This window comes from Schistocerca serialis, chromosome 11, assembly GCF_023864345.2.
Source record: "Schistocerca serialis cubense isolate TAMUIC-IGC-003099 chromosome 11, iqSchSeri2.2, whole genome shotgun sequence".
Taxonomy (NCBI): domain Eukaryota; kingdom Metazoa; phylum Arthropoda; class Insecta; order Orthoptera; family Acrididae; genus Schistocerca; species Schistocerca serialis.
The window spans coordinates 166,862,303-167,006,481 of record NC_064648.1 but is presented as its reverse complement, the minus strand read 5'-3'; the positions used below and the strand labels follow the sequence as shown (position 1 = coordinate 167,006,481).

At 43.1% G+C, this 144,179-nt stretch overlaps 2 protein-coding genes, 1 long non-coding RNA gene and 1 other non-coding gene across 5 annotated transcripts in view; 2 read left to right on the top strand and 2 right to left on the bottom strand.

Moving 5' to 3' along the window:
* LOC126427058 (ankyrin-3-like) overlaps positions 1–55,187 on the bottom strand; it is a 59,875-nt gene extending 4,688 nt beyond the window's left edge. Inside the window, exons 1-5 of one of the 2 annotated variants that reach the window (XM_050089237.1) lie at positions 55,076–55,187; positions 41,487–41,621; positions 41,317–41,364; positions 22,132–22,693; positions 17,605–17,754 (exon numbers count right to left, since the gene is read on the bottom strand). In XM_050089237.1, the coding sequence (XP_049945194.1) occupies positions 17,605–17,754; positions 22,132–22,693; positions 41,317–41,364; positions 41,487–41,574 (848 nt within the window). In that variant the 5' untranslated portion in view covers positions 41,575–41,621; positions 55,076–55,187. The remainder of the gene's footprint in view (positions 1–17,604; positions 17,755–22,131; positions 22,694–41,316; positions 41,365–41,486; positions 41,622–55,075) is intronic. The other variant, XM_050089238.1, reaches the window with a different exon arrangement.
* Trnas-uga (transfer RNA serine (anticodon UGA)) lies at positions 31,898–31,972 on the bottom strand. The gene has a single exon. It is a non-coding gene; the product is annotated as a tRNA-Ser (tRNA).
* Positions 55,188–85,467: 30,280 nt separating the features above from the next.
* LOC126426592 (ankyrin-3-like) lies at positions 85,468–139,420 on the top strand. The gene is made up of 6 exons (XM_050088486.1): positions 85,468–85,489; positions 86,024–86,116; positions 106,660–106,704; positions 113,260–113,836; positions 126,998–127,147; positions 138,885–139,420. The coding sequence occupies exons 1-6, from the start codon at positions 85,468–85,470 to the stop codon at positions 139,375–139,377; spliced, it is 1,380 nt and encodes a 459-aa protein (XP_049944443.1). The 3' UTR covers positions 139,378–139,420.
* A 2,066-nt stretch (positions 139,421–141,486) lies between these two features.
* Positions 141,487–143,743, top strand: LOC126427060 (uncharacterized). Its single transcript, XR_007576516.1, has 2 exons — positions 141,487–143,363; positions 143,455–143,743. It is a non-coding gene; the product is annotated as an uncharacterized LOC126427060 (long non-coding RNA).
* Positions 143,744–144,179: the final 436 nt, after the last annotated feature.

Here is a 144,179-nt window from a genome sequence, read left to right as displayed (position 1 = left end):
TAAATGCTTTTACCAATGGTATAAGTCTTCATGAAAGTTACCACTTGTATCTTATAAGTAATTTTTGTGTCACAGCCGTCTAGCCTTTGAAGCACTGACATACGGTTATGTTCCTAACTAACTCAAACCATATTGTAAATTGTGGGAAAATACATAAGATCCGCAAGCATTTATGGAGATGATATTTAGGCTAGTTTTATGAGCTGGAACTGTTTCGTAGTCAATTACTGGTCTCGCTGTTCAAACGTGTGCAGTTTTCTGCAAATTTTAGTTCCTGTTGAACTGCAAACTGATTTATGAGCATTTTCCTTACATATCTTCTTCATCTTGGAAACCTGAAGTCCTTGTCATATTACGAGATGTGATTTAAAATCAGAAGCATGTGATGTTGCTGGCAGCAGCCATCCCATACTAATCTGGGTATAGTGTTGTCATAAGATGCTGACTAACGATGACTGTGGATGCCTCGTTAATTATAACACTGTATATCATGTTAGTCACTCATCCGTTAAATCGCATTTTGCTCACAGTCATATTAAAAATTGTTTTTCACTCAGTCATATGCATTGTCAAACCCAACTATCATTCTCGCTGGATGTGATTTACAAGCTGAGGTCTGATATAAAATATATCTGTACATTCTGGCAATAGATCTGACATGTTCCTAGCTATAGTACTACGAAAACTGCATTGAGCTCGATTCTTTATGAGAAGCAGTTTTAATTGGTTGGTTGGTGTGGTGAGTAAAGGGATCAAACTACGCTGTCATCTGTCCATTACCCAACATTCAAACAGCTCTCAGGTTAAAAACATTACCAAAACGATTTCGGGAAAGTACAAGGCGAAAGACTGACTGGAAACCACACTGAAGAAGAAAACAAAAAAGGCTAACAAAAGTGGAAAACGTAAACTAAAAGAAAAAACAGTGGATGGTATCAGAACAATGCAGCAGATGGCCAGGACTGGGTGATCACAACAGGAATAAAGGATGAGCGAGCCACTCGGCAACACACTAAAACCTCCAGCCTTAAAGACATGGCTAGACGAACTTGGACAGGGAAAATACGAACACCAAGGCTAAAAAACAGCAAAGAAAGAGTGAGGAAGAGTTAAAATAAAGATAGAAAAAGCCAGATGCTCACCATTAGATTGTGTGATAAAAATTCCCCTCACAAATAAAACGTAAAACGATGTCAACTGTTAAGACATTGACTCCCAACACCGTTAACAGTGTGATGGGTAGGTTAAAAGTCCACTGCAGAGCAACTAAACTAGAGCAGTCCAGTAAGATGAGGACGACAGTCAAGTGGGACCTACAGCAACACTGAGGTACGTCCTAGCGACGGAGGAGGTGTGTATGTGTCAGCCAGGTGCGGCTGATGTGGGGTTAGCAAAGGACAACAGACTCCCTGCGAGTGGCTTGCATGGATAATTATCACAGATTTGTATTCTCCTTGACAACACATAGTTTATTTGGTGTACTGACCGTGTGTCATTAAGCATCCCAGATCCTGAAAACTTTACAGCATAAGACCAACTGGAGATCAGTCTCCAGTGCGAAGATTTCCAGAGTTGGTTTACTGGTAGCATGTTTGGTCAGCCTGCCAGCAAGTTCATTGCCCAGGATCCCAGCATGTCCTGGGGTCCTAATGTAGGTCACCGAATGTCCGCTGTCGCCGAGGGCACAAATAGACTGCTGGATAGTTAACAGCAAAGGGTGGTGAGGGAACCACTGATAGAGAGCTTGTACGCTACTTAAAGAGTCACTAGAGATGACGAAGGACTCACCTGTGCAGGAATGGATATGCTGAAGAGTGCGCGAGATAGCTACCAACTGTGCAGTGAAAACACTGACGCAATCCAGCTAGGAGCTCTGTTCAGCATCTCCAACGTGAGCGTAAGTGAAGCCAACAAGAGCCATTGAGCCATCTGTGTAGACTGTTTCTGAGTCCTGAAACTCACCAACAATAGAGAAAAACTGCCAGTGGAGGCCACAGGTAGAACTGAGCCTTTTGGGCTTTGCGATAGGTCCAGACGAACCAGTGGCTGTGGTATGGACCACAAAGTGAACACATAGAAAAGTGATTTTTCTGACGTTCCGCCAGCACGAGTGGCTGGCATTGTCAAAGCTTCACCCTCCATTGCCGGTGGTGAACTGGAGCCGAGCTCGCGGCCGCAGACTATATGTACATGGCGCGCCAACGTCCCAGGGCTTCTCCGCCGTCATTTCCGGTGCGGTTCTCCTCTTGCTACCTGCGACGGTCGTTCGCTGCAGTACGGGCAGCCAGGATCCGTTTACCTTAAGGCTTTCCTCTTTCTTGTTGAAACTATCAGCGTGTTTTTGTATTTCTACAGCTTCTCTAAACAAGCGCGTGTGGTAGTGCTTCTCTACAGCCAGAACTTGCGTGTCGGCGAATTTTATTACGTGGTCGGTCTGATTCAGTGCGTGCTCTGCCACAGCCGATTTCTCCACCTGCCCCAACCTGCAATGTCGCTTATGCTCTTTGATCCTGGTGTTAATTGATCGTCCAGTCATTCCGACATAAACTTTTCCGCATGTGCATGGTATACGGTATATTCCCGACATTGCAAGTGGGTCTCTTTTCTCCTTCGCCGATCTAAGACACTCTTTGATCTTCCTTGTCGGTTTGAAAATCGTCTTTACGCCGTGTTTGCGCAATATACGGCCGATTCTGTCCGTCACTCTGGGAATGTATGGCAGAAAGGCCGTGCCCGACATTTCTTTTTCTGGTTCCTTACTTCGCCGAGTGTTTGGCTCTGTTACACTGCTAATGTAATTTGTGGAGTACCCATTGCTCCGCAGAGCAGTTTCCAGGTGTTGCATTTCTCGTTTGAGGTGTTGAGGTTCACATATTCGTCCTGTTCTCGTTACGAGCGTACTAATCATGCCTCTTCTCTGGCTGGGGTGGTGGTTTGACAGATTGAGCAGGTATCGGTCCGTGTGTGTCGGTTTCCGATACACGCTGTGTCCCAGGTTTTCGCCGTCCCTTGTGACCAGCACATCTAGAAATGGCAGTTTCTTGTCCTTTTCTACTTCCATGGTAAATGTTATGTTGGCACGGAGGCTGTTCAAGTGTCTTAGGAATTCACCAAGTGGTTTCCACACCACGAAAGTATCATCGACGTACCTGTACCACACCTTAGGTTTGCAAGTCGCCGAGTCCAGTGCCTGTGCTTCGAATTGTTCCATGAAGAAGTTGGCCACCACTGGACTGAGAGGACTACCCATGGCGACACCTTCCAGCTGTTCGTAGAAATCGCCATTCCACGTGAAATCGCTCGTGGTGAGACATGCATGGAAGAGCTTTTTGATGTCTTGCGGGAACATGGAACCGATGTGCTCCAGAGCGTCACTGAGTAGTACTTTCGTAAATAACGAAACAACATCGAAGCTGACCATTATGTCGTTTGGTGCAAGTTTCAGTTCCTTCAGCTTCTCAATGAAATGTCCTGAGTCCTTAATGTATGTGTCGGTCTTCCCCACGTGTGGCTGGAGCAGAGAGGCCAAGTGTTTCGCCAGTTTATACGTTGGTGAGCCAGGAGCGCTAACGATCGGTCTCAGTGGAACGTTGTTCTTATGGATCTTGGGTAATCCATACAGCCGAGGCGGTAGGGCTTCTGTGTTGCGCAGGTTTCTCTGTATGTCCGCCGGCAGAGAAGACGCCTTGATTAATCGATTCGTATTCCGAGTGATACGCTGCGTTGGATCTGCGCTTAGTTTTCGGTACGTCGTCGGATCTAATAGGTCTCGGATCTTTTGCTCATAATTTTCGGTCTTCATTACGACGGTCGCATTCCCCTTATCGGCAAGCAGTACCAATACACTCTTGTCGGCGTTGAGATTCTTAATGGCTTGTACCTCTTCTTTCTTCATGTTGCAAGCTGGTGGTTTTGCTCGGCGCAGTATCCTGGCTGTTACAGTGCGTATTTCCTCTGCCCTTTCACAAGGAAGGGTCCGAATGGCTGCTTCGGTGTAGGCAATGATGTCCTCCATAGGTATAGTTCTCGGGATGATAGCGAAATTCCCTCCTTTTTGAAGAACAGACACTTCCTCTTCGGTCAATTGTCGTTCAGTGAGGTTGACCACTGTGTGTGACATGTCAGGAATCGCCTTGTCGGTCTTCTTCCGGCATCTTTCAAACTTTTTCTTTTGCCGCTCAGTGCAGCGCTCGAGTTCGTTCTGCATGCTCCTGTGAGTGATGCTGTCGATCTTGTCCCAGTCGTCTCGATGCATTCTGCTACTTAGTTGATAGAAAATGCTCAGAAGTTCCCGATCCGTTCTTGCCAAGTCTCTCCGTGTTGTATGTATTCGCTCACGAAGAAAAGCTCGTTCCATTCTGTCGTAGATACGATGTGCTTGGGCGGTGGTGAATATGCGCTTGCATCTCAAGAACTTCGGTGTAGCACATTCATCTCGGCACCGTGACAGAAAGGCGAGAGAGGACATCAGTCGCGCTTTCTTCTTCCGTCGTACTCAAGGCGTCGGTACAATCTGCAAATCTCCTCCCCGTAGATGCATAATACAAAATTGTTAAGGCTTTGGTGGTCACTTGTTGACAAACTGCCTATTGGCTTCTGTCTCGGGTTCTTCGGCCGACGTTCATCTAATGATTTTTCTGACGTTTCGCCAGCACGAGTGGCTGGCATTGTCAAAGCTTCACCCTCCATTGCCGGTGGTGAACTGGGGCCGAGCTCTGGCCGCAGACTATATGTACCTGGCGCGCCAACGTCCGAGGGCTTCTCCGCGGTCATTTCCGGTGCGGTTCTCCTCTTGCTACCTGCGACGGTCGTTCGCTGCAGTATGGGCAGCCAGGATCCGTTTACCTTAAGGCTTTCCTCTTTCTTGTTGAAACTATTAGCGTGTTTTTGTATTTCTACAGCTACTCTGAACAAGTGCGTGTGATAGTGCTTCTCTACAGCCAGAACTTGCGTGTCGGAGAATTTTATTGCGTGGTCGGTCTCATTCAGTGCATGCTCTGCCACAGCCGATTTCTCCACCTGCCCCAACCTGCAATGTCGCTTATGCTCTTTGATCCTGGTGTTAATTGATCGTCCAGTCATTCCGACATAAACTTTTCCGCATGTGCATGGAATACGGTATATTCCCGACATTGCAAGTGGGTCTCTTTTCTCCTTCGCCGATCTAAGACACTCTTTGATCTTCCTTGTCGATTTGAAAATCGTCTTTACGCCGTGTTTACATATAGTCTGCGGCCGCGAGCTCGCCTCCAGTTCACCACCGGCAATGGAGGGTGAAGCTTTGACAATGCCAGCCACTCGTGCTGGCGAAACTCCAGAAAAATCATTAGATGAACGTCGGCCGAAGAACCCGAGACAGAAGCCAATAGGCAGTTTGTCAACAAGTGGCCACGAAAGCCTTAACAATTTTGTACATAGAAAAGTGATAGAAGGAAAGTGTCGAGATCAGTAAGAAGCAAACACAAATTGCAATTGGCATCCACAATGTGCGCTGCTGTTGTCAGGGATGGTTCAAATGGCTCTGAGCACTATGGGACTCAACATCTTAGGTCATAAGTCCCTTAGAACGTAGAACTACTTAAACCTAACTAACCTAAGGACATCACACACACCCATGCCCGAGGCAGGATTCGAACCTGCGACCGTAGCAGTCCCGCGGTTCCGGACTACAGCGCCAGAACCGCTAGACCACCGCGGCCGGCTTGTCAGGGATGGTTAGCCATATTAGGGAAAGGAGATCATAATTTGAATGGTAAGGCGAATAATGAATATGGGAAGTATAATTTGCAAGCAACTGCTGTCACCTAATTCGCAATGGAGAAACACCAGCCTTTACAAGGACGCTGGTTTGGGAAGCTCCTGTCGCACAGTGGTGTATAGAGTCCAGCAGCTGGAATGCTGATGGCAAAGCAGAACCACACACCAGGCATCTATAGGAAAGAAGGGGCTGCAAAGTGCTTTGCACAGCTGCAGCAGTGTAGGGCGATTAGAACCCCATTCGTTGTGGTGCAGGCACTGAATAACATTAACATGCTGCCAGCACATTTCCTTAAGCTGACGAAGATGGGGAAGCCAAGTTAAGCAAGTATCAAAGACCAGTCCCAAAAAGCAGAATGTCTCCACTACATTAAGTAGTTGGTCATCAAGGTAAAGTTACAGATGGAGATGGCAGTACAACAAAAACAGAAGGGCATGACAAGTCTTGGCAGCTGAACACTGAAACCTGTGAGTGAGGACCCACTGCTGCACCTTTTGTATAACTTCCAGCAGTCGACGTTCAGCCACACCAACAGAAGAGGAGCAAAGGGAAATACAAAAATCATCAGAATATAGGTAAGGAGATATTGAGGACCATTAATGATGATTAAAAAGATTGGAACGCTCAGGACAGAGCCGTGAGGGACCCCATTCCCTTGGATGTGAGGCGAACAGTGTGAGGCACCAGCTCGAGCTCTGAAATGCGTAGCGACAAAAAGTTCCGTATAAAAATCGGGAGCGGGCCCCAAAGACACCACTCATGCAGAGTAAAGAAGATGTGGTGTCGCCAAGTGATATTGTAGGCTTTCGTCAGACCAAAAAAGGTGGAAATGAGGTGCTGACGCCGGGAAAAGACCATTCAGATCGCAGTCTCCGGGTAGAGTAAGTTGTCAGTGGTAGAGCGAACTCGCCAAAAACCGCCCTGAGACTTGAGGAGCCAACACAACGGCCAGCTCACCATACATTCAAGCAGCTTGCCCAGAACGTTGGTGAGGCTGATAGGACGATAATAGTCCAAATCTAGCAAGTTCTTACCAGGCTTTAGCACTGGGATGATCATACTCTCCTGGTACTGCGATGGGGAGTCGCCATCGCTCAAGATTCAGTTGATGATGACAAGGATGTGGCACTGATAATCCACTGACAGACGTTTAAGCTTTTGGGAATTGATGTGGTCTGCCCCAGGGGTTGAGTCAGGAGAATTGGCAAGGGCACTGAGCAATTCCCACTCACTGAAGGGAGCACCATATGTCTCGGATTGGTGTGGAGCGAGAGATAGGAATTGTCGTTTCATCACTGTTTAATTCTCAGATGCTGAGGTGCGAAGATAATGATCCACGAGACATTCTCCAATTATGTGTGGATCAGCATATACAGCTCCATCTCGAAATTCCATGTATACCTGCATGAGTCTCATATCCGTAAAGGCATCTGAACTTGGTCCAGGCCTGGGAAGGAGAGGTTCTTGTGCCAATGGTGGAGTTGTATCGTCCCCAATACTACCATCATGCAATGAGCTGACATACCTGGACACGATGCTGTTTGAAGGCAATGACGTGCTCTAGAAATCCATGGTGCTTATGATGTTGAAGGGCCCACCTACAGTCTCTAATGGCCACAGCGATTTTGAGTGACCACCAAGGCACTGATTTCCACTGGGGCAACCTGAGGAACTAGAGATTCAAGATTCAGCTTGGGCAACAATGGTAGTAATGGTGGTCCTATAAAAAGGAGATTCTACAGTTGTAGTGCACTTGAAAGCATCCCATTCAGCCTTGGTAAGAGCCCATATGGGCAAGTGTCCAGGCGATGCTGGGGTAGGGACAGAAAGAGTGGAAAGTGGTCACTACCACACAATTCGTCGTGAGATCTCCAGTGGATATAAAGGAGCAGACCAGGACTGCAAACCAAGGGATCAACGGCTCAGTATGTGTCATATGCCACACTAAAGTGAATGGGGGCACCTGTAATGAGGAGGCAAAAACTGAGGTGAGTTAGTAGATCATTGAAAACCTTACCACAGCAGCAATCTTGGTTCCACCCCAAACAAAGTTAGGGGCATTAAAATCACCCAGAAGTAGGAAAAGTGGGGGTGGGGGTGGGACTTGAGAAATTAGGGCAGCTAATACATGGTGCAAAACTTCATCGTCTGGAGGGACGTATATACTGCTGATGGTAATTTCCTGCATTGTCCTCACAGCTCCCAAAAGTGTTTCAAAGAGCATAGGTTCGCTACAGACATAGGTAGATGCAGACTCCACCTTGCAGTCTGTCACAGTCAGTACATTTTTTGTAGTACCCATGTCAGGCAGAAAGGGCTGGGGTCGACATCACAGGAAACCACGTTTCCTGAAAAGCAATGCAAAACGCAAATGTAATGCTCAAAAGTTGTCATAATTCAGCGAGGTGGGAGAAAAAACCGCCGCAGTTCCACTGGAGCAATAGGTAGTCAGTCATTTGGGAATGCACGAAGGGATCAAGGAGAAAGTTTATGCCTCAGTGTCACCACGAGTGCTGGTATCCAGGACTGTTGCGTCTGAAGCGTCAGCAAGATCTAGGACCTTGAGGGATTCTACGATCTCCACCTCGTCCTCAGACCTGGAACTGCTAGGGACTGGTGGTGTTGGGACCACTGGTGAGCCATAGTAAAGTTAGCTTTGAAAAGCGCGCCACAGCACGTAGCGTGAAGCAGTCGGCCTCCTTTCTCTGACGGTGGTGCTGTTGTCGCAATTGAAGGCTTCGGTGTCTCCCTCTAGAGGGAAAGGGGAAAAGTGGGATGTTCGCGTGGGTTTATGATTTGGCTGTGTGGGCTCTTGTGGAGAGTTTGCAGTTGCGGCATGAAGAAGCGACTTCTCTGCTGGTGCCAGAGGGACAGCGCGCAGACCGCGGCATCAGCGTAAGCGACGCGAACAGCGGCTCCATGGTATGCGGCATTAACTGCTCGTCGCGAAAGGAGTCTTCCTGAGCGTGGGTCTGCGAGGGGCCTAATTTGCAGTTCGGCCGTATGCTGTCAACCGGCGAGGAGGTTCTGAAAATCGGCGCGCCTTCCTGCGTCCGTTGAAATGCCTGGCAGCGGGCGGCTCGGCAGAGGTGTTGCGTTGGTTCAGCCTGGGAGTCGTAACGCACCAGAAGTTGAGTATTGATTGTTACAGATTTTCTGAAGTTTAATTGAATTCAATGTACTTATTCATGTTAATTATATCAACCGTATATTTTGGGGGTTTCCCGCCATTCATTCTCGTCTGCCCACCTGCGGGAAGGTGGTAATATTAGAAAGGGTGGTCCGTTTGTCCCCTTTTGAGGACCAAAGGGGGGCGAGTCAGAGTAAATCTGTGGTTCGGATTGCTTCTTTCCTCTCCCAGCTTACCTACGGGTTTGGTTCAAATGGCTCTGAGCACTATGAGACTTAACATCAGGTCATCAGGCCCCTAGAACATATAACTACTTAAACCTAACTAACCTAAGGACATCACACATCCATGCCCGAGGCAGGATTCAAACCTGCGACTGTAGCAGTCGCGCGGTTCTGGACTGAAGCGGCTAGAACCGCTCGGCCACCGCGGCCGGCCACCTACGGGTTTATTCGACTGTTAGCCTCTGCTATGTCTGTGAAAGTCTAAGGCACCAATGGTTGTACTGTTTAAAATGCAAGGCACTAAGAGTGATCCATTCTCTCGCCTACCATAACTGGTATTACTAGACTCACATGTAAAAGGTACTCCAAGAAAGAAGAAGAAATTCCTTTTTCCTCGTAGTAAGAACGAGTCAATTGCATAAGGAATTCCTGCTCATCTGGAAGCTCTAACTTATGTAAATTTGTGTTTATGTATATATGGCTATAATCAAGCAAGGTTGTTAATGTATGCCGTAGTGGATTATTTTATATTGTTTATAGCCAGCAAGAACTGTTGTGTGTTTTTTCTATTCAGTACCTTTTAAGGCTTTTACTCAACGTGCTTACGTGTTTTATACAGTTAGTTGGTTATGAGTGTGTTTTCTTACCATGCAAAAGTTTGCCATTTCATTACGGGTAGAAATTGTTGCCTTGAAAGGAGAATGTTGTAACGGTTTGCAAGTCTCAACATGTGGTGCTGGAATTGCTGTGGGAAAACATATTCCCAAATTACCAGCAGTTCAAGCACCATATAGGGGGTAGGACGTATGGTTTTACATCACATCGATATACCATCACCTTGATTTTTTGGGAAATGAACCAACTTCAAAGGGCAAGATGTAGGCACCAGTAGCAACCATATTGTTTTTCAGTCCCGTATAGATATGCCGAATGACATGAACACCCCACTGTTCTAAATTGGTGTGGTGCTTGTCGTCAGATTGCAAGAGAAGGTCCTGGTGGAAAATAATCCCCTCGACCATGTTGTGGGGGACCATGTTGATGGGGGATGACAGGAAGAGGAATATGACTGAGCAGGTCACAGGCGAGCAACGCCCAGGGCTGGGCTCAGGATACTGTCTAATTTAGGACTGCCGCATTTCTCATTTTCGATAATACAGCCACTTCGTCAAACTCGTCCTCCAGGTTCTTGATAAAGAAAATAGAGGCTTTATAGCCAGAAAGCAGTGCCCATCTATTCTGCTGCAGACTAAATAACTTGGCGAACGATGTTCTCTCTTTTCCATACTCCTTTCTTCCTCTCATGGTGTAACTACGGAGGAGAACAATTCAGGATCATATCTGTCAACATTGTAGTTTACCCTGCCCTTCTTAGAGATTGCTGGCGCCAGTCACCAACAAGAGATGACTTGGTGCACTTTATTGTAGGTCGTGCGCCCTGATGCCACGCACTCTGATCAGAGGGTCTCTCCACAGGCGCCGCCCAGCCACAGCAAAGGCCACCTGGCATGATGGCTGTGACCAGGAGTCCTGATTCCCCAAGAAGATGGGCATGTAGTGCTTGGCAAATGTGGGGAGTTTGCAGCTCAGACATCAGCAGTGCGATCCCTGTGTTGTTAGGGGGCTAGGACCAAGAGGGTACCTGACAGCTGCCCAAGATGGATGGCTACCATGCTGGATAGTAGATGCAGAGAAATCCTCTATGGTGAGGGGGATGAAAGAGGACAGTGGGGACATGTTGTGTAATTCCTTACTATGCCTGCTGTTGCGTTCCGTCCTCGGCCACTAACTGTTCTGTTGGCACCTACTTTGCTTTGCTTGTAGTGTGCAATGTGTAATGCCAAAGAATCAGATTCAGTGTAACTGTCACCCTTATTTAGCCTTTCTGTGCATAATTCTGATTAAATTTATGTGTGTGTTATCTCTACATTTACACAACACTGTGCTCTCGAAAATTATGGACTACTGCTTTGTATTCGTGGAGGTGACGTCTGAGAGCTAGCTAAATGTGTTCCATCAGGTTCACACGCTGCAAATTATGTGGACAAGACAAGAGGAGTTCAGTATCATTCTCCTCCAGTCACTGTACCACAATCCTGTCTTCGTGACAGGGTCATAGTCGTTGAGGAAGACATAAAGTATGAAAATGTACAGGTTATCCGCATTAGTGTACAGGTAATCCTCAGCTGTCATGGTGGCATCGGTGACAGATGTCATGTAAGCCCAGGTGATAGCACCCACCACATACTCCGGCTCTCACTGTGCAGCATATATGGACCTGTGCATCTTTTGGGTAACTGTCCACCTGGACGGTGGCATGTCTGGACATGGCCATCAGCATAATGTAACCAAAAGAACATGATTCATCCTACTAGAACATACGTTTCCAGTGATCCACTGTCCAGTCTCGATGAGCCTGCTGCCACTACAGTGGTAGTGACGGTTCTGGCATAACCACGAGCGCCAGAACGAAGAAAAAGAACTCAAGACCAGAGAAGGCAGTGAAACGACATGGGCCAATGGTGCACTGATTAGGGCCGCACCATACCTGCAAGAAGTGTATATAAGCGCCGCTCCTGACAGCCTCGCCTGGACATTTGTGGACAGAATTAGCATGGCATAGCAGAGAGTGCTACGAGAACTGATAGTTGTGATCCACAAACTTTGTGACAGACTTGCCTGAACACTGCATGTTACACAAGACTCTGATTTATATTGCGTGTCCCTCATCGTTTGCGACACCTTTGTACATTAAAATTATGCATTGTCAATCTGCTTTAACGAAGTGAAACTATTAAAGTTATTAACTTGAATTGTTATATAGAATTCCGAGAAGGCAGCAACCTATACGAGGCGAGTGGGCAAGACCAAACAGTGGGCGACAAGGATGGGATGGTCCATCGACTTGGCGCTTGCATGTATCTTTTTTAAGTTCCAGATGCTTTGCAGTGCCGCCATCAAAATCAACTTCGCCACTGTCCTGTACACAACGATTTTTGAGTGTCTCTTCCCCCTGATTCACGGGTCCAGAGAGCAAAGTGGCCACAGCACATCAAGACACTGCAGGACGACCCCATTGAGGTGGAGCCTTCGCCTCCTCCGTCCCCTCTCGTCCTACCTATAGAGCTGGATCCGCCCACAACACAACAGTCGCCGCCTTCTACATGTTCTACACCAGGAGGTGGACGCATACCCTTCTGGTGGTATCCAGGGGGCCATTTTTGCCAGAGCACAGGCCGGATGGCGGGGTACGGCTGGAAGCTTGATGTCCTCTGCAGCCACAGCTTTCGGCCCATCGTTGCGCCTACACTCATTCATCCGCCACCATGGTCGCACTCAATACAAGACCCCTTTAACCAAGACGAAGAACGCAAGACCAGAGAAGGCAGTGAAACGACATGGGCCAATGGTGCACTGATTAGGACCGCACCATGACTGGATTGACACCTGCGGGAAATGAATATAGGCGCCGCTCCTGCCAGCTGCGGCCAGACATTAGTGGACAGCATTAGCATGGACTAGCAGAGAGTGCTACGAGAACTGGTAGTTGTGATCCACAAACTGAGAGACAGACTTGCTTGAACATTGCATATTGCACTAGACTACTTTATATTGCATGTCGCCCATCGCTTGTGACACCTTTTTACATTAAAGTTAAGTATTGTCAATCTGCTTTATAGAAATAAAGCTACTAACGTTTTAAGCTTAAGTTATTGTGTAGAATTCTGAGAATGCAGCATCCATTAGGCACCCTATACAAGACGAGTGGGCAAGATCCAACAATGATGATTTAATCTGTCCACATGCAAACTTGTATCAGATCATGCAGTATGCATATTCACATTCAACAACGTGTGCCAGGTTTTTGCTGTGAACCACTTGTGCTGGCACCAGAATTCTACTGTGCCGCCAGACCACCACCTGCCCTGCTGTACAAAACTCTGACCTCAGTGTTCTGAGATGGGATGTGGGCGCTCAACACATCACTGTCTGCTCGTGGTTTTACTGGTCTCCAGCCACTTTCTCTAGATGCCGACGACACTGGCACGTTCGAAGCCTCTCCGTTTCTGAGGCTATCATTCGTAGGCACTTAGTCTTTCATAACTTGTGATCTTTTATGTAAGTTGTTTTACGCCTTCGCACAGCCGTCAGCGAGGAAGGTCTTAACTTTCTTCTACCTGTACATCGATGTGCTTATTGGAACCATGCATAACAAAAGTCTTTCTCGACACACGTTCTGCTCTCTTCTTGTTATCCTTACTAACACAATTCTCGACCAGTCTTTTAAATACTGTCGTAGTTTGTTTGTGTTCTGTTCTAACATTTATTTCCTTCTCCAGTAGTTCCCTCATCGCTTTTTCATATTTTATTAGGATTGCGTCCCTCAGGTTTTCGTAACTCTATAAATTGGTATAATTCCTTTTCTGTCACGTACTTTACTGAGATTCACTAATTTTGAATATACTACATACAATATATTTTAAACTTTTTCCTCAACAGTATGTACACTGTGCATAACGATGTTGTATGTTTTGCGGTGTGCATGTTTGCTTGTCACCTCAAGCAGAGAGGTACCTGGCATTTCTACAGATTCCCGCTGTGGTCTGTCTCTTTAATAATTTTTTTGTATACTTTCTTCTCGTTGGCTGTTAGCATGCACCTCTTCTTGTGTTACATCACCTGCATTACTTTTATGCACGAGATTTGGCAAATGCTTGTCAGTTACCAGTTCGTGATATAACTTCAGAATAAGTGTTCTGTCTTCCACGATTATGTATCATTGTGTGTGAATTGTATTGTCCACCTATGGCGTACGAGGCTTCTAAATGTAAATTGAATCTACAGTTTATGCATGCCCATGGCTTACTGTCCTGGTTCACCAAAGCACGAAGTACTGGAATCTCTGTGGAACAGGCGTTGTATTCCCTTAAATTCACGTATGGACTTTGTACCAAAATATAAACTTTACAATTCTTCTTTCGCTCCCATATATCCCCTTGAATAATAAAGAAATTCGTATGTCACACAATAGCTTATTTTATTACGCCTTAATTATATTAAGAAAGCATGTTGAATACTGTCATTGTTGCTAATTGAGGGCATGTATACGCATTGTTCACATGCAAAATACATAGTATTTGACTTTAACAGTAAGTGCATTAGCAATGAAATCACTATATGGTCCTGTGCATTCACTACAAACATGTAATACAGCTCTCTTGGGAGCCTTACTATGCTTCGCAGCAGGTGCATAAACACACTGCCTGTGTCCAGTGGCCTATGGAAGCACAGTGAGGCTAGGACACAGGAGCATGCTACTCAGAATGCTGCGTGCTTTTGGCACCACGTCAGTAGAAGCCTTGTGTGTGGTTCTGGGGTCTTGCCGCACTGACGTCATTATCCACCACAGAGCGGCGGTGTGCTGGGTCATGAGGGGTACACACTACAAGATTCCAGTAATAACAGGGGAAAACTTTGCAGACACGAGTCAATTAAATAACAGCCACCTTGAGACCTGAAAAATGGACTGGGAGATGACCGACAAAGGCCATCGTGTTTTCTCCTTCTTCCACAATTTACAGGTACAGCTTCATCAGAAGCATACAGATCCAAGCCGTGCCGTTGTTCACATTGCGACTGGGCTTGAACGGAGTGGGCCTTAGCTAAAGTACTACACGCACATGTGGGGAATATGGGTCTCCTGAACATGTGACATTACATTCAACACCCTCACACATGTAAGATCTGTAACAGAGCATAACGACATCAGAGAAATGCTACGAGACCCAGACAAATAGTGTGCTCTAAGCAACGCAACTGTTAATGTTTCAAGAACACTGCACGAAATCTACAGACGAGGAAACTCATAAGGCAGATCTCAGACAAGCACATAACAACCACAACAACACGATCCTTGGGAGGACACAAACTCAGACACACCACAGACATTGACGTAAATGCGGGAACAGAAAATGACACAAGCACAGCAACAACATCAGACAAAGACTCATAAGATGTTCAATACCTGAAACAGACAAAGAAAGATAACTATAAGAAAGGAGGCATCGCATGTGATTTTTTCATTTACCTGATATGCATTTTCAATGCAACAGTTAAAAATGGGAAGGAAAACGACTAATTGAAGAACTGAGACACTCATTACATCTAAGGAATATGCTATATGGTGAGGCGAATCTTTAGGTACTGTGGTTCCACTCCAGCCTATGACATTGCTTAAAGATAAAAACATCATGCTCAGAGACATACAAGATAACAGCACACATACGACATGTATATGGGTAACTACATCTAGCCATGGCAACACAAATAGTGCAATAGTATGCCCTAGACAAGATCTAATTAGTGTCGCTACTCCATAGACAGTATAAACAAATACACTCGCAGTCACTCGTGATGTATTTCATTTAGTAAGGTTTCTGCCAAGGCCCTCCCACATGGAATGGCAACCACACAAATCATAATTTATATGTTATATTTTGTTTTAACAGTAAAATAATATTTGGAGATCATTCCTTTCCCATGTTTCTATTTTCTGTTCTAATTAATATCATTTATTAATACTCTATTTCCTACAACTAATTTAATTTATTTTGTAATTCATTGTTATTACCCTCCTTTTATAGCTCAAAACTAATTTTACTAGTGATGTAGAACAATGCAGTATTATATGTAAAATTGCATAATGCACGACATGCTTTTTAAAATGTCAGGTAGCAGGTCTTTAAATATGTAACAAATGTAATGCACTGTGCACTCACAGTTTTTCGTAAAGTCATCTACCATTATCTGCTACCATCGACAATCGATTTGCATTAATATAAGTCGATATCAGGATCCATTTACGCAGAAATTTCCCCATGCTGAGTCAAGATCTGTACCCACAACACCTGTGACACACTGTCAATTGCAGGGATTTGTTTACAGAAGACGTCGTACGCCACTACACACGACTCGACCTGACCACACGCGCAGCTGGATTGCCGGATTAACATGAGCAGCCATCTTGACCATTATGTAGTGACCACCGAAAATTTGTCCCATACTGGATGTCGAATACGTATTTCTCGCTCATCACAAGCAGTCGCCTTTACTACTAGGCTGCCTCGCCACACGACTGCACGTGTGACTCCCAGTTTCGTTGAGGCTGATGTTCCAACAAATGATTTCCAACAACTACTGCTAGACGACCTCATATTCAGCTCTCGTGGCAGACTGAACCTCCGTCTCTTACAGACGCCATTCATTCAATGGTGCTATTCCGGCTCATCCCGTGAAACGTAATTAGAGTGTCTGCAAAATGAACATGGAAATAAGTGAGGTCGTTTGATAGGATGGCCTACTAGTTAAGGCTGCTTGTTGCAAATGTTAAACAAGTATTGTACACCCAGTATGGCGCAAGTTTTCAGCTGTTACTAAATACTGAAACGTCAAAAACTAATTTGAAGAAAAAGTGCAGGAAATCACATAAAAATTAAACTTCACTCTACAACATTCCATAACCTTATTCTCCTGATGGATATTATTTTTACATCTTTTCCTTCATAATGACCCATCATCATTTCCTTTTGACGACCATAACGAACTTGTACATAATTATTTATTCACATTAAAGTAATATTTTAGTTACAATGCAAAGATGTAGCTGTAACACCAATTTGATACAAATTTACTTTAGGAGATGGGAAACCACCACTGAAATGATAGCTTTCACCCGACACACCTATTCATTCACTACATTTGGAGAGTAACGGTGTGCGGGACCGTAGCCCAGCTTCATGGAGACGGTTGCGAATGGTCCTCGCCGATACCCCAGGAGCAACAGCGTCCCTAATTTGCTGGGAAGTGGCGGTGCGGTCCCCTACGGCACTGCGTAGGATCCTACGGTCTTGGCGTGCATCCGTGCGTCGCTGCGGTCCGGTCCCAGGTCGACGGGCACGTGCACCTTCCGCCGACCACTGGCGACAACATCGATGTACTGTGGAGACCTCACGCCCCACGTGTTGAGCAATTCGGCGGTACGTCCACCCGGCCTCCCGCATGCCCACTATACGCCCTCGCTCAAAGTCCGTCAACTGCACATACGGTTCACGTCCACGCTGTTGCGGCATGCTACCAGTGTTAAAGACTGCGATGGAGCTCCGTATGCCACGGCAAACTGGCTGACACTGACGGCGGCGGTGCACAAATGCTGCGCAGCTAGCGCCATTCGACGGCCAACACCGCGGTTCCTGGTGTGTCCGCTGTGCCGTGCGTGTGATCATTGCTTGTACAGCCCTCTCGCAGTGTCCGGAGCAAGTATGGTGGGTCTGACACACCGGTGTCAATGTGTTCTTTTTTCCATTTCCAGGAGTGTATTTTATCGAAAAATACAATAAAGTGAAATTCTGTGTTTGGATAAGATCACTTGGCTAACGCCCTCATAAGTGGTATAGTGAATGTGGAAATCGTGCATGTATAGCGACAGTACTCACCTCAGGAAAGAGACGGAAGCATCATCAAATGTGGGAGTGGGGCAGGTAGCTGTGTGCTTTGCATCTGGAACAGGAGCCCTGCTGCAGTTTTTGTGGCCCATGTGCAGCTGACTGGTGGGGGTGACCTCGCTGTCTCCAGCGGCTGGAGTGCTGTGCAGAGACACAGGGTGTGGTCACGCAGTGCACGCAGAGGACAGAGCGCAGCCTACTGCAGACAATGCTGCTGAGAATTTGTCCAGACACAACTAATAGAACACACACTTTCAACATCAGTAGTGGGTCCTCTGAGACACTTACCCCTGTGCTAATCGGTTTAGCCCCCACACTAGTAGCATCGCTTAGCAAACAACAGGCTGAATAAATTAAAGTACAAATAAAAGATACAAGCTAAGGTCAACATTTAGGTAGAACTGATATGACAACTAGTCATCAGCGTAGTTTAAATACATAAAAACAACATTCCCACAGAAATAAAAATGGAAATAATCTTTACATGTTCAACTTGTACCATTATCATCAGATAGTATCGGTAGCTGTTAGCGACTTGGCTGTAGGATGCACAGTTGGTAAACTACAGAAGAGTAGGTTCTGAACTGTGCACCAAAAGAAATTTAGAGAAGCAAGGGTTACAGAATGTGTGATACTGAGCAGCTACTCCCTTAATACGTTTAACTGTCACCAAAATAGGCAAGTAAATATATTTGTTTCACATTGGCCAACGAGCATTCTCAATAAACTAGCGAACATTGAGCATTAAGATAAAAAAAGGCAAAGTACTCTATACATACACTTATGCAAGATATGTAATCGTAAGTTGTTATTCGAATGAAAATAGAAATTCTGTTTAATTCTTATATTCTACATATACAGTTCTATGAGACTGTGATAAGGAGATTTGCTGTAGAACGAAGGAAAGAGTTGGATTTAAATTAAGGAGACATGGGTTACATAACACAGGAGACAATGTAAAGTTGTGTAAAGACGCATTAAATCATTATTAGTCATTACATGTGACTAAAGTAAACTGTGGTTGCTACAAGTGAGGAGAAGATACAGATTGATAAGTGGAAACTCTATCAGTGATGGAAGCATACATAGGGTGTTTGGAAATTCTCTTTACAAACTACTAGGACTTTTAAAGGGGAGAGAGCACGTAATATTTTGTACAGGAACCCCGTCTGGAAACGTACTGTATGCATTCTACGACAGTTTGAGTTCACATGTTTAAATCATGCAATTCTGCTTCAGGAAGTGAATTAGGCATGATGTAGTACAGTTATTAGGTAACAGTCCGAAAGTAAACATAACGAAGCATCCATTTATCAGTTCCGCACATTTGTTTTCATTAAAACTTAAACATTACCTTCTGCATGTACAGTATGCTAGGTAGATTTTTTGTTTTGGGGTAATGTGAACACACAATATTTAAGTGATAATACAAACAAGAGGCTTAGCTGATAAAGGGATCTTTCGCTGTGTTTCTTTTGAATTGTTATCTAATAACTGTACTGCATCACGCCCAACTCAGCTGCTCAAGCAGGACTGGATGAGTTAAACATCTGAACTGAGACCGTCATAGGAGGGAAACGGTATGTTTCTGGACATGGATTCCAGTTCTCACTCCCCTCTACAAATCATATAAGTCTCTAACGGAAATTTCTGAACACACACACTCACACACACACACACACACACACACACACACACACACATATATATATATATATATATATATATATATATATATATATATATATATATATAATTGAAAACTATTGGGCGTTAGGATTTAATGGAGCATTTGTTAAGTGATATAGCATATAAAAATGATAATGAGACAAAAGGTCTTATGAATACTCATATTGTGGGAGATGTATCTGTAACTGCAATGTATGGGCTAGGGAAGGTCCTAACACTGTGAAGTTCTTTGGGCAGCCTTTAGAAACAGCATGGAGAAGTACAAGCAAGGCCGGCAGGTTGCTAGACAACTGACAGATGTTCCACCAAGAAGCACATACAGCGTTTTGACTAATAAAACCACCTCTCCTAATGTGCTAGAGAATGGGAATGTCCAAATTACAGCATATATCCTTTGGAACAACTGAACAAAATGCGAAAGGAAATGGGAAGCGTTGTGTGGATCTGCGCATTTTGTGGATCTTTCTGAGTTGTAGAGACTGGTCTGTTGTCTCCTGAAGTGGCCGCAGGCTGTTTGAGGAGTAAGTACCTACAGCTTCCTGCAGACGTACTTGTGTCACCTCCTGCAACGGAAGTCTTCCTCATGATTCTATTCAGCCCCGCACCCTTCTTCTTGGAACCTAGCACACATCTTAAGACGTGTATCTCATAACACTGTACTACTTGGGGAGAATAAACAAAGTTTGTTCTGTAACCGTAGGTATATTTCAGAAATGAACATAGAAAGTGAAGGAGAAACATAGAAATCAAACTGCAGTAGTAATGTGGAAATAGCGATCAGTCTGACCGTTTTCTGTACAGCACCTATTTTTTCCAAGGTTTAATATTTATGTCATGACAACATCAGAGATGGAAAGTTTTAAATTCTTTTCTGATCTCTTTGAACTGCGCTGCAGAGTTCCTGGTGTTAATGTCGGACTACACGCTTGTTGATCGACGTCATCTTTCCTTTATGCAGCATATGTCACTTGTAAGTATCTCATTGTGAACACCAGCAGAGACAGCAGAGAACAATATATGTAATAGTGAGTAAAGAGATTTATAGTGAATTGCACAGCACACAGAATAAAGCCTGTAGGCTCGCTGCCCTGGCTGCTCGTACTACACATCTTGTTGTCCACGGTACATCTGCTGTGAGCAGCACATCACTGTGTCCACCACTGAAATGGCAAATTTACCACTTATTCAGATACTTTACACCAGAACCTATAAGGCTGTTCCACATATGCAGTTCAGTACAAGTAATGACCGCAAATAATGTTAAAACCACTTATAAATCAACGAATAATTTAGTTCTAAGATGACTTTTTTAACCTAACCTATCCGTTAATAAACCCAGTTGGATCTAGTACTTCTCTAAATCAAGCAGGTGTGAATATTACAGTTTAACAAGTCAAGGCTGCATAATATTAAACACGAATTCTTTACAGACGAATGGAAATGGTAGAAAGCGAGCACGGGAAGACCAGTTTGGATTCAATAGAAATGTTGCAAGACGTGAGGCAATACTGACCCTACGACATATAAGATAGATTAACGGTAGGTAAACCTACGTTTGTAAGATTTGGGGACATAGAGAAAGCTTTTGAGAATGTTGAGAGGAATACTCTTTTTCAAATTTTGAAGGTGGCAGGGGTCAAATACAGGGAGCGAAAGGCTATTTACAATTAGCACAGAAACTAGATGGCAGCTATAACAATTGACAGGCATGACAGGGAAGCAGTGTTTGGGAAGGGACTGAGACAGAGCTGTAGCCTATCCCTGATGTTATTCAATCTATATATTGAGCAAGCAGTAAAGGGAAAAAAAGAAAAATTAGGAGTAGGAATTAAAATCCATGGAGATGAAATAAAGACTCTGAGGTTTGGCGACAACACTGCAATTCTGTCACAGACAGCAAATGACCTGGAAGAGCAGTTGAAAGAAATGGACAGTGTCTTGAAAGGAGGATATAAGATGGACATCAACAAAAGCAAAAGGCGGATAATGGAATTTAGTTGAATTAAATCAGGTGATGCTGAGGGAATTAGATTAGGAAATGACAAACTTAAAGTAGTTGATGAGTTTTGCTATTTGGGGAGCAAAGTAACTGAAGATAGTCGAAGTAGAGGGGATATAAAATGTAGACCAGCAGTGGCAAGGATAGCGTTTCTGAAGAAGAGATATTTGTTAACATCGAGTATAGGTTCAAGCGTCAGGAACCCTTTTCTGAAAGTATTTGTATGGAGTGTAGCCATGTATGGAAGTGAAAGATGGATGATAAATAGTTTAGACAAGAAAAGAATAGAAGCTTTCGAAATGTGGTGCTACAGAAAAATGCTGGAGATTAGATTGGTAGATCACATAACTAATGAGGATGTATTGAATAGAATTGGGGGGAAGAGGAATTTGTAGCACTTGACTAAAGGAAGGGATCCGTTGGTTGGACATATTCTGAGGCATCAAGGGATCACTGATTCAGTATTGCAGGGCAGCGTGGGGGGGGGGGGGGGGTTAAAACTGTAGAGGGAGACCCAGACATGAATATATTAAGCTGGTTCAGTAAGATGTTGGTTGCAGTAGGTACTGGGAGATGAAATAACTTGCACACGATAGAGTAGCATAGAGAGCTCCTTCGAACCAGTCTGTGGACTGAAGACCACAACAACAACATTAATCTAACATGAGAAATCAATGAAAGCATCGCGAGATATCAGAAAATGTCTGTCAGTGATTGTGTATTTTGCAGCACACATACACGTAAAGATACTCAGGGGCTGGAAATACACGCACACACACAGAACTTCACAGGACTGGACAACGTAGGCATGTAGCTTGTCTTGTGCTTACCCGGTTTCTGCTGCTGGCTCAGACAGCAGCTTGAGCACTTCAATCAGATCTTCAGGCTGACAATGTAGCGCATCTGTCCAGCCCTTCGTGGCCATCACGTGTAAAATATGAGTCTTTATGAAGGCGGCGGCGGCCTTCTTAAGGCTGCTACAGGAGTTCCGAATAGCGAGCACAGCTGTGGTCACCGCAGTCTCAACAGACAGCTGTGCGGCCAACTGCTGCTCGCACTGTGCCTTCAGGCCTGACAAGCCGTACTTATCAGCCACGACCAGCAGCTGGGGGGCCATTCTGGCCAGCTGCGGGGCCTGCAGGGTATACATGTAGGCCAAGAGATGGCGCAGCAACTGGCCCCCCACGTCTGGGACTGTGGCCTCCAGCGTGCCGTGGCTGAAAACAGCGGCGAACACGGGACTCCTGGCGGCCAGGACGGCCCTGTGCGCTGCCAGACGGGTGTCGCCCGCCACCAGAGTCACCACGGCGCTGTCTCCAGCGTCCAGCAGGGCGCCCAGGTCCACAGTGGGAGCCTCTTTCCCCTCCTGGACCTGTCCTGCTGTGGGCGATTCTGAAACACAGCGTCACTGAGTAGACCCTTCCCCTTGCACAGCACCCTCCATGTGAGAACATGCTTGAGCCACAAGTGGATCTGCGTCAACCACCACTTCCTAACACTAAATGAACTAGACTTCGCCATACCCCTGGTAATACCATGTGGGTCATTTTTACCCGCAGTAGAAAACCACCATTTTGTTCGTATCTGGGTGGTATTATGAGTGTCTTCATGTTGACAATACGTCTCTAAAATGAATAGTACACGGTCAAATATGAATTTTCTCTAAGTAAACATTTTTATTTTATTTTAAATGTTACAGAAGAAATTCCACAATATTTCGTAAATTTGGTAAAGCAATGTTGTAATGTTTTTCTTTATAAAAAGATTGAAACTGAATCAAAACATATTGTTTATGTGAGTATTAATAGTATTTTTCCTTTTATAGAAGAATAAGATAAGCACCAAATATTAGTGAAACATTCTAAAAAGCAGTAGGTGACTAAAATGCTCTGCATTTTTTGTAGTTATTGCAATGAAGGAAAAAAAAACATAAGAACAAATTACTTCAGACTATAATTATAAATATTTAAGTATATTTAAGAAAAAGGACGTGACAGAATTGCCTACTCTGGGATTCAGAAAGCCGACAACAGTTTTTGTTCGGCATCTTTTGCACACATACTTGTTGCACTTGACGTTTTATTTCCCTTTGTAGTTTTGTTATCAGCAGGAAACCTGAATTTGAGAAGAACTTCGAACTCCTTATTGGCCAATGCCGGTATGGAGTGCCTGTACGGGGAGACTGAGTTTTGTCTGAAGTGTGTAAGAGGCAGCGAGGTCATCTGCTACTCTGAGGATAAGGTCCCGCCGTGAAATCTTATTAGAGGTTTTTTTTTTTGGTCATTAGTCTACTGACTGGTTTGATGCGGCCCGCCACGAATACCTTTCCTGTGCTAAACTCTTCATCTCAGAGAAGCACTTGCAACCTACGTCCTCAATTATTTGCTTGACGTATTCCAATCTCTGTCTTCCTCTACAGTTTTTGCCCTCTACAGCTCCCTCTAGTACCATGGAAGTCATTCCCTCATGTCTTAGCAGATGTCCTATCATCCTGTCCCTTCTCCTTATCAGTGTTTTCCACATATTCCTTTCCTCTCCGATTCTGCGTAGAACCTCCTCATTCCTTACCTTATCAGTCCACCTAATTTTCAACATTCGTCTATAGCACCACATCTCAAATGCTTCGATTCTATTCTGTTCCGGTTTTCCCACAGTCCATGTTTCACTACCATACAATGCTTTACTGCAGACGTACATCCTCAGACATTTCTTCCTCAAATTAAAGACGGTATTGGATATTAGTAGAATTCTCTTGGCCAGAAATGCCTTTTTTGCCATAGCAAGTCTGCTTTTGATGTTCTCCTTGCTCTGTCCGTCATTGGTTATTTTACTGCCTAGGTAGCAGAATTCCTGAACTTCGTTGACTTCGTGACCATCAGTTCTGATGTTAAGTTTCTCGCTTTTCTCATTTCTACTACTTCTCATTACCTTCGTCTTTCTCCGATTTACTCTCAAACCATACAGTGTACTCATTAGACTGTTCATTCCGTTCAGCAGATCATTTAATACTTCTTCACTTTCACTCAGGACAGCAATGTCATCAGCGAATAGTATCATTGATATCGTTTCACCTTGTATTTTAATTCCACTCCTGAACCTTTCTTTTATCTCCATCATTGCTTCCTCGATGACCAGATTGAAGAGTAGGGGCGAAAGGCTACAGCCTTTTCTTACACCCTTCTTAATACGAGCACTTCGTTCTTGATCGTCCACTCTTATTATTCCCTCTTGGTTGTTGTACATATTGTACATGACCCGTCTCTCCCTATAGCTTACCCCTACTTTTTTCAGAATCTCGAACAGCTTGCACCATTTTATATTGTCGAACGCTTTTTCCAGGTAGACAAATCCTATGACAGTGTCTTGATTTTTCTTTAGCCTTGTTTCCATTATTAGCCGTAACGTCAGAATTGCCTCTCTCGTCCCTTTACTTTTCCTAAAGCCAAACTGATCGTCACCTAGCGCGTTCTCCATTTTCTTTTCCATTCTTCTGTATATTATTCTTGTAATCAGCTTCGATGCATGAGCTGTTAAGCTGATTGTGCGATAATTCTCGCACTTGTCAGCTCTTGCCGTCTTCGGAATTGTGTGGATGATGCTTTTCCGAAAGTCAGATGGTATATCGCCAGACTCATATATTCTAAACACCAACGTGAATAGTCGTTTTGTTGCCACTTCCCCCAATGATTTTAGAAATTCTGATGGAATGTTATCTATCCCTTCTGTCTTATTTGACTGTAAGTCCTCCGAAGCTCTTTTAAATTCCGATTCTAATACTGGATCCCCTATCTCTTCTAAATCGACTCCTGTTTCTTCTTCTATCACATCAGACAAATCTTCACCCTCATAGAGGCTCTCTATGTATTCTTTCCACCTATCTGCTCTCTCCTCTGCATTTAACAGTGGAATTCCCGTTGCACTCTTAATGTTACCACCGTTGCTTTTAATGTCACCAAAGGTTGTTTTGACTTTCCTGTATGCTGAGTCTGTCCTTCCGACAATCATATCTTTTTCGATGTCTTCACATTTTTCCTGCAGCCATTTCGTCTTAGCTTCCCTGCACTTCCTATTTATTTCATTCCGCAGCTACTTGTATTTCTGTATTCCTGATTTTCCTTTCATCAATCAACTGAAGTATATCTTCTGTTACCCATGGTTTCCTCGCAGGTACCTTCTTTGTACCTATGTTTTCCTTCCCAACTTCTATGATGGCCCTTTTTAGAGATGTCCATTCCTCTTTAACTGTACTGCCTACTGCGCTATTCCTTATTGCTGTATCTATATCGTTAGAGAACTTCAAACGTATCTCGTCATTCCTTAGTACTTCCGTATCCCACGTCTTTGCGTATTGATTCTTCCTGACTAAAGTCTTGAATTTCAGCCTATATCTGCTCCTGGGTACGCCTTACAATCCAGTATCTGATTTCGGAATCTCTGTCTGACCATGATGTAATCTAATCTTAGAGGTACGTAACTTAAAAATTGTGCGAGCGTTAATCATGGCGAGGTCAAAGAAAAGACACTTACTTACAGGGCATCGTTGGGTAACAACTCTGAGACTGTAGTATCTAGCGATGTGGTCATAAACATCTACTCCATCCTTAGTGTCATTATAAAACTTCACTGTTTCTGGAAGTTACTTCTCAGTATTCTCAGTCTTCTGACATCCAGCATGCATGTTACTCAGGATACGGATATCTTTTACGTTTTCCCATCGTAATCTGTGAGGAGATGGTCGCCTGACTTGTGAGTGTGTTGCATACAGTGTGTCGTCTCCACTTCAGCGCTCATCTGCCTGTTTAATTTAGGTGAATAAGCTGTCAGTTGTGACGTTCCATAAGGGCGACGCGACTGACATCTGCTGTAGTGTAAGAGAACTGTTAGCAGTGCTCCAGACAGTAGTGTAGGGAGGGGGGGGGGGGCGGTGGGATTCTGCACTGTATAATATGTTGTCTCGAATGAAAAACAGCCCACAGTTGCTCTAAATTTTGTTTATTTTAAATCTAGACCAAGGTTTCTGGTATAATAATATAGCCGTCTTCAAAACTCATACACACAAATAAATGAATAATGTCTTAGACCAGCAGCTGTGTCAAGACAAATAAAATAGTTTCAAGACACATAAGCCTGTTTCGAACATAAATAAAATTACATATGGCAACGTATGTCCTCCGCCACTACCTCTGTTATACTGTCGCTGCCACGATGAAAGTAATGAAGTATAATATGTCATATGTTATTCTGTAGTTTTGCAATGTTACTCCGCGTAGTTCTGCATGTCGCCAGTCCATAGAAAACGGAAAGCCTCGCTGACATAATGTATCATTCGAGAACCGAATACTTCGTATTTAATGTTCTTTTTGGCCCGAAGTATAATATACTCTAACAGCTCGTGAATAACGTCGAGGCGTGCCCAGATCATATTTAGTGACAGCAAACCGGTGTTACCTCATATCAAACTGTGCGTTAAATAGGTATGGGTCAAAAATGACCCACATCGTACTACTGGTATAACAGATAAATTTTTCATACTTCCAGGTGCGTGAGCTAGGGGGGAAGAAATTTTGGTAAGTTGTACAACCCCATAAATGATGAAAAGTCACGGGAGCGTTTCGTCGTGCGATGATTAGAGAGGCGGGTAACGGCCTCGAAAATCCATTGTGGGTCAAAAATGACCCACATAGTACTCCTAGTAGAAATATTGTTCTTCACAAGTCTGTACAACAATACGACATTCTTCCTGTGTCAAAATAATAAGTCACGTGAATACCCACATATCCTTAACGACACCATTTGATCCAGCACATCTTAGATTCCACCTTCAATGAAGTGGACAAAGTCATGACGAAACTGTATTACTAATGGTTTGTGACAAAACGGCGACAAATCAGCGTCCATGTACCTGTCGTGGATGGCCACGTACTCCGACACTTTGTTGCTGATTTAGGAAATTAAATCGCTGGAGGAGTAAAAAGCGAGGAAAAAGTGATAATCCGAACAAAACATAGAAAAAAGATGTTAGCCTCTAAAACTGACTGCTAACACGCCAGTAAAATGCTTCCAAAAGCGCGTTTGTTGTGTTGCATCTTGTAAATGTGTGATCTGGACTCTGTGATGTAAGGAACTGAAAAACGGAATACTTTTGAAATGTGTTGTTAAAGGCACACCGTGAAAAGTCAGAGGGACTAATAAGATAACAAATAACGAAATCAATAAAATAATGCTGGCTAGAAGGGGTTTGTTGATTATCTGTTTAGGTGAAATGGACATATATATATATATATATATATATATCTATATATATATATATATATATATATATATATATATATATATATATATATATATATATATCATCATAAAAATACCAGAGGAAGTCCACGGTTGAAGTTCGAGAATCAAACTACGAGAGATGCCAGCTGCTACAGCCACACAGAGGTGGCAAAATCATGGGATAGCGGTATGCACTTTCACATATGGCGGTAGTCCAGCCTACAAAAGGTATGAAGCGGCAGTTTATTGGCCGAGCTGTCGATTGTATTCAGGTGATTCACATGAAAAGGTTTCCAGCTTGATTATAGCCGCACTACGGGTATTAATAAACTTTGAACGCTGATTAGGAGGAGGAGGTAGACAAATGGGACATTCCATTTCGGAAATCGTTAGACAATTCAACATTTGGAGATCCACGGCGTCAAGAGTACCTCTGTCCACAAACAAGGCAGTGGTCGACGGCGTTCATTTAGAGGCCGAGAGCAGCGGCGTTTGTCAGTGCTGAGAGGCGAGGAACACTACGCGAAACAGCCGCAAAAATCAATGTGATACGTACGATAAACGTATCCGTTAGGACAGTGCAGCGAAATTACGTAAATGGGCTATGACAGCAGGTGGACAACGTGAGTGCATTTGCATAACGGCGGGACTTCCCCTGTAGCCGTTCTCCTGTGCTCGTGATCCCACTGGTTGGACCCTAGACGACTGGAAGACGGTGGTCTGATTGGATGAGTCCCGATTAAAGTTGGTAAGATCTGATTGTAGAGTTCGAGGATGGTGCAGACCCCGACGAAGTCATGGTGCAAGTTGTCAACAAGACACAGCGTAAGCTGGTGCTAGCTTCATGTGTGGACTGTGATTACATGGAGTGGACTGGGTCCTCTGGTCCAACTGAGACGATCATTGGCTGGAAATGGTTATGTTTGGCTGCGTGGAGACAATACACGATCGGGCTGTAACTATGAGATAAGTATTTGTTCGCTAAGTATAAAAAAAAATTGATTACCACATGAAGCTACAACAATTCCAAAACTTTTCTGTGCCTAATGCAATTTATATATTTCCCCTCACTTTGCAAATTTGCCAGTATCGTACATTCAACTTTATTTAGTATACTCTGCCAAAGAGGACGGTGTCTTCTGTAAGTACTGTTTGTTTTTCGCTATGGCGAGTCTGGTAAAGGTAGTAATCAAAATGTTACAGCCCTGGAAAACTCCAGGTTTCTGGTGTGGAAGCATGATCTTCAATATTTCAACATCCAGGCGTGCAGTACTTACTATATAGCTACTCTAATCCATTGTCAAAATTTTGTTCACATGATGATGAACAAGGCAAAAGATATGAAACATCGCCAGGACTAAGGCTTGGTGGAGCAGGTGGGAAGGAAACAGAAAAGGGCTAGACCCTTTCATCGATGTGGTGATTATCTGTGGATGTCAGGAGATTGCATTAAGGCCCCCTTAATGACTTAGATCCTACTGAAGTTGATAAACAAGATGACAAGTACATGGGTAACTTCCGTGCAATTATAAAGCACGTTTCTGAGGACAGGCCTGTGACTGTGCTGCATCTATGTGGGGGAATTCCTGTGGGCCTTATGCATTCATACAACAGAACTACCATTTAGCTGTTTATTCTCACTGTGGAGCTCATAATTTCTGCAAAATCCATCTGTTTTTCGTTATTGAGTATCCCAGTTGAAGCAAAAAAATTTCTTAGTTCCATTATTGTCTGTTCGAAAGGAAAATTAACTGTCACAATTTATAATTACAATCAGACTATACCTCCTCTGCGTTTCCGAACAAAATACAATTCAGTGGATTTGGCTCCACCTAGATCCCTGGAGCCGGAACTCAACATTGAAATGACCAACAATCAGTGAGAGCTCTTTTCCAAATCAGAAGCCTACTTCTCGCCGCTAAGTTGTCGTCATCGATAGCGTAGAGACAGTAGCATGAATCGGCCAACTCTCGTCGATGGGAACCGTCCACAGTGATCCCTGGGTTTCCTTAAATAGTTATTCTTCAGGAAGAACCGTGCTGTCCCACTCTAACTCGTGACCGTATACGGGCACGGTTTGCGATAAGGCCAGCGACCTCTTACTTTTGCCTTTCGAGATATCTATTGGTCTGTAGTTCTTGGTGCGCCTTCTGAAAATCTTGCGTGGCTGTTATGGACTGCATGAGTGTTACATTCTGTGGCATACATGGTACAACCATAATTCATATTGCCACTGCCCGCCATTCTCCCCCAAAAGTGCATCTAGGCCACAGCAGTCCCTGGAGGCCTCGACCGTTTTGGAGCATTCACCATTCTGGGGGGGGGGGGGGGGACTGGATCCACTTCTATTCATATGGGATGAGAACGTGACGAATTGTGGCTGGCCACAGGAGGTCTTGGGTTGGGGGAAATGGTAGATGACGCAAAGAGAGTCGCATTACAGGCATCTGGAGTGCACCCATTAGTGGTTTGTATCCATGATGGGCCCATACATCATACATATGCCAGCAGCAACAGCCTCTTTGCAGCAACTGGAATTCAAACATTGCCTGCCAAATCAAATGGAGAATAAATGGAGGGTGTCCACAGCTGCTCTGGATCCTGCAAAGAAAACCTACACAATCCATTGATACAAGAAGGTATGTGGCTGTTCTGATTCTAGGGAAAATGGTGATTTGTGAGGATGACCATGTGGACTGATGAAATTAAATTGAATAGCAAGAATCAGAATTCTGTTGATGATAATTGGGGCCATTGTCAGTGACAAAGGCTTGTGTGACGCCTTTAAGGGCGAACAACCATGCAACAATCTGGATCGTCTTCGCTGAGGTTGTGAATGGCATGAAAAACACAAAGCAGAACCCACTGCTCACAATCAAAATCAGACGCCACACAGATCCAAGCAATGTGCCAGCAAAGTCCAAATGAAGACAGGACCAATGAGTCACCATAGGAGGCCATGGAAAATACTGACAGGAGGGCACAGCTTGCTTGTTTTGACATGTGAGGCACCCTTTCACCATTCTCGCATTAAATGTCTCCATACCCTTCCAGTGGATGTATTGCTAGGAGAGTCAAAATGACTTCCCAATGCCATAGGGTTCTGGGAATGAGGACCTGAGCATGGCCCATCGCGACCTTTATCAGCGCAATGTGATGCAAGGATAAAGACTTTTGCTGCGTGCCGGCCGCGGTGGCCGTGCGGTTCTAGGCGCTGCAGTCCGGAACTGTGGGACTGCTACGGTCGCAGGTTCGACTCCTGCCTCGGGCATGGATGTGTGTGATGTCTTTAGGTTAGTTAGGTTTAAGTAGCTCTAAGTTCTAGGGGACTGATGACCTAAGATGTTAAGTCCCATAGTGCTCAGAGCCATTTGAACCATTTTTTTGCTGCATGCTACAGAAGGCTTGGAGGTCTGGGTACATGAGACATTACTTTGTCTGCAGGCTGTCTTTCTGTTGTATAATGCAAATCCTCCTGGAGGACATGGCCTGTCACTGTGTGATATCCCACAAAGCGTGCATCACTTGGAAGATGGGTCTTTGATGATGGCAGTCTCACTGTCCTCATGAAAACAGACTTCTGGATCCTCATGAAATTCTGGGTCGTGACTAACATGAAATCGCGATAGGATATCGGCATTGGCATGGGCGGCATTAGGGTGATATTGGATACAATAGGCATATCCTGAGAGAAACGGGGCCCACAGTAGCAAGTTGCCGAATACTTAAGAGACGCATTGGAGGCTTATGATATGTCATGAGTGTGAAACGGTGGCTATAGATGCAGGCAGGGAAGCGTTTGCTGCCAAAGATGATGACCAAAGCCTCCTTTTCTATGTAGTTCCGCTATCCTGCTGTAAGTATCTTGGATACAAATGCAGTGGGTCGCTCCACGCCATTCTCAATATGGGACAAAAGTCTGCTAGTCAGCATCGGCCACTAATACCAATGGTTTCGTTGGATTGTATGCCATGAGACAGGTAGGTCGAAGAGGGCCTTCTTCAGGTTTTGGAACACCTTATTATATTAGGATGGCCACTTCCAGGGAACTCTGTTACAGAGCGAGTGGTGCCAGCATCGCTGAAGCATGGGGCACGAATGGTCTATAACAGTTTGGCTGACTTCGGCTGGAATGCATCTATCGAGGGTAGTAATTTTTGGATGGTAGGCACACAATGTAGTGTGAGCCATACGCCTGATGTCCTGAAGATGTATCCTAAATATTCGATCTGGTGGATGAAAAAATAACATATGCCAAAATGAGATTTTCACTCTGCAGCGGAGTGTGCGCTGATATGAAACTTCCTGGCAGATCAAAACTGTGTGCCCGACCGAGACTCGAACTCGGGACCTTTGCCTTTCACGGGCAAGTGCTCTACCAACTGAGCTACCGAAGCACGACTCACGCCCGGTACTCACAGCTGTGAGTCGTGCTTCGGTAGCTCAGTTGGTAGAGCACTTGCCTGCGAAAGGCAAAGATCCCGAGTTCGAGTCTCGGTCGGGCACACAGTTTTGATCTGCCAGGAAGTTTCATATCAGCGCACACTCCGCTGCAGAGTGAAAATCTCATTCTGGAAATATCCCCCAGGCTGTGGCTAAGCCATGTCTCCGCAATATCCTTTCTTTCAGGAGTGCTAGTTCTGCAAGGTTCGCAGGAGAGCTTCTGTAAAGTTTGGAAGGTAGGAGACGAGGTACTGGCAGAAGTAAAGCTGTGAGTACCGGGCGTGAGTCGTGCTTCGGTAGCTCAGTTGGTAGAGCACTTGCCCGCGAAAGGCAAAGGTCCCGAGTTCGAGTCTCGGTCGGGCACACAGTTTTGATCTGCCAGGAAGTTTCAACATATGCCAAGTTTACAACAAAGGTAAGCTTCTGTGAATGGGGAGAAGAATAACATCAGCTGTATAGTTTCCTACAACCAGAAAATTGTCAAGGTAGCTCATGGTCCCTGAGACGTCCTTTAAGTGTAGCTCATCGCCCCCCCCCCCCCCCCCCCCCGTGAACCATGGACCTTGCTGTTGGTGGGGAGGCTTGCGTGACTCAGCAATACAGATGGCCATATCGTAGGTGCAAACACAATGGATGGGTATCTGTTGAGAGGCCAGACAAATGTGTGGTTCCTGAAGAGGGGCAGCTGCCTTTTCAGTACTTGCAGAGGCCACAATCTGGATGACTGACTGATCTGGCCTTGTAACACTAACCAAAACGGCCTTGCTGTGCTGTTACCGTGAACAGCTGAAAGCAAGGGAAACTACAGCCGTAATTTTGCCCGAGGGCATGCAGCTTTACTGTATGGTTAACGATGATGGCGTCCTCTTGGGTAAAATATTCCAGTGGTAAAATAGTCCCCCATTCGGATCTCCGATCAGGGATTACTCAACAGGATGTCGGTATCAGAAGAAAGAAAACTGGCGTTCTCCAGATCGGAGTGCGGAATGTCAGATCCCTTAAATGGGCAGGTAGATTAGAGAATTTAAACAGGGAAATGGATAGGTTAAAGTTAGATATAGTGGGGATTAGTGAAGTTCGGTGGCAGGAGGATCAAGACTTTTGGTCAAGTAAATACAGGGTTATAAATACAAAATCAAAGAGGGGTAATGCATGAGTAGGTTTAATAATGAATAAAGAAATAGGAGTGCACGTAAGCTACAACAAACAGCGTAGTGAAAGCCTTATTGTGGCCAAGATAGACATGCAACCCATGACTACCACAGTAATACAAGTTTATATGCCCACTAGCTCTGCAGATGATGGAGAAATTGATGAACTGTATGATGGGATAAAAGAAATTATTCAGGTAGTGGAGGGAGACGAATATTTAATAGTCATGGGTGACTGGAATTCGAGAATAGGAAAAGGGAGAGAAGGAAACATAGTAGGTGAATATGGATTGGGGATTAGAAAAGAAAGAGGAAGCTGTCTGGTAGAATTTTGCACAGATCATAACTTAATCATAGCTAACACTTGGTTCAAGAATCATAAAAGAAGGTTATATACATGGAATCATCCAGGAGATACTAGGAGGTATAAGATAGGTTATAAAATGGCAAGACAGAGATTTAGGAACCAGGTTTTAAATTGTAAGACATTTCCAGGAGCGGATAAGGACTCTGACCGCAATCCATAGGTTATAAACTGTAGATTGAAACTGAAGAAACTGCAAAAAGGTGGGAATTTAAGGAGATGGGACCTGGATAAACCGACTAAACCAGAGGTTTTCCAGAGCTTCAGGGACGGCATAAGGGAAGGATTGACGGGAATGGGGGAAAGAAATACAGTAGAAGAAGAATGGGTAGCTCTGAGGGACGAAGTAGTGAAGCCAGCAGAGAATCAAGTAGGTAAAAAGACGAGGGCTAGTAGAAATCCTTGGGTAACAGAAGACATATTGAATTTAATTGATGAAAGGAGAAAATATAAAAATGCAGTAAATGAAGCAGGCAAAAAGGAATACAAAGGTCTCAAAAATGAGATCGACAGGAAGTGCAAAATTGCTAAGCAGGGATGGCTATAGGACAAATGTAAAGATGTAGCGGCTTATCTCACTAGGGGTAAGACAGATACTGCCTACGGGAAAATTAAAGAGACCTTTGGAGAAAAGAGAGCCACTTGTATGAATATCAAGAGCTCAGATGGAAATCCAGTTCTAGGCAAAGAAGGGAAAGCAGAAAGGTGGCAGGACTATATAGAGGGTCTATACAAGGGCGATGTACTTGAGGACAATATTATGGAAATGGAAGAGGATGTAGATGAAGATGAAATGAGAGGTACGATACTGTGTGAAGAGTTTGACAGAGCACTGAAAGATCTGAGTCGAAACAAGGCCCCAGGAGTAGCCAACATTCCATTAGAACTACCGACGGCCTTGGGAGAGCCAGTCCTTACAAAACTCTGCCATCTGGTGAGCAAGATGTATGAGACAGGCGAAATGCCCTCATACTTAAAGAAGAACATAGTAATTCCAATCCCAAAGAATGCACTTGTTGACAGATGTGAAAATTACCGAACTATCAGTTTAATAAGTCACAGCTGCAAAATACTAACACGAATTCTTTACAGGCGAATGGAAATACTGGTAGAAGCCGACCTCAGGGAAGATGAGTTTGGATTCTATAGAAATGTTGGAAGACATGAGGCAATACTGACCTCATGACTTATCTTAGAAGAAAAGCAAACCTACTTTTCTAGAATTTGTGGACTTAGAGAAACCTTTTGACAATGTTAACTGGAATACTCTCTATCAAATACTAAAGGTGGCAGGGGTAAAATACAGGGAGTGAAAGGCTATTTACAATTTGTACAGAAACCGGAAGGCAGTTATAAGAGTTGAGGGGCACGAAAGGGAATCAGTTGGTGGGAAGGGAGTGAGACAGGGTTGTAGCCTCTCCCCGATGTTATTCAATCTGTATATTGAGCAAGCAGTAAAGGAAACAAAAGAAAAATTCGAAGTAGGTATTAAAATACATGGAGAAGAAATAGAAACTTTGAGGTTCACCGATGACATTCTAATTCTGTCAGAGACAGCAAAGGATTTGGAAGAGCAGTTGAACAGAATGGATAGTGTCTTGAAAGGAGGATATAAGATGAAAAACAACAAAAGCAAAACGAGTATAGTGGAATGTAGTCGAATTAAGTCGGGTGATGCTGAGGAAATTAGATTAGGCAATGATACACTTAAAGTAGTAAAGAATTTTGCTATTTGGTGAGCAAAATAACTGATGATGGTCTCAGTAGAGAGGATATAAAATGTAGACTGGCAATGGCTAGGAAAGCGTTTGTGAAGAAGAGAAATTTGTTGACATTGAGTATTGATATAAGCGTCAGGAAGTAGTTTCTGAAAGAATTTGTATGGAGTGTAGCCATGTATGGAATTGAAACATGAACGATAAATAGTTTGGACAAGAAGAGAACAGAAGTTTTCGAAATGTAATGCTACAGAAGAATGCTGAAGATTGGTAGATCACATAACTAATGAGGAAGTATAGAATAGAATTGGGGAGAAGAGAAGTTTGTGGCACAACTTGACAAGAAGAAGGGACCGGTTGATAGGACTAGTTCTGTGACATCAGGGGATCATAAATTTAGCATTGGAGGGCAGTGTGTAGGGTAAAAATCGTAGAGGGAGACCAACAGATGAATACACTAAGCAGATTCAGAAGGATGGAGGTTGCAGTAAGTACTGGGAGATGAAGAAGCTTGCACAGGGTAGAGTAGCATGGAGAGCTGCATCAAACCAGTCTCAGGACTGAAGACCACACCAACAACATAGTACCTCCAAGAAATTGATGTAACTTTGTCGATGCCAAACGGAAGCTATGTATATTGGAGCAATCCAAAAGGAGTGGCTATGATGTTTATGATTTCAGTCTCCTGGGAGCCGTTACGCAGTGTGAGGTGTAGATACGCATCATGAAGATCATTTTGGGCAAATAAGCATAATGAAGATCATTTTTGGCAAATACCATAGACCCAGCGAGATGTAAACAGTGTCCTGAAGCATGGGAGTGGTATATCTGACGACTACAGATTGGGCATTCACAGTGTCCTGGAAGTCACCACCAATGCAGCCAGCGCCTGATGGTTTCTCCACAGTCAAATAGGAAGGGCCCTTTGGCTGTGTGTTACTGGGATGAAGACGCCCTCATCCTGAAGATGTTGCAAGTCCTGTTGAGGCTTATCCTGGTATGCAAACTCGACGCTACGGACCTTAAATAATTTTGGAGTTTGGAGCTGCAGTAGGTGTAAGGGATATATGCGACTGGATCCCCAGGATGCTCACTGGCAGAACACTGGTCCTAATTTAACCAAGATGTAGGTGGTGTAGGGAGAGGCCCAGTGCTTGGACTGCATGAGAATTAACGCAGAACTCAAGCCCCAAGGCATGGAATAAGTCTATGCTGGACAGGTTAGAGACCTGAGGGGCCACAACCATCAGAATCCACGCTGGAGTTCCTGTAACGCCACAGTAGCGTTTGCTATGGAAAAGTCCTCTAACAGGTATGTCCTGTAACAGAAATGGTGTTTTTACTAAAACTACATAACTCTGTTGTGCAGGGGTGCCTGGAGGAGACTTAATGGCTTGTGTAGCCCAGTCGATTACTGTAGCTGATGACCCAGTGTTAGTCTGGAAGGTGACTTGCTTGCTTTACAACTTGACTTGTATAGACAGCAACTGAGTGGACTGCAAGAGTATAGATAGGTACCAGCGCCGCTTCTGTAAAATATGGTTGGGAAGAATATTCCTTGGTGTCGCCCAGTCACCAGTCCACAGACATAGAAGTGGAGGTGTTGCAAATTTCAGCTTTGTGGGCACACTAACACCTAGTAACACAATTCACCTTGTGGAAATGGCATTGAGGACTGTCCCTGACTTGTGCTACAACCAATGTTCTTCCAATTTGGGTTATGTGGCAAATACCAGAATTGGGTCTTCGATAAAAGCTGCTGCTGTGGCAGCCTGCTCAGAAGCTCGAATGATAGGAAGTCATGAGATGAGCAATGGATCTTTGAGGTTCAGAAGATTCTATTGGAGGTTTTCATCAGGAAAGTGAGCTAAAATCTAGTCACAGATGAGAGCTGATGCACAAGGGATGCATTGTGGCACATGGGGACCAGCTTTCCTGGGAGAGACCCCGGACCCTAGCTATTGATTTAGGAATGTAGATTCTGACAGCTAAAGAACTTGCATTGAGCCGCAGCAATGTGTATCTGAGCATTGAAGTTTTATACGGCTTTCATGCATTCATGGCTGGACTATGGGTGCATGGTTTATGCATTGACGAGGCCTTTTGATTTGAATTGACACTGTCCACCTTGAGGGTCTGCAGTTGGCCACAGATCGCTATAGGACAAGTCCCATACCCAGCCTATGTGCAGAGGCTGGGGGGGGGGGGGGGGGTCACCAGCAGCTCCACCTACTGCATCAGGCATGCAAGTTCCTCACAGCTCCAACTTCACCCACACTCTATAACGTTGCTCATCCCACTTATTTCCTACCGTTGAAGAGCCACAATGCCATTTGCGATCCACGTGCACCATGTGCTGGAGTCCCTCAGTGAGGAGCCAGTACTGCCCCAAATCCAGGGTTTTAACTGCCTGCTGCCATGGTTACTGGAGAGACCCAGAGTGATTTTAGATTTGGGGCGCTACAAGAGAGATTACACTCCTGCTTCCGCTTTTAATGACATATTTTCTGACATTTTACCTGGGCACCACAACAATATAGCTGTTTTTATGCACTTATCGCTACAGGGGGATCCTGTTGGTTGCTATGTTTTTTTGACAGATCTTGTCCTCAAGATCAGACTGCCTTAAGCGTTTACTGTCTTTTATGCAGAATTTTATGCGATCTTGCGGTCATTGGAGTGGGTGAGACGTTCTTCCAGTGATAAATTTCTTGTCTCATCCGATTTTCTACGTTCCCTTCACCCTGTGAGACGTTTGTACTCAGCAGGGAAGCTAGTCTCTGCTCCATCTACAACGACTGGGGATTTAGGTGTCTTTTTGCTGGGTACAAAAACACATCGGAATTGTGAGGAATGAAAGGACAGATCTGGCCGCCAAGAGGATTGTCTCGATTCTCAAGTATTACAGTGTGCCATCCTCCTGTATGCTATCACCTCGATGTTGAGCTTAAGAGTCTTGCATCCGTGGGAGGGTGAGTGGCTGGAGGAGACTTTGGTCCACAAAGAAAGCTCTGTTCTGGAGAACAGATGTAGCGTAAGTGCATAGGAAACACGACAGAACCCAAAACACATGTGCTGCATTGCACTTCGTAATGTATTCAAGAGTTAATAAGAATCTAGATACTTGTATAGAATTCTTCTACCTAGGAAAAGCGTTCTACAGCGTGAAATGACTAGAAATACCGGGAAATTTGGGTATACAATGATATATATAGGAACACAAAAGAAGCTATAAGAACGGAAGACTATGAGAAAAGAGATGTGCTTAATGAGGGTGTAACTTAATGGAACGGTGTTTCTCCGCCACTGTCTAATCTGTACATTTAGGAAACCGTAATTAAATAAAAGACAAACGTAGGAGATGGATTAACAGTCATGGTTATAAGTGCCATGGGGAAGATTCGCTGAAAACATTACTGTCAGTGAAGATCAGGAAGAATTATTAGGTCTGTTGTGTGGAATGGGGAGTCAAATGAATGCAAATATATACTTAGTGTGAACAAATGAACGATTAACGTAATGAGGAATACCAGAAACGAGATTAGCGTTAAATTTAACGTCAAAGTCTGGGATCACAAAATAGATGAAGGAATTTTGCTTCCTTGAAAGCAAAATTACAGATGAAGGACAAAGTAAGGCGGATTTCAGAGGCAGACATGCAGAGGGAAAGATGGCTTTCCTCCGTCGAAGGTGTCTACTACAACCAAACATAAGGAAAATATTTCTAAGATTTTACGTCCTGGTACGAATTTTCAACATGTAACGTGAGATAACCAGTTCTACTCTGAAGGTAAGAGGTTGGCACAGGGTGGAAGTTGCGACAGTGCATCAGACTAGGCAGAAGGTAAATGACACAAACTGAACAGGTACATGAGATGCTCAGATGTCACTGACATTAGACTTGCAGTGTATATCCTACAACAACTAACTCCCAATATTTTACATGAAAGTTATGAGTCACCTGTCTGTAACCACTGGGTAACTCAACCAAACCATCCTGCCTTCCAGAAATATACATCACATGATGTGGCAGTACATCATGTAAACAGCTGAAAACCTACTCTGGGGAACTAGATGGAATACATAGATATCATTCATGTTTTAATGCAACACTTCACCACAGTATTTGTCTTATCAAAACGAAATACACCATCATATGAACTCTTTAGAAAAAGGTGCCCAACACAAAATTCCAGGGAACTCTAATTGGATGTTACAAATGTGGAGAACCTCAAATTATTAAAATAATTAATTCATACAATCAAATGTATTGAATTCTTTGCAATTAGGAATAAAAATAATTTGGCTTTCAGAGGAATATTCCTATCTTGGTATTTCTGTATACCTTAGAGCGTTGACACAGAAATTGTTCTTCTGTAAATAGCTTGCGTGATTTGACTAAAGCCTTTGTGCTGTTCAGCCTGCTATTAGCAATTATAAAATCAGTAACTCATCAGTTAACCGGCTAAAAACTTGTCTCATTACAGGAAGTTTCTGTGACATCAGAACAAGGAGTTACATTTTTGTATAGCCTAGCGTCCCCTTATGCTTCAAGTTTCTGGTAACAATCTGCACACAGCAGGCGTTAATTATGTGTGAAATTAAATTAATGCTTACAGACGACACCAACGTGGTTACTTAAAATTTATGATCTACAGACATCAATTACGTCCCATTCTAGAATGACATTTTGTTTACCATGTGGTTCCTTGAAACAGTGTACGTATCAACTACATACTGCCGGCCGCGGTGGTCTCGCGGTTCTAGGCGCTCAGTCCGGAACCGCACCACTGCTACGGTCGCAGGTTCGAATCCTGCCTCGGGCATGGATGGGTGTGATGTCCTTAGGCTAGTCAGGTTTAAGTAGTTCTAAGTTCTAGGGGACTGATGACCACAGATGTTAAGTCCCTTAGTGCTCAGAGCCATTTGAACCATTTTTGAACTACATACTGCTTCGAAAATGTAGACCAACTTGTAGTTACTTTCTGTAACGTATTGTTACAGAAAGCAAATAGCAATAATTTGATGGACATTCACTCAGATAGCAATCATAATAGGGAACATGACATATCTCACACTGTGAAGAGGAACATGGTTTATTATTGATTTACTAATGTTACTAACAAGAGAATCATAATGCTACTGGTATAGTTGCAGTATGTGCCATGTAACTGGCTCTTAAGGTCATACCTGTCTTCCTAAAATAACCATTATTTCCAAGAAAAGAGAAACTAGTATGTTGTTCAAAATAAACTGACGGAGTAAGTGCTACAAGTTATCTATATAGATGGGAATACTTAACACTCCTTCAAAATTTACTGTTTGTGTCCATGTGAAGGTTCTATGGAACTATGTTTTACATGAAAGCAAATCTTCAGCTGAACCACAATGATGACATCCACTATTAATTTAAAAACTCTGCCACTTATGAAAGGACACGTTGTAAGCAAACGTACCATAATTTTGAACCCATATCTCAATGAATTTAAACAGATAAGAAACAGGGATATAACGTAGTCAGCACAAGCATTACAATTTCTGATGGATACCTCCTGAGATGATTACCATTATCAGATTCCTGTTTCTAATTGGTTATATAAATATTGTGAACGTGAGAAGGTTTTTCTGTAGTCAATATAAATTTATGGAAGGCGGTGTACAATGTACTACTGTAATCCTGGAAGACATGTCAAATACCTGTATATCACGACTACTTATGTGAAATAGATTCTGTTTAGCTTCGTCTATTCATGTGTTATATTGATCTAGACGGGACCACTAAACCTTTATGAAAATAATTTAGAAAAAGGCCATGATTACCACTCTCAAGGTCTACCAACACGTATGTAACACATATGTAAACTGTATTCCAACTCATACCGACTATAAAAACAAAAGTAATAATACAGAAACTCAGTGAACTTAGAGATTTTATGCATAATAATCAAATGACCCAAATCAGTTATTAAATCATCAAATACGCCTACCAATGAGATAAGTTTGCACTGCATGATTTTCTTGAACCATGAAAAGTTTCTGGAAATAATGGAAAATTATGACACTTACTCATATTGTCAGTTCCAAAGTGGTAGACTGTGACTTCGGGATCTAATCCTGAAAAACAAATATATAAAATACTTAATGAAAGTATTGAATATGTTTTTCATTACCTACTAAAACTGGTTATTCATTATCATATACAGACTTACGTCAATTTATACAAGTAAAATCTTTACCTGTACTGGGATGAGAGTCGCTATAGTCGGCAGCAGTGAGAACTGCGACAAAAATGCAGATGAACCAACTAACGCTTCTGCAGAACATGATGTAAGGACAATGCTGTCAGGCCAAATAAACAACTGCTGGAGAATCTGTAAATTTATGAGTAAATATATCTCCACAATTCATTTACTTTCAACAAACTGGATAGAAAATCTAAATTAATATAATAACCTAATTTGGATTACGATGGTTAATGCGGAAACCACACTAGGAGGTTCGAGAAATCGTTAAGCTAACTATCCAAGAGTACTCTGTCAAAATTTCAAAGCGAAATTCGCATTCGTACAGAAGGAAATTCTTCCCATATAAGATTTATCAGGGGATGAATTACTGGAGAAATGTGTAGGTGGCCACACACAAAATGCTAATGAAACTTTTAATTCCACTATTTGGTGATTAGCTCCCAAACACTTGCACTCCGGACTAAAAGTGGTTGATTTGGCGTCGTATTTAGCAGCTGGCTTATTCAATGAAGGAAATTCATCCCTTCTGATGGCCATGAACGAGGCAGGAATTTTAGGAGACACGTAAAGCTTCAGTTATGCCGAACAAATGGATAACCAGCGCGTATGCTGGCAGAATCGACGTAGCGCATTGAAACGAAGGAAGGTCGGATAGCTCGGAAAGCACTGCTGCAGGCGCAAAACGAAGCCTCTGGGAAAGAAGAAGGATTACTATATGGCTCTGGAATCGCAGATCAATTGGTAAGCATTTTACATTATTGTTGACTTCCTTGAACTTCCAGTTTCCAAGAATTGATTTCTCAAACGCGTTCATCTCCAAGTGACTATTTTGACATTTGCGTCCAGTCTAACTCAAAAAGTATTGAATCGATCATTATTAAATGTGATAATATGATTGTGTATAAAATTACTAATTATATGAACCAACTTATGAGGAGATGTCACGATTGCACGGGTATTTTTCTTCTCCTAAATGGAGAAAAAAACGTGAAAATCGCAGTAAATTGTTCCAACGCCTGCACAGTTTTTAATTTTCATTATTTTCACCTGCATTGAGGCTCATATTCTTAGAAAATAAGTTAGTAATGTAAATTCAAATCCTTTCTGATTTCAGACGAAAATCGGAATGGCTACACTGCACGTAATTGGAGAACTATACTCACAATCTTCAGCGGATATCACAGAGCAACTCTGTTATTTTTGGCTGAAATTAATCAAAAAATTCACAAAAACTCACGGACTTTGAACATTGTCTGGCGATTAGACGTCACTTTTATAATACGTCTGTATGCGAGATTTCCACACTCCTACACATCCCTAGGTCCACTATTTGACATGTAATGGTGAGATGGAAACGTGAAGCACCAAATACAGCACAAAAGCGTACAGGCCGACCTCGTCTGTTGACTGACAGAGACTGCCGACAGTTGGAGAAGGTCGTAATGTGTAACAAGCAGACATCTATCCAGACGAACACACAGGAATTCCGAACTGCATCAGGATCCACTGTAACTACTATGACAGTTAGGCGGGAGGTGAGAAAACTTAGATTTCACAGTCGAGCGGCTGCTCGTAAGCCACACATCACGCAGGTAAATGCCAAACAAAGCCGCGCTTGCTGTAAGGAGCGTAAACATTGGATGACTGAACAGTGGAAAAACGTAGCGTGGAGTGACGATTCACGGTACACAATGTGGCCAGCCGGTGGCAGGTGTGGTTATCGAGAATGTCCAGTGAATGTCATCTGCCAGCGCGTGTACTGCAAACAGTAAAATTCGGAGGCGGTGGTGTTATTGTGTGGTCGTGTTTTTCATGGAGGGAGCTTGCACCCCTTGTTTTTTTGCGTGGTACTATCACAGCAGAGGCCTACACTGATATTTTAAGCATCTTATTGCTTCTCACTGTTGTAGAGCAATTCGGGGATGGCTATTGCATCTTTTAAAACGATCGAGCACCTGTTCATAATGCAGAGTCTAAGGCGTCTGTAGAAGACAATAATATCCCTGTAACGGACTGTACTGCACAGAGTCCTGATATGAGTCCTATGAAACACCTTTGGGATGCTTTGGAACACCGACATCATGCCAGGTATCACCGAAGAACATCGATATATCTCTTCAGTGCAGCACTCCATGAAGAATGTGCTGCCATTCCCCAGGAAACCTTCCACCACCTGATTGAACGTATGCCTGCGAGTATGGAAGCTGTCATCAAGGCAAAGGGTGAGCCAACACCATATTATATTCCAGCATTAGTGATGGAGAGGCAACGAACTTGTAAGTTATTTTCAGCCAGGTGTCTGAATACTTTTGATCGCATTGTGTATTTTCAAGGTCAAAATCTTACATGAGTCATCTCGCATATATTAAGAGAAAATCAGGCACTCCCTCATACATTACTCACTCACTGTCTTTATGTACAACAAAGCATTTACACATCATTACACAGAATGTTACCAGTTTCCTGTATAGTGGTAAAGTCAAAACCAGTTCACAATAATTGTACAAATCGCACCACTTGTGGAAGTGCACTGTGTCAAGAATGCGAGAGAAGAGCACTGGCAGAGAAACCAACATTCTGGTACATTTTGAAAATTACGGGGTACACGAGGTCTTGTCCAGGCTGGACTTGAGGGTCGTTCATCAGTCTGTTAGTGAAGTACTGGTGCAGGAAAGAGAGAAGAAGGTAGCGCACGTTTAGAGAAAGCTGGTTTCTGGTACCAGAGAGCAGAGAAGGGAACAGTCCGCAAAGTGCGGTCAGCTACGACAGAAGGCTGAAAATACAGGAGCGTCTGCTCTGCATGGCGACTGCGTCACAAGAGGGCGACACTTCAGTGTCCTCTGCTCCACAGGACGCGCCCAGTGGCAACATGTGACCCCTTTCTCAAGCTTCCCAAATGGCTGTGGGGTACATTCAGCAGAGGAATGAAATCGTACCCTGTCAACGGATTTTTCTAGATAGAGCCCCATATTCTATGCAGGGTTCTACATCTACATCTACATCTACGTGATTACTCAGCTACTCACAATAAAGTGCCTGGCAGAGGGTTCAATGAATCACCTTCAAGATGTCTCTCTACCGTTCCACTCTCGAATGGTGCGCAGGAAAAACCAGTACTTAAATTTTTCTGTGTGAGCCCTAATTTCTCTTGTTTTATAGTGATGATCATTTCTCCCTATGTAGGTGGGAGCCAACTGAATGTTTTCGTAATCGGAGGAAAAAGCTGATGATTGAAATTTCATAAGAAGATCCCATTGCGACGAAAAACACTTTTGTTTTAATGATTCCCACTCCAATTCACATATCATTTCTGTGGCACTATCTCCCCTATTTCGCGATAATATAAAACGAGCAGCCCTTGTTTGAAATTATCAGGTGTCATCTGTCAGCACCACCTGATGGGGATCCCACACCGCGCAGCAATACTCCAGAATAGGGCGGACAAGCGTGGTGTAAGCAGTCTCTTTAGAAGACCTGTTGCGCCTTCTAAGTGTTCTGCCAACGAATCGCAGTCTCTGGTTTGCTCTACCCACAACCTTATCTATGTGCTCGTTCCAATTTAGGTTATTTGTAACTGTAATCCCTAAGTATTTACTTGAATTTGCAGCCTTCAGATTTGTGTGAGTCATCGCGTAATCGAAATTTAGCGGATTTCTTTTAGTACTCATGAGAATAACTTCTCAGGTTTTTTTATTCAGTGTCGATTCCCATTTTCAACACCACACAGATATCTTATCTAAATCATTTTACAATTCGGTTTGGTCATCTGATGACATTACAAGACGATAAATGACAGCATCATCTGCAAAGATCCTAAGACGGCTACTCAGTTTTTTCCCTATGTCGTTAATATAGATCAGGAACATTAGAGAGCCTATAAAACTTCCTTGTTGGACGCCGGATATTACTTCTGTTACTCTATGTCTTTCCGTCTGTTACTACGAACTGTGACCCTTCTGACAGGAAATCACGAATCCAGTTGCACAACTCAGGCGATATTCCATAGGCACGCAGTTTGGTTGGAAGAAGCTTGTGAGGAACGGTGTCGAAAGCCTTCTGGATATCTAAAAATAGGAATCCCCCTGTCGATAGCACTTATTACTTCGTGAGTAAAAAGAGTTAGTTGTGTTTTAAAATAATGATATTTTCAGAGTCCGTGCTGATTATGTGTCAATAAATCGTTTTCTTCTCGGTGCTTCATAATGTTCGGATGTACCGATTGGTCACATAGGCGCTGCAAAAACTCATGCTAGTTTCCAGGACAGCAGCTTGGCTGCAGATATGTGTGTAAAAGAAAATTTAAAGTATACAAACAGGGCGACTAAAATAAAATTAGCACCGAAAATATTGCGGAGATGGAAAGTGCTGTTGATGCGCAGTTATCACAGAACGTGCAGATAGTCAGGGGCTGTTTATTGTTGGCCAATAAACAGTTTGTAATAATATTTATAAAGTGTATTTTTTGTGCAAAAGTACACTTTTTGAATGGAACAATTCTTATTGACATTAAGAAACTAAAAATAGCGTAAATTATGTTAGTTGATTTGTTGCAGGATTCTAGTGCAAGCTGCTTACAATATACACTCCTGGAAATGGAAAAAAGAACACATTGACACCGGTGTGTCAGACCCACCATACTTGCTCCGGACACTGCGAGAGGGCTGTACGAGCAATGATCACACGCACGGCACAGCGGACACACCAGGAACCGCGGTGTTGGCCGTCGAATGGCGTTAGCTGCGCAGCATTTGTGCACCGCCGCCGTCAGTGTCAGCCAGTTTGCCGTGGCATACGGAGCTCCATCGCAGTCTTTAACACTGGTAGCATGCCGCGACAGCGTGGACGTGAACCGTATGTGCAGCTGACGGACTTTGAGCGAGGGCGTATAGTGGGCATGCGGGAGGCCGGGTGGACGTACCGCCGAATTGCTCAACACGTGGGGCGTGAGGTCTCCACAGTACATCGATGTTGTCGCCAGTGGTCGGCGGAAGGTGCACGTGCCCGTCGACCTGAGACCGGACCGCAGCGACGCACGGATGCACGCCAAGACCGTAGGATCCTACGCAGTGCCGTAGGGGACCGCACCGCCACTTCCCAGCAAATTAGGGACACTGTTGCTCCTGGGGTATCGGCGAGGACCATTCGCAACCGTCTTCATGAAGCTGGGCTACGGTCCCGCACACCGTTAGGCCGTCTTCCGCTCACGCCCCAACATCGTGCAGCCCGCCTCCAGTGGTGTCGCGACAGGCGTGAATGGAGGGACGAATGGAGACGTGTCGTCTTCAGCGATGAGAGTCGCTTCTGCCTTGGTGCCAATGATGGTCGTATGCGTGTTTGGCGCCGTGCAGTTGAGCGCCACAATCTGGACTGCATACGACCGAGGCACACAGGGCCAACACCCGGCATCATGGTGTGGGGAGCGATCTCCTACACTGGCCGTACACCACTGGTGATCGTCGAGGGGACACTGAATAGTGCACGGTACATCCAAACCGTCATCGAACCCATCGTTCTACCATTCCTAGACCGGCAAGGGAACTTGCTGTTCCAACAGGACAATGCACGTCCGCATGTATCTCGTGCCACCCAACGTGCTCTAGAAGGTGTAAGTCAACTACCCTGGCCAGCAAGATCTCCGGATCTGTCCCCCACTGAGCATGTTTGGGACTGGATGAAGCGTCGCCTCACGCGGTCTGCACGTCCAGCACGAACGCTGGTCCAACTGAGGCGCCAGGTGGAAATGGCATGGCAAGCCGTTCCACAGGACTACATCCAGCATCTCTACGATCGTCGCCATGGGAGAATAGCAGCCTGCATTGCTGCGAAAGGTGGATATACACTGTACTAGTGCCGACATTGTGCATGCTCTGTTGCCTGTGTCTATGTGCCTGTGGTTCTGTCAGTGTGATAATGTGATGTATCTGACCCCAGGAATGTGTCAATAAAGTTTCCCCTTCCTGGGACAATGAATTCACGGTGTTCTTATTTCAATTTCCAGGAGTGTAAATACTTTGGAAAGTTGCCACACTGTCACTTGTACAATACCTGTAGTAGTACACACCAAAGAACAACACAAATGCATGCACTAGTTATGTGCATTCTGGGCCGTAACGAGGTAACTGTCCATCACAGGTTGTGTTCAAAATGACCACCAGCAGTGGCAGAACACGTTTCCTATCTGGTATGGAGCGACTGCTGCACACATGCTAGCGTTTCGTCGAACATCTCCGAGCAGGCTGCGGTTATGCGTCGTTATGTATCATTGGGTGTAGTTGGTATGTCCTTGCAGACAGCGTCTTTCAGCTTTCCCCACAGAAAAAGTCAACAGGCATCAAATCTGGAAAATGGGGCACCTAACGTACTGGTCCTCTGCATCCAATCTAACGTTTTGGAAACAATTTGTGAAGACATGCTGTAATACTCCACGCACTATGTACTGGACAGCTGTCATATTGGTAACACAGGTTCCTCTTTGTGTGCAGAGGAAAGCCTTCTAGTATCTGTGGGAGATGGTTTGTTAGGAGGCTGTGATAGTTGTACGCATTCAGTGTTCTATCTATGAAACTCATGCCTATGATCTGACGGTTTACTATCCCACAGCAATGTTTACACTCCATGGGCGCTGATGTTCCACCTGAGGAAGCCAATGGGGATTGTCAACACACCAATAGCGCACGTTTTGGTGGTTTACCTCGCTTCACCACTAAACAAGGTACGTAATACATATGGAGTACTAGTCGCAATTCCCATGTACAGAAGTTAACACGATTCTTATAATTGATTCCATGGAGCTCTTCATTGCGGTAGATGTAATGGGGATGGAATTTAGGCTGATGGGGAATGTGTAGGACACTTGCCTGACCCATGTCACTTACACATGCGATTGCACAGGAGGTAAAGTGTTGATCAACTGCAACAACAGGAAGAACGTTAATTTCCCGCTCTTCTGTCATCACTTGCTTCATTCTGTTACGTTCCCTAGTTCTTACACTATCACTTTCACACAACTGATTGAGAAGATGGTCGAGATTGGGATCCTGCCGCAAGCACTGTAGAAGAACAAACTGCATTCTTCCTACACTCTCCATGCACCATGAGCATGTCAGCTTTTCCTGCACTGATAAATCCCGTTGTATACACATGAGCTACTGCTTAGACTGTCACATAGAAAACTGATAGCACTGCTCTCTGGGAACACACAAGCTCACTGTAAACGAACATAACAACATCGATCTAACAACTACGCAGGTCGAATGGCACAAAGAAGCGTCAGTGTGGAAACTTCTCACAACGTGGTATTTCATAGCTGGCTTGCACTAGACTTCTGCAGCAAACAGCACCGAAATTCTAGTTTACCCTATTTTTAGTTTGTTACTGGCAATAAGATTTTTTCATTAGGAAACTCGCAGGTACAGAAAATACACTTTCTAAGTATTATTACAATCTGTTTATTGGATAACAGTACGAGACCCTGGCTTCGAATTCATTCTGTGAAAACTGCACGTCAATAGCACTTTCCATTTCCATAATATTTGCAGTCCAAGCTTTAGATGGTTCACCCTGCAGACGCCATACAGAGCACAACCACATATATGTCAAGAGAATTAATTGGTTTCAAGCCACCCAGTATTATAGGTGTGTTGTGGGAGTATTATCGGCTTGTTTTGTCGTCACGTTTAATAGGGGCTACATGTCTGGGTGAGCATGGCTGGGGGAGGTTGAAATACATGGAAAAGGGGATACTAGAGACAAGGGCAGATGGTGATGGATTGGGATAAAGAGGAATGGAAAGAGAGATGGAGCATCAAGAGATGAATAATGAGAGCTTTATAGCGTGAAATCACGAATTCAGTCGCAGATAGGATTGTAATTTTATTAGAAGCTGGTTGTAAGCAACTGTTTCAATAGTTATCGGTAGGCCTAGAATTATGAAATCAACTGCAGGTCCTCTGTCGATAGCAGTAATTACTTTGTGTGAACAAAAATCCACTAGCGTTCCATAAGAAAGATATTTTCCGCGTCAGTGCTGTCCATGTGCCAATAATTCAAGGTACTTTATAAAGTTGGAACAGCCCGTATGCTCCTAAATCGTACTGACTATAATGTCTGTGATATATGTGTACAGTTTAGATGACCAGTTGTATGTCACTGTCCCCACAGTTTCACTTGCGAACCTGTATGGCTCATATATTGTATACATCTCTGCCTACTCGCTGTCTTCACCCATCTCCACTTCACCCCTCTGTCTGTCCATCTAATCCTATGCTCTCATCATTTTCCATCTTACCACTACTCATCTACACTATTCATTTGGCTCCTGCATCCCCCCATCTCATTCTCCCTCTATCTCTGATTATCTCCTCCATTTTCTCTCTCTACATCTCCTCCTCCCCTCTCTCACACTGTCGATATTCTCCACCCCTTCTCTCCATTTTCTCCTTCCCCTTTTCTCACTGTACTTATCCTCCACCCCACTTTGTCAACAGCCTCTCCTCACTCTCCCTCTCCATCTCTTCCTGCCCCCAGTCTGTTATTCCATTTAAATCTGCCCCCACTCTATATCCATTTCCTCTTGCACCCTCTCCCTTCGCATCTTCCATCCTTCCCTGTCCATATCCTCCTGGCCTCATTCTCTTATCCATCTCCTTCTGCCACCATTTCTCTTTCCATCATCACCTACACCTCTCTACCTTTCTGTCCTCATCTCCCTCTTCTCCAAACCCATCTCTTCTTCGCTGACCATTGTGGCCAAGCAGTTCTAGGCACTCCATTCTGGAACTACAGGGCTGCTTCGGTCGCAGGTTCGTATCCTGCCTTGGTCATGGATGTGTATGATGTCCTTAGGTTAGTTTGGTTTAAGTAGTTCTATGTCTAAGGGACTGATGACCTCAGATGTTAAGTCCCATACTGCTTAGAGCCATTTTTAACCATCTCTTCTTCCCCATCTTTGTTCTTCTCCTCCTGCCCATCTCTCCCACCTATCTACTGTAGTCCCCTCTCCTCATTCATCTTCTACTCCCAGCCTATCAGTGTTCATTTCCTCCCACACCCATCTCCCTTTATGTTTTCTATTGCCCCTCCTCTCTCGGTCCATCACCTCCTATCATCTCCCCCTGCCTCCACTTACCCTGTCCATCATTTCCTGGTCCCTACCTCAGTCTATCACCTCCTCTATCTATTTCAACATTCCTCAGCCATGCCCACTCACAAATGTAGCCCCCACTAAACATGTCGATAAAGCAGGCTGATAATATTCCCACCACATACGTATTGTGAAGTGCAGCTTACACATCAGGGGCTTGAAACCAATCACTGCTCCTGTCAAATAAGTTGTCATGCAAAGAAGATCGATAAAGCAGGTCGGTTCTACTTGAACCCAACACACTATCGTTCAGTACAGCCTACCCACTGTCAAACCATTTCGTACTCTTGGTTAGTAGGCTTCACAGTAAAGCAGGTTCCTAAGGCCATCCACTACTACTTAAACACAACTTGCCTATTATACGGCTCAGCCAATATGGCATGGGCTGACAAAATACGATATTGTCCCTATTCCCACTCCTGTCGAGCTGGAAGGCTACAAGACAAGCAGTGATGATGCTCGTACAGTCATGTAGTTTGTTTGTTTGCCATGTTTCGGTGAAATGGGTCCAGTGATTTAATGGGAGATCATAGACATACACTACGTGAACAAAGGTATCGGGACACCCCCATAAACATATGTTTTTCATATTATGTAAATTGTTCTGCTACCTACTGCCAGGAACTCCATATGACCGACCGCTGTAGTCATTAGTCACCGTGAGATAGCAGAATGGGCGCTCTGCGAAACTCATAGACTACGAATGTGGCCCGGTCATTGGGTGTCACATGTGTCATATGCCTGCACGCAAGATGTCCACAATCCTAAATATCGCTAGGTCCACTGTTTCCAATGTGATACAGCACAAAAGCGTACAGGCCGATTTCTTCTGTTGACTGACAGAGAGCACGTAGAGTTGAAGAGGGTCGTAATGTATAATAAACAGAAATCTTCCCAGATCTTCATACAGGAATTTCAAACTGCAGTACGATCCACTGCAAGTACTATGACTTAGGTGGGCGGTGAGAAAACTTGGGTTTCGTGGTCGAGCGGCTGCTCATAAGCCACACATCACACCGGTAAATGTCTAACGACGCCTCGCTTGGTGTAAGGTGTGTAAACGTTGGAAGATTGAACAGTGGAAAAACGTTGTGTGGAGTGACGACTCAAAGTAGATAATGTGGAGATCAGATGTCAGGGTCTGGGTGTGGCAAATTCCTAGTGAACGTCATCTGCCGGCGTGTGTAGTGCCGACAGTAAAATTCTGAGGCGGTGGTGTTATGGTGTGGTCTTGTTTTTCATAGAGGGGGCTGCACCCCTTGTTGTTTTGCGCGGCACTACCACAGCACAGGCCTATATTTATATTTTAAGCATCTCATTGCTTCTCGCTGTTGAAGAGCAATTCGGTAATGGCGACTGCATCTTTCAGCAAGATCGAGCCCCTGTTCATAATGCACTGCCAGTGGCGGAGAGATTAAACGACAATAACATCCCTGTAACGAACTGGCCTACACAGATTCCTGACCTGAATCCTATAGAACACCTTAGCTATGTTTTGGAACGCCGTGGCAGGCCTCACCTACCGACATCGATACCTCTCCTCAGTGCATCACTCCATGAAGAATTGTCTGCCATTCCCAAGAAACCTTCCAGCACCTGATTCAACGTATGTCTGCGGGAGGGTTAGCTGTCATCAAGGCTAAGGGTGGGCCAGCACCATATTGAATTCCAGCATTACAGATGGAGAGGCCACGAACTTGTATGTTATTTTCAGCCAGGTGTCCAGACACTTTTAATCACATTTTACGTTTTGTACAGCAGAATGTCTTCAATATTGCGAGTGTCACATTCACTGCAGTGCATAACGTCTTTGCAGAGAAGTCTGGTGCGCTCTCCCGAGTCCATTAGGCATCTACGGGGGGCAAAACCTTCGTCAGATGCAGCAGGTATCCTGGCGAGAAGAGGTCCAACGTCAGAAACTGGTGGCACATACCCGGGGACTTTGATATGAAGCCTCCTCCCGCACCGTTGTCAAGCTTTAATGACGTCCGACGTTCGAAAACAAAACTCAAGAATTTGCATGTTGGGTCAGTTATCAATACTGAGTGTCTCAAGCTGGGCCACATCGCAAATACATCTTCCATACAGGGTGATTCACGAAGATATGCAAATATTTTAATATGTCGTTCTATATGTAACAATATAGAAAAAAAGGTCTTATAAACATAGGTCCGCAATTGTTCAGTTACGGAGTTACGGGTAATAAGAGGTTTTACCAGAAATTTAGCAACTTCGATATTATGAAGATATCGCACAACTTTAAGAGGTTAAAGTAAAACACGATTTCGACTTATTTTGTTATTACTGGTGTGCTGAATATAATAAAACATGTCCCAGACGTGTACCTGCAGTGTATCGTCCAGAGAAGGAAAGGTTGTAATACAAGTAAATTTGTTTATTTTTCATTAAGAATGTAGAAACGTGTGTGTCATTGTTGGCAACCTTTAGTGAGTTGTTGCAGACGTTCCCTAACCTTGAAACGAGTTAGTTTTCTGTACTGTTCAGTGAAAGAACACAATAAGAACAGTGTATTTAAGTAAAACCACATAGTAACTGTTGTAGTTTGTAGATTATTTATGAAATAGGAATGCCTTTCAAATTGACGACGTAGGAATACTCCACTATGGTGTTTATTTATGGAAAATGTTATGGCAATGATACAGCTGAAATTAACGAATATGGCGCACGTTATTCAACTCGATGGCTTCCAAATGGACGAATCATTAGTGGATTTCGATGTTACGGGAGACATGTTCTCTACCTAGCTTTCATAATCAGTACGAGAGCTCGATACGTGAAGACGATTATGAGGATATTATGGATGCTGTTCAACTTAGCCTGTGTACAGTACACGGCGTATCTCTCAACTATTAGGCATTTCACAATGTAAGATATGGTGTACAATGAAGTAAAATAATGTGTGTCTCTGCCATAAACAAAAAGTGCATCAGTTATCCGGGAGATCCAGCCCTCCGCTTGGAGTTGTGCAACTGGTTAAAAACTAATTGACAGTTACACAAATACGTTTTATTTTCTGATGAGGCACAGTTTACTCGAGATGGTATAAACACTTTATTGGACCATTCATTTTCCCAGGACGTCTAACTGGCGGGTCGTACTTACAATTCCTTCAAGAAGAAATGCCCCACTTACTCGAAGATACTCTGCTTGCTACGCAAATTCAAATGTATTTTCAACATGACGGCATGCCTCCACATTTCGCCAACGGAGTTACTGCACAATTAAATGAACATTTTTCCCAGAGATGGATTGGTGGTGGTGCTACACGTCTGTGGCCACCCAGATTTCCCGATATAACACCAACGGATTTTGTGTATGGGGATGGGTGAAAGATAATGATTATAATGACAAAATCAATACACGTGAGGCACGACTCGGTCACATTATGAATGCAATAGAAGAAATTAAGAACAACCCTGTGAAACTGAAACGAGCAACAAAATCTGTACACGTGCAGCTAAATGCACTGAACTAGGTGGAGACGTTTTTGAACATTTACTGTGATTGTGATTGTATTGCGAAATTGTATGTACTTTGTACAAGTTTCTTAACAGTGAGCTTTGTTTTTTTTCGGTTTAAAACGAATTCACGTGTGCTGTGGTATACATAACATCAGATTATGTGACACACTCATACGGTTTCAGATAACGCTTTTACCATAAATTTTCCAAAATTAAATTCTCTACACTTCCGTTGAAAACTTTGTGCAGTTGTCTGGAATTTAAAGAACAAATTAGACCAGGTAGTTAATAAATTCAAAATTTTACGAAATTATGCCTTTGCTTCTCTGGATGTTCTGGAAAACTACTGTGCATATGGGACATGTTTTGCTAGATTCGCCAGACCAATAACAACAAAATAAATTTAAATCATGCTTTACTTTAACCATCTATAGATTTGCGATGGCTTCATATTAGCGAAGTTGCTAAATTTCAGGCAAAATCTTTTACTACCCGTAGCTCCGTAACTAAACATTAGCGGACCTATGAACTTTTTTCTTTAGTTTTAAACGTAGCGTAACATATTAAAGTATTTTCATATCTTCGTGAATCACCCTGTAAATTAGGCCTGTACAGCCGTATTCCAGCAGATCTCTACTACTTCCATTGTCCGATCTGACAAGTTTGTATCGAAAGTACAATGCTTTCATGAATCTGTTTCGACGGCATACAACATATACCAATAATTAGTGCGGCTAGTGACGCCATTACGTAGACTACGCCGTAAGAATCAGTAGCTGCTGAAATGCGTAGATGACGTGAACCTATGACGGAATGCATATCAAGAGCTATTGCGCTATAGGTCGTAGGTACCGTTTTTGAGGGGGGTAGCATTGAGAGCAGGAGACCGTCAAGTTGAGGAAAGTGATACGCTGAGCACTCCGCCGCAGTGCTGGAAGAAACACGTAGAGACTTACCAGATGTGTGAGTTCTGCTCTGTGCCACTGCAGCCAGTGTAGTGGGCTGTCGCGAAGACAGCCTTTTATCCTTATCTTGGCCACTGCTGGACTCGGCTGACACCTCCCACCTACTGTATCCGCAGTCTGCCCTCTGCTCCACAACCCCTCCCCCTCTCACCCCCCCTCCCCCTCAAGCGTCGTCAAACTTTCCTGACATCCGACATTGGAAGCGTTGTTGCGCAACGCCTCGCAGCACTGACCTCAAGGGCACGTGATAACTATGGCAACCGCTCTGCTGCTCATTCTGACCTCGCGGCATCTTCCAAAACGACTCCGTGTTAGCCAGGTACCTGCTCACATCAGAGCCCATTCCAGCCCATTCCCTGAGAGGCACGCCCTGAGGATGCAAATACCGTCAACATTGCGTGTGCCCTTGACAGTGGCCTCCATTCGGCGACTAATGAATTTCACGGATTTCGTATGATATACACTAAATGATGACTACATCTCTAGAGCTAGTTGTCGGTGATGGGCTGCGATCACACGCTGTCCCAGGAACTCACAGACTCGCATTTTTATGGGACTAAGATCCATTTATTTAGTGGGGCTATTAAGATGTGATCGCGTTCCTGAGCGTTTGTCAAGAGGGGGACGTGTCCATTGAGTCCTGTGAATGTGGCTGTTGGCATCTATCCAAATGGGAGTGTTTAAAGCACGGTCAGCAGGAAGTGCAGAAGTAAGTGGTAAGGTGGTACAACACTACGCAGGGCACATGGGTTTCTGGAGTGGAATGCTGATCTCATTTGTGGACACAAGAATTTATTTTCAAAACGATAATTAAAACAGAGCACTGTTAACAACACAGTGTTTAATTAGGATTTGCAAATTGGGATGATCTACAGCGTTTATTCAATTGTATAAAACAATGAGAATAATTCAGAACATAATTTTAAAGAGAAACAACCACATGGCCATAACTTTAAATTCATAAAAAATTACTTTACACAAATATAACCGTATCATAACTACAGATCTGAGTTCACTAGTGACCTGTGAATACGAAAAATTACAATTTGTAAAAGGTATTTGGTCTCAAGAACAATACTCAAACAGCAAGTTCTCATAAATACGTGATTTAACTATTATGGAAAACGTTCTGGAATATGATGTTATGATAGCCTGAAAGATTTACACATCAATCAGCACATTCTCGATGGCCGCGCGTGTGAATTCCGTGCTCGAGAGCTCAAGTGAGAACGACACGCAGGAGGACCTGCGCACGCCAAAAACGGCTTCTACAACAGACAGGCCCAGTATTAATACACTGTTCACGAAAATACTAAAACTAGCAACCGAGCACTGGATAGCTCCAAACGCAGGAGGAGATGTTAAACGTTGTAGTGTGTCAATTGCAGTTACTGTTAAAGCAATAGTTGATTACACAATCTCGACTGACGTCAAATTTCACTTGATAAATTTACAAACCACAACCAGTTCAAGATGATAATGATCCGACAATCCGCACACAACCTTAAATACCAAAGCGTCGTTTGACGGTGCAAAGTTGTAACTGTTATAGTTGAAAGCGACAAGGAAGTTGGCGATTCCGACTTAAATTGGTGGCTGAAGTTTTATACTGACAATAAACTTTGATTCATAAAACTGACCACTTAACGAATTAGCAACCGTAATAAAACAAGGAATCGTCAATTATCGGCCACACTCGTAAGGCAACGGAACCAGGGCAGTTCGATGGACTAATATCCCGAACCCACGTCCAAGTGATTTAAGGAATGACTAGTGAAAATCAAAGAAGCTACACGGAGCAACGACATTCTAAAGTTCTACAACAAATGGCTCACCATTTAAAGTTAGTCCAGGAGATCGCCGTTAACTTGCACGCCAGGGTAAATTCCCGCGCTCTGCTCAGGATTCCAGACAGACCCAGCTCTCAAACAGAGCCTGTGTTGGCCGGTGACTGCTTCTCCATTCCAGTTGCGCTCGCCGCCAGACCCAGGCGCCGGAGTGTCAGCGCGGTGCGTCCCCGCAGTACACGGAGCGCCGGCCGGCTGCTCGCGGTGCCTCGCGCGCTGCCTCCTTCCCCCTGTGGCTGCCGCCTCTTCTCCAGAGCCGCGGCCGTCCTAATTAGAGGGCGCTGGCCAACCTGGACGCCGCAAAGTGCGTTACTTCGACAGGGAAACTATCCTGCCAAGAGCATCGCAGGCAGGAAATCACGGCTCAGTAACGGCAACACCTGGACACCGAGATTGTACGAAAGTACACACGGTGGTCCACGTTCACGGTAACCTGAATGAACGGGCCTGAGTGACGGTACGCGAAACACCGCAAAAGCTGACTGAGCCGCTTCCAGCGTGAACTGCAGCCTCCACACGTACCGGGCAGAACGCCTCGTTGCTTCTTCGGTGCACTCAGGGCCTCGCGTCATCTGACGAGGGAGCAGACCTGTGATACGTCGGGCCAAAAGGCACACCTCCAGCCGGCCACTGACCTGTTCCTGTGCTGTCTGGCACAGCTGAAGACCTGCAGTCTCGTGTTCTGCTGGCTACTAGCGCTAAATGGCCATTGTATACGGTTCTCTTAGCAAAGTTCACTCGCAAACTTGTCGAAATGGCCAGACACACAGTGACAGCAGCAATTAATAATAGGTTTGATGCCTGCTGTCATTAACGAGGTGTGACACTCGTCTTGCTTCTTACGATCACTGTCCCCACGTCGCATTACATGGAGGTGAACGTTAAGACACGTTGGGCAGTCCGCTTTGGTATACACTCAAATCAGCCACCTTTATTCAAGTTGTAGTCCTACCTCATACTTCCCTTGATTGTTTCTGATGAGGTCGTCAGTCTTTTAATTTCTGTATAACTACAGCAATCTATATCCATTTCAACGTACTTACTTTATTGAAGCCTCTGTCTCCTTCCACAACTCTTACCACCATTGACCACGTATCTTTCCACAATGAAATCGAAAATTCATTATTGTATCAACACGACTCCTATCAACCAGCTTCTTCCTTTACTCAAGTTGCGTCATAAATTTCCTTTCCCTCAATTCCGTTAAGTACTTCATCACCTAATCAAATGAAAGTATATGGTTCCAGAGATCTTCAAGTCTGAAACATCTGTGTAATATATACAATTCCGTTAAGTACTTCGTCACCTAATCAAATGAAAGTATATGGTTCCAGAGATCTCTTCAAGTCTGAAACATCTGTGTAATATATACATACATATATATATATATATATATATATATATATATATATATATATGTGTGTGTGTGTGTGTGTTTGTGTGTGTGTGTGTGTGTGTGTGTGTGTGTGTAGACTGGAGCGAGAAATGAAAATTCATACCAAGGCCGGGATCTGAAGCTGCCTGGCCTGCACACTAGGCAGATGTGCTGGTTAGTACGGCACCCTGCTACAGTGGGTTTGCAGAACAGTGTGCACTACCCTTGCATGCCTCAATGTTCAATTAAAGTTCCCATTCCTACCAAACGGCCTCAGGTGTGAATATGGATTTGGTTTGGGGAGGGAGGTGCTCTAGGATAGTCTGTGGAGTTGTGCAAAGCCATTGTGCCAGCGTGGCGCAGTGGTTACTGCTTCTCCGAAGTGCGCAGGATCCTCATTTCAAATCCCAGCCTTGGTACAAATTTTTGTCTGTCTCTTCTATCTTCTTCATTTGTTATTCAGTCCATCGTACCTTCAACATTTTTTAAAATAGAACCATGCTGTAAAACCTTATATTCACTTCTTGTCTGATCTGCTAATCATCCACGATTTACTGCCAAACAAATATCTACATGTCATACTCCCTAACACTTAAACTGATATTACACCTAAACCAACACTTCTTCTTCAGTATAGCTATCCTTGCTATTGTCACTCTACACTGAATATCCTCTGCACTACAGTCTTCAGCAGTTATTTTGCTGTCCAAACAGTATAAGACATCTACTACTTTTAGTGTCTCATTTCCTAATCGAATTACCATGGCACTGCCTCATGTAATTCTGCCACACTTAATTGTCGTTGATTACTAATCTCGATGTTCATCTTATAATATATCATCAAGTCACTATCCATTTATTCCAAGTGCTCTTCCAAGTCCTTCGCAAGCCTTATAACATTAGGATGTCGTAACCATACTTAAATGTTTTTATTTTTTTACCCTGAACTTTAATTACCTTCCAAAATATCTCCTGATTTTACTTCAAAGCTTGCTCCACGTACAGACTCAATAGAAGCGGCGATTCTTTTCAATCCTGTATCTCTCCATTTTCGACACTTCTTGTTTCTGTACTTAATGTGAATAACCTTTCACTACGTACAGTCTAGCGTTAAAAGGTTTTTTGGGCTTTTCACATTTAACCAAATATAACATTGATGTTGATAATTCATGGCAATGTTTGCCGACAAGATAAAGAATGCAACCTTTTAACACTAGATTGCGTACTCACGGCAGTTCTCCTTGGCCGTTTCTTGGTACGACTTGGAAAAAGAGAAAAATTAATGAATGATCGATGATGCGTCGGTTCTCGATTGTGTTTGGGAGACGTACGGATTGATTGCGTGAAAATAATTTCTCAAATGACCTCTTAACCCGGATTGCTTTCACGCAATCAGACTCTTCAATGAAATTACCTAAGGGACCTATTTGAATAATAAAAAAAATTGGAAATGAATGCAAAACAGTGAAATTTTGTAAAAAAAAAGTTGTCAGATCGTAAATTGAACACGTTAATGGTCTCCCAAATACAATCGACACACCGCGATAAAGAGCGAACCTGTAACAAAGTTCATTTAAACATAAACATTATTTGTGGTTAATTTAAAGAAAAGAATAAGCATAGATTTTCTGTACAGTGGAGGAAAAGTATATTCTCAAAGAAGAAAGGCGTTAAACTATAAACATTACCAAATTTACAATGAATACAAAACTTACATTTTTATGTTTTTCTCATACATGGAGCAGTCCAACAATCGCTGCTTTTGTATGTGTGATATTTTGTAAAAATTAAATGTCCTGGCGTGCGCGTAAGTATTTTTTATCGTCACTAGGTTTACAAAAGCGTTTTCTTTCTTGATGATAACGTGGTTTTTCACACTAAATGAAATATAACTTGTAGCGGTGCTACACAACACGTCTTAACAAGTCGGCAACCAAACATCAAAGGTAATGAAGTACATGTTAACATATCGGCGACCAGAAGTACAACCAACTACAAAGACTCTAGAATTTTCCTAACAAATGATAAATTGTTCTTTCTTCTGTTTCGCAGCTTCTTGCTATCAAGCGCTGCGGCAATGATTTTAAATATCTGCGCCCAGCGAGTCATAGTATTTAAAAGTACCTTTTAAACGCTGGCCGCGCGTCTTGGTGTAGGCGAACGTTATAAACAGATTTCGTTTTTTTTTTTTTTTTTTTTACTCTCGTGTTGTCATGCTTAGTATCACTGCAAACTACAGCTTGGTGGCTGTCCTTTTCTCATATGCAAAATGTCTGAAATCCAATAATATCACATTGCTTCCCGCGTGAGGAGCGATGACTCCGTCAGGATCATCGAGACTCACGCGTAGTCGTGATATTATTGCTTTCGTGAAACAAGTTAGTATTACTTGCAAAAATTCTTTACAATAGATTTTACACATTACATCAAGCAAAGTGGTTAACATACAGAGTATCAGGTAAGTATATTCGTACGACTGAAATTGATAGTAATTTGTCCATAGGGTAACTACATGACAATTGAACTGTGCCCTTTCTAATGTATTGTACAAGGATAGCAAATGTTCATTTCTCGGTAAAAGATAATGAAATTAAGATAAAGAGACACATACATAGATACATTATACATGGCATAATAAATATAAAAAAAACAAAGAAATAAATTACTTGACTTCGCAGGAAGTCTGGGTGCTGTGTGCACTCGTGGAAAAAATATGTTACAAAAAATTGACATTCTTGTTTTACAGTGACATACTACAGGAATATTTTTGTCGTTGTTTCGTCGAAGATTTCTTGCAGTAAATACGTAGCACTTTACTTATTTGTGGCTTTTATGACCTGCAAAAAAAAAAGTTTCACTACACTTGGGTAGGTATGAGTTGCACTGGGAGTGGTAGAACTTCGGGTATAAATGATAGCACTGCACTTGAGTGGGGAAATTGATTACACTTTCACAGTGGAGGAAAAGTAGGGCATCACTTTCATTGTGGAAGTTGGAGTAGTTGTCGGGGTGTGATGTTGCGTTGGAAATACGTCGTGGGTCAGGAACTGGAAGACTGGTTCTGCAACATGTTGAGCCGTATGGTGGCGGTCTCTATTTCACTTGACACTTGTCCGTGCTTCCATTTATGTTTTCGTACATGAAAAATACAGAAAAAAAATCTGTTTAGAATGTGCTTACTTACTAATAACTTAGTCTAAAAGAAAATTGGATTAGGTAAGGATAACAACTGTTTATGTACATAAGGTCTCATTCTCTTAGGAATGCTTAGTTCTCATATTTATCTATTTTTCTGGTTTTACTTGGTTCGACACGTTTTCGTCATTACTCGGCCTGGTCAGTAAATTCGGTAGCTATTGTCAAAATCGAGCTTAAGACTCTTCCGTTTAGTGTCTTTATAATTTCACAAGGTACATGAGTGCTTAATTCATTGCTTTATCATATTTTATTTTGAATGCATTTCAAACACATTTGGCATCCGCGCTCGTTGTGCAAAGAAAAATTGATTGTTGAGCGCTCAGGGTACACAGTGTTACGTCCGTTGGTCACAATCACGTGATAATAACTTGACAGTTCCACAAAGCTAGCAGCAGTATTCTGCGAGAAGCAGAGCGTTTGGTGTCTACTAGCCGTGGTGTGAGTTTTTACACAGTTTTTCATCGACTCTGGATTACGGAAGCAGCCAGATGCGGCGACTCCCGCAGCTGTTTCGAAGAATGTGTCCGTGGAAAGGCGTACAGTACCGTTTGTGGTAAGTACAACACTTATTCACTTTCAATCTTCGGCTTTCTACATCGTGGTTTCGTGGTACGAGTACTTATAACATTACTTCACACGCGGTATTTCACACGTGCCCTTGGAGTCATCACCTTTTCAGTTCACACTTTATTATTAATTCGTGTTCACATTTATTTGGTCGTCATGTTAAGGTTCACACGCTCCACTTTTATACGTGTCCATTAATTACTTGTCTATAGTCGGTTCACACGCAGCAGCACATACGTGTCCATTTATTACTGACTGCATTATTACTACAAAGTACAGTTAACATTTAGTATACATATCATGTCTAAAAATTATTTACAAAGAAATATTTAGTCTCTGTGACTACAAGGCCTGACGAAAAGCGTGTCTCTTGTTCGTAGTTTGTACTTCCAAGGTACTTTAGGTTTACACTTTGTTCGAAATCTTGTTATTCTTTTCTTTTTACAATGGTTACTTTTTTCTCAAGTTCAGCTCTTTTTATTTTCTCTCTATTACGTCGTTAGTTTGAAGACAGTCAATGTGGCTTCGTTTACGTAATGAACAGTTCGTGTTCAAACTACCATTAGGGTAATTGGGAAGCTTGGTGTTCCCTGTCGTGCAATTGCACATAACAAATCTTAATTGAACTCGCAATTTGCGAAGAATAAGCATAGCCCGTCGACAACCAATGTGTCACGACTATCCATTCGTATAGCCTGTATGTATCAATCATGCAACCAGCTCGTAAAATTCACTTCTCTACTGGATAAGGTAGGATGGTAAGGATACTGGTTAGAGAAAAACACAAAAGACTTTTATGGAGTGAAGAGATTTGAAGACACAGTGTTAATGACGTATGATATGATGAGCTTAACATAAATTATTATCACCTTAGTTTTTCATGACAAGTAGTATAATTAAATCGATACAGTAGTTTCAGTGTCGTCTGATCCAGCTCTCCAAACAATTTTCTATGCATATCTAAAATTACTTCAACCATGCATTAGCAGTGAACTGTTTCTGTTAAGTATCTTCTGTTCCATGTATCATAAAATTGGTTTCCTAAAAAAAAATCATCGTATCTCGAGGACCTGAAATAGATATTTCAAGTACTAAATTAGTTTATTTATAAATGATCTTTGTAGGTATTTCAGCTGCACTGTGCCGTAAAATTGTTATGAGCGTATACGGTTTTCTCCGTATTATAATAAAATAATTGAGTTGCGCACTTCTTTCCTGCTACCTGGATCGTTATTGACTTACTTGATTCTTATATGCTTAGCTGCTGCTTTTTGCCTGCAGTGTTTCATATGTGGTCTCATAAAATTTGTTGTCACACACTCCTTATGCATAACATAACATTTACCTCATTAGAGTAAGCGACCTTGATAATTTTTTTTTATTTTTTTTTTATTTTATTTTTTTTACCTACGAGCAATCATTCTGGTCTGAATGATCATTTTAATTTATTTCATTCAAGAGGAGAGAGCTTTGCTATACTTAAAACTAGTGGTAGCAGGTGGCACTTAGCACGTCCCTACTATAATATTTATTTGTCAGCTCTTTTGGCTGTGGCCGTTCATGGCTCAATTAACTTAAAACTAACTTACATCTAAGGCAAATCTTGCTCTCCTACAATAAATGTGTTTTACTTAAGGTGCTCATATAAATTACTTATCTTGTTGTGGCAGGTCGACAGGGTGTTAGTCTTGTCCACTACTCTTACATACGTTGGTACTTCACACATAGTATGACAACTTATAGTGTGTGTGTATGTTTTATTTTAGCAGCTTAACTTAACATATATTTTCAATGGTTGACTCGGTATTTCTTCAAGTCTGCGTGATGAAACAATCCTTTTATTCGTCCAGATACAGGGTCAGCTAATAGATAGCAACCAATGTGCGGCTTTCTTAAGATAATATATGGTCCTTCATACAAGTGCTGCCACTTGCGATTCTTATGATGAATCAAAGATGGTTTGAAGTGGGTCTTTAATAGCACTCGTTCATTTATACGATACGATAAGACTTTGCTAATGTGTTTGTCATGCGCCTTTTTTCTTAGGTTGGCATGAGTTGTTAAAGATATGAGAGCTTGTCTTAACTTGTCGTCTAATGTTACTTCAGGGTGTTGTAATTTCGGTCCGCAGCTTCCCCGTGGAGGCACAAAGAAGCTACCAATAGTTTTCCGACTGGGATGGAGCTGAAATGTCAGTTATTTTTACTTGACTAATATTTTGTGTCATGTTAGGCCGAAAACTTGCGTTCGTATCCCATACGAACTGTGCATCACTTGATTGTGTGTTATTTGACAACGCGTTTGGTGGTTGGTTCGCCTGTGTGTAAAAAATAGTCGGATTTCCTTGGCTATTATAACCGGCGGTGTCAGGAAAAGCATCCGACGAATTGTCCTGACTATTGTTCCTGAACTGTTGGTTGGGTTGGTGAGAAAATGTCGCATTTTTCGGCTGTGAAAAATTTATTTGCTGAGAGGGAGTGAAGTGACTCGGCTGACTGTACTGTGGTGGATTGTTATAATTGTTCCATTTCTTTCCCTTGTGACGATTTCCATTATTCGTCTTGTTGTTCTGGTACTGGTAATTACCGTTATGATTTATCGGTGAATTACCGTATTGTTGCTGTGTGTTTTGATAAATCGGATCGTATCTATTCTGGTGTGGATGTTTGTTATATTGTTTTCCATTACGGCGGTTGAAACTGTTATGATTGCCGTAAGGCTGAGCGTTTGGTTGTCCCGTGTTATGTTGGTACGACATTCCATTGACGCAATTTGTTATGTGCTGCTGCGGAGCGGGCGGTCCGTTATTATAATTATTCCGCGCGCTCGCACGCACATCCTCACAGATCATATCCAAATTGTCAAGAACAGAAAGAAAGGCTTTTAGGTCTTCTTCACTCACATTAACTAATTTTTCTCTTATTGACACAGGAAGTTTTGACTTTAAGATCATGATTACATCTTTGGTTGAAATGGGCGTGTCCCAATACTGAATTTTACGTAGATATTTTTCAAAATAACGTCTCAAACCTCCTCCTTTGGTGTTGAAAGGTTCGGCGTTGTAAACCTCTTTTCGGAGTCTTTGTTGTATACCTGAACTCCAGAATTTATTCAAAAAATGCTTTTCAAAATCTGCATAGGTGTGACATTTGTTTATTATTTCTGTACCCCAAATTGATCCTTCACCGTGTACATAGCCTAAGATGAACTGTATCCGCTGCCTGTCGTTCCATGATTCTGGAAAAGCGCCTGTGAATGATTTTAGAAATACCATTGGATGTATATTTCGTTTTTCAGGTATAAAAGGCTGAAAAACTCTGTGTTTTAGCACACTCTCGTCTCGCATTAGTTCAACGAGTGTTAGTTGATCGGCATGACTACGTGACGTAGAAGTTTCGCCACGCGTATTATTTACTGTTGGTGAGAATTGTACCTGACACTCGGGATATTGACGATTATCGTGTTCTGGCGGTAGCGAATACTCACTTTGATTGTCACCTTGCAATTCCGTAACTTGTCGTTTTAGTTGATCTATATCATTGCTTAGCTGACGTTTCCATTCCGGAAGATCGTGGCTAAATGCTCGTCTGATTTCACCTAATTCACTGGTTAAAGTGTCACCAGAAGTACCGGAAGCGGTTAAGATTTCGGCTGTAGCAGATTTAACCGTATCCTTTAGTTCAGCGTGTACCTTGCTGACAATGTACTGTTCTTTGGATTGCATCCACTCTTCAAATTCCCTATTAAGTGTATTGCTTATACCGGTGTTGACATCTGCGATCTTTTTGTCAATATTGACATCGGATATTTGCTGAGCAAGGTCTTCGACTCGCTCGCCAACGTGGTTGACACTGTCTGTCAGTTGGCTTACTCTCTTTGAAACATCACTGTAATGTTTCAAAGAGTCACTCGCAGTTGATTTACACACATCTATTTGGGCCTGCATATCTATGAACTTGCTACCAATATTGGTCTCGGCGGATTCCACCATCGAAAGAACACTATCAATTTTTGCGTGTACGCTTGCGTTTAGCTCGCTTGCGTAAGCAGTGGTAATGGCTTTAATTTTTTCCTCCATGGTGTCATTCGAATTTTTGATTTGTGCTTGGATGTCCTCTATCCTTGATTCTAAATTGCTGAACCTGCTGTCACTTTGATTTGCTAACTGACTGATTTGCGTTCCAAGATTGTCACTTTGGTTTGTTAACTGACTGATTTGCGTTCCAAGATTGTCACTTTGGTTTGTTAACTGACTGATTTGCGTTCCAAGATTATCACTTTGGTTTGTTAACTGACTGATTTGCGTTCCAAGATTACCCATGTTTGCTTCAAAACTGGTTTTCATATCAGCAAACAATTTTAGTATATCGGACAGCGAGCATTCACGTGACTGCGACGCGGTCTGTGGCGCCGACAGCTCACGTGTCGCTTCGTCCTGTGTTGTTCCCTCACTACGAGATTCAGGTTTGTTTACACCCGCGCGCGGTCTAAGTTGCCTTGGTTGCTCATCAGCCATCGTAAATTTAAAGTAGTTACACTGCACGAGCTAGAAAAAATAATTTTTTTTAATGATTTTCACTTGTCAGGTGCGCCAAGGATTTCGCGTCCTGATTTCTCAGATATTGCTTGCGCGTTATAAACAATTGAAACTCTGACACACGAAAATGTCAATATGGCAACGAGAGAGATAAAATAAATGAAAAACACTTATAGAGCACTGAAACTGGCGTCCATTGTGATTGACTAAAATGCACAACAATGGAAATTCTTGCTAACTATTTCTAACTATTGTAAGCGAAATGATGTGATGGAGGCGGATCTAATAGCAAAAGGAAACAGAAATTTAGAAATTAAATTGCTTGAGGAAAAGGAAAAAAGCGTAGAGAGTGAATGTCACGAGCCGACTGAATGCTCGGTACGCAAAGCTTCAAACGTAATGAAAAATCGTACTCACATTAGTTGTCTTGCGCGCTGCTATTTATTGCTGTTGTGGATTCTTGCTGCGATTTTCTGCATATGCGTCCTTTTTTTATCACTGGTTTTGGCTTCCAATTTTCTCCAGATGGTAGCGTGAAAATAAAAAGAACAAATTAATTTTTTAGTTAGGTCCCTGTTCGGGCGCCACATCTAGCGTTAAAAGGTTTTTTGGGCTTTTCACATTTAACCAAATATAACATTGATGTTGATAATTCATGGCAATGTTTGCCGACAAGATAAAGAATGCAACCTTTTAACACTAGATTGCGTACTCACGGCAGTTCTCCTTGGCCGTTTCTTGGTACGACTTGGAAAAAGAGAAAAATTAATGAATGATCGATGATGCGTCGGTTCTCGATTGTGTTTGGGAGACGTACGGATTGATTGCGTGAAAATAGTTTCTCAAATGACCTCTTAACCCGGATTGCTTTCACGCAATCAGACTCTTCAATGAAATTACCTAAGGGACCTATTTGAATAATAAAAAAAATTGGAAATGAATGCAAAACAGTGAAATTTTGTAAAAAAAAAAGTTGTCAGATCGTAAATTGAACACGTTAATGGTCTCCCAAATATAATCGACACACCGCGATAAAGAGCGAACCTGTAACAAAGTTCATTTAAACATAAACATTATTTGTGGTTAATTTAAAGAAAAGAATAAGCATAGATTTTCTGTACAGTGGAGGAAAAGTATATTCTCAAAGAAGAAAGGCGTTAAACTATAAACATTACCAAATTTACAATGAATACAAAACTTACATTTTTATGTTTTTCTCATACATGGAGCAGTCCAACAATCGCTGCTTTTGTATGTGTGATATTTTGTAAAAATTAAATGTCCTGGCGTGCGCGTAAGTATTTTTTATCGTCACTAGGTTTACAAAAGCGTTTTCTTTCTTGATGATAACGTGGTTTTTCACACTAAATGAAATATAACTTGTAGCGGTGCTACACAACACGTCTTAACAAGTCGGCAACCAAACATCAAAGGTAATGAAGTACATGTTAACATATCGGCGACCAGAAGTACAACCAACTACAAAGACTCTAGAATTTTCCTAACAAATGATAAATTGTTCTTTCTTCTGTTTCGCAGCTTCTTGCTATCAAGCGCTGCGGCAATGATTTTAAATATCTGCGCCCAGCGAGTCATAGTATTTAAAAGTACCTTTTAAACGCTGGCCGCGCGTCTTGGTGTAGGCGAACGTTATAAACAGATTTCGTTTTTTTTTACTCTCGTGTTGTCATGCTTAATATCACTGCAAACTACAACTTGGTGGCTGTCCTTTTCTCATATGCAAAATGTCTGAAATCCAATAATATCACAACAGTATCTGATCAAAACTATCCAGACACCCGGTTCATAATGACTTACAAGTTCGCGGCGCCCTCCATCGGTAATGCTGGAATTCCTTTTGGTGTTGGCCCCCCCCTTAGCCTTGATGACAGCTTACACTTTCGCGGGCATACCTTCAGTTAGGTGCTAGAAGGTTTCTTGGGGAACAGCAGTTCATACTTCACAGAGTGCTGCACCGAGGAGAGGGGTCGATGTCGATCGCTGAGGCCTCGTACGAAGTCGGCGTTCCAAAACATCTCGACGGTGTTCTATAGGATTCAGGACAGGGCTATGTGCAAGCCAGTTCATCCCGGTTCTTGTCGTGTAACCAATCCGCCACAGGCCGTCAATTATGAACGGCTACTCGATCTTGTTCAAGGATGCAATCAACATCCCGAATTGGTCTTCAACAGTGGGAAGCAAGACGGTGCTTAAAACATCAATTTAGTCCTGTGCTGTGATAGTGCCACGCAAAACAACTAGGGGTGCAAGCCCCCTCCAAGAAAAACACCATCACTCCGCAACACCACCACACTACACATGCTGGCAGATGTCGTTCACTGGGCATTCGCCATTCCCACACCCTGCCATCGGATCTTCACATTGTGTACGGTGATTCGTCACTCCACACAGCGTTTTCCCACTATTCAATGTTTACGCTCCTTAAACCAAGCTAGGCGTCGTTAGTCGTTTACTGGCGTGATGTGTGTCTTACGAGCAGCCGCTCGACCCTGAAATCCAAGTTTTCTCACCTCCCGGCTAACTATCATAGTACTTGAAGCGGATCCTGATGCAGTTTGGAATCCCTGTGTGATGGTCTGGATAAATGTCTGCCTATTACACATTACGACCCTCTTAAACTGTCGTCAGTCTTTGTAACTCAACAGACGAGGTCGGCCTGTACGCTTTTGTGCTTTACGAGTCCCTTCACGCTTCCACTACAGTATCACATGGGAAACAGTGGACCTAGGGACGTTTAGGTGCGTGGAAATCTCGAGTACAGACGTGTGACACAAGTGACACGCTATCACCTGACCACATTCGAAGTTCGTAAGTTCCACGGAGCTCCCCAGTCTGCTCTCTCACGATGTCTAATGACTATTGAGGTCGAAGGTATGGAGTACCTGGCAGTAGGTGACAGCACAATGCACTTAATATGAAAAACGCACGTTTTTGGGGACGTCCGGATATGTTGGATCACAGAGTGTATATTTCATCTCAGTGTCTTTGAGAACTCGAAGAGGTATTTCAATCAACATTGTCAAAAAATTTCCCTAAATCTACAAACGCTATAAAAAATGTTTTCCTTTCTGTTCTAGAGAAAGTTGCAGGGTAAGTGCAGCCTGGTGTATGCCTGCATTTCCTTGGAGCATATGCTTATCTCCCCCGACATGGGTTTTTTGTCACTTTTTCCATTCTTCCGTAAATAGTTCGTCTGAACATATGGCGACTGTACCTCACTAAATTTGTGAGTCTGTAGAAATTTCACTTGTGAGCATCTGCATTATGTGAAATAGGAACTCTCACATTCTTCCAGTGGTCTGAGGATATTTCGCCTGGGCCTGTCAACACTGATATTGACTGTTGATGACTGGAAACATGTTGACTGGTCGGAAGAGTCACGTTTGAAATTGTATCTAGCGTCTAGACGCCGCCTCATGAATCCATGCGGCCTGCATGTCAGAGGAGGTCTGTTCACTGTTCTATAATGGTGTGGGGCGTGTGCTGTTGGAGTGATATGGGACTCCTGATATGTATAGATACGACTCTGACAAGTGACACGTATGTAAGCATCTTGTATGATCACCTGCATTCATTTCTGTCCATTGTGCATTCTGGCGCACTTGGGCATTTCTAGCAGGACAATGCGACACCACCACACGTCCAGAATTGCTACAGAGTGGCTGCAGGAACACTCTTCTGAGTGTAAACACTTCCGCTGGCCACTAAACTACCAAGACATGAACATTACTGAGCATATGTGGGATGCCTTGCAGTGTGCTGTTCAGAAAAACTTTCCACCCGTTCGTACCCTTACGGATTTATGGACAGCTCTGCCGGATTCATGGGGTCAGTTCCCTCTAGCACTACTTCAGACAATAGTGGAGTCCATGACACATCGAGTTGTGGCACTTCTGCGTGTTCACTGGGGCCCTCTATGAAAATATGCAGGAGTACCAGTATCTTCAGCTCCTAGAGGATATATGATGCAATTAAGACTTTTTGTAATTTTGCAATAAATGCTGTAGATATGGTAATGTTAATAGCTGATCTTCCCAAAACCCATATATATTTTCAATTAATATGAGAAAAATAAATATAATAGGTCATATTTGAGTAAAATAAATTATCTGAAATGAATGGACTTAATAGAATGAGAGAGATGAAATGTAACAACGTGAAATCATACCAGTGCAATGAACACATCATCAGACATTAAGATACAATTATTTTTGAAGGTTTGGTGGAACTCCTTTCGTCGTAGAATGACAGTCGAATTATTTAGTTGTGGTTTCGCAGCTTGCTTGAAACCACTGGCCAGCTGCACTGATGAGTGACTGTCCACCAGGAAAACACTCAGGCGCTCCCTGGACTCGTCGCGGGTCAACAGCGTAGGGGTCGCCAGCGATAGCGCTGGCCTCGTCTTCACCAGAGCGTGCCGTTTTGCGACCAGATAACACGAAGTAAAGGAGAGTTTATTTCTTGTTGCCGTTCTAATGAAAATTCGAATGGAAAAAACCAAAAGAACAGCTTTAAAACAAGAACAAGTGGAGCAACGAAGTAAATGAAAAAAGCACAAGTCATGACATTTTCCAAGAATTAAATTAGAAGCAATCGTTGCTGACGTCAAACTGCTGTTGAGTTATGGAACAAGTTTTATGCTCACGTATCACATACTCTCCTTGAGTGTCACAGCGCTGTAGACATCGGCGGCCAGCTTGATTCCTCCTAGTTTACTGACTTCAGGAAGTCACTTGGGACAGTGCAGGCTCTCCGTTTGCTGAGGAAACAAGACGTCGCCGGTCAGGGGACCAGGCTCAAGCCTTCCCTGCGGCCAGAATTCAGCACGCTGCTCGTAAAGGAACTACATCGTCAAGTGGAAAGGTGATTTCATTCGCATCAGAAGGACGTGTCGAAGGACCGATACTGTTAACATTACTTACCGGGTGTTTCCGTAAGGCCGAACAAAAATTCAACAGGACATAGAGATTGCTCCACTGAACAATTTGAGGTATGGAAGCTGGGGTCTGAGAAACCAGCTTAACAAGATATGGGAGTATACTCGTCCACCGTTCTGTCTAGTGTTACTGTTTTCCAGCTTATTTACAACTAACACGTGTAGAAGTTTACTGTTGGCCATCTGAATTTTACTGTTGGCACGACACACGCTGGAAAAAGACGTTCACTTCGCATTCGATATACCACACCCTTCCATCGGATTGCCAAACTGTGTACTGTGATTCGTCACTCCACACAGCGTTTTTCCATTGTTCAATCGTCGAGTGTTTACGCTCCTTACAGGAAGCGAATCGTCGTTTGGTATTTACCGGTGTGATGTGTGGCTAATGAGCAGCCGCTCGACCACAAAATCCAAGTTTCAGTCACCTCTCATATACCTGTCGTAGTACTTTCAGTCGATCTTGATGCAGTTTGGAATTCCTGTGTGATGGTCTGGATGAATGTCTGGCTATTACACATTTTGACCCTCTTCAACTGTTGGCGCTCTCTGTCAGTCAAAAGGTCGGCCTGTACGCTCTTCTGCTGTACGTCTCCCTCCTCGTTTCCACTTCACTATCAAATCCATAACAGTGGACCTAGGGATGTTTAGGTATGGGGAAATCTAGCGTACAGACGTATGACACAAGTGACACCCCAATCACCTGACCACATTCGTAGTCTGTGAGTTCGGCAGAGCGCCCCATTCTGCTCTCTCACGATGGTTAATGACTACTGTGGTTTCTGGTATGGAGGACCTGGTAGTACGTTGCAGCACAATGCAGCTAATACCAAAAACATATGTTTTTGCTGGTGTCCGGGTACTTTTGATCACATTGCGAATTTTTTTTCCCTTCCTTTTCCTACACTCGAATACCAGTCCTCTACCAATATTAAATTTTGCTCTCCGTTAACTTATGAATAATTTCTATTGTTTCATATTAAGTTGTTTCATTTTATGTATCATTTGCGAAGTTGGTTGACGTATAAAACTTGTACTGCTCTGGTTGGTTTTAGCTTCCTGTTTATCTTCGCCATGATAATGCATTCTCTGCGCTGTTTACAGTGCGTTAGCCACGTTTCCGTTTTCTTCTTCATTCTTAGACCTGCATCTACGAGGTGTGGCTAGAAAAAAACCGGACTAGTACTGGTGAAACAATAAAACGAATGCAATAAGGCTGAAAGTCGCGTGGCCTGTCACGTTACTCTCGCTCCGCCTACTGCTCGAGTTTCATCTGCCTCCTGCACTCAGTCTGCCCGTGGCGTCTGTTTTAAGTAGTTGACGTTTTGTCTGTGCGTCGGAAAATGTTGAGTATACAGAAAGAACAGCGTGTTAACATCAAATTTTGTTTCAAACTAGGAAAATCTGCAAGTGAAACGTTTGTAATGTTACAACAAGTGTACGGCGATGATTGTTTATCGCGAACACAAGTGTTTGAGTGGTTTAAACGATTTAAAGATGGCCGCGAAGACACCAGTGATGACACTCGCACTGGCAGACCATTGTCAGCAAAAACTGATGCAAACATTGAAAAAATCGGTAAACTTGTTCGACAAGTTTCCTTGTCAACTTCTGTTAACTCAGACACTGCTCTGATTGTTAAACGGCGATCTTGTCGAACAATTTTACCGATTTTTTCAATGTTTGCATGAGTTTTTGCTGACAATGGTCTGCCAGTGCGAGTGTCATCACTGGTGTCTTCGCGGCCATCTTTAAATCGTTTAAACCACTCAAACACTTGTGTTCGCGATAAACAATCATCGCCGTACACTTGTTGTAACATTACAAACGTTTCACTTGCAGATTTTCCTAGTTTGAAACAAAATTTGATGTTAACACGCTGTTCTTTCTGTACACTCAACATTTTCCGACGCACAGACAAAACGTCAACTACTTAAAACAGACGCCACGGGCAGACTGAGTGCAGGAGGCAGATGAAACTCGAGCAGTAGGCGGAGCGAGAGTCACGTGACAGGCCACGCGACTTTCAGCCTTATTGCATTCGTTTTATTGTTTCACCAGTACTAGTCCGGTTTTTTTCTAGCCACACCTCGTACATTACCCCATTTGACTTTGTATTGGTAAACCTATATTGACTTCCCCAGAAGTCCTATCCTTCGTCCTACCACACTTCACTACTCCCACTGCAAATAAACTGAACCTGTTCATTTTCTTTTTAAATTCTCTAACCAACTTAAACGGCTAACATATTCCCCTCTGTGACCTCTAGAACGCCAGTTTCGTTTTTTTTTTCTGTTGATGACATCCTCCCGAGTTTCCCCCGCCCAGAGATCCTCATTGAGGACTACCATACCTCCATAACATTTTACCTGACAGTGTGCCCTCATTATTTAACTATACAGCAAAGCTGCAGGGGCCGCGCGGGATTAGCCGAGCGGTCTAAGGCGCTGCAGTCATGGACTGTGCGGCTGGTACCAGTTGAGGTTTGAGTCCTCCCTCGAGCATGGAAGTGTGTGTGTGTGTGTGTGTGTGTGTGTGTGTGTGTGTGTGTGTGTGTGTGTCTTTGTCCTTAGGATAATATAGGTTACATAGTGTGCAAGCTTAGGGACTGATGACTTTAGCAGTAAAGTCCCATAAGATTTCACACACATTTCAACAAAGCTGCAGGCGCTCAGAAAAGTGAAGACAACTAGTAATATTTTGTTAATAGCTTTTCTTCCTGATCCTGCAGCGTCAAAAGACGACAAAATATTTAATGAAGTATGTATATACTCTCCACACATCTATGTTCCCTCGACACACAATAGGAATTCTTATAAACTAAAACTGTACTCCGTCCGAACAGGCCATGAAGGTCCAACTGTAACGACCGGCCGCCGTGTCACCGTAAGCCAACATGCGTCACTGAATACGGACATGGAGGGGCATGTGGTCAGCACACAGCTCTCCCGACCGTATGTCAGTTTACGAGACTGGAGATGCTACTTCTCAGTCAAGTAGCTCCTCAGTTTGCCTTACAAGGCCTGAGTGGAGCCCCCTTGGCAACACCAATCAGCCGATCGAATGGTCACCTATCCAAGTGCTAGCCCAGCCCGGCAGTGCTCAACTTCAGTGATCTGACGGGAACCGGTGTTACCACTGTGGCGAGGCCGTTGGCACTAGGGTTTATTGCAGGTCGTTGTTAAGTTCAGCTCTACAGCCTGCCCACTGAATTAGATACGGCCCTCTCTCCCTGATGCAAGAGACATTAAACCCCAGTTTTGGCAATGCTTATTATGGCTAACTTGCTTTAGGTGAAAAGTATACTCGATGCACAGTAACCATGTTCTCGCTTGCCCAGATGGCAAGGCAACTTCCGCTTCGGTATATTGACTGCCTTCCTCTAAAGTCGCTACACCAGGAAGAACAGCAATTAACAAAATAGTTGTTGACGGTATGCAATATGACAAGGAACACACATAATTAACTCTGTAAGTGACCCTGCTACACCGCGCGGTCTCAGGCGTCTAGTCACGGTCCGCGCGGCTCCCCCCCCCCCCCCCCCCCCCCCGTCGGAGGTTCGAGTCCTCCCTCGGGCATGGGTGGGTGTGTTGTCCATAGCGTAAGTTAGTGTAAGTTAGGTTAAGTAGTGTGTAAAATTAGGGAACGATGACATCAACAGTTTGATCCCAAAGGAACTTACCACCACCCCATCGCCTTAAAACTCTGAACAAAGGTGAAGCCAAAACGAAAATTAGAATTTAATATCACTCCTTAGATAGTTTAACCAATTCGGTATTGTTGTTATTGTTGTGATCTTCAGTCCAGTGACTGGGTTGATGTGGGTCTCCGTGCTACTCTCTCCTGTACAAGCTTCTGCATCTCCTAGTACCTACAGCAACCCACAGCCTTCTGAATCAGCTTAGTGTATTTATCTCATGGTCTCCCTCTACGACTTTTACCCTCCACTCTGCCATCAAATACTAAATTCATGATCCCTTCATGGCTCAGAACATGGCCTACCAACAGATCACTTCTGCTAGTCAACTTACGGAACAAATTACTCTTCTCTCCTATTCTATTCAGTATCTCCTCATTAGTTACGTGATCTATCCATCTAATCTTCAGCATTCTTCTGTAGCACCATATTTTGAAAGCTTCTATTCTCTGCTAGTCCAAACTATTTTTCGTCCATGTTTCACTTCCATACATAGCTACACTCCATACAACTACTTTCAGAAAAGGCTTCACGAGACTAATTCTATACTCGATGTTAACAAATTTCTCCTCTTCAGAAACGCTTTCCTTGCTATTGAAAGTCTAGATATTATATCCTCTTTGCTTGGGCCATCATCAGTTATTTTGCCTCCATAATAGAAAAACTCATGGACTACTTTAAACGGTTCAAATGGCTCTGAGCACTATAGGACTTATCTTCTGTGATCATCAGTCCCCTAGAACGTAGAACTACTTAAACCTAACTAACATAAGGACATCACACACATCCATGCCCGATGGAGGATTCGAACCTGCGACCGTAGCGGTCATTCCAGACTGAAGCGCCTAGAACCGCACGGCCACAACGACCGGCGGACTACTTTAAGTGTCTCATTTCCTAATATAATTCCCTCAGCATCACCTGATTTAATTCGACTACATTCCATTACCTTCGTTTTGCTATTGTTGATGCTCAGTTTATATCCTCCTTTCAAGACACTGTCCATTCCGTTCAGCTGCTCTTCCTGTTATTATGCTGTCTCTGACAGAACTACAATGTCATCGGCGAACCTCAATGTCTTTATTTCTTCTCCATGGATTTTAATTCCTACTCCGAATTTTTCTTTCGTTTGCTTTACTGCTTGCTCGCTATACATACTGAATAACATAATATTCCTTATAAATGTCGTGTGGCTAGGGCCTCCCGTCGGGTAGACCGTTCGCTGGATGCTGGTCTTTCGAGCTGACACCACTTCGGCGACCTGCGAGTTGATGGGGATGAAATAGGGATGATTAGGACAACACAAAACCCAGTCCCCGAGCGGAGAAAAATCTCCGACTCCACCGGGAATCGAACCCGGGTCTTTCGTATTGCCCTTTTTCCGCGCTGATCATTGAGCTACAGGAGGCAGACATAATATTCGGTAAAATCACATTCGATGTTATACAATAGATTTCAATAAATGCTGTTTTCTTTATGATTCTTAGAAAAAATAGTAACTAAGCACCGATTCACAGGAGGACAGGCAAGCGGTGGTGGTGGTAGGTTCCTATGGGACCAAACTGCTGGGGTCAATGGTCCCTAGGCTTACGCACTACTTAACCTAACTTAAAGAAAGTTACGCTACGAAAAACACACACACGCGCTGAGAGGGCTCGAACCTCCGACGGGGGTAACCGACCGAACCGTAGAAACGCGCCCCCGTTGACCGCGCAGCTACCCCGCGCAGCCACAACTAGGCGGTGAAACCTTGGAACCTCAAGCAGGGCTGCACTAGTATGTGCGTGGGACTCTGCGGCACAGTTTTTGTGCCCGCAGTTCGCAACAGGAGAAGAACATAACACTAACCTACAACTGAATCATACATCGCAAGAGACTTTCAAGATGTTCCACTATAAAGAAGCTGGTTTAACGCTGGACTGCGGAATTTCTTTTCTGTGAATACAACAAATAAACAGAATGTGCGGTTCGCAGGAGATCTTCTGTAAAGTTTGGAATGTAGGAGACGAGGTACTGGCAGAAGTAAAGCTGTGAGTACCGGGCGTGAGTCGTGCTTCGGTAGCTCAGTTGGTAGAGCACTTGCCCGCGAAAGGCAAAGGTCCCGAGTTCGAGTCTCGGTCGGGCACACAGTTTTAATCTGCCAGGAAGTTTCAACAAATAAACAGCTTAAGCAAAATTTGGAAGCTTTTTGGTGTGCTTGCACGAGTGTAAAATCTAACACAGAATGAACTGAATACTTCTGTTGCAGAGACGCTCACGCATAGAATACAGAAAGCGATATGTGAATCGAATTTTGCCTCAGTTTTTCTTGTATGTCTTCCCAATACTTCGCTAGGTCACAGCTGTTGCTGAAGTCGAACAAAGATTTTTTTTAAAGGTAATGAACATTCTCAGAGCTACGACGGAGCTGCAGTTATTGTCGGTCATTTGTGTGGACACGTCTTCTAATGCAATGTCGGGTCACCGTTTCGCTCATCATTTGAATTCAGTGGTGTTGCTAGTCTTGTCAGAGGTAAGTGCAGTAATAGTTTCCTCACTTTAAATGGTCTAGTTCCTTCCATTCCACCTGAACCTAATTCACTTGAGCTCTATAGGAGAAATTAAACAAACGAATGCCTTGAGCATGAGCCGTGTGGTGCAGTACAGCATATCGTTTGGTGAAATCCTCATATAGCAGACAGTTAGCTTCACTTTTCAACGACAATATAGCTCTAGATAAGTAGAACGATGAAGCCTGTAATTCTGCACATGGATTTGAAAACACGATTCAAGATGTTAGTTTCCCTCATTCGACATACTTTCGCAGATGTTTTTCCTCTCGCTAAAACCGTACTGATATATTGTAACGCCGAGTTTATCACACTGGAAAAAGTGTAACACCAATTTGTGCGTTCCAAGCTGTGTTGAAAACGGCCAACGTACGGACGAAACAGCAACTATACATCCTAGGCCTGATACTGCCGTAAATCTAGAAGCAAACATAATTTTGATCAATGTAAGCAGTAATAATTGAAGCTTGTACAAAATCGCTTTAAGATTTCTTTGGACGATTTTTCTGCACTTGGTTTTATTTTTCCTTTTTTTCGTTCGCTGCTGTTTAGGATCACAACGGTGGTTGCGCATATTTCCGGAGAAATGCTGGTTATTTGTTGGATTTCACTGTCAAATGGACTCCAGGCAACTTTGCTGTGCTGTGCAGTGCCTCTGGTCGCGCCTCGTCGCACTTTCCAGCTCTGAGCACAAAATGGGCTGCTGCTGGCGGCGTAAGCAACGGAGACACGCTCCAGCTGAGAAGTGTGTGCCGCAGTTCGATTTCTTTATGCTGAGGGATTCCGCCTGATCTCATGCGGCCCATGTAACACAACCCTCACGTGTGATAGCAAGGAGTGGCAGTCATGCAAGATCTTTGAAGCAGGATGTCCATGATTCAGGCTGTCAGGGAAGGAAGCGAATGACAGCCGATTTCCTTGTTCACTGGTTGGATAAGGCGATTCGAGAAAATCGACCTTAAGGGGCAGTCCAGAAGAAGCGGAGAGGAACCCTGCCATTGGGCAGTGACCCTCTTCATGAAAATGCTCAGCAGCTCACTTCAGATGCTATAAAGACGCTCGTGCAGTCTGAGATAGGAAGTGTTTGGTCTCCCACAATAACAGCGTCGATTTTGCTTTATCACTAACGGCAGTGTGAAGCTGTGTCGGATGCTTCCCTGAAGTCAAGGAAAACGTCACAAACAAGGCCACCGGTGTATACACCGTAGTGGGCCACGTGGAAGAACACAGCGAGCTGAGTGTCCCAAGATCTCTATACATGGAATCAATGTTGATTTTTATACAGTAGGCTTCCGTGAGCGTAGTTCATATTCCGTAATTCTTGGTTGATGTCAACGATACAGGCGTATTATTATTTACCTCGGTCTTATGGACCTTCTTCGAAATGAAAATGACCTGCGCTTCTTTTCAGTCGCTAGCTACGCTTGGTTGCTCCATGCGACATACGATAAACAGCTCGTCCTTGTTCAGGATTCAGCGCTGTTCTTCATCTTCCTGCCATTGGAACTTTCAACAGCACGCCACTGATAGTCAGAATACTCGTTTTCTCCGTGTTATCTTCAAAAGATAACGTGAGGTGACATAACCTTCAGATTGCCAGCTCTGATCCATCGAACAAAAGGAAGGACAAGAATAGAACAAAAACCAGAACATGATTCACACACCCTACCAATGACATCGCCGTCTGAAAAAAATCAAGGCTAATAGCCTCATAAAACTCGTTAATTCACATGACTATGAACGACCTAACGTGAAAGCCGGTCGGGGTGGCCGAGCGGTTCTATGCGCTACAGTCTGGAGCCGCGCGACCGCTACGGTCGCAGGTTCGAATCCTGCCTCGGGCATGGATGTGTGTGATGTCCTTAGGTTGGTTAGGTTTAAGTAGTTCTAAGTTCTAGGGGACTGATGACCTCAGATGTTCAGTCCCATAGTGCTCACAGCCATTTGAACCATTTGAACCTAACGTGAAAAATATCAACATACACTGCACGCACCTGAGGACTGCTCGAGGAAAATAGTTCAGGCCCGGATTTGGGCGGGGGGAGGGGGCAGACAGGAGTACCTGCCCAGAGCGGCAATTTCACAGGGCGCCAAGTACATATTCTTGAAAAAAGAAACCTTGTTTCACATGTCTCCTGAGCATCCAGTACATGTTGTCTATCAATAATTCATATGATTTTGAAATGCATCTAAGTTGTTTTCTGGATATTTTTGAACACGTTCTACGTTGGTATCTGAAAGAATCATAAGTTGTTTTCGCATGTATACATAGTCTAAGTGATATCTCTACCAGGGAATTCCGTCGCGTCTAGAAATAAAAACAGAGGACGGTGCTATACGAGCTGAGCCGAATAAACCCGAACGGGTGAATGCTATTTGCAGTTTGTTTATGTGGTTGATTGGCAGTGCGAATTATCAGCGTTATTTTATTAGTTAAATTCATAAATTCAGACTATCAGAGTGGAAATAACTGGTAAGACGGATTACATATTATATTTCTGCGCTTATCCAATAAAAGGAAATTTTGACAGAAAATTTTTACCAGATCGCTACATTACCAGTTGTACACTCCCCGGTTAGCAGTCGAATTAAGGTCTGTTCTCGGTAGAGAGCGGAAAACGAGTCGTACGAATACGTAATGACGCCTGAACGGGGAATAAACGCGTGATAATTGAACCTGTGGTGCTGGCAGGGTTACTGAAATTAAGCAGGGAATAAGCTTTCACAATGGAAGGAATACTTACAGAATATTTGATGAAAAAATTCTTGTTAGAACGAGGAAGGAGAGGAAACGGCGACGCCACACAAATTATGTGGAAGAATATGACGACTGCAAATTTATATAAAAGATTTGGTACTACTATTTTTCGATCTCATGAACGAAACGTGATACTATTTCTTAATATAAAACTTTTTGCTTATAGTAGGCCTAATAGGCATTTGATATTGATACTTCGTGAATTATGCTGTCATGTTACTTACGTAAGCGACGTAAATAAAAATGATCATTTGTGCGAAAACGGACTCACTTATTTGGTGTGTGTCACAATTGCAGCAATATTAGGAAGGGCAGTTCTTTTTATCTAGCAGACAGTGGAAAAATAGACATAATCAAGTCGAAAAACCACACAAGTCTTGAGTACTACGCGTATTAACAGCTTTTACAGTATTAGAAGACGACATCTTGATTTTGCATATAGCAGACCGTTTGACGGACTTTGATGAGGTAGTAGATTCTTTCACAGTAAGGAAGGCACACCATGGAAATCTGTAGCAAGATTAGAGACAAAAAAATTCTGGGACCTAAGGATTGAAGAGATGTGTATTGTTTTGATGGTCTCTTGTTTTTACTGTTTTTTTTTTCTTCCTTAGGAGGAGGCAGGATGTGAAACCGAATGACTAGGAGCAGGAAAGACACTTCAGGACAATTTAAATTCCACTACCCTGAATATACGTTTGATGCCTTCCACTGCAAAATATACACGATCGAATTCCACAGAGCAAAATACAGTGACGTGTGATAGACGAATGCTGTGTGAAGAAGCGTGGCACTCCAGTTTGGCATACTTAAGACCGAATAACTTGTCTTACAAATCCTTGAACATATATATTTTATACATCAAACCCTCGAGAAAGATGCGCAGTTCAAAATGAACATATGTTTGAATAATTTAATCTTTTTAAATTTATTACGTCATATCACAAACACTAGAGGTGGTGGGGGAGGATGGGTTCCACTACGTTCCTGCCTCGCTCGCCATGTTGCAACTCTGCGAACTGAAACAGCCTCTCGAGTGCACCGCGCTTTGTCGGTGTGGCGTAGGGAGCCGCCGACTTAGCGAAGGCGAGGCGCCGCATATCGCTTGTGAACCACTGCCCTCGACCGCCAGCAGTCGCTATCAAGGTTTATTTTTTCTTTTCTGAGAAGTAATTACTCACCAGTGCAGCTGAGCAACAGACAAACTGCGAAGAAGGGCGCTGCACATGAGGAAAAAGACGTAAAGGCACTCTCTGTCTGCACATTTTATGATATGTTTAATACACAGGTTCGCGTCAGATTATATCGCCGTTTTCATTATACAGGGTGTATGAAAAAGAATCATCCGATTTGGCACGTCTACATTTTTGAAACTAACAAAGATATAGGAGGTTGGTTCATTAAGTAATGCCCCACATTTTTTCCTCAGAACATATATTTTGTTAAGACTCAGAATTTTGTGACAATATACATCAACATGTCTTGTTCATGTCCTATTTTTCTACGTAGTCTCCATCACGCTCTTTGGCTGTACCCCAATGTTGTGGAAGAGCATGTACTCTCCGCTGGTAAAAGCTCTTGTCCTGCGGGCGTAGCCATGTTTTCACTGCATAACTTGACCTTTCGTCATCATCAGTGTTCCCCGTAGAGAATCTTCAAGCGGCGCAAAGAGATGGAAGTGGGGGGGGGGGGGGAGGTGCATGCATTATCGTCTAGGAGCAAGATCTGGATTCTTGTCCGATCGCACATGTCGGAAACGGTTCTTTATTCAGAGTCTTCAGGTATGTCAATGAATTGATGGTTGACTCCCTTGGCATCACATCTACCAGAATGACGCCATCACAATCCCAAAATACTGTCATCATGACTTTTTTCAGAGTCTGCAGGTATGTCAATGAATTGATGGTTGACTCCCTTGGCATCACATCTACCAGAATGACGCCATCACAATCCCAAAATACTGTCATCATGACTTTTCCGGCAGAGGGGGTTGTCTTGAATTTCTTCTTTTGTGGTGAACGAGGATGACGCCACTCCATCGACAGCCTTTTTGTTTCCGGCGCCAAGTGGCGCACCCTGCTTTCGTCACCGGTAACGATCCGTGACAGAAAAGTCCCTCCGTCGGTCTCAAAACTTCAGATGAAATGGCTCTTCTTTTAATCTTGTGGTCCGCTGAGAGCATTCGTGCAACCAGTCGTGAGCACCTCTTTGCATATCCGAGAGTCTCGATCATTGCAGACGCACTTCCAGTGCTGACCGACAACCGTAGAGCCAATTGTCGAGTTGCGTTGCGCCGGTCGGCACGAATAATGGGTTCCCCACCACTCAGAATGTCTGTCACAGGACGTACCGAGCATGGCTGATCATGGAGTTCTGTTTCTGAATTTCCTGAGGCTGTAACTTTCTTCACCCATCGTCCAACTGTACTCCTATCAACTGCATCATCGCCAGAGACTGTACGCAAAATTTTATGGATGTTCACCCCAGTTCGTTTTCCTGTACACAAGAATTCAATAACAGCATGCTGCTTGTAACGTGAGTCGTATGTAGACGCAATGTTGACGCTGTACTACGGGTCTGCCATCTGCCAGAACGGTTGGAAACTTCACCGGGCACAGAACAAACATAAAATGTGAAGCATCAACAAGGACATTTGTCTTTGTACATTAACGCATTTTCCAAACAAAATGTGGAACATTACTTACTCAGTGACCCTCGTACAATGAATATCCTTTTTTCATTAACGGGAAACTGAAAAAGTTTCTTTTTCATACCTTTTCGTAGGTGTTCAATATGCTTCCCTTGACATGAATGGCAAATGTCAATCCGGTATTCAAACTGTTCCGCACTGCAGCTAGCATGTCTTCAGTTACAGCCTCCACAGCTGCTGTCATGCGATGTCTCAGTTCACTCATTGTTGTTGGTAATGGAGGCAAATAAACACAGTCTTTTATAAACCCCCATAAGAAATAATCACATACAGTAAGGACCGTAGACCTGGAAGCCAGTAATGTAAGGCTGAATCATTTGGTCCATTGTGATCGATCCATCGTTCAGTAATCCTTTGATTTAAAAATTCCCGCACTTCCAGACGCCAGTGTGGTGGTGTCCAATCCTGTTGGTAAATGAAGTCGTTCGAATCCAGTCTCCAACTGTGGGATAGGATCGCTCACAAACATATCGAGGCTTATGCTTCCTGTAACAGTGTTCCCGGCAAAGCAAAATGGACCGTACATCTTTTACCGTCTAACTGCACAAAACACATTAACATTTGGAGAATCCCTCTCACGTTGTACAACTTCATGTCGTTGTTCCGTACCCCATACTCTCGCAGCATTACGGTCCACCTTTCCTTTAAATGGAATGTTGCGTCGTCACTTAACACTAAGGGTGGAAGAAAACTGTCACCCTCCGTCTTGCTGACAGCGAAATTACAGAACACACGTTGTTGTTTGTCACCTTCACGAAGAGCTTGCAGTGGCTGAATTTTGTACGGTTTCACGTGTAAACGTCTACGCAACACACGCCAGACGGACATCGGAGGCATGTTTGAGCTGTCGGCCTGCACGGCGAACGGATTTCTGCGGCCTCCTTGTGGAACTATGGCGGATGCGTTCGACGTTTGTGTCAGACACTCGCAGATGTCCCGGCGATTTGCCTTTACGGAAACAACCTGTTTCTCGCAATTGTTCATGCCATCGTCTAATGTGCTGTAGCTCTGCTGTAGCAGGATCCACACCATACCCAGTACGAAAGTCACGCTGAAAAGTTATTACCGTCCCGCACTGCACATAACGTAGAACACAAAACGCTCTCTCTTGTCTTTACTAGAACTGAAGTGGGTGCACACTACTGCTACTTGGCGAGAACCATGTAAAACTTGAGAGTTTTCTCTTTCCATCAGTACATTATTCACGCACATATCTCAAGTAACGTAATAGTTGCATTTTTACCGGGTCATCGAATTTTACACTTACTTGATTGGTATCGAAAGAAGGTCAGAAAACTCGGAAAGAACAGCTGCAAGCGCAAAACGAAGCATATGAGGAAGAGGAAGGGTTACTATTTGCTGCTGGAGTCGCAGATTGATCGGAAAGCATTTTACATTATTGTTAACTTCCTTGAATTTCTAGTTTCCGAGAATTAATTTTTCAAAAGCGTTCATCTCGAAATGACTTTTTTGATATTTGCGTGCAATCTAACTCAAAAGGTAGAGAACCGATCATTATGAAATTTGATAGTATGATTATTTATAAAATTACGAAATATTTGAACCACCGTGTGAGATGATATCATGGTTTTAAGGGTATTTTTCTTTGCTTAATTAGAGAAAAACAATCCTGAAAATCGAAGTAAATTGTTCCAACGCCTGCAGACATTTTAATATTCATTATTTTCACCTGCACTGAGCTTCATATTCTTAGAAAATAAGCTATTAATGTAAAATCAAAAACTTTTTGATTTCAGATGAAAATCGGAATGGCTGCACTGCACGCAATTGGAGAACTATACTCACACTCTTCAGCGGACATCACAGCCTAACTTTGTTAATTTTGGCTGAAATTATTGAAAAAAATTCACAAAAAGTGTTCGAAATATGAATTAAGTGGTATAAAAATTGCTTCAAATTCTAATTAAATCTTCCTACCCCAAAAGAATCTCGAAAATTCGGTGTCAAACAGCTTCCTCGTGTGGTTTCCCCCTCAATCACAAAATTATCGACAGTTTTGTACACTTTCAGGTGCGAACCCCTTCTCGTCCAACAGGAAGGATATAGAAAAGGCCAAGGACCGTTAGGCAGAGCGAGTGAAAATAAGCAGTCAAGATCTTCTCAATTTTGTAACTCTACAAATCTAGTCATCAATTGTAGGGCGCATCGCTGGAACGAGACCACTGTCATGGCTGGACGCAGTGCTGACGGCAAGTGAGAGGCGCCTCCAGAGGGCGAATAATGGTCTGTCCGGGGTGCGTATCTCGGACAAGGAGAGGGAAAGGCGACTGAAATGAACACCTCGTGGTGGACAAGTACGTCGCTGCAGGGGAATGGAGTGGACAGAGGCTGGGAACGAACAGCATCTGATGTGGCACACGTGGCTTTCTGCTAGTCAGAGGTTCCAGCCACTCTGTTCCGCGATCGCTTATCTCAGTCTCTGCAGTTTGGGGCTTCGTGCGATGGTTGAAAGAAGGGACCGTATTTCGCGGTGAAACAGTTTAGAAATACCGAATGCATCACTTTGCATTACGGTGCCAGAATGGCCACTGGGCGACAGAATACGCGATATGAATTCACTTACAGCCTTTGCGTAAGAGCAAGAATTCTTAGTGTTTCGGCTAAGATCACATGGCAGAAATATTTCGAACGTCAGACCTATACAAGGGTTATCGTTGTCGGTGCGGAGGGGGGAGGGGGAAGGAGTGGGGGAGGGAGGGGGTCTCGAGGAAAACTGCGGACAGAGTGGGTGGGAGGCGGCAGCCCAGTCCAGGACAAGAAGCGAGTCCCGCTGGCGACCACCACTGCACTGGCTACACCGGCGCCCGACGTGTCTGGTGAGTCTCCACGTACTCCCTCCATCAACGTACGGTAGGTATATACTGTGCGTGTAACTTCCCTCAATTTGACATTCTTGTGTTCTCAGTGTTATCCACACTTAAAAGCGGCGGGTATGAAAGCGGGGGAAAACTAAAGGGAGACTGAGATGTTTTTCACTTTTCCCAACTATTTTCCTCTACCTGTAGCGCGACAGCTCTTATTATGAACTCCTGTATTGTCTCACGTCAGCTATGATCTTTAGTAAATACACCTTCTTACAGCACAATGTAAATAATGGTGCTGCCAGCATTAGTTATTATTGTACGGAGTTGGATGGTTTGGATACAGGTTTCAGAACGAATGTTGCTTTTGATGTATGCTTGTCGGACCTAAATGACAACTGAAGCAGGCGAGGCTTCCGCAATGAAATTTTCACTGCGCAAAAGAGTGTGAGTAATATGAAACTACCTGGCAGAGCACTTTCCCTTGAAAGGCAAATGTCCCGAATTCCAGTCTCGGTCCGGCACACGGCTCTGATCTGCCAGGACGTTTCAGGCGACAGTTGCTGGAACACTTCTACAGAGTGGTAATGTACGTAACATCTATCTGCCAGCTGGAAGAAATTCAGATGCTCTGGGTTCATAAATGTTTTTACTAAACTAAGTAACAACATGGAGGAAAGTTGGATGTTGAATTTATGTAGAGGCTGATTCCCAAAGTTTACTCAGCAACGTTGTGCACAACAGTAGGTGTTCGAAACGACGACTAATTGGAACGCCTACAGCCTTATCTGTGCAAGTACGTGACATACACGATGCCACATATCGCAGTCACTAGATCGAATGGGGAGACCAATTTGCATGTCTCCTGTGCTCCCCTCATCGGACGCCTCTTAATGTTTTTTATCTCTTCTCATATCAACAACATCGTCTACATGACACGGTGTCTGTAAGAGTTCAGTTTCGTTAACACGTGTTGCCGTACAATTTACAGTCCGTCACTCACGTTGGATGGGGTCACTTTATTTGAACTCACACTTTTGAGAACGTGTGTTTTGGTCCTGTCATTAAATAATTTGTGCAATACTTAATCAGTTTATTACTTCCCATTCGCTCAAGCTCCAAGTCGGTACACACTCACGTTTTATATCAAAGTCTGCACCATTGCTGTAGTTCAAAATCTCACTCTATTTCTGAGACCATATAACTGTTTTATTTCGTACACATCCTCTCTTTGTGTAACTTATACTCGTGTTCTGTAACAACTATTGGTACCTTCTCGTACTTCCCTTGTCTTCATCCTTCTTCTTGATAATCTTATATCGTTTCCGTCGATACACAGCTGAAATTTAAGTTCTTGGACCTTTTCTCTTTCCTCCTCCTTGTCTTCGGACTTTTCTTCCCCGTCGATAGTTTCGAAACGAATAGTGTGATCTCCTCCTACATTTTAGTACTGTAATGCGATAGTGCTGCTGTGTTAATATGCTGGCTACTTAACCTCTTCCTTAGTCTCTGGGTGCTCAAACTACTTCAACTCCCTGCGTGCTATAGTTCTTTTCCCTCCGACTATTACTTTTCCTACTCATAAAACAAGACTTCCCTTCTGCCCACCTTTACACAGCCTCACACCTGGTTCAGCTAACTCGCTTTCGTCTTCACAAAATTTGCACAGGTTAAAATTCTCATATCGGACTAAAGTATTCTCGTTTACGCACAGAGCAATAGGAATCTTATACACACTGCGTTTAATTTAGTTTAAGATCAGTAATGCCTACTTGTGTTGGTAACAGGTAATTATTGCATGTCTGAGACCTCACTTTAAAGTCGCTAGACGGCGATATAGTTTTATGAGGTTTAACAACAAGAATGTGCCATTTAAGGGACCTCGCGCGACATTTTCTCCCATTCCGAGGCAGTTTCATTCCTGCGACACCCTATGATTTCTGTTATGAAGGTCTGACTCCACCAGTGTAGAAATGATGCCGTTAATGCCACAGCTAATTGTCTGCTCTGTAGAGCTTTGTGGCTCACAGAGTGGAAGAATTTGACAACTTCGCAAAATATACAGCGGGATATTTAATTTTGCTTACCTCTGCAATCATTCAGTTTCTGAGGCTCGGTAGTGTTTTCTCTATACAGAACTCGTTGCGAAAGGCAAACAGTGCGGCTGGTAAGAAGTTTTGGTCACTCACACAAATCAGTATTCTATCCGAACCACATTCTCATAGACTTTTGAAAGGAATTGAAGGACTCTAATAGGTCTGTAACTAATTTCGCTTATCTGCATTTTTACAGATCTCTGTTTCCAAACTTCATTGAAGTCTGTCACCAAGTACGACCCCAGTCATTAAATGATTACAAACAGACTTAATTATATTCCTATCAACTCTGGACCAGATTAAAATAGAAATAAATCTAATGCGCCTGTACTGGGCTTGTTGCCACTTTGAAGAAGTAACCAGAGTCGGTATGGCAGAGATTGACACGGTAGCGGGTCTGACCCACACGGTAATCAGGTTATGAGGGAGCTATTTATTTTGGTAGGTACCTACTACGACGATGTGGCACTGATAAACTGTTTTTCATAATTTCTTAGTTTCTCGTCGTAATAAATTATGCTTAGTTTTCTCCACACATTCCCCATCCACAAAATTAGTAGGAATTACCTCCTAGCTCAGATACTAAGTACGCACTTGGTTACAGCAGTTATAGCTGTATGGCACTCTACTTAGCGACTACGATAGGTCGACCATTATCAGTAGAAGGCCAGAAAGGGCTGAAAACTGTACCTCTGATTGCAGATAAACTGAGGAAGGAATGAGGTAACAAGTCCGCATGAGCGCTTTACATTATGTCCAGAACACACGTGATCACACTCCCATGCATGTATTGACCAGGTATGTAAGCGTACTTTAGCATTTGTGTGTAGTTGTTGTAGTAATGGTGGTAGTAGTAGTAGTAGTAGTTGTTTATTAGTAGATCACTATTTACAGGCATATCGGACACGTCCTGGTATTACAATCTAGGAACGATAAAATAAGATAATTCACATATAGAGACATTTGTAGGCTTATAGGTCTAGAATGGCAAGAGCGTGACAAATAGTTAGCAGTGGCCTTATAGTAGGAATAAACCTAGCATTTATCGGAGATGATTTACGGATACCACGAAAATCTAAATTAGGGTGGGAGAATGAAGAGCGGACCATCCACCCTCCCGAATACAAGGCCAGTCAGTTTAAGACAGTGCTAGCTAATTCGGTTTATCCCTTGCGTACAGTACTTCAGGCGGCAGGGAACTCGGTTGGAGGGGTAAGCTACCACCTGAAACAGTTTACAACACAATACGAATTCATCAAACACACTCTATGTCTTGAAAAATTACAGAATTATCTGTGTTACATGATAACAAAATTTGAATGTACTTATTACTCTGAGGTCATCTGGCAACATTACTCATGCTTCACAGCAGAGGTTGTTTCGAACTTTACACCGAGACAGGCATTTAGTTAAATTCAAACAGAATGAAATAATTTGTCAAAAAATGAAGAAATCATTAAGTGAAATTAAATGTATATGAAAGGAAGCGGAAACTACAGCCGTAATTCTTCCCGAGGGCATGCAGCTTTACTGTATGCTTAAATGATGAAGGCGTCCTCTTGGGTAAAATATGCCATAGGTAAAATAGTTCCCCATTCAGATCTCCGGGCGGGGACTACTCAGAAGGACAGCGTTATCAGGAGAAAGAAAACTGCCGTTCTACGGACCGGAGCGTGGAATGTCAGATCCCTTAATCGGGCAGGTAGTTTAGGAAATTTAAAAAGGGAAATGGTTAGGTGAGGTTCCGTGGCAGGAGGAACAAGACCACTGGTCAGGTAACTACAGTGTTATCAACGCAAAATAAAATAGTGGTAATGAAGGAGTGGGTTTAATAACGAATAAAAAAAAATTGGAGCTCTGGTAAGCTACTACCATCAGCATTGTGAACGCATTATTGTGGCAAAGATAAACACGAAGCCCACGCCTAGCCGAGTAGTATAACTTTGTATGCTAACTAGATCCGCAGATGATGAAGAGATTGGTGAAATGTATGATGAGATAAAAGAAATTATTTAGACAGTGAAGGCAGACGAAAATTTAATAGTCATGGGTGACTGGAATTCGATAGTAGGAAAAGGAAGAGAAGGAAACGTAGTAGGTGAATACAGAATGGGGGTAAGGAATGAAAGAGGAAGCCATCTGGTGGAATTTTGCACAGAGCATATCTTAATCATAGCTAACACTTGGTTCAAGAATCATGAAAGAAGGGTGTATACATGGAAGAGGCCTGGAGATACTGGGAGGTTTCAGATAGGTTATATAATGGTAAGACAGAGATTTAGGAACCAGGTTTTAAATTGTAAGACATTTCCATCGAGCAAATGTGGACTCTCAACACAATCTATTGGTTATGAACTGTAGATTAAAACTGAAGAGACTGCAAAAAGGTGGGAATTTAAGGAGATGGAACCTGCATAATCAGACGGAACCAGAGGTGGCAGAGAGTTTCAGGGAGAGCATTAGGGAACGATTGACAAGAGTGGAGGAAAGAAATACAGTAGATGAAGAATGGGTAACTTTGAGAGATGAAATAGTAAAGGCAGCAGAGGATCGAGTAGACCAAAAGACGAGCGCTAGTAGAAACCCTTGGGTAACTGAACAAATATTGAATTTAATTGATGAAAGGAGTAAATATAAAAATGCAGTAAATGAAGCAGGCAAAAATGAATGTAATGTCTCAAAAATGAGATGGACAGGAAGTGCAAAATGGCTAAGCAGGGATAGCTAAAGGACAAATGTAAGGATGTAGAGACATATATCACTAGGGGTAAGATAACTGCCTATAGGATAATTAAAGAGACCTTTGGAGGAAAGAGAACCACTGGTATGAATATCAAGAGCTCAGATGGAAACGCAGTTCGAAGCAAAGAAGAGAAAGCAGAAAGTTGGACGGAGAATGTAGCGGGGCGATGTACTTGAGGACAATATTCAGGGAATGGAAGAGCATGTAGATGAAGATGAAGTGGGAGATATGATACTACGTGAAGAGTTTGACAGAGCACTGTAAGATTTACGTCGAAACAAGGCCCAGGGCGTAGACAAAATTAAATTAGAAGTACTGATAGCCTTGGGAGAACCAGCCCTGACAAAACTCTACCATCTGGTGAGCACGATGTATGACACTGGCGAAATACCCTCAGACTTCAAGAGAATATAATAATTCCAATCCCAAAGAAAGCAGGCGTTAAAAGATGTGAAAATTACAGGACTATCAGTTTAATAAGTCACAGCTGCAAAGTACTAACAAGAATTCTTTACAGACGACTGTGAAAACTAGTACAAGTCGACCTCGGAGAAGGTCAGTTTAGATTCCGTAGAAATGTTGCAACGTGTGAGGCAATACTGACCCTACGCTTATCTTAGAAGATAGATTCAGGAAAGGCAAATCTACGTTTCTAGGATTCGTAGACTTAGAGAATGCTTTTGACAATGTTGATTGGAATATTCTCTTTCAAATACTGAAGGGGGCAGGGGTAGAATAGCGAAAGGCTATTTACAATAGGTACAGAAACCTAACGGGAGTTGTAAGAGTTGAGGACCATGAAAGGGAAGCAGTGGTTGGGAAGGGAGTGAGACAGGGTTGTAGCCTATCTCTGATGTTATTCAATCTGTATATTGAGCAAGCAATTTCCGTAATCTCCTTCGGAAACTTAGTGTTCAGTTTTATTGCTTTACTTAAAATTATGCTTATTTTTTCTTGCTAAAGTATGTTCCGTCTTCATCTTGTTCCAGCTCTTCGGACAGTAAAAGCGAATGTTATCTATCATGTGTTCAACTTGTTTGTAAATGTACACACACGGTGCACTTAAGACCCCAGTGTTTTGAACAGATCTTTGCAGTCACCTCCAGTTCTACGGTTGGTTACTTATGATATGACACTTTTCTGCAGTTTTGAAAATTGTGTTCGTATTTTGTACATTTGATTCCCAGAAGAGAATATTATAATCAAGATTTGAGCGTACATATGAACAGTATGTAACTACAAGATGCTGGCTGTTATGCACTGAAGAGTCGAAGAAACTGGTAGCGTGCAGGGCTCCCTCGACTGCGCAGATGTGCCGCAACACGACGTGCCACAGGCTCGACTAATGTCTGAAGTAATGCTGAAGGGGATAGACACCATGAATCCTGCAGGGCTGTCCATAAATCCGTAGTAGTACGAGAGTGTGGTGATCTAAACAGCACGTTGCAAGGCATCCCAGATATGCTCAATAATGAAACTTCCTGGCAGATTAAAACTGTGTGCCCGACCGAGACTCGAACTCGGGACCTTTGCCTTTCGCGGGCAAGTGCTCTACCAACTGAGCTACCGAAGCACGACTCACGCCCGGTACTCACAGCTTTACTTCTGCCAGTACCTCGTCTCCTACCTTCCAAACTTTACAGAAGCTCTCATTCTGTATGCTCAATAATGTTCATATCTGGAATTGTCCTGCTGGAATAGGCCAACCCCGTAGGAATGCACAACGGACATGAATCGGTGGAGGTGAGCAGACAGGATTCTTACGCACACGTCACCTGGTAGTGTCGGATGTAGATATATGTGGGGTTCCATATCACTCCAACTGAACATGACCAACACTATTACAGAGCCTGCACGGGCCATAACAGTCCCCTGCTGAAATGCCGGGTCCATGGATTCATGAGCTTGTCTCCATAATCGTACTCGTCCGTCCGCTCGATATAATCTGAAACGAGACCCACCCGACCAGGCTACAAGTTTCCAGTCGTCAGCAACACAATTTCGGTATTGAGAGATCCAGGCGAGACGAAAATCTTTGTGTTGTGCAGTCATCAAGGTTACACAAGCGAGCCTTCGGCTCAGAAAGGCCGTATCAATCACGTTTCGTTGAATGGTTCGCTCACTGACACTTGCATTGAAATCTGCAGAAATTTGGGGAATGGTTGCACTTCTGTCAAGATGAACGATTCTATTCAGTCATCATTGGTCCCATTCTTCCAGGATCTTGTTCCGGCCGCAGTGATGTAGCATATTTGATGTTTTACTGGTCTCCCGGTATTCACGGTAGGCTCGTGAAATCGTCGTACTGGAAAACCCCCACTTCATCGCTGCCTCGGAGATGCTGTGTCCATCCCTCGTGCACCGACTGTAACTTCACGTTCAAACTCACTTGACTCTTGATGAAGTGCCATTGTAGCATTAGTAACCGATGTAGAAACTCCGTCAGACACTTGTTGTCTTATGTAGGCGTTGACGACCACAGCTCTGTATTCTGCCTTTTTGAAGTATCTCTGTATTTGATTACATATGCCTATACCAGTTTCTTTGGTGCTTCAGTGTATAATGACGGCGGGTCTCTAAGGGAATAGGATGCTGAATACATCACGTAGCAAGTACCTTTCGCTGTTCAACTGAGATTCAGTATTCATCCCTAGAAGCTTTTCATTTGCTACATTGTCTATAGAGGTGCCACTACATTTAAATGAATAGAATCACTTTCCCTCTTCAAACTGAAATTCATGACGTTTGTTCTCTTTATGTTAAATGTCACATTATTGCTTATTTTCCGATTGTAAAACTCCTTAAGGGCCTTGTTTGCTCCCTCTACAAGGAGTTCCCTAGTTTTCTCAGAGTTCAGCAAAGATATTATTTCTCCATGACTATCACTAGTGGGAGAGCCTTCGATGTGTATCAGGAAGAGTATTGTTCCTAAAATGCTACCCTCAGGCACTCTTGTATTAATATGTTTTGACTCTGATAAATGCTTTACTAAGACCTTAGGCTTATTTGAGGAATGTGTTATCTGTATGATTTTTACCCTGTGTGATAGGTATGGTCAGAACAAGTCACTAGCTACTGCTCTTATCACTAATGTTTTTACCTTATTTAGTAGAATGTTATGGTCAACAGTATCACAAGCAATCGAATCATCTAAAAACTACGTGTGTCAAGAGCATTAAGTTATGATTACACTATGGCTCATTCTATACTCCTACTACTTCGAGAGTCAAACACTTATTCACTTAAAATGTATTTATTCAAGTAACTCATTAATCTTTCATAAATGTTCATATTTTCCAGAATGGTCAAAACAGGGTAATGGGCCACTAATTTTCTATACTGTCTGCTTACCTCTCTTTAGCAGGGGTGCAAATCTTGCCTGTTTTAAACATTCTGGAAATTTCCCTGATGTCAAGAACTCGTCTGTCGTGTGTATTAAGGGAGCATGTATACTCTCTATGCAGTGTTTCAGTACACACGTTGTTACTTCATCTAATCCTTTTGACCTTTCATATTTTAGTTTTGCATAGTTTTACTAGCTTCTTGCTCTGTTGTTCTAGCAACAAAAGTGTACTTATGACTTTTTGCTGCAGTTAGCAACGTTTTTAAATCTTTCGCCACGTGCGATAAAGATTTAATAATTCTGGCTCATTATGACTGTTTTTAATGTAACTGAGGTACAGAAGCATTTGGAAAGATTTCTTAACAACTGCTGTTATCCATTTATTTTTGTGAAACATTAAAAATATTTCAAAAGGTCTTTTGAAAATTCAATTTAAATAATGTTGAGAATATAGACGATTTTACATTTACATTCGTTTCTCTCTACAATTCATCCCAGGTTTGGTTTGCTGGTTCTTTTGGAAAATCTTGTACTTCAATTTCTGATAAATATGTTTCATAAGTTTGCAGTTTAGGGAATTTTCCATACCCGATTTTACTGTTATTTGACAGAAACGCTCTGATAATCTAAGATCTAGTACAGCTATTTCACACTTTTCTCTGTCTATACTTTTGGCCACATGGTCAATCACTGATGCCTTTGTTGTAGTAGCCATTATTGTACTATTGACCAACTGGGATATCCCAAAACCCTGAAGGATATTTGTGGGGATGCTACTAGTTTCTTTTGTGATACTCGTCTTCATGGTTATGTCTTCGCACAACAATATGTAGACTATTCTACTTGAGATTTTAGTTGGTACTTCTGTTAATTTATTGAGGAAAATGTCCACACTATCACCAGGAGATCGAGATAAACACATACATATTGATTAATTTCTTGGCCATTAAATAGCCGATGTAGCAGAGTTTTTCTGTACTTATCGTGCTAAGGTCATATCTTGCTTCGAATTCTGATCCTTTTCTGAAATAAATACATGGCCGTCCGCCATATGAAGTAGTAGTTATACAATAAGAGTCTATCCTTTCATCCAACGAAAATACTGCATGTTCTATATCTGTGACTCTACACAAATGCTCAGTGACGCCCCCGGTAGCTGAGTGGTGAGCACGACAGACTGCCCATCCAAAGGACCTGGGTTCTATTCCCAGCGGGGTCGAAGATTTTCTCCGCTCAGGGACTGAATGGTGTGTTTTCTTAATCATCATCATTTCTTCCCCATCGACGCGCAACTCGCCGAAGTGGCGTCAAATCGAAAGACTTGCACCAGGCGAACGGTCTACCCGACGGGAGGCGCTCGTCACACGACATTTCATTTCAGTGACAGAAAGTATTGTACAGTTGAAAGATTACATTCAAGATAAAATATCTGTATTTTATTTTGTATCTATTACATGTTTATTTCTTATTCAATCTACCCATCTAATCTTCTGCGTCCTCCTGTTGCACCACATTTCAAAATGTACCATTATCTCCTTGTCTGAACTATTCATCCTCCACGTCTCACTTCCAATTACGGCTGCACTCGTAACAGATACCACTAACTGGCACTTAAATTGATATCAGATCTTAATAGATTCCTTCTTCTCAGTAATTCTTTTCGTGATGTTCCAGTCAGCATTTTATATCCCATCTACATTGGCAATCAACAATTATTTTCCTCTCCGTATAACAAAGCAACCGCTTTTACTTACTCATTTCCTAGCCTAATTCTCTAGTCATCACTTCATATAATTCGACGACATTTCAGAACTATTGTTACACTTTTATTGATGCTCATTTTACACCCTATTTTCAAGACTGTATCCATTACGTTCAACTGATCTTCCAAATCATTTGCTATTTATGACATAATTACAGTTTCGTCAGATAACCTTAAATTTTACAATTCTTCTCCCTTAGTTTTTTATTTCCTTGCTCAATTTGTCCTTGGTTTCTTCGCAAGACACTCAATGTGCAGATTCAATTACGTACACTAAAGGCTTCAAAGCTATCGTTTCATGTCCTTATAACTGCAGTTCAATTTCTGTACAAGGTGTAGATAACTTTCCATTTCCTTTTTTTACTTCTAACACAATACAATTAGAAGTAATTCTAATACAATTAGACCCCCCCCCCCCCAATGAACCAAGGACCTTGCCGTTGGTGGGGAGGCTTGGTGCCTCAGTGATACAGATAGCCGTACCATAGGTGCAACCACAATGGAGGGGTATCTGTTGAGAGGCAAGACAAACGCGTGGTTCCTGAAGAGGGGCAGCAGCCTTTTCAGTCGTTGCAGGGGCAACAGTCTGGATGATTGACTAATCTGGCCATGTAACACTAAAAAAAAAAAAAAAAAACAGCCTTGCTGTGCTGGAATTGCAAACGGTTGAAAGCAAGGGGAAACTACAGCCGTAATTTTTCCTGAGGGCATGCAGCTTTACTGTATGGTTAATGATGATAGCGTCCTCTTGGGTAAAATATTCCGGAGGTAAAATAGTCCCCCATTCAGATCTCCGGGCGTGGACTTCTCAAGAGGACGTCATTATCGGGAGAAAGAAAACTGGCTTTCTACGGATCGGAGCGTGGAATGTCAGATCCCTTAATCGGGCAGGTAGGTTTGAAAATTTAAAAAGGGAAATGGATAGGTTAAAGTTAGATATAGTGGGAATTAGTGAAGTTTGGTGGCAGGAGGAACAAGACTTTTGGTCACGCGAATACAGGGTTATAAATACTAAGTCAAATAGGGGTAATGCAGGAGTAGGTTTAATAATGAATAAAAATAGGAATGTGGGTAAGCTATTACAAACAGCATAGTGAACGCATTATTGTGACCAAGATAGACTCGAAGCCCACGCCTACTACAGTAGTACAAGTTTATATGCCGACTACCTCTTCAGATGATGAAGAACGTGAAGAAATGTATGACGAAATAAAAGAAATTATTCAGATAGTGAAGGGAGACGAAAATTTAATAGTCATGGGTGACTGGAATTCGGTAGTAGGAAAAGGGAGAGAAGGAAACGTAGTAGGTGAATATGGATTGTGCCTAATAAATGAAAGAGGAAGCCACCTGGTAGAATTTGGCACAGAGCACAACTTAATCATAGCTAACACTTGGTTCAAGAATCATATAAGAAGATTTATACATGGAAGAAGCCTGGAGATACTGGCAGATTTCAGATTGATAATATTAAGGTAAAACAGAGATATAGGAACCAGGTTTTAAATTGTAAGACATTTCCAGGGGCAGATGTAGACTCTGACCACAATCTATTGGTTATGAACTGTAGATTAAAACTGAAGAAACTGCAAAAATGTGGGAATTTAAGGAGATGGGACCCGCATAATCGGACAGAACCAGAGGTTGCAGAGAGTTTCAGGGAGAGCATTAGGGAACGATTGACAAGAGTGGAGGAAAGAAATACAGTAGATGAAGAATGGGTAACTTTGAGAGATGAAATAGTAAAGGCAGCAGAGGATCGAGTAGACCAAAAGACGAGCGCTAGTAGAAACCCTTGGGTAACAGAATAAATATTGAATTTAATTGATGAAAGGAGAAAATATAAAAATGCAGTAAATGAAGCAGGCAAAAAGGAATATAATGTCCCAAAAATGAGATCGACAGGAAGTGCAAAATGGCTAAGCAGGGATAGCTAGAGGACAAATGTAAGGATGTAGAGACATATATCACGAGGGGTAAGATAGGTACTGCCTATAGGATAATTAAAGAGACCTTTGGAGGAAAGAGAACCACTTGTATGAATATCAAGAGCTCAGATGGAAACCCAGTTGTAAGCAAAGAATGGAAAGCAGAAAGGTGGAAGGAGTGTACAGAGGGTCTATACAAGAGTGATGTACTTGGGGACAATATTATGGAAATGGAAGAGGATGTAGATGAAGATGAAATGGGAGATATGATACTACGTGAAGAGTTTGACAGAGCACTGAAAGACCTGAGTCGAAACAAGGTCCCAGGATTAGACAACATTCCATTAGAACTACTGACGGCCTTGGGAGAGCCAGTCCTGACAAAACTCAACCATCTGGTGAGCAAGATGTATGAGGCAGGCGAAATTCCCTCAGACTTCGAGAAGAATATAATAATTCCAATCCCAAAGAAAGCAGGTGTTGACATATGTGAAAATTACCGAACTGTCAGTTCAATAAGTCACAGCTGCAAAATACTAACGGGAATTCTTTACAGACGAATGGAAAAAATAGTAGAAGCTGACCTCGGGGCAGATCAGTTTGGATTCCGTAGAAATATTGGAAGACGTGTGGCAATACTGACCCTACGACTTATCTTAGAAGCTAGATCAAGGATAGGTAAACCTATGTTTCTAGCATTTGTAGACTTAGAGAAAGCTTTTGACAATGTTGACTGGAATACTCTCTTTCAAATTCTGAAGGTTTCAGGGGTAAAATATAGGGAGCGAAAGGCTATTTACAATTTGTATAGAAACCAAATGGCAGTTATAAGAGTTGAGGGCCATGAAAGTTGGGAAGGGAGTGAGACAGAGTTGTAGCCTCTCCCCGATGTTATTCAATTTGTATATTGAGCAAGCTGTGAAGGAAACAAAAGAAAAATTCGGAGTAGGTATTAAAATCCATAGAGAAGAAATAAAAACTTTGAGGTCGCCGATGACATTGTAATTCTGTCAGAGACAGCAAAGGACTCGGAAGAGCAATTGAACGGAATGGGCAGTGTCTTGAGAGGGGGATATAAGATGTACATCAACAAAAGCAAAACGCGGATAATGGAATGTAGTCGAATGAAGTCAGGTGATGCTGAGGGAATTAGTTTAGGAAGTGAGACACTGAAAGTAGTAAAGGAGTTTTGCTATTTGGGGAGCAAAATAACTGATTATGGTCGAAGTAGAGAGGATATAAAATGTAGACTGGCAATGGGAAGGAAAGCGTTTCTGAAGAAGAGAAATTTGTTAACATCGAGTATAGATTTAAGTGTCAGGAAGTCGTTTCTGAAAGTATTTGTATGGTGTGTAGCCATGTATGGAAGTGAAACATGGACAATAAATAGTTTGGACAAGAAGAGAATAGAAGCTTTTGAAATGTGGTGCTACAGAAGAATGCTGAAAATTAGGTGGGTAGATCACATAACTAATGAGGAGGTGTTGGATAGGATTGGGGAGAAGAGAAGTTTGTGGCACAACTTGACCAGAAGAAGGGATCGGTTGGTAGGACATGTTCTGAGGCATCAAGGGATCACCAATTTAGTATTGGAGGGCAGCGTGGAGGGTAAAAATGGTAGAGGGAGATCAAGAGATGAGTAAACTAAGCAGATTCAGAAGGATGTAGGTTGCAGTAGGTACTGGGAGATGAAGATGCTTGGATGGGATAGAGTAGTGTGGACAGCTGTATCAAACCAGTCTCAGGACTGAAGACCACAACAACAACAACAATACAATCAGAAACTGAGAAGAGACAATTCCAAATCTAGGAACGCTTCGCTCCTGAAATGACATACGGTACATTGCTTCTAGAAGAGGAGAAATTTCTTTCGCATACTCTAAATAGAAACAGATTGACATTCTGTCAGATCCAGTGGCTATTCCTCTGTAGAGTGATTTCAGTAGTTTTTGTGCCCAATGGACGTTTATTTCGGCATATGTCATTCAGGCGTTCGCTTGACGAATTAAAGAAGGAACCACTGTAAGATCTTCCTCAGAGAAACAATTTTGGAACAAAGTGTAGTATGTCAGTTATCTCTGTCATCCGCCATTTCGATGCCGTAATGTGGGGACTTATCACTTCAATATTTTCACTGACCTAACAGAAGGATAAAACTACTTAGCATTTTATTTGAAGTCAGCAGATGTGATGTAACTTTCCAATTCGTTGAATCATACAGCTTATTTTCTTTTGTACAAAGGACTTGCTGAGCAGTAGAATTGAGTTGCTTCATTAAATAATTTATTTTTCCAATTTTGGAGTTCTGTACTGAGAGTAGAAAACTTCGTATTACGCTACTGTCAAAAGAATTAGCGAATTTACATATAACAAAACTTTCGGTTCGGTGTTCAAAGGAGATAAATCCTAAGCTGTAGATTTTATTTACAAATGAGTCTCTTCCCTACCTTCTGGCAGCGGTGTCTGGACTTCGCAAGGCCGGAATATCTGACCTGCACTGCGGGCTGACTCGCCTTTACGTGTCACAGAGGTTAGTCGCACACTGGTGTTTTAATGCGCCGGTACGCAGATAAGAAATGATCCATTTGTCTAACAATTTATAGGATGTTTAGCGGAGTATTGAGAAATGGACTGAACAATCAAAACCGTAGGGCTAATAAAGTTGACTAACACAATCGAATTACAGTTCATCATTCATAAATATTAATTGATATTACTGAAATGTCTGTGAATGGTGATCTCACTTCATTGTGGATTCAAAGCAAAGTCATTAACAAATAATCATAAATAAAGTGCAGAAGTACAGCGTAAAAGCAGAACATATGCTTGCAGATTTCTCTTTTTCTCAAAGCAGTAATTATCAAAACTGTGTGCAAACATTTCAAAAAATTTTGATCCTTCGCACGATGCAAAACATCGTTCACTGCTCACATGCAACCAATAACACAGCTGTAGCAAAATAATCTACAGGGTCAGAATTATTAAACTGTATGAGAAAAATCGCGAATTAGTCACAAGCTGTCGGGCGTGCACGCACTTTATTCAGCATGTGAATATCACTACTGATATTCGTCCATGGGTTATGAGACGTTCGATATGCCTGCCATCATTGTCGATGATGTGGTGCACACGAAAAGCGAAATTCTGCACGGCCCGCTGAAGTGTCGGACCGTCGATGCTGTCGATGACCTCCTGAATGGCTGTTTTCATTTAAGCAGTGGTCTTGGGGTTACTGCTGTACGCCTTGTCTTTAATATAGCCGCACAATGAGGAGTCGCATGTGATCAGGTCCGGAGAATATGGCGGCCAGTAGAGACCCTTGACAGTAGCCGCTGGGTACCCCAGAGCCAGAATGCGGTCCCCAAAGTGCTTCTCATGGACATCAGACACTCTCCTGCTTCGATGGTATCGAGCTCTGCCTTGCATGAGTCACATCTTGTCGAAATCAGGGTGTCTTTGGATAATGGGGATGAAATCGTTTTCCAAACCCTGCACGTACCGTTCGGTAGTCACCGTGCCATCGAGGAGTATCACGTGACCCGTTGAGGGTGGAGAGATTTCTCGACTGCGGAGTGCGGATTCTCAGTCCCACAAATGCGCTTGTTTTGCTTATCGACGAATCTACGCAAATTAAAGTGGTCTTCGTCACTAAAGCAAACCAAACGCATGCACATATTAATTCCCATCATGCCCCGTGGCTAACCGTGCAGTTTTAACGTCCTAAAGCAAATCGTTGACAAGTTATGGCGATTTTATTTCATTCAGTTCAATAATATTCACCTTGCAAGTTCGTTTCTGCCTTGGTTCTCACTAGTACGAAGCTAAAGTTCCAACAAGTTCTCCAAAATAAATCATCGAAACTGTATTTGAGTGTTCCAAATCCTGCACCAAGTAAGAGTGTGGGGCAGAGCTCAATGAATTAAGGGAAGTCCACCGCTCTGCACCCGGAAACAGTGCGCGGTAACTCGCCGACTAGACCTCTCTACAGCTTTACCTCTCGTGAGATCACCGGAACGACCCTCCGAGACAGAAAGCTGCCGAAACTCGAGCGACGAAACACCAAGTACCGAATGAACCGAAAGACGCAAAGAGAACACGCGCAGTGATCCACGCCCTTCCACATTCTCTGTGGCATCGCCCAACACTGACTCGGCGTTGACCCTGAGAAATATTCATATTTAAGGCTGTCCCACATACGTACTTTACATTAAATTCAAAATAGTTAAATTCCAAATAATCTTAGTCGTCACGGACATTTTGTGGTCACTCGAAGCATGAGCAGTGTGATATTACATAAGATATTAACAAAAACGTAAATCATATTCAAGTAAGTCGTTCTGTGCACACACAAAATATGCTACTTAGAGATATACGATTAACGTGTCGCTAATGTAAGAGGAGTGCCCATCCGCCATCTGTTCATTTGTTCTCTAAGAAGTTACACAAAGTGGAGCTTTTCCTTTTTCATTTAGAATTTTCACTAAAGCCCATTTCCATTAATCAGTAAACCTTGGATTAAATAGCATTCAACATCAGCTACAGTAATCATCATAGATTATGATTACGTTTGAATCTAAATATCTCAACCTTCCCCTTATTACGTGCAACTGTGGCAAGTTCAGAGTATTGGCACATTTAATAAACCGTACTGCTACAAAACAGAGCAAGTTGCGTAAATGAAATCTGGTTTTAGTAGTGTTTAGCTTTGATGTGACACCTCATATGCTACTACAGCTCGAAGAGTGTGTTAGTTGTTAATTGTCAGTGGCCTCTGACAATATCCGTAATCAAAAGCTTCGTAAATGTTGTAATAATTGTCACAAAATTGTGATCAATGTTGCGGTGAGCTCATTTCTTCACCAATATCTCTGTGATATCTTCGGTTTCATGATAGATTGCCCCCATTCGAGTCAGCACTCAGTTGTCACCATATACAGGGTATATGAAAAATATTTATCCTATTTGACACGTCTATATTTCTGTAACTAACAAACTTACACAATGACTTTTGTGTTTTGATTAACGGAAAACTCAAAAAGTTCTTTTTTTCATTCCTTCTGATAAGTGTTCATTATGCCGGCCTTGAAATGTACGGCATATGTCAGTGCTGTATTCAGATTGTTCCCACACTGCAGCGGGCATGTCTTGAGTTACAGGTTCCACAGCTGCTGTTATGCGATGTCTCGGTTCATTCACTGTTGTTGGTAATGGAGGCACATGAACGGAGTCTTTCATAGATCCCCTCCTATAGTCACATACAGTCAGGTCCGGTAACCTTGGAGGCCAGTAATGTAAGGGTGAATGATTTGGTCCATTGCGATCGATCCATCGTTAGGCTATCCTTTGATTTAAAAATTCCTGCACTTCCAGATGCCAGTGTGGCAGTGCCCCATCCTGTTGGTAAATGAAGTCGTTCGAATCAGTCTGCAACTGTGGGATAGGAACTTTCTCCACCATATCGAAATATGTACTTCTTGTAACAGAGTTCTAGGCCAAGGAAAATCGGACGTACGTCTTTTACTGTTCTAACTGCACAAAACACATTCAATTTTGGAGAGTCTCTCTCATGTTGTACAAGTTCATGTGGTTGTTCGCTACCCCATACTCTCACATAATGACGGTTCACCTCTCCATTTAAATGGAATGTTGCCTCGTCACTAAACACTAAGCGCGGAAGAAAACTTTCATCCTCCATCTTGCTAAGACCTAAATGACACAACTCCACACGTTGTTGCTTGTCACCTTCTCGAAGAGCTTGCAGTGGCTGAATTTTGTAAGGTTTCGTTCAAATGGTTCAAATGGCTCTGAGCACTATGGGACTTAAAATCTGTGGTCATCAGTCCCCTAGAACTTAGAACTACTTAAACCTAACTAACCTAAGGACATCACACACATCCATGCCCGAGGCAGGATTCGAACCTGCGACCGTAGCAGTCGCGCGGTTCCGGACTGAGCGCCTAGAACCGCGAGACCACCGCGGCCGGCACGGTTTCGTAAGTAAACGTGTACGCATCACACGCCAGGCGGACATCGGGGGTATGTTAAGCTGTCGAGATGCACGGCGAACGGATTTGTGCTTACTCCTTGGGAAACTATGGCGGATGCTTTCGACGTGTGTGTCAGACACTCTGGGATGACCTGGCGATTTCCCTTTACACAAACAACCTGTTTCTCGCCATAGTTCACGTCATCGACTACTGCTGTGTGCTGTAGGAGGATCCACATCGTACACAGTACGAAAGTCACGCTGAATGGTTGTTACTGACACGCAGTTCGCAAAACGCTTTCCGTTGTCCCGACACCATTTTTATTATTAGGGGAACTAAAGGTGGCGCACACTGCTGCTACCTATTGGTAACCATGTAAAACTCGAAAGTTTGCTCTTTCCAGGAGTGTGTTGTTCACCCACATATCTCAAAGAATGGTTCAAATGGCTCGAAGCACTATGAGACTTAAAATTTGAGGTCATCAGTCCCCTACACTTAGCACTACTTAAACCTAACTAACCTAACGACATCACACACATCCATGCTCGAGGCTGGATCCGAACCTGCGACCGTAGCAACAGCACTGTTCCGGACTGAAGCGCCCAGAACAGCTCGGCCACAGCGGCCGGCTCACATATCTCAAATACCATAATAGCTATGATCTTTTTGAAATCGGATGACACTTTTTGACACACTCTGTGTTTCATAGAGCGCAGTTTCCACCAGCACCGCACTCGGATGTACCCGCTGGCGTGTCCTTAGCCGCCTGAGGCTCGCCTAACTCGGCTAACGACACTGCTGTAGGCGAGACACAGCCCCCTGTCCTCCTCCAGCTCTGCATAATACATCACCACGTATTGACACACACTGCAATTTCATTTGAAAAAGAGAGACTGATCCCCGTCCCCTGCAGTTAATATGAGTACGAAGTCGCTCATCCAGCAGTTCCTCGCAGTTAAGCAGGTGCAAACATGATAACGATCCCTTAAACGGTTTCGAAACTGACGTAAACAGTTCAGCTGATCAGCCAGTATACAGGGTGACTCACCAAGGTATGCAAACATTTTAACATTATATTCTACAAGTAAAACTAAAGGAGAAAGTTCGAATAAACATAGGTCCACAAATATTTAGCTACGGGGTTACGGCTCATAGGAGATTTTGCCTGAAATTTAGCAACTTCGCTAATATGAAGCCATCGCAAAACTGTACGAGGTTAAAGTAAAAAACCTATTTCCATTTACTTTGTTGTTATTAATAAGGTAAATCTAATAAAACATTTTCCCACGACGTCTAACAGGCGAGACGTACTTGTAATTCCTTCAACAAGAAATGCCCCGCTTCCTCGAAGGTGTTCCACTAGCTACGCGATTGCAAATGTATTTTCAACATGACGGTGCGCCCCCAAATTTCGCCAACGCCGTTACTAAACGTTTAAATGATCATTTTCCTCAGAAATGGGTTGGTCGTGGTGCTACACGTCTGTGGCCACCCAGATCGCCCGATTTAACGCCAATGGATTTTTGTATGGGGATGGATGAAAGACATAGTTTCTGAGGAAAAAGTCAATACACGTGAGGCATTACTTGCTCACGTTATGAATGCAGTAGGCGAAATTAAGAACAACCCTGTGAAATTGAAACAAGCAACAAAATCTGTTCCTACACATGCAGGTAAAAGCACTGAACTCGGTGGAGACATTTTTGAACATTTATTTATAATGTATTGAGAAATTGTATGTTCAATGTACAACTTCCTTAACAGTGAGCTTTGTCTCTTCTGGTTTAACAGGAATTCATGTGTGCTGTGGTATTAATTAAAGCAGATTATCTGACACATTCATAGAGTTTCAGTTAACGTTATTAGCATTATTTTCCAAAATCAAATTCTCTACAACTTCTGTTAAATACTTTGTGGAAACATCTGGAATTTATAAAACAAATTGGGCCAACTAGTTTATAAATTGAAAACTTTATGAAATTGTTTCTTTTCTTTTCTGGATGTTCTGGAAAATTACTGCAGATACACGCCTGGGACAAGTTTTATTAGATTCACCAGACCAACAACAACAAGATAAATGGAAATCGTGCTTTACTTTAACGTCGTACAGTTTTGCGATGCCTTTATATTAGCGAAGTTGGTAAATTTCAGGCAAAAACCTTTATTAACCGTAACTGCGTAAATAAACATTTGCGGGCCTATGTTTATATGAACTTTTTCCTTTGATTTTACTTGTAGAATAACATATTAAAACAACTGTATATCTTCATGAGTCACCCAGTATATTCGGAACAACGGAGTGGCAGCCGCCTCGTAAAATGGTGAAATCAAGATTAATTTACGCTAATTTATTTATTATGAAGCTAGCTGCTAGAAAATGTCTTTTTAGGTTACACTTATTCCGTAAATTTCATGTTGTTCAGCAGACTGCAAGTTTGGTGAGGTTATTTTCACAGAAAACTTCCTTACTTGTCGCGACACTTGAGACCTTCCGCCATGTTCTGCAGAAGCTTTAGTTGGTTCGTCCTCATTTTTGTGGCGGTAGTCATATCTACTGGCTGCAGCCACCCAATTTCTGTTACAGGTAAAAATTTTACTTTGTTCGATCCATATGAGTCTGGGTATGATAGTAGATAACCATAAGAAATGAAATATATTTTTAATTTTTTCATTGAGATTGTTACGAATTTCTCTTTCAGAATTCTATACAGAAGTCACCGCACATAGTTCAACAACCAACAAAGGTAAGTGTTTCATCCATTGCTGCTACAGACACCTCATGGTCCACGTGGTTCTTTTGGTACTAGTTTATTTAATCACAGTAGTCTTATCTCGTGGTTTGAGACGTCCTCGCCGGCGCCGTGGGGAGGCGAGCGTGTACAAACTTCCCTCCAGCTGCCTGCGCCACCTGTTGCCTGCTTCTCGCCGTGGCGTGGCGGTCGTATTCAAACACACTGCATTGCTACTTATTTTTAGAACGGCGAAAGAGGATGTAAGATGATTGTACACTAAATTAATCACAAATTATGTGATATCTCATTTGTTCAGAAATCTCTCTCGTCCAAGCGTCACACAAACTTGTATTCAGCACTGTTCGTTGCTCCTACATGATAGGCAATACGTGCCTCACACGCTACTGTTTTTCCAGTAGCATAACTGGCAGAGACGGGCGCGACCCACCCGTGGTACACGCCGGCGTGGACTTTGTTGGAATATCTGCTTTGTGTCAAGGGGAAGTCACAAGAATTCTGCGACCGAACTACGCAACGCCGTTGGGTATCAGTGTATCATTGCCTTTGGTATTGTAGAAAGCTCCAGTTGGAATGCCATTTAGTCGTCATGTTGCACATACTGGGTGATTTTTACCACAGTGTACAGACTCTACGGATTGATCGATGAAGCGATACGGAACAGAAATGTGTAACGAACTTATGTCCGAAAATGCATGGTTTCCACGCTAGAGAATCTTTATTCAGTCACATACTGTTACAAAGACTGCCGTATAATTCGCGCTGTACCACGCAGCGACAAGTACAGTGTGTGCTGAAAATCGTTTCCAACGCATGCGTGTATACGCGCCCTAGCGTGCTCTGCCTCACACGCTCACATCGATCAGGCTGCAGCCGAACAGTGTCAGAGGCAGGATGAATACGCTGCCCCAGTGTCTCCACGTCTGGAATGGACTTTTCATACGCGCTACTTCTTAGTTGACCCTGTAACCAGAAATGTAGCGGGTTGAAATCTTGTGAACGAGCAGACCGTATAACTGGACCCCCTCGTCCGATCCTTCAACCAGAAAAGATGCGATTGAGATGCGTCCAGGCGCTAATGGCGAAGTGGGCTGGAGGACCATCGTGTAGCAGCCACATAACCCTTAGAATCATCAGTGCACTGTTTCCAGCAAGTCACCCACAAGAAACGCCGATATTTCCGACCTGTCAGGCGACGTGGGAGGAAGACTGGTCCCAAAATAGGTCGCCAATTATCCGAGCCCAGACATTCAGGCTGCCACGATGCTGATGATTCGCTGTCATCATACCATGGGCCTTCTGCATACCATCCCAAAGATGGCTGTTGTAAAAGCTGAAGATCACGTAAGGATGGCGTCATCTTTGAATAGGATGGATGACACAGATCCCGGAATCGTGGTTACCTGGTGAAGAAACCAGTGACAAAACTGGTACAGATGTGGAAAGTCTGTCACTACTAAGCCCTGCACACGCTCTAACTGATAAGGGTAGTAACAGTCGTCATGGAGAATGTTCTACACGGTCGTCTGGCTTACCCTGTAGTGGTGGGCCGACTGCCTGCTACTGATATGGCGGTCGCCTTCCACAGTGCTGATTACATTTTCTTCCAACTCTGGTGTCCGATCATTTAGGGTACGTCCTTCATGACTTTCTGCATCCTAGGTCATTATGTGCGAGAAACAGTATCACCCTCTAGGAGGAAACCGTGAATACTGTAACCGTGGCTGCATGGAATTACACTGTAGCTTCTGTAACAAAGTATGATTCAATAAATGGTGCCTAGCATGCATTTCCGGACATCATTAGACAGTTTTTGTTCCGTATACTCCCATTCATCGACTCCTAGGGTTTGTACATGGAATTTTCACAAAAGTTTACCAACACTCCTTTAGTTGAGTTGTCCTCCACACCGCACTTTTTTCCCATGGCTATTTACTCACAATTTCCTTTATTTCCTTCGTGTCCAAGTAAAATCAGATGTGTCAGATTAATTCGCTTCTAAAATTCAGGTCCCAAAACTTCACATCAATTTTAAACATGTTCTTTGTGTCAACTGCATCAAAATCTGAGCTTGTGTTGCAATAAATTAAGTATTTTCGTACGCTGTGTGCCACTGGAACTGTACTTTGAGCTATAACATCAGTTGCGTTTAACATTTCTCCTCGATAAAAACTTTGGACTAGCAACCCCATACAAAGACACATTTACCCAATATTTCATTGTGTATCAATGTGAATAAACGTAAATTTTTGAGAATTTTCGTAAGTTCCCAATGATGTGTATTGGTACGTCATAGAAAACCAGTGTGTGTGTAGTGCTTGTTGTAAGTAACATGTCGTGTTCTGTTGTCTGCATTTGCTGTAAACTAACGATGATTTTGATTTTGTTTTCGACTACTACATCTAAACACTTTCAGGAAATTACTAGCTTTTATAGAAGGTGCTACTGCTGCCGTAAAGAAAATCTCGATTTGTGTACAGACTGCTTCAGATCTTAACGGTAACTAGCTATCCTTCGAACGTAACTGGTCCAGAGTATAAAAAAGAATAGCAGGATTACTTTAGCGATACTTGTTTGCCGTTCTGTAAGACATTACACCAACCATACTGCAGCCACACTCTGTAAACTATCCTTGAAAGTGGGAAGAGTCAGCTGACGTTCATAAGCTAGGATCAATCGACTGGGAGCTGCTGTGCATGGGTGTTTCTGGTGAGTTCTCAACAGTCATCTATCAGATATACCACAGATACCTGAATTACTATCGCCTCTTGCTGTCGCTTCTACAGGAAGTACATGATCTGTCACCGCTTATCCACTGGACTGTCAGCAGATTCTACAAGACGTACATGATCTGTCACTGCTTATCCACTTGGCTGTCAGCAGCTTCTACGGGAAGTACATGATCTGTCGCCGCTTATCCACTGGACTGTCAGCAGCTTCTACAGGAAGTACATGATCTGTCACTGCTTATCCACTTGGCTGTCAGCAGCTTCTACGGGAAGTACATGATCTATCGCCGCTTATCCACTGGAATGTCAGCAGCTTCTACAGGAAGTACATGATCTGTCACTGCTTATCCACTTGGCTGTCAGCAGCTTCTACGGGAAGTACATGATCCGTCGCCGCTTATCCACTGGACTGTCAGCAGCTTCTACAGGAAGTACATGATCTGCTTATCCACTTGGCTGTCAGCAGCTTCTACGGGAAGTACATGATCTGTCACTGCTTATCCACTTGGCTGTCAGCAGCTTCTACGGGAAGTACATGATCTGTCGCCGCTTATACACTGGACTGTCAGCAGCTTCTACAGGAAGTACATGATCTGTCACAGCTTATCCACTTGGCTGTCAGCAGCTTCTATGGGAAGTACATGATCTGTCGCCGCTTATCCACTGGACTGTCAGCAGCTTCTACAGGAAGTCCATGATCTGTCACCACTCATCCACTTGACTCTGAGAAGCCTGTCAGTGGCAGGACTGGGCTCCATGCATCAGGTAGGACTCAGCGCGTCATACCCATCACCATAACGAATGAGTCAATGACATGACTGGTTCATCTTATTTGTAACAACCATTTTTGGTAGTATGATGTAGCCTTTCTCATTGCATCTACTACTCCTTGAAAACGCAAGTTAACTGTGTCCAGTGAAGGTATATACTTGTTGCAAAACATGCTTCCTCCACACCACTTCTCTCTCTCTCATGGCACTTGCTTCACCTAGAGCCTTATTTAAAATCAATCAAGTTAAAATCCTTGCACTCTACTTACTTTTTCTGAATCACTTGATTGCTGGACTCCTTACTCCTGTACTGTCAGAAATCGAACTATTTCATTTTACCAATGCTTTGTGTCTTACTAGGTGCTACAAATAATAATCATAATAATAGTAATAATAATAATACTGTACACACCCTACAACAGAACAGAGGCCACTACATAATATGTGTTGAGTTAAAGTTTAATTTATTTCATTTATTGTTATGGAGATATTTAAAGGTATGTGGTTTGTGTATCTCGATTTCTCTACCATACGTGCATGGTACAAACTACTGTGCATTATATGAGACATTTACCGTATGCAATTTATGTGCCTCGATATCTCTACCATAGGTCCATGGTACAAAGTACAAACTACTGTGTACAGCATGAGGATTATGTGTGGAAGATGAAGTCCATACATTCGTTTGGCAACTTCTATTTGCACCACATCGTGTAATTCGTTAATGCTTTATTTGAAAATAACCATTAATTAATGGTAACTTATGCAATAACTACCACATCATTATGAAATAGTAATAATAAAAGTAATCTTTTGGAAGTAATTTAGTATTGTGAGCGAAACACATTTAGACACATTTGTTTTCATTCCTCATAAATTTAATTTTATCCATTGGGGGAGGGGGGATAATTATGTCTCTACTCTACACAATGTTGGGTGTTGTGAGATTGGAGGATGTCAGGATTTGGATCTAGCTATGCCCGCCATCTCGATCTTATGTTTGTAGAAAGTCATATCAGACCATGATAGCAGTTAGTTGATCCCCTGTGAGTATCAGTTCCTGCAGAGAAACATGCTGGATTAGCGGTTAAGGGCAGAGTGATACAGATTTCAGGCGCAGAATATCGTTGTTTCCTTAAATAACTGCAGAAATCGGGACTGTGTGTTGAATACACTACCTTCTGACGCTCTTAGTATTGTGCTAGATCTCCATTTTGATATTCTGCACAGGTAATTGTAGAAACAGATTAACGATAAGAGGTGTGTTCCTTCTGGGCTTTTTGTACAAGCAAATAGGAAAGTTCTAAGGGGGGATGTAATAGATTTAGGTCCAAAAATGGATTTTTCAAAATATTATTTTCTTCATCTACACAGTTTACTCTATGCTGTGTGTGAATTTTATCGTGATAGCGGTTTTAGAAATGCCATTAAATTGTTAAACTGATTAACTCTACACAGCCGGTACCTTTTCCAACAATTGGGAAACTGGTTGCTTCAGCGGAATATTTGTCAGTGTCAAAGCTATTTTCTTTAGATTCCTTTGGCTGTCATCTATATCATTGCCTGAAAACTTTCTTGCATGTGGTTCATTTACGTTTTGACAATACTAACACATATTAGTAGGTGGAAGGTTAAATTCACAAATCTTTACTTGGGAGTCCAGATTTATGCATAATTGGTGGTGGCAAAACTATGTTTAGGAAATGGAGGTTTCATGGAAATCGGGTTACCATAAAGAAAGAGGAAGAAATTAGAAGTGAAGAACTTAAGCTCTTAGCTTATCCAGTGACAAAGCACCAATGTACAATCTGTGTCAAACAGACGATCAGTGTAAGTTGAACAATATAAAATGAGATGTATTCCCATAACACTCATTACCAGAATATGTAATGAATTTATTTAATCCCACATTCAAGTTTCTTGCAAGCCCTGATTTATTGAGGAACTGTCTTCACGGAAAGTCACAAAATTGCATATGAAAGCCTCAGTAATTTAATTTGGATTACATGCTTAAAAAGGACATTCTGTGGACTTGAAGTACTTAAAATAGGTGTCTATGATGCCGTTATATGTTACAATAATGGAAATAATGGCAGAATTGAAGTTCTGAAGAGAGTTGGTACAGATCCTGCTGTGTATACAAGAAAAGCATTTTACACCATCGACGAGAGCAGGGTCAAGAAAGCTAACAGATCAGTGTCTTACCTGCAAATACAGACCATGCATATTCTAAGAGGAGAGAAGATAAACCTGGAGGATGAGGAATATCAGTATGGAGGATTTTAAAATTGAGGTAAGCTTATTACATATAGAAGTATGAGAAGAAAATCTTTGAACATCATTTTCTCTGTTTTACATTTTTTTTACTTTATTGGAAGCCTTGCCTCAAAAAGTATATTCTCTAATGCTATGAAATTTTCAGGAACTGTTCACAACGCTCTGCTCTCTCGTTGGAACTAAAAAATTCTGGATCCACCACTTACTTTCGGATATTTAGATGATTGTATGTAGAAAAAGGAAATTTGGATGCACAAAATTAAAAACTCTTAATGATACAATTTGTACCACAATTAATAACTGTGCTTCAGTGGTCTTATAACCTTTTCAGGACACTACAATAAAATTTTCAGATTAATTGCATGATTAGAATATGAGCTATGGCTTTTTATAAAAAAGACAATAAAAAATGAAAAATTCAAATTTAGGCAAAATATTAATGATGCATATTTTATTATATTTTGCTGTTGAAACACAGCTCTTTTGCTTTATGCATACAAAATTTTAGATTGCACATTAATAAATATGACGGTAATGATTTTTAAATAAATGTTATCATTTTCCATTACATCCCCCCTTATAAAGTATTGTTAATTATTTTAACCTATTCACTTTCGGCATTAGTTTGACACAGCAAAGATATCATATTGTTGCAGCTGGCATGCGATTGGAAACATATCCTAACTGCAGGTTCATACAGATTTGATTGCGGCTCATACAAGTATAGAGTGCTGTGTGAGGGCAAAGAAGTGATCAGTGACACTGTGTTCCAGACTCGCTCACAGTGGGACGAGTTCATGAGGCTGAGGAGGCCACGGCCGAGGATCTGGGCGCCCTGCTGGACGCCGGGGACGGCGCTGTGGTGACTCTGCTGGCCGGGGACACGCGGCTCGTGGCTCACAGGGCTGTCTTGGCCGCCAGGAGCGCCGTGTTTGCGGGCATGCTCCGTCATCTCACCTTAGAGGCCAGCAGCAGCCAGCTCGCACTGTCCGACATAGAGGGCCCTGTGCTGCGCCAGGTGCTGGCACACCTCTACACCCTCCAGCCCCCACAGCTGCCCAGCATGGCGCCGCAGCTGCTGGTCGCCGCCGACAAATACGGCTTGTCGGTACTGAAGGCGCATTGCGAGCAACAGGTGGCCTCACAGCTGTCTGTCGAGACTGCGGCAGCCACAGGTGTTCTCGCGATTAGACACTCTGCTAACATGCTGAAGCAGGCCGCCATCGCCTTCATAAAGGCCCACTTGCTCCACGTGGTCGCGACGCAGGGCTGGGGTGAGGTTGTAGTCAACGACCCACAAACTGTTGTGGAGTTGACTCACCTGATTGCAGAGACGCCAACAGACACCAGGTAAGCCACTCATCTATGTTGCACAGCTCTGAGTGTGTGTACTGCCAAGTATAATACGTCCACCACTAAGTTTAATTAGATGTGCCTGCACAGTAAAATTGATATCCTTTTTCTGATATATACTATGCGATCAAAGCATCCAGACGCCTAGCTGAATATGACTTACAATTTCGTGGTGCCCTCAACCGGTAATGCTCGAATTCAATATGGTGTTGGCCCACCCTTAATGTTGATGACAGCTTACACTCTCGTTCGATGAGGTGCTGGAAGGTATCTTGGGGAATGGCAGCCCACTCTTCACAGAGTGCTGCTCTGAGGAGAGGTACCGATGTCGTTCAGCGAGGCCTGGCACGAAGTCGGCTTTCCAAAGTATCCCAAAGGTGTTCAATGGGATTTAGGTCAGGACTGTGTGAAGCCTAGTCCATTATAGGGATGTTATTGCTGTGTAAACACTCCGCTATAGGCTGCGCATTATGAACAGGTTCTTGAAAGTGTTGAAAGATGCAAACGCCATTCCCAAATTGCTCTTCAACAGTGGAAAGAAAGAAGGTGCATAAAACATCAATGTAGGCCTGTGCTGTGACAAATACGTCCACATCATAAAACCAGCGCCTCCGAATTTTACTGTTGTCACTACACACGCTGGAAGAAGACATTCATGGGGCATTCGCCATACCCACACCCTGCCATCGGATCGCCAGATTGTGTACCGTGATTAGTCACTCCACTCAACGTTTTTCTACTGTTCAATCGTCCAATACTTACGCTCCTTAAACCGAGCTAGGTGTCATTTGATATTTACCAACGTGATATGTGATTTAAGAGCAGCTGCTTGACCGTCATATCCAAGTTGTCTCACCTCCCACCTAATTGTGACAGTACTTGCAGTGGATCCTGATGAAGTTTCGATTTCCAGTGTGATGGTCTAGATAGATGTCTGCCTATTCCACATTAAGACCTTCTTCAACTGTCGGCAGTCTGTCAGTCAACAGGCGTAGTTGGCCTGTACGCTTTTGCGTTGTGTATGTCCGTTCACGTTTCCACTGCGTTATCACATCGGATACAGTGACCTAGGGATGTTTAGGAGTGTGGAAACCTCGCTTACAGATGTATGGCACAAGTGACACATCAATCACCTGACCACATTCGAAGTCCTTGAGTTCCGCAGAGTGCCCCTTTCTGCTCTTTCACGGTGTGTAGTGACCACTGATGTCGCTGATATGCAGTACCTCGCAGTAGGTGGCAGCACAATGCACCTAATATGGAAAACGAATGTTTTTGGGGGTGTCCAGATGCCTTTGGTCAGATAGTGTATGTTAGCGTTGTTACCATTGGACTGTCACACACTAACTGAATAGCATGTTGAAATGCTCTCAAAGAACACGCAAGCACAATGTAAGCAAATATAAAGAAACTATACTTAGCAACTAAGCAGGATAAATGCCTCAAACAAGTGCCAATCTGGAACATTTCAAAATTCGGTATCTCGTAAACGACTCCTGCAGCAAACACCACTGGCATTCTGATTTACGCTACTTTTAGTCTGTTAATGTCAATAGGAGTTGTTCTATTTAAAAACGTGTATCTTTGCACAAAAATACGATTCCTAGGTATTAAAACAATCTATTGATTGTCTAACAATACTGATACGCCTGCTAAACCTGCTGGGCAGAACAGGTAATAAGATTGTGGAAAGGGCCAAGGGTTGAAGTCAGTTACTGCTTCCAACTGTCATTCATTCTACATTAATAACCTGTACAACTAAAATGGCACATAGCCGAATCTTTACCGAATGTAACTCTTTCATAGCTGAAGGCCTCCAACAAGAAATCTTAACAGGATAAAATCCAATTAAGAAAACAATAAAATAATTCAGAAACAACATACGCAATGTGCAATACAAATGGCTGAGGGCCACAATTAAATTCGAAAATTTCAGAATATATTGGCATAGACCTTTAAAGGAAGAAGGCGAACAAGAAACCTTACAAGAACCAAAAATTCAGTTTAGATGGCAATAAAATAATTTAAAACCCCCAAAAAAGCAACACATGTAAGGTGCAACAGAAATGGCTGAGGGACAAAAATTTCATAACTTCAGAATATATTACCATAGACGTTTAAAGGCAGAAAGCCAGCATGTTTAACAACAAGAAAACTTACAAACCAGCAAGATAAAAATCCAGTTAAGATAGCAACAAAATAATTTAAAGGGGAACATATGCAAGGTGCAGTACCAATGGCTGAGGGCCACAATTAAACTTCAAAATTTTAAATTATATAACCTTAATCTTTAAAGGCAGAAGGCTGGTGCAGTGTTTAAGCTTGAAAGATAAATTAAAAAATTAATTTTGCAAAATTTTAAGAAAACAAAACAAATAACCATAAGCCTAAAATTTAAAATAACTAACAACAGATAATTAAAAACCGGTGGCACTCAGATGGCCTCCAGAGAGGTCGGTCTGCCCTCGTTCACTTAGGTGAGACGCGTGGTGAGCACAACTATACTTGATCCATTGGAACCCCACCAGGGGACAGCCACGGACCGACCGACACAACGACTTGCTTCCCGTCAATGACTACATGAGAACTCAAACCGGTAATGTTACAAACGTGGAAGTCGACAGTGGAGTATGTAGTAGCTGTCAAAATTACACACCATGTTGGACTGTGACAACAGGTGAGGAAAGAACGCTGCCTGAAATTACGATAGTGGCCAGGCAGGTAACCAGAACACTAATGGCCGCAAGACAGAAAATTCCGCTGGTGCACTCAAATCGTAGCCCACCAAAGTAGTTAATTGCACCGCATGCCAGCTAACTCTCAGCAGCAGAACCATTCGATGTTGCTCACCGGAAAACCTCCCCAACAGCAAACCATCGAAGCGAACCAGCACAACATAAATGGACGTGGCTTGGGTAGTTGGAACCGCTCCTCAACCTTGACGTCCTGGGTCGGTGAACCACGAAGCACGTAGCGATCAGACAGCTCCACACACGCTCCGACACTCGCCAGGGGCTGCCAGCGGCCCCAGAAGACTGCACCGCATGGATATACCTTCCCTCGTCTGCAACAACCAACCGACTCACTCCAGACCACCTTGGAATGCCGACAACATCTAAAATATTTGTCAGTGGAAATAACGCCACTACACAAGGGATCACCAATTTAGTATTGGAGGGCAGTGTGGAGGGTAAAAATCATAGGGGGAGACCAAGAGATGAATACACTAAGCAGATTCAGAAGGATGTAGGTTGCAGTAGGTACTGGGAGATGAAGAAGCTTGCACAGGATAGAGTAGCATGGAGAGCTGCATCAAACCAGTCTCAGGACTGAAGACCACAACAACAACAACAACAACAACAACAACACACACAACCTGACAAACACTTGCACGAAGACCTGAACGATACCCAACGGTAACTAAGCACACAGGAAGACAAATCGGGAGTCGATGCACAATTCCACAGCCGACTCATGAACGATTGGCGAGCCAAAACGCGTCATCTGGTAGGACGACCGACCGACGATAGACCATTGCCCGGGTCAAGTGATGCGTGGCGGCATTTGGTCGGGCGAGCCATGTCGACGCAAACCTTACTGCTGCTCCAACCCGACTGCACTAATGCCGCATTGCAACCCTCGACTGGCATGACTGGACTGCGCTCCACACGCGTTCCAACTGACTGGCAGACTCAAACTCCCGTCACGAACTCCAGAGCCGAACAGTTTACGACAGACAACAACCGGGAAGTAATAGCAGTCGAGCAAAGGTACTACGAGAGGGGGTATATCGATACGCGCTGCTAACGCCGCTCACGGTCAGGCAAAACAACAACTCACTGACAGTAGTAATTTAAATTACCGTAGTGAGGTGGAAGTACGTTAAAAACAGCGGGAACATGAGCCATGCACGGCTCAAATACGAGCCCCGGACTACCAATCCACTGTATAAAAACAGCAAATTATTTTTTCGAAACTGAGATTCCAAGCCGGATGATAAAAGTACGATCGAATAGCAGAAGTTGTTAAGGCCATTGCTCGCACATAGTGGGAAATCCAGGTTCAGGTCCTAGTCTGGCGCAGATTTTCATATGTCACCAATAAATTGTAGAGCTGGAATCTCATCGTATTTTCTATTGCGAACACATTTCTTATGTTTTGTAGATCTGTGAACTGCAGCTGTGTCCGTTCCTTCAGACACGCATCCTTGTCTGAAGGATATGCCATAGAAGGCTCTTAAGAGCAAGCATGTTAAGTAGTATTTGCATGCCCAGGCAAAGGCCGCACTAAAAATGAGTAAGTTTCTTCCTGTGTCACAGTGATCGTTCTACAGCAAGACATGGAAACTGATGGTGATGTTTGCAGGTTTGGGTCGATCACTGAAGCATGCACGCATAGAGGAAGTGGGAAATTCGGTTTCCAGTGCAGGTCCATCACGCTTCTTACGTCACCAGTAAACTGTACAGTCAGTGTCATAGTATTCTCTGTTGTGGATACGTTTCTTGTACTTCAAGCAGCTGTAGGTCACAGCTGTACCTGTTTCTTCAAACATGCATGCATGTCTGCAGGCCATTGCATAGTAGACCCTTAAACATAGACACTGGAAATAGCAATAGCATTTTCTGATGGCTCACGATGCTTTCGTTGAATTCTCCCAACAGTTTCATCAAATCTCTGCACAGAACGGAGTTTGTTAACAGATGCATGTCTGCAGGTCATTGCATAGTAGACCCTTAAACATAGACACTGGAAATAGCAATAGCATTTTCTGATGGCTCACGATGCTTTCGTTGAATTCTCCCAACAGTTTCATCAAATCTCTGCACAGAACGGAGTTTGTTAACAGATGCATGTCTGCAGGTCGTTGCATAGTAGACCCTTAAACATAGACACTGGAAATAGCAATAGCATTTTCTGATGGCTCACGATGCTTTCGTTGAATTCTCCCAACAGTTTCATCAAATCTCTGCACAGAACGGAGTTTGTTAACCGATGCATGTCTGCAGGTCATTGCATAGTAGACCCTTAAACATAGACACTGGAAATAGCAATAGCATTTTCTGATGGCTCACGATGCTTTCGTTGAATTCTCCCAACAGTTTCATCAAATCTCTGCACAGAACGGAGTTTGTTAACAGATGCATGTCTGCAGGTCATTGCATAGTAGACCCTTAAACATAGACACTGGAAATAGCAATAGCATTTTCTGATGGCTCACGATGCTTTCGTTGAATTCTCCCAACAGTTTCATCAAATCTCTGCACAGAACGGAGTTTGTTAACCGATGCATGTCTGCAGGTCATTGCATAGTAGACCCTTAAACATAGACACTGGAAATAGCAATAGCATTTTCTGATGGCTCACGATGCTTTCGTTGAATTCTCCCAACAGTTTCATCAAATCTCTGCACAGAACGGAGTTTGTTAACAGATGCATGTCTGCAGGTCATTGCATAGTAGACCCTTAAACATAGACACTGGAAATAGCAATAGCATTTTCTGATGGCTCACGATGCTTTCGTTGAATTCTCCCAACAGTTTCATCAAATCTCTGCACAGAACAGAGTTTGTTAGCAGATAGGTTAGCCCACAAAAATCATGCAATAGATAAGATTTTAATAACTTCATGAATTATTTAGGTCCTAATTGCAGTCGTCACTTCTATTAAATTGCATGTGTACAACAATCTATTATTTACATCATCATATGTTTAAAGCACAAGGAAAATGAGCTGTGGACACTGCAGGTGCCATTCTAGTGATGGACACAATGGTGGGCAGCTCAGATCAGAGAGAGACGCAGTGACATGTACTGTTGGTACCTAGGGCAATTAGTTCAAAGTAACCTTTCTACTCGTCTGCTGTCTACCCCGCTACTGACAATGTGGTACCTATAAATCGCGCTATGATGTATAAAGAGAAAGTGAAGAAGCGGAGCAAGTTAGTCGCACCTTATCTGAGCCAGAGAAACATCTGCACTATGTGATCAAAAATATCCGGACATGCCCCAAAACATACGTTTTTCATATTAGGTGCATTGCATTGCCATCTACTGCCAGGTACTCCATATCAGCGACCTCAGTAGTCATTAGACTTCATGAGAGAGCACAATGGAGCGCTAGGAGGAACTCACGGACTTCGAACGTGGTCAGGTGATTGGGTGTCACGTGTATCATACGTCTGTACGCGATATTTTCACACTCCTAGGTCACTGTTTCCGATGTGATAGTGAAGTTGAATCGTGAAGGGACACATACAACACAAAAGCGTACAGGCCAACTACGTCTGTTGACTGACAGATTGCCGACAGTTGAAGAAGGTCTTAATGTGGAATAGGCAGACATCTATCTAGACCATCGCACGGGAAATCGAAACTTCATCAGGATCCACTGCAAGTACTGTCACAATTAGGTGGGAGGTGAGACAACTTGGATATGACGGTCAAGCAGCTGCTCTTAAATCACATATCACGTTGGTAAATGCCAAATGACACCTCGCTCGGTGTAAGGAGCGTGAGTATTGGACGATTGAACAGTAGAAAAACGTTGTGTGGAGTGACTAATCACGGTACACAATCTGGCGATCCGATGGCAGGGTGTGGGTATGGCGAATGCCCCATGAATGTCTTCTTCCAGCGTGTGTAGTGACAACAGTAAAATTCGGAGGCGCTGGTTTTATGATGTGGACGTATTTATCTTGGAGGTTTAGCGTGGCACTATCACAGCACAGGCCTACATTGATGTTTTATGCACCTTCTTCCTTTCCACTGTTGAAGAGCAATTTGGGAATGGCGTTTGCATCTTTCAACACTTTCAAGAACCTGTTCATAATGCGCAGCCTATAGCGGAGTGTTAACACAGCAATAACCTCGTCTGTTGTACGTTTTATGTGTGTTGTGTATCTCCCTTTTACTTTCTACATACATATGAGGGATTCAGTGACCATTTCTGTTACAAAACTTCGTTCACTCTAATCATGTAGTCGAAGGGAATTAGAAGTAACTTTTGTGAAGTATACTATGCTTGAAGGAAATTGGTGTCGTTCTCAGTCGGAGCATATATGGAACATTTCTCTTGAAGAAGGTAAAAAAGAAAAAAAATGGTTCAAATGGCTCTGAGTGCTATGGGACTTAACAGCTGTGGTCATCAATCCCCTAGAACTTAGAACTACTTAAACCTAACTAACCTAAGGACATCACACACATCCATTCCCGAGGCGGGATTCGAACCTGCGACCGTAGCAGTCCCGTGGTTCCGGACTGTGCGCCTAGAACCACTAGACCACCGCGGCCGGCAGGATTCTAATCTGTGACTGTAGTGGTCGTGTGGTTCCAGACTGAAGCGCCTAGAACCGCACGGCCACATTGGCCGGCAAAGAAGGTCATGTAAGAACCTAAACACCGCATGAACACCTCACAAGAAAGGAGACCGAGTTCCACAACAGCACTGCCACTTCAGGCCGTTCTGCATATCGCTCTGTCTTCCTTCACATTTCCTTCCCACTTCTACTGTGTTGTTTCTCATGATATTGCCATACTTCGGTGCACTCCCTTGTGCAACAACAATGGAAGGCACTCTTATGTGCGAAAACTAAGTACTTGCCTCTTAGAGGCTGTCAAATATCTACTGACTAATCTTCGCTTAATTTTCGATGCGGCTTTAGTAAAGGTTAGTCCTGCAGTGTTTTGTTCTGATAGATCTTAGGATTTTCCATATATGGCCTGTTCCAATTACATGTCCATCCCTAACCACGTCAATATGAAAGAGATTTTTAGATCCTTCTTTTCTTTGTTATAAACATTTCAAATAATAAATACTTACTACAATGCTTCTCACTATCTTTCTTTCTTTCTTTTGCTTGTGCCTTCGTCCTGCAGGTATGCAGGGTCAGCATGGTTAATCGGATTTGGCAATGTTAGATTAAGGGGTGGCCGGATGCCCTTCCTGCCACCATCCTGTACCCCCCTGGACAGAATTAGTGTACCCCACCTGTCTGCGACTAGTGTAGTCCGTTGAATAATGCGAAAGTGTTCAGAGGTCTGCGAGCCATGTAACTGAGGCGGGACGTGAGGACCAGCCCCGGTATTCACCTAGGGGGATGTGGAAAAGAGCCTAAAAACTACATCTGTCGTCGTTAGTCCGCCAGGCGGATTCGATCCGGGGCCGGCACGCCTACCCGAGTCCATGAAGCAGCGCATTAGCGCTCTCAGCTAATGTGGCAGGTCTACAATGCTTCTGACCAGTAATTATTATACATTATTTTTATTTTTAGAAATATCTGAATATTTATGCACTACTTACTGAGTTGCTTGAAAAACTGGATTTCTTATTCTTCAGACAATAATCCTTACACTGAATGACATTTTTTTTATTGTTATAGAACTGTATTCTATAATTATAAGCGAAAATTAATGTTTGAAAGAAAATGCTTATCGCCACAGCTAGCTTTGCAAGATGCCCATTATTCACGCATTAAATGTGTAATTTTATCTGAATTGTTTAGAAGCAAAGTTGGGAAATGCAGTTCCTCACTTAAATAGGATGCATGTCACTAGACAGAACCCTTATCTTCTTCATTGCCTCAAGCTATGTACACTATTGCATTGTAGCTATTCATCTGCTTACAATGACAACCAGTTCACACACAGTTATCCATCCATGTCACATGCATATACATGAAGCCTCTCTTATTATGTCAATGGTATATTCATTGCTCCTCATGAGAAATCACAAACGTTAACCAACAGACACACTCACACACCTAACACAACTACAGCTGTCAAAACTAGAAACTGCCACATCTTCAGTAATGTAGTTCTCACTCATTTGATGCATGGATTTCCAAACAGTTACAGCCATTAAACACCGCTGTTACATGTAGCATGGTTCACAAAACTCTTGAATTGCTTCTTGTCTTTTACCATGACAACACTTGCATCATATGCACCAATTGTAAATTACATGTCATCCAAACACCATCTACAATTAATAAACACTGATATAACAGACACACACACACACACACACACACACACACAGAGATGCACACACACACACACACACACACACACACAGAGATGCACACACACACACACACACACACACACACACACACACACACACAGACACGTTCATTGACTTCAGTACCGACCTTTCAGTTTCCAGACATCTGCTTGTATCTTCTCTTTAGTTGGAGAACACTCAATGGATTTTCCCTAATTTCTACATAAAAGCATGATTTCATGAGCCTTCACATAGATATATTTCGTGCATAGCCTTATGTAACCTCTTTCTCATGGTTTTCACTCATATTGCATCCATGACATCCATTAATCACACTTTGATAAATATGATTACACTGAACACAGTAACGAATCTAAATTCTTAATTTCAGTAGGTATATATATATATATATATATATATATATATATATATATATAGAATTGATGTATCTGCTTATTTTACTGATCATACCCATAGGCTCATTCATCCTTCCAGTCAGGTAGTATTCAACATCACCTGTTTCGTGTGAGTGCTCATTGGTGTCAAATACATCTATTGGCTGATGTTTCAATTCTGTAATAAAGTTTTTAATGGAAGTCAAATTTTTACTGTAGTTCCTTCGTAATATAACAAATAAGACAAAACGTTTTTCTCTGAATTTCCTTCACCGGTTATTTCAGAAGCATCTGTCATCATATTTACTATATGTTCCCCCCACAGCCTGGTCTGGAGCATTTTACCTACAAACTCCATCTGATGGACATAATAGCATATTAAGTACGTCTAAGAGTTACTGCATTTCTAATCTCGGTGTAATTGTTGTTTGGTATATTAAGCTGCTGGTATGAGGAACTCAGGAGAAGCAGCGTGTAAACTGATTGTCTCACTAGTAAGTCATTTATCTTAGTGAATTAGTGGACCAGCTGTTGTCTTTGGCTGTATTTGTCCCATTATCTGTGGATGGGCAGATGGCGTCTGGTCTCTGTGTGAATACATGTATCCAAGCAGTCTACATCTGCATAGCGTGCCAGCCACTGGACACAACAGGACCACCACCAGCATACAAAAAAATGGCTCTGAGCACTATGGGACTTAACATCTATGGTCAGCAGTCCCCTAGAACTTAGAACCACTTAAACCTAACTAACCTAAGGACATCACACAACACCCAGCCATCACGAGGCAGAGAAAATCCCTGACCCCGCCGGGAATCGAACCCGGGAACCCGGGCATGGGAAGCGAGAACGCTACCGCACGACCACGAGATGCGAGCCCACCAGCATACAGCCACACAGCGAGCACAGCAACTACTGCCAGACACTCGTCACAATTGCGCAGACCACAGGTCCCCACTCAACCCCCGCACAAGATGGTACCACCGTCTCTTTCATGTCCTGAGTTCTGTCACTACACAACCATATATGTAAACAAATTAGAGGGGGTGGCGTTAGCGAAGTGTTATGCTGAGAAAATATTTTGGTTTCTAAAAGCAGAGGTTGTGATGGTTAACAGTAAACTTGTTGTTTTAATCGATGTCGCCATCTTTCTTTGGATTCAGAGAGGAATGGCGTTCAATTTACAGATTTAATGTAAGGACTTTGAATCTGCATGTATTCATCTGCACTGACTGTGTAGATTATTTTCATACCAAATGTTTGCTCAGTGTAGTAGTATGGGGAATGTTTGCTAAGCTAAGTTCTTTTCCAAAGTTACCGTATATATTAGCCCGCCCAGTTGACTGTGGTCTAACGCATGGCTTTCTGGGTGGGAAGGAGCGCCTGGTCCCCGGTACGAATCCGCCCGACGGATCTGTGACGAGGTCCGGTGGTCAGTCTGTGGATGGTTTTTAGGCGGTTTTCTATCTGCCTCGGCGAATGCGGGCTGATTTCCCTTATTCTGCCTCAGTTACACTATATCGGTGATTGCTGTGGAAAGAAGTTCTCCATGTACGAATACACCACCATTACTCTACCACGCAAACATAGGGGTTACACTCGTCTGGTGTGAGACGTTCCCTGGGGGGTGCACCAGGGCTCGAACCGCACAATAACCTTGGGTTCGGTGTGGGGTGGCGGAGGGGTGCAGTGGACTGTGGTAGTCGTCGTGGGGTTTTAGACCACTGCGGCTGTGGTGGGAATGGAGCCTCTCCTTCGTTTCTAGGTCCCCAGTTAACATACAATACAACGCAATACAATACTGGATATATTGATGTAGTGGATAGAGTTTCTAGTTTCATTGTTGGTTACATATCTCCCAAATTAATCCTGAAGGGAATGGAAGAGGAAGCAGGTTGATGGTGCATTGCTATACGAGTAACATACATGAACATAAATTTATGGGGTTTATCAGCAGCAGAAGAGAAGGGTTGAGTCTGTAGACAGTGAAGCATGTAAGACTGGAAAGATAACCTCCATCTAAGACTATGATGTAGAGTCTATCTTTAAGTATACAATGCCTCAACAAGAACCAAAGTATCCACAATGGCTAACGAAATGAAATGATTCTTCACAGGTTGAGACAGTACGTAACATTATTTCCGTGGTTGAAAAATCGGGTCAAATTCACACAGAATGTTTTGTGTTCGTTTGTGGCATATTATCGCACAAGATGCCTAGAATTCGTTGCTTCAACCTTAAACAACGTCACCAGGGCAACATATACACAGTGAAGGGTGCTGCAACAAATATGACACCAGTGGCTCAGGACAGCAATCTCTTAGTGCTGGTAGTGAAGAATATCATCACAGGAATTATCTACCAACTGCTGTAATGGAAGCCATCAAACCTATGTTCAGAGACTTGCAAATGAAAACTTATTGAAGAAATGTCTTCTTGGTGGTACTCAAAACCCAAATCAAAACTTTAAACAATGTGTATAGGAAAGAGTCATAAAAACCATATTTTGCGGGAATAAATGCTATTGGTGTTTATGATCCAATTTCGTGTTCTAATGATGGTGCGAAAAGCAGGAAATACGTTTTAGAGAAATTGAGAATGAAGCCAGGAGGGAACTCCATGAAAGCTTTCTATGCAATGGACAGAGAGAGAGTGTAGTGAAACAAATAAATTATTTTTGGGGATGAGAGAAGAGTGTATCACAGAAATGTGAAAAGAAAGAAAGCTGGTTTTGGAAAATTGAAAAGGACCTTCTTATGGAAGGGGGCAGCTGTAAATGAATAACAAATACAAGGAGAAACGTTAACTGCCATATTCTGCAAAACAAAGATTTCTGTACTTGGGTACATATAACATCCAAAATAAATATCCTATTACTTTCTAACCTGGTATGTTTATTAAACACAAATTCTTTAGGGCAAAATTCTAGAGTTTTTCAAATCAATTAAAAATTATGGTAATAATTGAAATATTTAACTACAAAATTTGAATTGTTTCTAAAGACGAAGTTCAAAATGAAACACCTAATTAATTTTTTCATGAATTAAATAATTTTTTTAGTTTCATACACCTATAACTGGTTTGTATGGCGTGCGAAATTCATCGAAGAATCTCTCATGCTTATGAAGGGAAGTGTACCTATAGCAATAAATGCAGCCAACAGTAAGTGAAAAAAATTATGAAATGTCACATGTAAAAAAAAAATTATTTTGTTATGTTTTTGAACTTCCACTGTTAGGAGTGTGAATCTGGAACTTCTTGCTCGTGCTGACACATCTACACGAATTTATTTGTAAAAGTATAGACAGTGAAAATTGAAGTGTCCTGTGGTGCCTCACCTGCTCCACGTCTGCCCATTTGACGTTCAACCCCGCTTAACACACGAGCTACAAACACCATCTCATGACGGCAGCAACACATTAAGTGCATTGAAGGGGAACTGTCATTCCAGTTCCTTTGTGATTTATGCTGCTGTGCTTTGAAACTATGTCAACACATAGCGGTCATAAACACAATTGTTGAGCTTCGTACGAGCCTTATATTTATGCTTTATTTTGTACCAAATACTGTGTAATATTCTAGGCTACAGGTAGGAGAAGCAGTGTGTAAACTGATTATCTGCATTCTGAGTGATTCATCTTAGTGGGCTCGCTACTGTAGTTGCGAGTGTGTTTTCCATTATCTGTGTGTGGACAGTACCTCAGCAGTACCGTGTATGGTAATCTGACCACTGTGGACTCGAAGCAGTGTTCCTTCTGTGCAGCACGCCAAGCGCTGGAGAGAGCAGGACCGGCCCCTCCTCGCAGCCGCACAGTGGCCACAGCGACGACGGCCGGAGCCCAGCCACAGCTGTGCCCCCCACCACTCCCCAGGCCACTCCACAGCCTGATGACGCCGCCGTCTCTCTGCTGCGGTGAGTTCCATCACTTCTTGTGCAGACTGTCCACAACTACAGCGCGACATGTTGGGGAGATAGCCTAGTGTTAAAGTAAAGAAATGGAATGTCGCTGATTCCTGTTTTTGACAAAGCAGAAGTTATAGTTCTCGTTTAAAGTTACTGCTGTTATAAACTGCGACATTCGAAGAGGCAAGGATGCAAGGGATTCCCTGCACTCTTCTACAGGTTTGCAATTTGTCGTATTTTCAATTCCTAACACAACTTAGCAGCTGAATGAAATTACTTGTTGTAAGATGCAATAATACTGAATACATCCCCAAAGATAGCAACTGTGTTGGTCTGTTAGAGGCAGTTTCCGTTTGCAGGGATGGTTTCCTATCTTATGAATTAATTCTGTAGGGGTTAGATCTTGATTGTTGCTTATGACTAGCAATCACCTTCACTATTAGGATGCATCACCACATGACCAGGACTTTCTGAAACTTGCATTGTCTTGCATTTCCACGATGACTCTCCCTACACTATCATGAGATATTCTCTCACAGGGTCTGTGGGAACGCCTGAGCCGTGTATGGCTCGTGTTTCATGACATTTATTCCATGTAATCTTCTATTACAATACCCCCGCCTCGTTTACTTATTCTACTTACTAGCGTCACTAACTTCCTACCATACTTGTCCGTGAGCGACAGCAGCAGCGCATTTCGATAAGTGCGCTGTCGTACCATCTCTGGAGCGACCGACAGTATTTCCGTGTCGTCGTGTGTCTGGTAGTCAGTGAGGGTGATCGGATCTGGAGCGGTTGGAGTTGGAACGCGGCAGAAGTGCAGTCGAAACGTAGGTGCAGTCAGATACTGAGCCTCAGGGAGGTCCGCACAGCTAGTACCAGCGAGGGCGACCGTTGGTTGGGCGTTCGGTCCGTCGCCTCATCGACGAGGTGTATTTTCTTTCGGTTCCTTCCTGTGCAGAGGTGTCGGCTGTGTTCCCTCTGCATGGCTGGGACCGAGCCAATGTCTCTGGAACGTCGTCCATCCGAAGAAAGTCGGCTGAATTGGGGACGCACCAGCAGTGCAGTCGGGATGCAGCAGCAGTGAAGTCGGGCACGGAGAGCAGGTGAGTCGCGGACAGCAAGTACTCGCAGACCGCTCGTGACAGAGGATGAACTGTTTGACGGACAGAGATTGGAGCGGGACGACTGCTGGTCGTCTCATCGGCCGACATATATTTGGTCTTTTTCACCGCTTCTGGGCCTCATCACTGGCTCATCTTGCTGGATGTGGTTTGGTTCCTTCTTGTGCGGAACGTCTTGGCCAATGGGCAAGAGTTCCTCTGCATGATTAGGTCAGAGCCATCGTGCCAGGATCGCCGTGTCTCCCACTTCCCGACAGACATCGGGTTCAGTCTGTTTGGAGCTGCAGTGAGCTCCGGATAGGCAAGACTCGCCCGACCATTGCTGATACACGTGGTTTGAGTGCAAATGACCTTGGTTGGCTGCTGGTCGGTCGTGTGGTCAGACGACGTGTTTCGTCACCGACTCTCCTTCGGTTTTGTGTGTGTGTCCTCCTGTGATATGTCCTAGTTGTTCATCAGTCATTCGTTTCACGAGTGTTCCAGTTTCTTGTGGCAGTGTTTCGTGCAACACTGTGTACCCTGTGTCAGTTCGACTGAGCAATGCGTTACCCTGGGTAGTGTTATAGGCCCTTTGCTATTCCTTATCTATATAAAAGATTTTAGAGACAATCTGAGCAGCCGCCTTCGGTTGTTTGCAGATGACGCTGTCGTTTATGGATTAATAAAGTCATCAGAAGATCAAAACAAACTCCAAAACGATTTAGAAAAGATATCTGAATTGTGCGAAAAGTGGCAGTCATCCACACGAGTGCTAAATGAAACTCGTTAAACTTCCGTTACACGATAAATGAGTCTAATCTAAAAGCTGTAAATTCAACTAAATACCTACGTATTACAGTAAAGAACAACTTAAATCGGAAGGAACACATATAAAATGTTGTGGGGAAGGATAACGAAAGACTGCGTTTTATTGGCAGGACACTTACAAAATGTAACACACCTACTAAGGCGACTGCCTACACCACTCTTGTCCGTCTGCTTTTAGAATACTGCTGCACGGTGTGGGATCCTTACCAGATAGGACTGACGGAGTACATTGAAAAAGTTCAAGGAAAGACAGCACGTTTTGTATTGTCTCGAAATATGGGAGAGAGTGTCACAGAAATTATACACGACTTGGGCTGGAGATCATTAAAAGAAAGGCATTTTTCATTGCGACGGAATCTTCTCACGAAATTCCAATCACCAACATTCTCCTCCGATGCGAAAATATTTTGTTGACACCGACCTACATAGGGCGGAACGATCACCAAGATAAAACAAGGGAAATCAGAGCTCATACGGAAAGATATAGGTGTTCATTCTTCCCACGTGCTATGCAAGATTGGAATAATGAATTGTGAAGGTGGTTCGATGAACCCTCAGCCAGGCACTTAAATATGATTTGCAGAGTATCGGTGTAGATGTAGAAGTTCTGTAATGCTGTCTGCTTACTGCAGTAGCCAGTTGATCGGCTAAGACAGAGCAGCGAGTGAATGTTTTCATACTGAGTTGATGCTGTCCCCCACGACGTGTAGTTCCACAGCCGTTGCGACGTTCATATCTGTCAGTAGTTATTGCGCCTGGGCCTATTAACACAACAATATTTGAAGACGAGTGTTAATGGTCTCTTCGCCGCGCTGGCAATTTCGTTGTAGTGATTTTGGTCCGGTGACCGAAATCAGGTGCTTGCTTCGTTGGCTGTCTGTCGGTTGGGCTGCCTTCCGATTTAGAGACTGTTGGTCAGGCTGCCTTTCTCGCCTAAACGGGCATTAGTGTTACGATCCCAGGCTAACCGTTGGAAACTTCTGAGGGCCGTTCCTTGTGTGCTACATAGTAATTTCCCTGTTTGGGTTTTAGTTATTTTATTGATGTGAGGCCTTCAGCTGAGTTTTAATATTTCTTAAATTAATTTCCTCGTTTTGCCCTTTTGCATGAAATGTTTTAAGATAAAGCTTTGTGCCTTTTAAATTTAAACTCTTTTCTAGGCCTTTAGCCGTTGAACAATTTGTTTGATATGTGGCCTTCAGCCAAGTATCAATATCACCTAAAATTAATGTTTTTACCTTGTCCTTAAGGCATGGGATTTTTATTTTTGTATAGGGGCCTTCAGCCTAATTTTGATGAAAATTTTTAAGATAAGGCTTTCTGCCTTTTAAAATTCAAACCCTTCTTTCTAGGGCTTAAGCCATTACATTATTTACTGATGTGCTTCCTTCAGCCAAGTTTCAATATCTCTTAAATTAATGTTGTTGTCTTGCCCTTTTACATGAAATATTTTAAGATAGCTACTTCTGCCTTTTGATGGTAACTCTCCTTATTGTTTTACATGCAGCCTCCAGCCAAGTTCCAGTTAAATTAAATTGCTAAGACCTTCAGCCTCTTTCGGTTGAGGATTTAGAAAATATTTTAGGGTGAAACCTCCAGAAGAACCTTGTCGTGACGCCATCTGCATTGCGAAAATATTCTGGACAATTTACCTTTTTGGATCCCTGGGAATGGACTGTCAAGGTGGAAGTGACCGTAGAATAAGTTACAGAGGGATCACATTCTATGACTTGGAGCTTTGAATTCCTAAGTTTGGTTGTAGTTGGAAAGCTAGGGAGTCTAAAAACGGAACTGCAAAGACCCAGTGTAGATACAGTGGGGGTCATTGATGTGAAATAGAAGAAAGCAAAGGATTTGTCATAAGACACATTGGGGTAATATCAACAGCAAATTGTATAATGGAATTCGTTATAAATATGAAAGCAGGGGAGTGTGTGGGCTACTGTGAACTGCTCAATGACAGAGTTTTTCTCACCAGATTCGATATCAAAAATGGTTCAAATGGCTCTGAGCACTATGGGACTTAACATCTGAGATATCAGTCCCCTAGAACTTAGAACTACTTAAACCTAACTAACCTAAGGACATCACACACATCCATGCCCGAGGCAGGATTCGAACCTGCGACCGTAGCGGTCGCGCGGTTCCAGACTGAAGCACCTAGAACCCCTCGGCCACACCGGCCGGCGATTCGACATCAAACGAACACCGACAACAGTAGTTCAGGTACAGATGGCAACGACACATGAAATGGAGAAAAGAGAGGAAGCATGGAATTGAAATGCGATTGTGGAGGAAAGAAAAGAAGAAATTGTCATGGGGATTATGGGTTTGGCACAGTGATGAGAGAGGTAAACGTCTAGTTGAATTATGCAGTCAAATTGAAATGGTAATAACGAATACTCTGTTCAGGAATCATGTGAGGAAAAATATGCTTGGAAAATACCCAGGGACACTGAAGGATTCGAGCTGGATTACTTCATGGTCAGACAGAGATTGCGACATCAGATATTGGAACGTAAGGTGTACCCAGATGTACACAAAGATTTAATAATTATGAAGAGTAGAGTGACGTTTAGCAGAATCGTCCAGAAGAATCAGCATAGAAGGATGTAGCATCATGCAGTAATGAAAAATGATGAGATGTGCTTGAAGTTAATGAACGATGTGTAAACGGCGGTAAGGAATATCACAGTAGGCTATTTAATTGAAGAGGAGTGGACATCTCTAGAACGTAAAATCATAGGTGGTGGACAGATAAACACAGATAAAAGGAAGCTAACTTCGAAGAAACCTTGAGTAACTGTAGAAAGACTGCAACTGATCAACAAAATAAGAAAGCATGTAAATGTTCAGAGAAAGACAGGAATAAAGCTACGTTCACTGAGGTGGCAAGAGTCGTGGGATACCTCCTAATGTCATGTCAGACCTCCTTGTGCGCAACCTAGAACAACAACTCGAGGTGGTGGGGACCCAAGAAGTCGTTGGAAGTCCCCTGTAAAAATACACTGCCAGGCTGCCTCTATAGCCGTCCACAACTACGAAAGTGTTCCTGCTGCAAGATTTTGTACAAGAACTGACCTCTCTATTATGTCCAATAAATCATCGGTGGGATTCATGATGCGCAATCCGGGTGGCCAAATCATTTACACCAGTTGTCGACAATGTTCCTCAAATCAATCGTGGACAGTTGTCGCCCACGGACATTAAATCGCTGATTGAGGAAATTGAGTCAACAAATGGCTGAAAATGGTCTCCAAGTAGGTAACCTTAACCATTTCCAGTCAATGATTCGTTCAGTTGGACGAGAGGTCCCAGCCCATTCCACGTAAGCACATAGCATGCCATTACAGAGCCAACACCATTTTGCACAGGCCCTTTTTGGCAAGTTGAGTCCAATGCTTCGTGGGTTCTACGCCACACTTGAACATTACAATCAGCTCTCACTAACTGAATCCGAGGCTTATCTGACCAGGCCACGCTTTTCCAGTCGTCTAGCCTTCAACCATTAAGGTCACGAGACCAGGAAAGGAATTGCGGGTGGTAACATACTGGTAGTGAAGTCACTCGCATTGGTCATCTGTTGCCACAGCACTTAACGGCAAATTTGGCGCATTGTCCTAGTGGATACGTTCGTCGTATATTCTACATTGATTTCTGCGGTTATTTCACAAAGTATTGCTTGTCTCTTAGCACCGACCACTACATGCACAAGCCGCTGCTTTTGGTCGTTGTATGAAGGCTGTTAGCCACAGCATTCACTGTGATGAGAGATAATGCCTGATATTTAGTATTCTTGGGACACCCTTGGCATTGTGTATCCTGGAATATTGAATTCCCTAACGATTTCCGATATGGGATGTCCTATGCATCTACCTCCAACTACTATTTGGTGTTGAAAGTTAATCCCCACTGTGTGGCCATAATCACGACGGAGACCCGTTCACACGAATCACCTGAGTTCATATGACAGCTCTGCCAATGCACTGCACTTTTGTACCTTGTGTGTGTGACACTGCCGCTGTCTGTATATGTGCACACCACTATTGAATGGCTTGTCACCTCAGTGTAGGCCAATTAGAAATGACATATGTGGGACGTGCCGCGTAGACTAGGTGAAACAACTGCAGAAAAATTGTGAAAAAACTAAAAAGAAACAGTCTTTTGCAGGACTGACAAATAATATAGAAAAATCTAAATTACAAACACCATGGGAATTCCACTGCCAGCCTCAGCAGACAGAGCACATAGGTGGAAAGATTACACTGAGAGCCTCTACGAATAGGGACCTTGTTCGATGATTTGATAGAGGAAGGAATCTGTGTCGACAGGGAAGATATACAGGATCTACTATTAGAGCCAGTAGTTTAAAGAACTCTGGATGATTTGACAACAAATAAAACTGACAGGGTACCTAGCGCTTCATCAGGACTACTAAGTTCATTGGGTAAAGTGGAAACCAAACGACAATTCAAGTTGGAGAGTAGAATCTGTGAGTTGGCGACATACCATCACTCTTTTACAAAAATATCATCCACATATTTCCCAAGATAGCAAGGGCAGATAAGTGTGAGGACTAGTGCGCAATCACCTTTCTTACTCATGCATCCAAGCTGCCGACGAGAATGATATACGGAGAAAGTGAAAAGAAAATTGAGAAACTGTCAAATGACGGTCAGTTTGACTTTAGAAGAAGTAAAGGCACCAGACACGGTGTTCGAAAGTTGTACGTTATAATGGAAGCAACTAAAAAGTTTTTTGACCTAGAAAAAGTGTTCGACATTATATAACTCTGCAAGATCTTCGAAAGTCTTATATAAATATGATTAAGTTACAGGGAAGGACGGGTAGGTTACAACATGTACAAGAACCAAGAGAGAACAGTAAGACTGGAAGATAAAGAACAAAGTGCTCAGATTAAGTGTGTAAGACAGGAGCAGTCTTTTGCCCCTGCTATTCCATCTACACATTCAAGAAGCTGTGATGGAAATATAATAAAAGTTCAAGGGTGGAATTAAAATTCGCGGTGAAAGGATGCCAATGAAAAATTTGGTTGATGACATTGCTATCCTCAGCGAAAGTGAATAGTTACAGGATCTGCTGATTGAATGGAGAGTCAGGTGAGCAAGGAATGTGAATTGAGAATGAATCACTAAAAGAAAATTCTACTGAGAAATAGTAGATGTCAGAAAACTTAACACTTAAATTGGTGGTCACGAAGTAGCCGATATTAAGAAATTCTGGAACCAAAATAACCCTTGATATACAAAGCCAGAAGGGCATGAGAAGCGTAGTAACAAAGGCAATATGGGTACAACTAGCCAACATAATTCCGCTGCTATGAAACATTTATGTTTGGATTACTACTTCGTATGATATTGAACGGTGGACAGTGGCAAAAAACCGGAACTGAGGAGACTAGGAGCGTGTGAAATGTGGTGATAGAGAAAAGTGTTGAAAATTAGGTGGACTTGTCAGATATGGAATGAGGGAGTACTCTCCAGAATCAGCGATATACGGAATCACTGGCAAGACGAAGGAGATGTATAGCGTAAAGACTGAAGGGAAAGACAGAGATTGAAATACATCCAACAATTAATTGAGTGTGTAGGGTGTAAGTGCTACTTTCAGATGAAGGTTGGTGCAAGAGAGGAATTCGTGGCAGGCCACATCAAACCGAGTAGAAAACTACTGGCTAAAATAATCTCATTTGACAGATTAATAGAATGTATCTGTACTTAATTGTCTTTACTTCATAAAGGAAGTGCTACATATTATTCCTGAGCATGCAACACGCAGTTCGTAGTATCAAAATGTAGGTGTTTATGTCACATGTAAATAACATGGCCCGTTTCTCAGTAGACATTCAGTTTCATCGACGGTATATGGACACGTATTAGAGAAAATTAATAAAGGGTGTGTTAAAGTTTCATCTCTATCAAGGCTTTTATTCTGCTGAGGGAACTTTGAGTAATGAGTGTGAAATTATATGGAGAAATGAGAACCCAATATTCTTCAACGTTGGCGCTTCAGTCTCCAGCGAAGCCAGTTTCTAACTCATCCCAGAGCAATTGCATTGGATTTAGCTCGGAATTCTGGACGGACAGTACATTCATATAAAGCTGTTGTCCAAACATTGTTGCCTGACAGGTAATGATTTATGATAAGAAGCACTGTCTTGCTAACGCAAACAATGTTGATCTACAGTGTGCAGTACACGAAGCTGGGAAACGTGCTTGCAATGCTGTCGAATTTAGTGTTCTCTTAAGCTCAATAGGGGAATGATACCATAACCATGGAAATATGCCGATAATTTAACGCCATCTCCTCTCTCCTTCACTTCTGACGTTACACAATATGGCAGGTAACAGTTATCAGCCAAAAACAGAGCCTTCTATCGGATTGCCACAGGTGGTTCATCTGTGCAGACCATTCGTTTCCATTGATCCATTGCCCAGTGGCGTCACGCATTTCACCAATTTTAGTGTTGCGTAGCACTGACTGCAGAAATGTGTGCCTCATTGGGGGGGGGGGGGGTGCTCGACCATTTTACAACATTCTTTTTACCTCCCTATGCACAGTCGTTGTGCTGGCTGCAGTGCTTGATGCGATTTTTTACAGCGACCCTCCATAAAGCTTCATGGTCCCTGTCCATCAGTACATGCCTCTTCTACCTTTTGCTATGGTTGTTGCTCTGCATTTCCACTTCACAAAAGCGTCTCCAAAAGTCGCCTAGAGCTACTGTGTAAGGGTCGAAACATTCCTGGTACATTTGTTACTCAGGTGACATCCAGTGTCTAGTGCACATTCAAAGTCCCTAACCCCCGTGATGGACCCATTCTGCTATTTCTGGTTCTGTACTGACGACACAAGTCTCTCTGCCTCCTTTTATACTGGCGGATCGGCCTCTGATTACACTTGTTGGCCAGACACACATTAGATAGAGGTATCTAGATACTTTTGAGCTGAGAGTGTAGCGTACCTCGCAGCCTATCCCTGATGTTATTCAATCTGTATGTTGAGCAAGCTGTAAAGGAAACAAGAGAAAAATTTGCATTAGGAATTGGAAGCCATGGAGAAGAAACAAAAACTTTGACGTTTACCAATGACATTGTAATTCCGTCACAGACAGCAAAGGGCCTGGAAGAGCAGTTGAATGGAATGGATAGTGTCTTGAGAGGAGGATAGAAGATGAACATTAGCAAAAGCGAAACGAGGATAAAGGAATGCAGTCAAATCGGCTGATGCCGAGGGAATTAAATTAGGAAATGAGACACTTAAAGTAGTAAACGAGTAAAGCTATTTGGGAAGCAAAATAACTGATCTTGGTCGAAGGAGAGAGGATATAAAATGTATACTGGCAATGGCAGAAGAAGTGTTTCAGAAGAAGAGAAATTAGTTAACATCGAGTATAGATTTAAGTGTCAGGAAGTCTTTTCTGAAAGTTTTTCTATCGAGTGTAGCCCTCTATAGAAGTGAAAGATGGACAAGAAACGATGTAAACAAGAAGGGAATAGAAGAGAAATGCAGTGCTACAGAAGAATGCTGAAGATTAGATGGGTAGATCAGGTAACTAATGAAGAGGTACTGGACAGAATTGGAGAGAAGAAGAATTTGTGGTACTACTTGACTACAAGATGGGATCGGTTGGTAGGGCATGTTCAGAGGCATCAAGGGATTACCAACTTAGTACTGGAGGGCAGCGTGGAGGATAAATGTCGTAGAGGGAGACCAAAAGATGAATACACAAGGCAAATTCAGAAGGATGTCGGTTGCAGAAGTTACTTGTCGTTGAAGAAGCTTGCACAGGCTAGAGTAGTATGGAGAACAGCATCAGAGCTGTCTCTGGACAGAAGACCACAACAACAACAGCAATATACCTAAATGTTGTCAGGTCTTTAGTGTCATAAGAACGTAGGATTCCGCGGCCGGTGTCATAGTGATTAAAATTCTTCTGGGTATTATGCCGCGTCATTGCTAAAAACTAACAACAATAATAAACTAAAACCGACGTTCCGGCCCAATCACTAGGTCTTTAGTATGTTTACGAAGCCAACACGCAGCTCGGCTAGTAATTTGAATGGTATAAAAAGCGCGTGAAATTTGATGTACCCCGGTGTCCAAAATTAAAGCAACAAATGGAAATTTTACAAGGTTGCGTATATTTTGCCATAAAATAGTAGAAACAGGTGATAGTAAAATAGAAACGATGTAAAATATAAAAACATGAACAGCTACAAAATGCACAAAGGTAGATAAAAATGTTCATCTTTTTTTTTAAACTTAACCGATTTGCACACAAAATTCGACAACTGGTTAATGTTTTCAGCATCGGGTGTGACCACCTCTGACTCATACAAGCCTGGCAGTGACAGGGAAAGCTGTGAATGATGTCATCGATCTCATGTGGAGGCAATTACACTATTCTTATTGCAGAGCTACTCGCAAGTCTTATAGAATTCCCAGAATGAGATTTTCACTCTGCAGCGGAGTGTACGCTGATATGATACTTCCTGGCAGATTAAAACCGTGTGCCGGACCGAAACTCGAACTTGGGACCTTTGCCTGGTAGAGCACTTGCCCGCGAAAGGCAAAGGTCCCGAGTTCGAGTCTCGGTCCGGCACACAGTTTTAATCTGCCGGGAAGTTTCTTATAGAATTGTTGGTGGAAGCTTATGTGATGCAACCCATCTCCCTAGTGTGTCCCCGGCATGCTCTATGGGATTCAAATTGGGAGATCGAGCGAACCACCCCATACGTGCAATATCTCCTATTCCCAAGAAAACGTCAATCACCTGATCTCTATGAGGCTTAGCATTATCGTCCACCAATACGAAGTCTACGGCAGAGCACCTCGCAAAAACCGCATATGAGGTCCCAAGATCTCGTCGCGATACCTGACAGGAGTTAAACCTAGCCGATTCACCCGTACAACATCATGAAGAGGTGTTCGAGTAGTCAACATCAGGGGTAATCCTCAATATCAGTCTTTTACAAAGCTGTTTGGTTTCCGAAATCGTGTTCCGCATTCCCTCCATATGCAAATCCGTCGAGAATCACTCTACAGACTATATTGGAACTCACCTGTGAAAAGGACGTGGACTATTTGCTCGGCCATCTAGGTGGCATGTTGACGACTTTAACATTTATTTCTGTGAAGATGTGTCAGAGGTACATATACAACAGGTCTCTGACAATAAAGGCCACTCTGCTAATGCCTTCTGTATAACGTCTACCTCGATTCAACACACCCAGTGCATGCTGCGAGGTTATATGGCAGTTGCCATGCAGTTGCAAGGCGGTGCTGCGATGCCCTTTTAGCCAGATAGCGGTTCTTTCTTTCTGGTATCACACGTGCTGGGTCCTGCCCCCGCCTTTGAGATACAGTTTCTGTCTCTACAAACTATCCCCACATCTGAGAAACAACAGAGCGCAGGGAGCCTGGTAGGCGTCTTCTCTGTACCATACTCCACCGTCTGTGACTGTGTCTACATTGTGGATGTGGGACTACCCAGCAAACACTACCCCATTTTGTAGTTTCACTGACTTCATCGTTGTAGTTGTTCATTGACTGGAATGCCAGCTACCATGCAGAACACCATGGTTCAGGCATCTGCTGACAGTTGGTATGAATACATTGGAATGAGACACACGATGCGGAAATCGCAGTTTGTTGTTTTAACTTTGGACACCAGTCTATTGTGGTAAACTTCTTGGAGAGATGAGTTGTTGGAACTCATCACAGTTCTGCGATAGTGCTTCGTCCTCAGATATGTGTGTTGAGAGAAATTTGTAAGTATCTTTCTTTTGTTGTAGGGATCTTTCCGGAGAAGAGAAGGGCAAGATGCTGATCGTGGCAGCTAAGGAGGGGTCAGTGAGCAAGGTGCGAACTTTGGTGGCGATGGGGGCGGACGTAGAGGCGAAGGACGACGACAAGTGGACAGCACTGCACTGGGCAGCAAGGAGGGGACACGTGGAGGTGGTGAGGCGTCTGCTGGAGGATGGAGCAGATGTCAACGCCAGGGACCGCTGGCAGAACACACCTCTGCACATGGCTGCATGGATAGGCAATGCGGCTGTGGTGCGGCTGCTGGCAGCATCCTCTGCCGACCCCAACGCCAGGGATCAAAGTGGGATCACACCACTGCACTATGCGGCACGGCGTGGACACGCAGATGCGGCGACTGCGCTACTGGAGGCAGGGGCCGACAGGGAAGTCAGGAATGACGATGGGGACACGCCGCTGGCCCTAGCCGAGCGGATCAACCACCAGCGGCTCACATACATCCTAGGATCAAGTTCAGTGTAATGCAAACGAATCTGGAGTAAAATGAATAAAGCTTTCTATGCGACCTCTGCTACTTTTAAGATAAAGAATTAAGAAAATCCTGCAGTCTTGCTTTGCACCCATATTTACATAGTACATACAACGACCCCAGTACCATTACAACAAGAATGCTTCTAGACTACTACAGGTAAAAGGTGGGGCACTCCTTTTGCTGAAAATTCAAAAGAAATTAAATAATTCTCGATTACTTATAAACACCAGGTTTCTACAGTATTTTATTAGTGGAAAATGCTTTTTAGGTGCATTTTTGGTGCTATGTGGAACTTCTATAAAATGAGAAAATTAATAGAAGTTTTTGAAATGCCTGAGCTAACAGGACAGAGCAGATTAGGTTGTGGAAAGGGGCCATAATAAGTTGCTGTCAGTTTCACTCAAAATACAAACTTTACTCATCAACACACACAATATTACAACAAGGATGCAAACCACTCAAAACTTTAATCGACCTCCTTTGATTAACCTTAGATCGGCTGATGGCCATACTCAAAATCCAAGACACAAGACCTAAGTAAGAAATTGAAATACAAGCTTCTTCTGGAGCTTCCACCCAAGAATATTTTCGAAATCTTCAATCCAAACAGGCTGAAGGACTTAGCAATTTAATTTTAATTGACCTTGGCTCGAGGCTGCATATTAAGAAATAAGAAGAGTTTAAATCAAAAAGCAGAAGGCCTTATCTGAAAACAAAAGCATAACAATCTTATGCCTTAAGGGCAAGACAAGAGCATTAATTTACGAGACATTAAAACTCGGCTGAAGGCTGCACATCTGCAAATACACTCCCGGAAATTGAAATAAGAACACCGTGAATTCATTGTCCCAGGAAGGGGAAACTTTATTGACACATTCCTGGGGTCAGATACATCACATGATCACACTGACAGAACCACAGGCACATAGACACAGGCAACAGAGCATGCACAATGTCGGCACTAGTACTGTGTATATCCACTTTTCGCAGCAATGCAGGCTGCTATTCTCCCATGGAGACGATCGTAGAGATGCTGGATGTAGTCCTGTGGAACGGCTTGCCATGCCATTTCCACCTGGCGCCTCAGTTGGACCAGCGTTCGTGCTGGACGTGCAGGCCGCGTGAGACGACGCTTCATCCACTCCCAAACATGCTCAATGGGGGACAGATCCGGAGATCTTGCTGGCCAGGGTAGTTGACTTACACCTTCTAGAGCACGTTGGGTGGCACGGGATACATGCGGACGTGCATTGTCCTGTTGGAACAGCAAGTTCCCTTGCCGGTCTAGGAATGGTAGAACGATGGGTTCGATGACGGTTTGGATGTACCGTGCACTATTCAGTGTCCCCTCGACGATCACCAGTGGTGTACGGCCAGTGTAGGAGATCGCTCCCCACACCATGATGCCGGGTGTTGGCCCTGTGTGCCTCGGTCGTATGCAGTCCTGATTGTGGCGCTCACCTGCACGGCGCCAAACACGCATACGACCATCATTGGCACCAAAGCAGAAGCGACTCTCATCGCTGAAGACGACACGTCTCCATTCGTCCCTCCATTCACGCCTGTCGCGACACCACTGCAGGCGGGCTGCACGATGTTGGGGCGTGAGCGGAAGACGGCCTAACGGTGTGCGGGACCGTAGCCCAGCTTCATGGAGACGGTTGCGAATGGTCCTCGCCGATACCCCAGGAGCAACAGTGTCCCTAATTTGCTGGGAAGTGGCGGTGCGGTCCCCTACGGCACTGCGTAGGATCCTACGGTCTTGGCGTGCATCCGTGCGTCGCTGCGGTCCGGTCCCAGGTCGACGGGCACGTGCACCTTCCGCCGACCACTGGCGACAACATCGATGTACTGTGGAGACCTCACGCCCCACGTGTTGAGCAATTCGGCGGTACGTCCACCCAGCCTCCCGCATGCCCACAATACGCCCTCGCTCAAAGTCCGTCAACTGCACATACGGTTCACGTCCACGCTGTCGCGGCATGCTACCAGTGTTAAAGACTGCGATGGAGCTCCGTATGCCACGGCAAACTGGCTGACACTGACGGCGGCGGTGCACAAATGCTGCGCAGCTAGCGCCATTCGACGGCCAACACCGCGGTTCCTGGTGTGTCCGCTGTGCCGTGCGTGTGATCATTGCTTGTACAGCCCTCTCGCAGTGTCCGGAGCAAGTATGGTGGGTCTGACACACCGGTGTCAATGTGTTCTTTTTTCCATTTCCAGGAGTGTAATTTAACGGCTTAGTCCCTAGAAAGAAAAGTTCCTATTTTAGAAGGTAGAAGGCCGTATCTTAAAACATTTCATATGAAAGTTGGTTGAAGGGCCCTGTAAAGAATAAAAATCTCATGCCTTAAGGGCAAGACAAGAAATTTAATTTAAGAGATAGTAATACTCGGCTGAAGGCCACATACCGACAAAGTATGTTTAACGGCTTAATGCCTTTTAGGCAGAAAGCCGTACCTTAAAACATCTCGCGTAAAATTGGAATAAAGGCCACATATAAAAAAATAACAAACTCATGCCTTAAGGGCAAGACAAGAACATTAATTGAGAGATATTGATACTCGGCTGAAGGCCACATATTTAACCAAATAACTAAAAACCCAAAGAGGGAAATTACTATGTAACACACAAGGAACGGCGCTCAGAAGTTTCCAAGGGTTGGCCTGGAATTGTAATGCTAACGCCCGTTTAGGTAAGACAGGCAGCCTGTGCAACAGCTTCTTAATCTGACGGCAACGAAGCCGACAGACAGCCGACCGACCAATAAACAAGATCAGTTCCGCTCCATGCAGCCAGCAAAACGATCACAAGATTTCAATACATTGACACACAGAATACTGGCGCCCACAACGACCAATAACACCGCAGCCGCCGAACTACACACTGTGCTAGACAGCAACAACACTGCCTAAAATTACGTCAACGACCAGGACAGGTAACTGGAACGTCAATGGCCACAAGGCAGAAGATACCGCTCGTTAACTTCAATAACAGTCCCCTAGAACTTAGAAAGACTTAAACCTAACTAACAGAAGGACACCACACACATCCATGCCCGAACCTGCAAACCGTAGCAGTCGCCTGAAGTGCCTAGAACCGCTCGGCCACCCCGGCCGGCGCAAAACATAGCAGTTTCAACGGTCTGCAGTGACGTTGTCCAGTGTGATGGTCACACTTTCTGTTCATTCATCTTGTTCCACATTCTCCTGCTGTCCTAGTATTCTGAAGTTTTCCTTTTGTAACGACATTACATAAGCTTCACGTAACCCTGTAGTTCCTTCACATCTTTGGCCACTTCTTTTTGCTGTGAGTTAATCTGAGATAGATTCCTCAGTACTTCATTCATTTCTCCCTGCTGCTGCTCCAGGTGAATCATCATACACGAAATTTGTGATGCCTATTCGCTCTTTCCCTTTATCAATGCCTTCTAGTGTTTTTGTAGCATAGTAACAAAATTTGTCATTTAGCTAACCACATTCGTCGCTCGTCTCATGCGTTACATGACTATTAGAGCTTTTTTTTCTGTCTCCCATAACCTGGATACACGCTAGCCTAGCATCTCTCTGTGCATCTACTGCCTACTGCTTCCCTTCTGTTGCTCTCTGCTTGGTTTTAGACATATTTTCCGTGAGTACAGACAGATTGCCTTTTATGTCTTCCTCGAATTTCTTTGTCATTTCTTTACCTTATTTACGCTCCTTTTCCCTTTTCTTTTATACCCTTTGCAGTATCTCTTGTGCATTTTTTGTTTGATTATCCATCCGTACAGTATATTCTCTAATCATACTGTTCCCTGTGCTCCCATCTTTTGGCAGCTGTGTGGGAAGTGGATATGCACTAATCCCAGAGTGCCGCTCTTGTGGCAAAACCGATCTCGCATGCTTTCATTCGGTGGCCTTTTGTACAGGGTGTTTCCGTAAGAGGGTGCAAAAATTTAACAGTACAGAAAATATGTTCCACTAAAGAATTTCAGGTAAGAAACATAGGGTCAGAGTAACCATCTTATAGAGATAATAGGAATAAAATCACATTACTGTGTACTTTTTTATTTATATTTGTTACAGTTAACGGCAAATACCATCAGTGGCACGATGAACGTGCCATTTATACTTTGTGTTACAAAATGTGCTGAAATTGCGGGCCATCAACCTCACTCCAAGTATAACATCGGCGAACAAGATTCTGACGCACCCTGACAAAGATCGCTGGTGTCTTTCGGATCACATCACAGGCAGCTGGAACGCTGGCAACTAATTCCTTCTCCGCATCCACTTTAACGAAATCGTCGAAATGAATGGAATTGATTTGAAATTTCGTTAAAGAAGAATAATAAATTTTATCTTTTGCTTTTAAGTTAATTTTCTTTCGTGCGAACTTTGTTGTAGAACCACTCTCTTATTTTCGTGTGGTAATACAAATTTTTACTTTCTTAAGAATTACGTACATTTAAAGAAAAAATAATATTTACGTGAACTCATATGAACTGGTTAAGAATATTAGGTTGAGAATTGAGTCCTTTAAATCATTCGGCCTTGGCATACAGTTTCCAGATGCAGTGGGTTTTTTTTGTTAAATATTTTTACTGAATTTTATCCCGGCTCTAGCCATAGAACACAAGATTACCTCTATTAGCAGAAAATGTTTTAATTATTGCCAAGCCGACATTTATCACTGATCAAACCTACTTCATTACACATTTAAGATATTTTGAAAGAACCAAACTGTTTAAATTTCAATGTTAACTAACATTAGCTATCCGCCTACGAATGCACAAACGTATAATTAATTA

What these genes read in the sequence shown, in the direction of transcription:
- LOC126426592 (XM_050088486.1), top strand. Translation starts at nt 85,468, where the DNA reads ATGGCTGGACGCAGTGCTGACG. An exon ending in TAGTTCAACAACCAACAAAG is followed by an intron (nt 106,705 to 113,259) that starts GTAAGTGTTTCA and finishes ACTGTGTTCCAG; the next exon opens with ACTCGCTCACAGTGGGACGA. An exon ending in GCCGCCGTCTCTCTGCTGCG is followed by an intron (nt 127,148 to 138,884) that starts GTGAGTTCCATC and finishes CTTTTGTTGTAG; the next exon opens with GGATCTTTCCGGAGAAGAGA.